The sequence below is a fragment of the Euprymna scolopes genome, chromosome 4 (assembly GCF_053919585.1).
Source record: "Euprymna scolopes isolate OS-2025 chromosome 4, ASM5391958v1, whole genome shotgun sequence".
In the NCBI taxonomy this organism is placed as follows: Eukaryota; Metazoa; Mollusca; class Cephalopoda; order Sepiida; family Sepiolidae; genus Euprymna; species Euprymna scolopes.
The window spans coordinates 156,134,337-156,278,515 of NC_136485.1; the positions used below are offsets into that span (position 1 = coordinate 156,134,337).

At 34.2% G+C, this 144,179-nt stretch overlaps 2 protein-coding genes across 3 annotated transcripts in view; one reads left to right on the forward strand and one right to left on the reverse strand.

Annotated features, from left to right (window-relative positions):
- LOC145269771 (uncharacterized) overlaps positions 1–13,763 on the reverse strand; it is a 95,199-nt gene extending 81,436 nt beyond the window's left edge. The window contains exon 1 of the mRNA XM_080125496.1: positions 13,734–13,763. Within this exon, the coding sequence (XP_079981622.1) occupies positions 13,734–13,763 (30 nt within the window). The remainder of the gene's footprint in view (positions 1–13,733) is intronic.
- A 14,749-nt stretch (positions 13,764–28,512) lies between these two features.
- On the forward strand, positions 28,513–114,133 carry LOC145269784 (exosome complex component 10-like). 2 transcript variants are annotated; one of them, XM_080125506.1, is made up of 22 exons: positions 28,513–28,663; positions 37,922–38,058; positions 46,433–46,559; positions 50,589–50,693; positions 56,069–56,228; positions 57,425–57,476; positions 59,404–59,479; positions 60,740–60,850; positions 61,707–61,850; positions 68,246–68,436; positions 69,842–69,998; positions 72,368–72,516; positions 74,861–75,023; positions 76,953–77,067; positions 79,639–79,745; positions 79,853–79,924; positions 82,433–82,483; positions 93,269–93,353; positions 95,643–95,737; positions 101,408–101,663; positions 108,325–108,383; positions 113,930–114,133. In XM_080125506.1, exons 1-22 carry the CDS (start codon positions 28,565–28,567, stop codon positions 113,987–113,989), a joined length of 2,571 nt encoding a protein of 856 aa, XP_079981632.1. In that variant the 5' UTR covers positions 28,513–28,564; the 3' UTR covers positions 113,990–114,133. The 2 variants fall into 2 exon arrangements, with proteins under 2 accessions (XP_079981632.1, XP_079981636.1); XM_080125510.1 differs by having other exon boundaries at positions 108,328–108,383.
- The last annotated feature ends 30,046 nt before the right edge of the window (positions 114,134–144,179 follow it).

Sequence of the window (144,179 nt, forward strand, 5' to 3'; positions counted from 1 at the left end):
AGACTTGAACACAACCATATTGTAGTCAGCTGGAAAGCAGGAAAACGGAAGACAATTCCACAGGCGTGCAGTTCTAACAAAGAAGCTTTGTTCATGGAATCTACGTTTAGGTTTAGGCACAGATAAAGAGTGGGGGGAATTATTGATAGTGTGTACAGCTAGACGAGTGTTTCTTGTGAAAGTTTGTTTATATTTGAAGTTCACATAATGGCCGCTAGATATCATTTCTCTTTCGAAGAACAGGGGTCGATAACTCGTCTCTGTTGCTAATATGTCACTGCCATGCAGAAGTACTATTTTTTTTTCATTTCAATTTTGTTTGTTAAATCAAAAAAAAAAAAAAAAAAAAAAGGTACTCATGCAGAGAGTGATCCGTGCTGAAATAATAACGTTATTATTTAAAAAGCCATTCTTAACATGGGGAGGGGAGGGTGCTTTGTACCTATTTTGTACTTTAACCTTACAATTGAATAAAAAATAAAACATAAAACTTTAATTAAACGTGGAAATATGATTTTAAAAAATGAATTTAGGAAAACTCGTCCCGGGAAAACTCGACCCCTTTCGCTAGGTAGGAAAACTGGTCCCTTATTGAATAAATATCGATTGAAAACACATTTTATGATCGTTCTTGAAGGAGATATTATTTTTGGTATTATTATACAAACACCGTGACAGCGAATTAGTAAAATCTTTTACGTAGTATTCTGTTACGTTTCGGTGTGCTGAACACGAATCTGAAAACTGGGTTAGGGTTAGGGTTAGGGTTAGGGTACATTTTTTTTCTACTAATTCGCTGTCACGGTATTTGTATAAATTTACCTTATTTTTTAAAATAGACTATAGCCCCTCCCCCATAATATTTTTTAAAAATATTTTTACTTGTTTAATGTTTTTTTTTGTTTTTTTTTAAAATAAAATCGATTTTCTAAGTGTCCGTTTTCTACCTAACTGGTTAAGTTCTTAGTGGTTTCACTTATTTTAAAGCGTTCATAAACGAGACCGCACTTATTTTAAAGCGTTCATAAACGAGACCGCATATTTTTTTATATTAATATAAAAAGAATTTACTTATTTACTGTTGTTTATAAAAATGTAAAATCGATTTTTCTACATCGCCGACTATGTTGTTTAATTTATTTGGAATCGTTTATTCGGTAAAGAAAAAAAAACACAGAAAACAAACAAAAAACATATCGAGTGTTACGTGAGAACGAGAAATAATGTCCGGTATCTTAGAAGGGTCTTGAGAATCGCTAAAAAATAGAAAATTAAAGAAATTACTGAGGGAGATTTGGTTTTAAAAAGAAAATAATAAATTTTAATATTTTTAAAAATATAATTTAGAGAGAGAGGGGGGGGTAAAAACTATATCTCTCTCCGAAAAACAACCAACAAAAATAAATTAAAAAGATTCTTGATAAACGATAGCGGAGTTTTCAATAAAATTGATTAATAAATTTATTTAGTGATTACTTTTTCTCTTAATGATTAATTTTAGAATTTTGAAGTAAAAATTAATAAAATTAAAAATGAGTTAACGAGAGATTGTTAGCACATGGCATCTCTCGCGCCAAAAAAATATTTCGCTTTTAATTTATTAGTTAATTTTTGCAAAATTTGACAGGACGACAATAAATGTTGATAATTTATGAAATTATAATTTTAAATAACGCATGAGTGCATTTGGTATGAAAGAAAACAAAAACGTAACAACAAAAACTATCATAATTAAAAAAAAAAAAAAAAAGTAACGAAGAATCGAATGCGCTCCCTGTTTTTTAATTTTTTTGTTTTGTTTTTTATTATTGTTTTTATGACTCCAAAAAACATCGTTAAAATAAGAACAAAAAAAATAAATTGTAATAAACTTTGTATGAACATAATAAACGCTTTAAAATAAGTGAAACCACTAAGAACTTAGCCAGTTAGGTAAAAAACGGACACTTAGAAAATCGATTTTATTTAAAAAAAAAAAAAAAAAAAAAAAAATTAAACAAGTAAAAATATTTTTTTTAAATATTATGGGCGGGGGGGGGGGCTATAGTCTATTTTAAAAAAACAATATCTCCTTCAAGAACGATCATAAAATATGTTTTCAATCGATATTTATTCAATAAGGGACCAGTTTTCCTACCTAGCGAAAGGGGACGAGTTTTCTGGGCACCAAAAAAATAGCGCGGATCACTCTCTGCATTAGCACCAAAAAAACATAACAAAATAATCCGAAATTCGCAAAGTTGAAGCCAAATTTAAATTTTTATTTTTGAAGAAAAAATTAACCCATAATAATTATTAAAACAAAAACAGTCGTGTTCTCGTCAAGTATTTTTTTTATTCAAGAAAATAAAATTTCACCGTTTTTCGATATGAGAAAAACAGCAGCCAAGAAAAAAAAATATCCGGCCAAAAAGAACAAAAACAAAACATATAACAAAGTTTAAGCCCAATTAAAAAAAAATTTAAAAAACACAGGCCAAAATCCCACCCCCCTTTATTTTTTAACTAAAAACTCTAGACATTAGTCATTACCAAAAACGGAACGTTCCCTACAACGAACTGCGTACAACATATATTTCGCAATGGGGGCCTCACGTCCGTCGTTTTGGCTTTTAAATATTTGGTACTCATGCAGAGAGTGATCCGCCGTGCTGAAATAATAACGTTATTATTTAAAAAGCCATTCTTAACATGGGGAGCGGAAGGTGTGGGTTTGTTTTCCTGTACACGTAGATTCGAAAAAGTTGTCACAAAACAAACATAGGACAAATAAATGTTATCAAAGGCAAGGTAAGTTACTTTTCTACCTAACTGGATATGTTTTTAGTGTTTATATTTAATGTAGCATGTTTATTCAGCTCGAAAAACATATAGTGTTTACCGATGTATTGGAAAATTTAAAATGGCGGCCGACTCTCTCTTTGAGGCGGTAAGTTTGGGAAAATGAGTTACAAATAAAAAAAAACAGACAAAATACAGTTAGAAACTCGCTCAATATGTTACCGTGACATAAGCTGACATATATTCGGCGAGTTTTTAACAGTATATCTTATGTTTTTCGAGCTGAATAACAATGTTACATTGAATAAAAACACTAAAAACATATCCAGTTAGGTAGAAAAGTGACTTATCTTGCCTTTGATAACATTTATTTGTTATATATTTGTTTTGTGACAACTTTTTCGAATCTATGTGTACAGTAAAACAAACTCGTTAATTATTTAGAAATCTATTATTTAACATGGGAGGGGAGGGATTTTTGTAATTATTCTGTACTTAAACAGTTTGATCCCAAGTTCTTAAAGGCAAGTCTTCTCGTGGTCAACCGGCGCCGTCCGTATAATGCAAACGTGCCGTCGGTGTATTTCGGTTTGCTATTAATGCCAGCAGATTCGAGTTACTAACAGCGTCGCTCGTCCTGTATTGGCAATTGCCAATGCAGATTTTAATTTAAGATTAATAAAATTTTAATTTTTTTTTTTTTTTTTTTTTTTTCGCACCGTCGTTTTTTTGTAATAAAAAATCTTTCAAACTCAACTTCGCATAAACGTTTTTCTTTTCTCTATTTTCGGTACTCATGCACTTATTGATCCGTGCTAAACGTTCTTATTTAAAAAGCTATTCTTAACGAGGGGAGGGTGTTTTCTGTACTTAACCTTACAATTGAATAATAATAATAAAAAAAAAACATATCATTAAACTTGGAAATACAATTTAAAAAATAGCCCGGATCAGTAAGTGCATTAGCACCCTATTTTCATTCTGTTGTTTTATACAACTTTGAAAACTAACAAGTGACTTTTTTTTCGTTCCGTTGAAAACTAATTTCGAGTTTATACACAACGTCAATATTACAAACGATTGCCTTTAATTATAGATTATCCATTTTGATTATGACATTAAAATCCACCAGAGTGCATTTCGGTTTCTCCAGCCATTTTAAAGAGTGAATTACTTCGTGATACTTTTAAATCTGAACGGAATAGAAAGTCATCAAACTGATTGCTAAAATAATATAAATTTTAAAAAAAAATCCTGAAATGCGCAAAATTAAAATTTAAAAATGTGCATCTTCTTGGCATCTGATAGAAAAAAAGAAATCTAAAGTTTTAATAAAATTATAAGCTAATTTTTTTTTTCTTTTGAAAATCTAAAATCAAAATAATTGTTGCTATTTACTCCAGCTCGAAGAATATATAAGAAAAACGAGATTGCAATAACGTTTAAGGATTAAGCAATAGCATTCTCAACTCACCTGTAAACTTTAGTAAAGCAAACACAAATAAACCCGAAAAATGAAACGGAGCTAGAAAGAAAATATACAGCAGTATTTTCGTAATTTTCTGACGTCAATTGTAAATAGATAATGGCGGTGTGGGCACGACCTCCGAACAGCAGGCCTGTAAGATGCCTTGTTTATCTGCTGACGTTATAGCTATTAGTAATAAGTTACACCTAAACAGATAATCAAGACGCTTCGAAAAGAACAGTTGCACATTACATATATATATATATGAGTTTGGTAATTTATTTAATTTTTGATCTAGGAAGAAGTGCTTGGTATTTTAAAAAAAGATACTGCTAGTTTTGTTGATATAACGGCATTGCTTGACTTTATACATTATATATATATATATATATATATATATATATATATATATATATATATATATATAGAGAGAGAGAGAGAGAGAGAGAGAGAGAGAGAGACAGACAGACAGACAGACAGACAGACAGACAGAAAAAATGGTAATTAGTAAAAACCTGAAGAGAGTGCTCAATACTATTACATAGCAAATATGCGTTTTATTTTTTATTACAGTTTTATCGGTTTAGTTACATATGTTTCGGTTGCCGGACCATATCTACGATCCAGGAGCCTCGTCAGACCTTACAGAAGTTTCTGTAAGGTCTGACGAGGCTGCTGGATCGTAGAAGGTCTGACGAGGCAGCTGGATCGTAGATATGGCCCGGCAACAGAAGCATATGTAACTAAACAGATAAAACGGTAATAAAAAAATAAAACGTATATATATATATATATATATATATATATATATATATATATATATATATATATATATATATATATATATATATATAGTGATTTAAAGGTTATGAGGGTTTTTTGAAGCATGAAAAACGATTTTACTTTTTGTATTTAAAATTTTTATTGTTATTTTTTATATTTCAAGCGGACCTCCGCTCTTGGCCACAAAAAAGTATCGAAATGAAAAAGAAAAAGAAACCCGTTGAAAGAACTGATTTGTAGCGTGGACAGCATTCATTCCTAGTAATCATGTTCGAAAAAGTTCACATGAATCATTTTAGCCGTTTGTGGAAGAAGATTGTGTTTTTTATTTATTTTTTTTTTTTAATGTTGCAACGTGAAAGCGTTTAATTCAAACGGCAAAATGAGACGCAATTGATTTCAATATGTATAATGGAATAGAAATGAAATTGTTAAACGGTAAAAATAAAGTAATTATTAGTTATGAATAATAATGATAATAATAATAATAATAATAATAATAATAATAATAATAATAATAATAATAAAACTACTGAAGAGGACAAAGTTAGAGACAATACAGGCTTTTTTAATGGTGAGTAAGAGATAAAACTAATAATGAATAATAATAATAATAATAATAATAATAAAACTACTGAAGAGGGCAGAGTTAGAAACAATGTCGGCTTTTTTAATGGTAAGTAAATTCCGTCTCTCCCTCAATAAAGATGGGACGAACATAGATAAATAAATAAATGAATAATAATAATAATAAAATTAATATTAGTTAATAATTAAATGAGAATACAAATAGACTCAGTCCTGAAGGAAAATTGTCTAAGTCCCGAAGGAATTCTCATACACTGACCGAGGATAATTTATATATATATATATATATATATATATATATATATATATTCCTACCCAACAGGAATATATCCACAAATTTGTTCTCGCTTTGAACACTTTCTTAAAAAATATAAGGCGGAAGGCTTATCACCATGACTTAAGCATTAAAAATAAACTTAAAGCGCCTATTTCCTCTGAAGATCAACTTCACCCTGAAATCTTAAATGAACTCCCTATCAACTCTCATAGAGAACAAAAGAAATTCGAAAGAATTGCTGCCAAATTTTATGGATTAAAAACTACTGCCCACCCCAAATACAACCCTTACCTCGAAGAGTTTGAGAATTCCATGTTGAATTTAGTCAAAAAAATTAAATTTAAGAAACAAAAACACCATTATAATCCGGTTACTCAAAAAATAAATAATTTTGCCGAAAAAGTTAAAAAGAATAAACATATATTCGTCCCTGCTGATAAGACAAAAAATTATTATAAACTTGACTATCCTACATATAAAAAACTTTTGTATAAAGAACTTAATAAATCTTATAAAATAGTCCCTCCTAAGACTTTAGATTCCATTAATTCTGAAGCTAAACTTTTACTGACTTCTATGAACATTCATAACTTCACTGAAATAATTTCTCCGGGTACTCCTAGTTTCACTCTCAAAGATCATAAACCTAATTTCTATGACAACCCCTCCATCAGATTGATCTGTCCATCTAACTCTGACTTAGGAGCTGTAAGCAAAAATATCTTAGATAGAATCATCCCTTCCATTAAAGAAAAAGTAGGTTTCCCTCTTTGGCTGAATTCAGATTCCGTAATTAATTGGTTTGTCTCCATTAAAAATAAACACCTCCTTAACTTCATAACATTTGACATCCAAAATTATTATCAATCAATTTCTCCGATCCTTTTAAATAAGGCTCTTATCTTTGCTAAAAGAAATTCTGGCTTAACTAATTTAGAAATAAAATTGATTCTCCTAGCGAGAAAGTCCCTTATACAATTTAACAATAAGCTTTGGGCTAGAAAGGATACCCCTGATAATTTTGACATCTTGATGGGTGCTTCTGACTCTGCAGAAGTTACAGATTTAGTGGGACTCTTCTTACTGAAAGAACTTAAATACCACTTTAAACATATCCAAGGGGGTCTTTATAGAGACAATGCCCTTTTTACTACAACAGCCAGGCCAAGAAACTACAACAAAACTATTAAAAAATTACATAACTTCTTCAATAACTTTGGCCTTTCTATAATTATTGAACCAAACAAAAAACTTCAAATTTTCTAGATGTTACACTTAATCTTAACACCGAAACTCATAGCCCCTATCATAAACCTAATCTTACGCTTTTATACGTCCATAAACCTTCTAACCACCCCAGCTCAATTATAAAATCTATAATACCATCTGTTTCTAGAAGAATTTCTGCTTTTTCTGCTGATAAAAAAACTTTTAATCAAAATGCTACTTTCTTCAATAATGCTTTATGGAACTCAGGATACAAGGAAAAGATTAAATACAACAATTATGCTCCTCCTTCAGGCCGCCTTAAATCTGTAATCACACACAATATAACTCGTAAGAAACCAGTTCAAATAACAAGATCTGCCGCTATCAATAACAATGAACCAGTCTACATTTATAATCCAAACCAAAATACTAATCGCAATGCCTCTAACCCACCTAGTCACATCAGGAGAAAGAAAAATATTTGGTTTAATCCTCCATTTAGCCTAAATGTGAAAACTAATATACCTAAGGAATTCTTCAACATTGTACAAAACTCTTTCAAATACCCACACAGATATAGTTCTATTTTCAATAAAAATTCAATCCGGATTTCTTATTCAACAATGCCTAATTTAGCACAAAGAATCTTAACATCTAATAACAAAATAATTAAATCAGCCCAAAAAATCCTTTTCCCAATTAAACCCAAAACTAACTGTAATTGTAATAACAAACATCTTTGCCCACTCAATAATGATTGTATCCATAAAGATGTTATATATTCTTGTACTATTACTGAGCTCCCACGCAATCCTCCTATAACAGACACTAATATTTCATCTTCAAGTTATTCTTCTTCCCATCCTCCATCTGATATAGTTACTAATCCAATACACCATTCGAGCAGCCCTTCCATTTACAATCATACAACTAGTAATAATGATGATAATAATAATAATCATGATAATATTAATGAGAATAACAATATTTCTCCTAACAGCCATCCTAACACTAACAACACTCATTATCCCCTCCAAAATAGTCCTCATACAGACATTGTCCCACCATTTGTTGAACACTATGAACAAAATTCAAACTATTTAACTAATACAAATCAGCAAATTAATATTAATACCAGACCTCGAGCTTTTAATAAAGTACATACATATATCGGCGCTACTTCAACATTAATTAAGAAAAGAATATCAAACCACATTTCTTCTTTTAACAACCATAATTCTAATAATAACCAAGGAACTTCTCTAACCACTTTAATTAAAAAACTTAACTCTAACAATACTCCCTTCTCAATCAAATGGACTATTATAAAAAAAGTTAAGTCTTATACTCCAGGCTCTAAGTCATGTCGCCTCTGTACAACTGAAGCTATAACTATAATTACTTCCCCTCAAAGTAACAATATAATAAATTCTAAAAATGAACTGATCTCTTTCTGTAAACATAAGTCCAAATTTAATTATGGCAATTTTGAAATTACATAGTTATTACTTTTACCTTTTATATAGATATAAAATATTTTTTCTTTAACTTTTTCGTTTTTCGACATACTTCTTAATACTTTATAATTTAATAATCCTTTATTTTAATTCTTTATCTCTTCTTTGCATGGCCGGTTTTTTATCTACATTTTCTGTTTTATTCTTTAAACTTTCCTATCTATCTAATATATCAATCTACCCACACTTTTTTGTATGTATATTTACTTAAATTTTACTATATGAATTTACTTACTTTTTTTCCCCTGAAATTGTAGATACCGGCCATCTTCTCCCCTTAAATAATTTTTATTTTTATCTTTATTCTTTTCTTATTCTTATTTTATTTCATTTTATATTATATATTATATTTTATTTTTTATTATATTTTATTCATTTATTTATTATTTATTCTTTATTTTCTATTTATTTATTATATATTTATTTATTTATTTTTATTTTCCTTTTTTATCTTTTTATTTTCCTTTTTTATTTTCCTTTTAGTGTCGTTTAATAACTCTTGCTGACATTTTTTTAAGTGATAACCTGTACATTTCAGCTGCCCTATATTATTTTGCCTTTTATATATTTTCGCACCTTTAACATTTCCTGTCTGGGTCGTTTTGACTTTTGTTTCCCTTTATTTTATATTTAACTTTATCATTTTTTTTTCTCTCTCTTTCCTTTTTCTTCCTAGATATTTTTTATTTATAGTTATGTCTCGGAAGTAGAGTGAAAAGCACATCTTATTTTCCTTTTATTAATATTATTATTTTTTTTTCCTTGTACACATGTTTGTGAATTATTCCATGGATTTCTGCCTTTGGATTATTATGGACCATCTTCTTCCAATTACGGGATGTCTTTGGATTTTACTTGTACAAATGGAAATTCTTTTACCTTTCTTGAAGTTTTACATTTGAATTTTACTGTCACTGGAATTTTTATCTTCCACCAGACTATCCATTCATGTGTAATCACCTTTTTCTTTACCATATTCTCTCTGCTTAACTTATTTTGTTTTCAAGTAAGATCTTTGACTTACTTGTTGTTTCATCAAATACTTCTGCATGCAAAATCCGATCCCGCATTTTGCTAATTCCTACCCTCTGATGAGAAGGAGAGTATTTCTTCGAAACTCCGCGGATTAAGGACTATCCATTTATCTAGTGTTTCCTTTTCAGATTAAATATGTTTTTAACTCATTTCAAAGTGTTTAACATATTTTATTAACTGTTTGCTCATATATATATATGATTCTCGAAAGGATGAAACACTAGTGTCTGTAGGTATTTAATAATTATTGTAGTAAATATATATGTGTGTGTGTGTGTGTGTGTGTGTGTGTGTGTGTGTGTGTGTGTGTGTGTGTGTGTGTGTGTGTGTGTGTGTGTGCGTGTGTGAATAAAATATTAATACGAAAAATATATGAATGTTTATATCTTTTCTGTATTAATTTCCTATGTGTTGACGTGGTGGAATACAAAAAGTCTTTTGAAAAAAAAAAAAAAAAGGAAAATGTTTCTTTCAAAAGCACATAATTTTTTACCGATCCTTCGATCTTCCTCAGTGTGAATGATTGATATACATTCACAATTAAAATACTAAACGAATTAGATTCTTTAAAATCCATGAGACCACGCAATGTTTATTTACTTTTAACGCAGAAACAATACTTTTCTTTTTTAAATTAATTCTTGTTTTTCTTGTTTTTTTGTTTTTTTTTAATTAATATTGAACAAAGTTCAATTTCAGTATAAATCATGTTTCTTCCTTTCTTTTTAAATGCATTTTCTAATGCTTGTTTTACAAAGTTCTCAAGCAAGATCTGTAGAACAGACTCTCATAATTGACCGTCTGTTCTACAGATCTTGCTTGCTTACCACGTGTACGACGTCATTTTTCAATGAACGGGCCTGCCTGTTTTACGGAGGTCGTATGTAAACGCCGTGAAATAGATTTTTTAAAATCCGGTAAAGTAGCGACTTTATTTAGTTTCGAATTTACTGTAAAATATTTTGCAATATGTATTTTTATTTTCTATTAAAAACATTTTTATTTATTCAAATACGATATTTTTTTTTTGTGTGTGTCTTATGTTTTTCCACTATCCACTTATAAAGTTAAACTGAAATCTCGACTATTTTAAAAACATAAACAACAGTAAATACTCTTTCGTTTTTAAATGAACCAGTAAAATGTCCCCGTTCCAAAATATTCTGAAAAAATACAAAGTATGGCTATTTTTATTTTCTTATTTTAGACATGTTATTTTTAGCGGTGATGATAAACTTTGGTTGCGTCATATTTTATGTGTTCCCTAGCAACAGTGATGATGTCATTACCCCCGCCGCCCCCACCTCCATCACCGTAGACAAAACTTTCATCAGGTCCGGTTAATTTATGTGTCGTACTTTCTTTGTTTTTGTCGTTTCTAGATTTTAGTTTCGTGAAAGTTCTATTTTTATTTGTAGACATAATTTTCTTTTTAATTTGACAAACTTTTTGGCATTATTGTAGACTAGCAGGATTATTGGGTGTTGTGTTGCTGTTGCTCGGAGGAGTAATAATAGCAAATAGAAGCGAAAGTATATGTGTAACAACATTTTTATATTAAAATTTATGGCAATGTTGACTTTAGTAGTCTGCAAGGTGGCAGTCGCGAACGGATGGAAAAAATCGAACGGAACGAAAATTTTAGCGAAACGAAATTAGCGAGTCAACTGTACCGACCGTGGCCTTCGTTATAAAGACGGTCATGACTGTACAGTCTAGCAATTTAAAAAAAATAAAAATAAAATATTAAAAAAATAAAAACTGATAAGTGCGTTTTAATTTTTAACTACTGTGTATTTGTTATGAATATGTTAATAATGAAATGAAATAACTAATAATTTTTTTTTCAACAAGACTATTGTTTCACATAACATTTTAATGAATAAAAGATACCGTTAAAAATTAAATTTCATCGTCCTTTCTCTGCATAATTAGAAAAACAAAACAACGAAATGAAAATTAAAACAATAAAACAATGAAAGGAAATAAATTGTGCTGTCACACACACGCGCGCGCGCACACGCACGCGCACGCACACGCACGCACACACACACACACACACACACACACACACACACACACACACACACACACTCGTGCGAAATAAACGAACGTTCATTGATTTAATTTCCCCGCGCATTTGCACAAAAATAAGTTCTTCCTACAACGACATAATTTCAAATACGCCCAACACGCTTTTCTCACAACAACAAAATCAAAATGGACATATTTCTGGCGGGCATAGGCGAAAACAATACCACGTGACAATATCGACCAATGAGAAATTTTAAATTGTTTTTTAACGCTTTCCCAAATCAAATATCAGCAGCAGCAATCTTATGCTGGAATCTGATTCAAAAAGTATATAAACGCAACAAACATTCTCTCTCTCTCTCTCTCTCTCTCTCTCTCTCTCTATCTATCTCTATCTCTCTCTCTTTTCGCTACAACTGGACACAAGAACATGTCTCTTGTTTTCATCTCATCGTCGTTTTCAAATCTGTTGAAACCATAATTACACATGCCATGCGGGCATCCAAAAAATCACACTTATGCACACACGCACCCATTCTGTACATTTTCTATAAGAATTAATAACAACGGACTACTTTCCTCATGGGACTTTTGAATAAGGCGAACTTCGCCAGTTAAAACAAAAACCTTGAAATAAGGACATTATTTTCACAAAAGATTTTCATCTTCCAATCTTATTATTTTAACGAAGGACTTTCATCTAACATCACCTTTTAATCTTAGTAATTCCACAAAGGATTTTCACCTAATTTGAATATTCTAACCTCAATGATTTCACAAGAACTCTTACCGATCGAACTTTGCTTGTTCATCTTGTTATTTTGTTAAAAAAGTAAATGTGGCACATTTTAAATGCGACGGAGGTGTCATTGTGTTTTATTTCTTTTTTATTATTATTATTTTGTTTGGAGCAGAGGAATTTAATTTCTCTTGAATTTCTTTTCCCTTATAAATTAAAATAATATGGCAAACAAAGCAATTTTCTTAGTTAAGAATAAAAGTAGTGTGAGAAAATGTAAATAAATAAATTGCAACATTAAACGTATCTAGTTAGGTAAAAAAGAAACTTAGTTTGCCTTTGGTTTTTTGCTTATTTATTATTCCACCCATTTTTTTTTTTTTTTTTGCATTTTTTGTTATTTTAAAAGATTACCACTAATAAACGTGAAATTATTGTGCAATTATTTAAAGAAACTATTTTATTAATTTTCTTGCAAACCAGGATATTAATATCCTAACTCGCTACAAAAGAAAATAATGGAACGAATGGAAAGAAGGAAACAAAACTCAATTGCTGAATAAAATAAACGTGTCGTTTATTTTATGTCGAAAATAAAGGGTTTAGGTGGAACAAGTGTTCATTCAGTCGCTGACGACTACACGCGTGGAAAAGACAGAAATAAAGTAGAGGAACGAGAAATAGCAGTCCCACATGTAGAAAGGGAAAGAGAGAGAGTGTTGGCCTCAGCAAAGCCACGTGTGCATGATAGCAGTCGTCCACGTGGAAAAGTCTTCAAGCCAAGAGCTGTGAACACGAACTGGTTGACGAACCAAGGCAAAAGGTAAGAAAGAGGAAGTTGAATGGTTGTTGTTGGGTCAGTGTTCTGACTGCGTATGTCTAGATTTCCTTTCAGGGGAAGTGACGTTTCCCATGTGTGTGTACATGTGCGCGTATGTGTGCGTACATGTGTGTACGTTAGTGTGTGTGTGTATGCACATGAATGTGAGTGTATATACGTGAACATGAATATATGTATGTGTCTGTGCGTGTGTACATGTGGCCGTGTGTGTATGAGGATGTGTATATGCGTGCGTGTGTGTGCATATGTGCATGCGTACATGTGGGTGTGTATGTATGAGGAAAAAAAACATATTCGAACAATTTAATACTAGCCTTGGTGGCCAGCATTATCCGAGTGCTTGGAGGTGTGTGTTGAGCAAAAAAAAAAAAAGTGGTAGCAGCCAGGCAGGCAGGCTCGAACACATACCGTGAAAAAGGAAACGTGTGGGGAAAATAGATACGGACATACAAACAGCATACCTGTAAAGCACCCATGTGTCTGCCTGTCATACGCGTTGGACAGGAAAAAGAGAAACCATGCTTGGAAGAAAAGAAGAAAGAGAAGGAATTGAAAGACGAATGATTATTTCTTTTGTGGGAGGAGGAGATACCTTCTCTTCAGTTTTTGGTGGTCTTGTAGTAATCCTTAACAAAAGACTGTTGTTGGCTTTAACTTTGAAAACGGATTTCCTTCTCGCTGGATGATGTGTCTGTTTTTTATTTTTTTCTCTTGGCCCGTTTCCGTTCTTCTCTCCTGGTTCACTAAACCTCGGCTATTCATCTCTCCCCACCGACTCACACAACATGCCGGCTGTCTACCCCTTATTTTAGGTGCACACGTTTCTCATTGGCCTGATTAACTTTTTTGACTATTTTTCTTTTTCTGACCAGAAGGGTGCGTGGAGCCGATGTGTAGAGATGGTTTTGTCTACTTTGTATGTAACAGCCAACAAGTCAACATCCAGTTGGGGGTTTCATTATTTTTATTCATAGATCCCCACATAGGCAATGCATAAAATTGGTCAACCTTTATCGCACATGATTTCTTTCTTGTAATACTTTAACTACTGTTCTTATCTTAAATATTAGTTTCATAATATTTCAGTTGATGTAACCTTTGATCTTTTTCAGGTGTATCGCGTCGGACTCATTGATACATATTCATGCAAAATGGTGAATACGCTGCCTTTTGATGTCTTCAATCTTAATGTCCCAACCTATTTTATTTATCCTGCCCAAAGAAAGCCAAAGAGAGAGCTTGTTGCCGGTTTCACGTTTTATACATTCGGTCATGTGACTGAGACAAGCCAGGAAGAAAGTAGATTTAAAATCTCGAGCCGCAAGAATTTGCTCCTGATTGCTGCAATTTCGACAGCTACACAGCTATAGTAGAAATGGACATCTCATTACTAAATGCCGAGAAAGAAATGGACAATCTCGTTGTAAAACTGGATACACTTTTTATGGAAGACAAAAATCAATCTATGTTCATTTGTTACAAAAACTTTTAAAATTACCACCTTGAACCCAATATTTCCGTTAATGACTATTTAATTCGATTTGATCGACACATGGCGAAACTTAGAGAATTTCAAATAATATTACCCAAACCCGTCCTTGCCGACCATGCCCTAAAATCTGCCAGTCTCAGATGAGAGATTAATTAGAAAAACAATCAATAACCTCAATCTGTGTGACATGACGTTACAATTTAAAAAAAAAATCACACATGGAAATTTACCCACAACTAAACCCTTCCACTAGCAATCCATTTCTGTCAAAAAGAAAATAGACAGTGTTGTTTACAGTCAGGCAGACACACATACACAAAAAGAAACCCTATACACACGACGCTATCACAAGCTGCCTTTTACCTGCTAATTTCGTCAGTAGTAGCAGCGTTAATAAGAAAAGAGGGGCAACCCATAACTTCAGCTGGCATTCAAACCGGAAAATCCCAAACAGTCAGACTCTGACTTGTTATATCCGCGGGTGCAAATTCCGCTCTGCCAACAAGTGTCCTTACTCTAAAAATAATTACCATACACAAGAAAATATGGTATAAAAGTGAACGTGTGTGTGTGTGTGTGTGTGTGTGTGTGCATTTCCCTACACAATAACTCCGTCAATTTTAAATCTACAGACTCGAAATTTGATATACAGGGTACTGAGATTTGGGAAAATCTTTGTAATCCGTGTTCGGCCAGAAATTTGGCTGTTAAGGGGTCAAAGTTCAACGATTTGACCTTTGAAAACTCTACCAAACAACATGTTTATTTTATTCAGCAATTGAGTTTTTTCCCCTCCTTCTATTCATTTCATTATTTTCTTTTTGTAGCAAGTTTTATATCCTGGTCCGCAACAAACTCCTGACAATTTGGAGTCTAAACACTTGAAATTTTAGATATATGTTCCTTGGACATGGATCTAACTTAATAACTCAATTTGAGCCCAAAGCAATAAATGTTAAGGAGTCATAATAGGGGTCAAATTTTAAAAAAATTGACGTTTTTTTTTGTTTTTTTTGCTCAACATACACCTCCAAACACCCGGGCAATGCTGGGCACCCATGCTAGTACATCTATAGAAGTGAACGTGTCTGTGTGTGTGTGCCTGTCTGTGCACATTTCCTACACAATAACTCTAAATTTTTAGTCTACAGACTTGAAATTTGATATACAGGGTACTGAGATTTGGGAAAATCGATGTGATTGGTTTTCGGCCAGAAATTTGGCTGTTAACGGATCAAAGTTCAACGATTTGACCTTTGAAAACTCTACCAAACTCCTCCGACAATTTTGTGTCTAAACACTTGAAATTTTAGCTATAGGTTCCTTGGACATGGATCTAACTTAATAACTTGTTTTGAGCCCAAAACAATAAATGTTAAGGGGACATAATAGGAGTCAAAGTTTAAAAAATTGACCGCTTTTTTTTTTTTTTTTGCTCAGCATACACCTCCAAACACACGGACAACGCCGGACACCCATCCTAGTATATCTATAAAAGTGAACGTGTCTGTGTATCAGTGTGTCTGTGTGTGTTCATTTCCCTACGCAATAACTTTTTTAAGTCTACAGACTCGAAATTTGATATACAGATTGGGAAAATCTTTATGATCGGTTTTCAGCCAGAAATTTGGCTGTTAAGGGGGTCAAAGTTCAACGATTTGACTTTTGAGAACTGTACCAAACTCCTCTGACAATTTTGGGTCTAAACAATTGAAATTTTAGATATAGATTCCTTGGACATGGATCTAACTTAATAACTTGATTTGAGCCCAAAACAACAAATTTTAAGGGGGTCATAATAGGGGTCAAAGTTTTTAAAAAATTTACCTCTGCGATCTCTACCAAATTACTCAGACAATTTCTGGTCTAAACATTTTAAATTTTACATAAAGGGTATTCATAGATAGGGTAAGCTTTTTCATCAGTTTGGGTTGAAAATTATTAGTTACCAGTATATGTATGTATGTATGTATGTATGTATGTTTGCATGTCTGCCTAAAAATTTCGACAGAGGCCATGGATTTTACCAAGATCAGTATTGTTTTAAAGTCCGACCTTTGATGCGAGAAATATAGAAAAATTGGCTAAAAACATTAATATCTTCACCTTCAACTAGGCACTTTTCTACAGGGGGGGGAGGTAACTTTTTTCGTCGATATTTTTGAAAGATATCCTCTCCTTTCGATTGTCTAGCCTTATTTTTAACATAAGTCACTTCAGGTTTGGCGGTCCTTCGTGGTACGGGTTCGAGCCTACCTTCCTACTACCACTTTTTTTTTTTGGCTCAACATACATATCCAAACATCCGGGCAACACTGGGCTGAAATGCTAGTATATCGATAAAAGTGAACATGTCTGTGTGTGTCTCTGTGCGTGTGTGTGTGTGTGTGTGTGTGTGTGTGTGTGTGTGTGTGTGTGTGTGTGTGTGTGTGTGTGTGTGCATTTCCCTACGCAATAACTGTCAATTTTAAGTCTACAGACTCGAAATTTGATATACAGGGTACTGAGATTTGGGAAAATCTTTGTGATCGGTTTTCGGTCAGAAATTTGGCTGTCAAGGGGTCGTTCAACGATTTGAAATTTTAAATATAGGTTCCTTGGACATGGATCTAACTTAATAACCCAATTTGAGTCCAAAACAATAAATGTTAATGGATCATAATACGGGTCAAAGTTTAAAAAGAATTGACCACTTTTTTTTTTTTTTTTTTTGCTCAACATACACCTCCAAACACCGGGCTAAAATGTTAGTATTAATAAAAAAGGCAAAGTAGAAAAATTTTAAATTGGCACCAAATTACATTGACAATTCAGCCATCCCAGTGCACAAAAACTGTGTGATCTTGTCAGAAGTGCTGGTTTAAAAGATGCTGAATTTATGGATATCTTAAGGAAACTTCTTACTTCTCAGACCTATATCAGGTATAAAAAAAAACAAAAAAACCTGCACCTCGACTTGTTGTAAGATTTCTCTTATGAACTTATTTCAACCAGACTGTAGCAATGGACATAAAGGAAATTTATGGACATAAAGTACTACACCATACAACCAAATATAGCGTTGCTGTCATGCTTACAAGTAAGGAAAGCTGATATCCTTACTACTATCTTCAAACACTGGATTGCATATTTTGGTGCCCTAGGAGCTTTTCTTAGTGATAATGCAACATGACTCCAAACTTGAATATTGTAGTCTGTACATCTGCTACACAGTCTCCTTGGAATAATGGATTAAATGAAAGGTAGAGTAGTGTTCTGGGAGAAATGGTCAAGAAGACATTAGAAGACATTCTGTATAATTTTGAAGTTGCACTATCATGGGCTGTCAATGCAAAGAATGCATTTCACAATTCTGGGGTTTTCTTCTAGAGAAAAAATCTTAATCTGCCTTCCCTTTTGAATAATCAACTTCCTGCACTAGAAGGTGTGAGTACTAACCAAATTGTTGCTGACAACCTCCGTGCAATGCATGCCACAAGAAAAGGTATCATAGAGTGTGAAGTCACTGAAAAATTGAGATGAGCCCTCCGTCATCAGGTGAGAACCACTATAGTTGATCAATACAAAAATGGTAACCTTGTCCTTTTTAAAACAAATGAATCTGATAGATGGTTTGGTCCTGGTGCTGTCATAGGCTGGGAACATAAACACACATCATAAAACTTCTGAGCACTATGACACCAGTGAACTAATAAAACCTCAGAGCCAAAATAATGCCATAACAAGTGGTTATATGCCAATAGATAATGGGAGTGAAACTACTGATAATCCTGAACAGAATGGAGCCAATGTATGTGACACACTACCAAAAATGATCACCAAATTTGTACAACTACCTAAATCAAGCCAAACTATAATATGCTAGTTCACCAATGACGAAGACTAAGAATGGAAGAAATTGAATGAGATCAGCAGAGCTGGTAAAGCCACTGGTAAAAATAAATATTTAATGAACGTTGTTATGGAGGAAAGCGATCCATTTTGGCTGGATTTTGAAAATGTGGTCTTGGAATGGGAAACCAATAGAGGCAATCAAACCTTCACTGAAGAAGGGTCGGAAGTAAATCTACTGATTGACTCTTCTAATGACAAATATGACAAAGCCAGGAACAGAAGTCTATATACAAGTTCTAGATCAGGGCAAACACTACAAAGAATCCAATGGCAAGCACTAAGGCCAAACTTTAAGGCCAGATTTGTTGCCAAAGGCTTTCAATATAAAAATTCTTGCAATGTTAGAAATGATTCCTGAACATGTTCTAAAGAACAATTCTCCAACATGTTCCAAAGAAAGTTTAAGAACAATCTTAGGAGTTATGACAGCAAGTGGCTGGATATGCAAATTCATAGACATTAAAACTGTATTTTTACAGAGCAAACAACTAGATTGACGCATCTACCTTCTTCCTCTGAAAGAAGCAAATGTATTTCCTGGTTACATTTGGAAATTATCCAAATGCATATATGGTCTAACTGATGCATCTTGATCCTGCTACCTAACACTTAGAGAAAAACTAGCAAATCAAAATATGACCCGGCTATTTTCACTTGGCATTTTAAAAAACAAGCCACAAGGCATAATTGCCACTACTGTTGAAGATTTCAGCTTTGCTGGGTCAGAGATTTTTGAGAACAAAGTCATTAATGAACTTCGTAAACTTTTCAAAGTAAAATCTGAAGAAGTTGCTAAGTTTCAATGTATTGGATTAGAAATTAAAAAAAAAAATCCAATAGTAACATCAATATTGGACAAGATGAATATACAAAGAAACTCAGACACATTCTGCTGCAGAATGGAAGAAGGCCGGAAGACAAGCTAACATCAATTGAGATCACTGAGGTGAGGCAGCTAATAGGTCAGTTCAACTGGCTAGCCACCCAAACAAGACCTGAATTCAGTTTTGATGTTAGTGCCTTAAGTTCCATATCAAACAAGAAAATGTGAAATGTATATAAAAAATCAATCAGATTATAAAAAACGCAAAAAGGAGAAATCCCAACTTCATATTCTAAATCTGGGAAACCTAAATTGCTGCGAATTATAACTGTCTCCTGAAAAGTCCATCCTTAGTATCAGAAAAGAAATCAGGGAAGTGTTAACGTCTCATTCTATTTATCCTGCCCAAGAAAAGACTGATGATCTCCCCTGATATTAAGAGAGGGCCGCCAGGGGGACGAGGTGAATAGTTTACTGCCTGCAATACAATAGGGAAATTGATGGTGTTTCATTAAAAAATTTAAAGTTCAAAGACTACATGTATTACTTATGTCGATTAATAACTGTGATTGTGACGCACAATCTTTGATATAAAACACATGATTAGTTGATGGATTCGAGGGAAGAAGTGATGTGTTCACTCCTGGAATCTGTTTCCATGTCTGGGACAAAGCACTTTTTGCAAAGATGAACCAAAGTGAATGTGATAATAACATAATCTCTGAACATCAGCTTGACAATAACTCAGTAAAGACGATCGCCAGTGATTGATAAAGCGATTGAGCCCTAGCCTACTTTAAACTTTTTACCTCCCTTGTAAGTTCCCGTATAACTGAAAACTTGGAATCTGACATCAACTTAGTAGTGAATAAAAAGATTTCTGCCACAGAATTAGAACTTGCTGTTAAGGTGGGTGAGGTGAAGCTCCTAATAAAACTTATAATCTTATCCACTGAAGATGCTAATTGTTTAGTGGTCCCAGTTTCTATCACTGGCACCTGACCATTGGACACAAATATGAGATAAACAATTACCTAAGAAGAGTACTATCAGTTGGTCTTCAGCTAACTCCTTCATTTTCTGCAACAGCTGACTTGTTCAATCCCCTGAATGCTCTTCATGAAATAAAGTCTGGAAGTTGCATTCTCACAAGGTTCACTACAAGATCTTGTTTTTAATGCTATCAGACATGTTTCCGGTTTTAAGTATGTATTAGTATTTTTATGAGGTTGGGTATCCATTTTTAATATGGAGACCATTTCTTTTTTTAGCATGTACATACATATCACACCAGGGGTCACCATTTTTAATATTGAGAGTGAATGAACTGAAGATGAGTGGATGTTCACAAAGAGGTTTTCTTGTGACTCCATATTAAAATCAGTTAAATGAAATATTCTTGCGAGGCAAAAATATAAGAGTAAATGATGGCATTGTTATGTTTTGTTTTGACTGAACTCAAATAAGATTGAAGACAGAGAATAGTAAACTTAACAATGCTCTGTATCACATTTCAATGCAGGCTGATGAGCTGGGTAGAGTCAGCCACAAGATGTTTGATTTATATAACTCTGAAATCCCCACTTTTATTAGTAGGAAAAATCTATGGGAACGTAATTCCAAGTACTGCATTCATATGTCAAGCTATTCTATTGGTCGAAGACTCTATTATTCAAAAATGCTTTAAATTGTGCATCAAAAGATGCAATTGCTGCACATTCTTTCCCCAATAAATTATTTTCCAAAACATTAGTTAGAGTTTTATATTTAAGGTATGCGCCCTGACCATGCCTTCGCCCCCTTTCACTTTTGAGCACCACTAGAAACGATACTTAAATGAATCCTGAAATAGAAACTAGCAAAAAAGCACAGCTCATTCCTGTCCTTACCTTACTTGGTATAGTCTCTATGGACCATGCCTTCTTTCACAAGAACGACTCCAAGCAAACTAACTGAGACCACAAAATAGAAATGTTATGATCTGCTTTAATTTTGACCTCAAAAAACGTACCGCTTCTTATTGAAAAGCATGTAACAAGCTTCTGGGCTTGACCTTTACTCCTGATCTAAAATGGAACACGTACATCAAATCCGTTGCCAAGCATCTTTCTTAGAACTCTCCTCCATTTTCGTTCTTTCCAGCTGACTACAATATGGTCATCTTCAAGTCCAACATAAACAAGTTTTTGATGAGCCATTCCTCTTAAGTAATCCAATTTACCAAATTTACACTATTAATGATTACTATATTTCCCCATTAACTTCTGTACACTCTTTAACCCTTATCCTCAAGTGGCCTTTGGGCCTTGATAAGTGGTGACTTCTTTGTAAAAAAAAATGTTTTCTTAAATGTTGGAGACATAAAGCATCTCCGAAATAACGTTTAGGTAAAATAAGAAATTTAAAAACAAAAAATTATCTTTCTCATTATTATCTTTTTTTTTTTTTTTTTAAGTAGCAGTAACATAATTATCATCTATTCTTATCCAGCCCAATACATACATGTCTGCAGACTCAACTTATTTTATATTTCTGTTTTCATAACTCTTTTTGGATCATGTTTTGCTTCAAGAAACTGTTAAATAAAATTGATTTAAATTGTAGAGAATAACTTTGTCCTTTTAACCGAAACTTTCTTTGACCATTTTATTCATATCAAACAAAGTTAGTAGGATGGATAAAGATGCAACGATCTTACCACAAAATGGCCGTTATACCTTTTTAAAATATTTGTTAGTACGAATAAGTTATATAATAAGGAAAAGAAATAATGAGACGTCATTGAGCTATAAGAGCCATTTTTATTATTCCTCAAGGGGAGGTAACTCGTACAGCTCAACAACAAAGCAGCGTAAAATAATCCATATCATGACATCTCTCTTTTAGTCAAGAAATGAATGTTCAAGCAGAGTTAAGGAAAGGGTTTCAGGTATGAATCTTTTTGGAGGTTTTACAATATGACCAGATCCCATGATTGTTCCAGATGGTTGGCTGCTTCAGTACATAGGATTAGACATCAAACAAAATGGTAAAAATATTAAACTCTGACAGAACGAGTATGCAAAGAAATCAAAATATATTTCAGCGGAAACAGGAATATTAAAACAAAACATCTGCAGCACAAATTTCTGATATCAGGTAAGTTATTGGTTAAGTTAACTGGCTGGCTACCCATACTAGACTTGATCTTAGCTACAATGTTAGTGCATCAAGTTCTATCCTAAAACAAAACAATGTGGAATGTATAAAACTTGCCAGTAGAGTAGTTAAGAAAGCCAAGAAGAAAAAATCTCAGATAAACATTCCTGACTTAAGAAATCTCGGTCATTTAAAGATTGTTGCCTTAGTGATGCTTTATTTTCTAACCTGACTGATGAAGGATCTCAAGAAGGTTGCATAATCTTTTTGGTTGGTGATAATTAAGGCTAGGACAATAGAATATTCTTTTTATTGTTTTGACTCTTGAGTATATATCCGATACAGTTAGACCCAATTAATCAACCGAGAACCACATCGCTCTACATAAAGCATATAAGATATCAATGGATATATACCTGAGAGTAAAAACAAGGAAAAGAATATGCTGTTGTCCTAGCCCTACTGATAACCACAAATATATGCCCATAAACTGGCAGTCCAAGCGCATTAGAAGAGTGGTCAAAAAGCACACTTGCTGCTGAAACAATAGCCATGGTTAATATGTTGGAAGCCTACATATTTTACAGAAAACTATTATTGGAATTACTCCAGTTGAATGAATCTGAAAACATAAAAATAATCTGCAAAACAAACAATTCCTGTCTCAATGACTCTGTATATTCATCTGCACAGATATTAGACAAAAGGCTTCACACAGGATGGCAATTTAAAGAGAAATGTTGGAAATAAAAGAAATAGCAGACTTCTCTTGGATACCGACAAATAAACAAGTAGCAGACTGCTTAACTGGAAAAAGGGAGTCCCTTCATTTAAAATACTTGAGTTTGTAGCTGAACCTAAAGAACCATGTATTTAATACTGTTTTTTTTTTTGTTTCTTCTTTTGCAACTATCATCAAAAAGAAACGAAAAAAAGGGTAAGATTGTTAACCTGAGTTGTCAGCCTTACCAGCTCTTCACCAGGGAGAAAATCTTTTCACCAAAATTGGTGAAAGGGAACACTTTCGAATATTGGGTGCGAGCGAGACGCACGTGTGTCAACAAAACTGTCTTCCATTCTACACTCATTTTCATTTTTTTTTTATATACGACCAGCCTTTGAGATTTGAAAAAAAAAAATCACTCGACTACCGGTCGAGTGTGAGGGAAAATTTACTCGCCCCAAAATATTTTTACTCATCCGACTTTATGTCTTTGTTTCAGTCAATAATAGTAAATAATTTTACAACAATTCAAGAAATTACCGTGTGTATAATCTAACAAGAAAATATTTGTTTAACTCTTGTAAATCAACTATTTTATTACTACAAACATTTCAGTAAATATTCAACAAAACGTTAAAATACAATACCAGTTTCTTTATATAGCATCATTCATATTATTGTTCCATAGAAATAAGAATCATTTCTTCGGATGCTTGACGGAACGATGCGTTTTTTTTCCTCTTTCAAATGTTCGTCTTTACTTTTGTAAGCATGAAGTGTATGTAGTTGTAGCATCGAAGAATTTTTTTCCAAATGAATTTCAAAATCAGGGAGCTAAATGAGGGCGACATTTTGACTACACGCCGAATGTGTAATTTGACCTCTTCTTGACCTTTAGTGTGACCACTCTTTTTTCAATACGATATTCTAACGGTCTCACAGCTAGAGATGAATGAAAGAATTCACAAATGATGAGACATAAGTCATTCTAAGTCACTGCATATTTGAGGGTCGTAAAATAAATGAGTTTTTCCCATTTCTTTATTTAAAGAATTTTTATGAACTGGCGGATTTACAACTTTTAGTTGCCCCAAGAAATTTTCAATCAACTGTGGCGACCAGTCGTGTAAAGTCTCAAAGGCTGTATACGACTTACAAAGTCCTTTATCTCTTGCATCAATTTCTGGTAGCTATTGCTCCATTCATAGTCAGCATCTTTTTTCAAGAGTTCTCTGACGTTTGCCATAAGGTCTGAAAGCCTAAGAATGAATGGTGCCATGTAGATAATAATTCCTTGTATCTTTTGCAATTCGGTAACATTAATTGGGTTGGGGAGTGATTTCGACTACTTTTTGGGGATTTAGGTCTATTCTGTTCTCATCAAAAATAACGTCAAAGAATCTTACCTTGAATTTGTAAATAGAAAATGGAAATAAATTCAATATTATCATATTTTATAAAAAATAATGTTATTTTTCAATAATATATAATAAAATCAATTGAATTGCAAAGAAAAACTCATTCTCAAAAATAATTAACCTTTAACAGACTTAAATGATTTAAATCTGATAATTCTGAAGGATCAGTTTTAAACATAGAATTTAGAGTATGGTTTTATAAGTTTTTTTAAAAATATTTTAATATGATATAAAGATAATTATTGACATCTGTAAAATATCAGAATCAACAATTTAAAAATATATTATGATAAAAATACAATTTCTTTCACACTAGTGTTTTCAGTTATTAATGGCTTTTTAATCCCCAAAATATGGGAACCATGGATAAGTTATTGATATGTTAACATAATGTAAACTTTATAAATTTGTTGATCGTTTGAATTAACATATTTATTTTATAAGAAAAAATATCGTCCGAGCAGATAAATAAATACATACTTATTTTAAATGATAAATTTTTATTTAATAAATATAATATTTGTGTAGATATCAAAATCTAACAAAACAAGACAATAGCAAAAAGACGTTACTTCTATTATTGATTTTTAGTGCTTTTGGCCATTCGTCAAATTTACACACAATTTAATTTACACACAAAATGATGACGTCATACAAATGATTATGCAGAAAGAAATGGAGATGCTAAGTGATTAGAAATTAATTATGTGCTGGCAATTTATTACTGAAATATAATTTTTACAAGAAATGAAAATGATAAGAAAGTAATAATTAATTACGAACACTTAATAATATGAAATTAGTTAAGAAAAGTAGAAATTATCCAGCAATTCTAAGCTTAACTCATTCTTTTAAGGGAGATAACTCTATTTTACTAAAGTAGTTGAAAAATTTTTTTTTTCCAACAATTACTCAAATGCTTTGTTTAAGAAAAATTACAATATTGTCGTATTTTTCATTTTTTGGTTTGAGGAATAAGAACTTGTCCTTACTGAGAGAGACACCAAACAGAACGGACCTCCTTTTCTTCGCTTTCTCCACCTGATGTTATTTCTCGGTATTGACGATTCCACGGGGAATAACTACCGCGATAGCACCAGATAGCCGGAGTCCAACTTTTGACAAGGAACATATCACATTCTCCTTAATAAACCTTTTCCGTGTTACCTTTTATGAAGTTGTTGCGTTTGTCATTTCAGAAGCTTGTATGGAATTATTTATTTTATTAGGTTGTGCCCTAAAAGCATTCTAAACCTTAAACGTTGATATGAAACAAAATGAAACAAGAAGGGTAAATTTTTTTTTTATTACATTTTCACCCCAAACAGGGCACATTGCCACTTTGATGTAGGGGGCTACTATCAGGAACCTAAGTTGAAAGGGTACTATGTAGGGAGTTTAGCAGCAAGATGTCTGTTCATATTACACTTGAACTTCTGCATGTAAGTACAGTTGGGGAAGCAGGAAACCGGAAGAGAATTCCAAAGTCCTGCAGTTCTGGGGAAGAAGCTATTAGAGTAAAAGGCTTTCTTACATCTAGGGATCTCAACTATATAGGGGGGGAGGCATCGCTGCTTGTCGGGTTTGTCGGGAGTAGTTTCGTCGAGGGGGTACAAGGGCTTGTAGTTCGTCAGAGCATCCACCATTAAAATACTTGTAAAACAGGCAGAGGATGCAACATTTCATCGGTGAGACAGGGGCTGAAGTTTAGATGACAGTTCGGGACCTATTAGGTTGGCGACTCTCTTTTGGACCCTGTCCAGGAGCGAGAGACTAGTAGCGGATGCACGGCCCAAATGTGACAGCAGTACTCCATACATGGGCGAATGGTCACTTTGTAGAGGTACAGGATACTTTCAGGCGTAAGTAACTTTCTAGCACAATAGAGAGAGCCTACTTTCTTTGCAGCAGCCTTAGCAATAATCTCGATGCATCTATTCCAACTCATGTTTCCTGTGAACGTTAAGCCAGGAGCTTGAATGAAGTGCTCTCAGGTAAAGTATCTCTAGCCATAGCTATTGGTGATTGGTAAGGTTTCATGTGATTATTAAAAGAAACGAGCTTTGTCTTGACAGCGTTGAATGTTACCATCCATAATTCTCTCTAGTATTTCCATGTGGAGAATTTAGATGAGTGACGAACACGAAATGATGTTGGTTGTTTAACGTCAAACTTGACGGAGTCTGTGATTACAGCATGCTGCCTTGACTGTGACTGATTGGTTTTGGCACGAAGTGCCCTTTTTATAGGTTTCAAAACGGCTCCCAGTGGAGGCTGTTGGGGGAAATATTTTTGAAATACACTTTCTCCATAATCCGATTGGATGAAAAAAACAAAACATCTTTGTCACGGGAGCTGCTTTCAGTTACGTCTGTGAAACAGGACAGAATTTTAGTTTTATGCACGGAAATTGCGTGGGTGTAGACAACAGCTGTACGCACAACTGAAACGTTCCTTGTACAGCCACTTTTAATATTTGTGGCGAGTCGCTACACAATGTTTTTTTTTATTTTCAAAACATTTTTTTTAAATAGTTTAATTATTTAATAAAATGTAAATATATTACAAATTCTCCTTTTTTATTCAACTGCGGCAAAGAAATGTTTGTTAGGGGAATCAAGCCAAAATTTCCAATGACAACAAGTGAAGCATGCATGGTCCCCCGTGAGTGCATAGTGAACAAGGCATAAAAAATGAATAAGACCACTATTTGCCCCCCACCCCACCCCATTTAGCCGCAAAATCCCCAGGGGACGTCAAATCCTGGTGAAAATGAACAAACAGTGCAGTTTTAGGCCTTAACATATGTAAATTTGAGTTCTGCACCATGCAAAAAAAGAAATGATTAAGTTCACCATTTGCCCTCCCCCATCCTCCCATTTAGCTCCAAAAGTCCCCAAGGGCGTAACACATTTAAATTTGAGTTCAGCACCATGCAAAACTGCTAAATAGACATACACAGAAAATTTTGGACAAATATGGTAAAATAGTCCCAAAAATGGACTGTTTTTATTAGCCCTAAAAGAGCCCTTGGGACACATCCAAGAGTTATCGCGAAGTAAGTATAGACAAATAAAATTATACAGAAATCAGTTAGTTAACACTTTTCAGAAAGTTTTATAAAAATCCAAGGTATGAATTTTTGGGTTTGTATTACTGTACACATAGATTCGAAAAAGTTGTCGAAAAACAAATATATAACAAATAAATGAATTTTTATTTTTGAATAAAAACACGAAAAATATATCCAGTTAGGTAGAAAAGTAACTTATCTTGCCTTTGATAACATTTATTTGTTATATATTTGTTTTTTGACAACTTTTTCGAATCTATGTGTACAGTAATACAAACTCGATTTTTTTTTTTTTTTAATGTGTCAATTTGGGCTATTTTAACCCAAAGGCACCACTGGGTGGTGGGAGCAACCGGAGTTTTCCCGGAAAATCCGTTCTGTTACTTTTTTTTTTTTTTTTTTTTTTTTACTCATATCATGTTTAATATTTGCGCAAAATGTCAAAAAATTCCAAGGCGTAGTTATTGGGAAAATTGCAGACAGACGAACAGAAGAACACGGACAAGGATGAATTTACAGGTCGGGGGACCAAAAAATTATTATTTAATAATCAAGCAAATTGTTGAAAGCGGATTATTCACAATTATTATAACAGTGGACATTTTCTATTTTACCGAAATACATTCTCCTCAAACTTATCTCACGAATAATTTCAGGTTTTAATCTGGAATTACCTCCCTTTAATGAATTCTCTCTTCTCTGAAGACAGCTAATTTCGCCAATCTTCAAAATGGAGGAAGACACAAACAATTCTCAAAACCCAACTGATGAAAATATGGAAAGTGAGGAGATCATGCCCGGTGTAACTGACATCAGCGCGTATACACAGGTACCTTAGGATATTGTTAACGAATTATCATTTCCTTGTTTGTTTTGGATTCAATTATTTAACGTCTTTTATAACGTTCAATATGCTTACGTACTCCACGTGTCTAAACGAAAACCCTTAATACAGTTTTTCCTGTTTAAATTATAATTATTTAAAAAAAAAATTATTTTGTGTGATGGTGATGGACTTAGTTATTGTTCTTCAATATAAAATAAAACATGAACAAACGTGATTTAATGAAACAGTGTTGATGTTCTGTTCTTACTGTTGAAATCAACGTAACTTTTTCTGGTACTTGAGCGTGAGCGCTTATGTTACCGTGCTGCTGAAATAATGTTATTTTTAAAGCCATTCTTAACATGGGGAAGAGAGGGTTTTTTGTAACTATTCTGTACTTCCACCTAACAATTTGATAAAAAAAAGATATTGTAAAACTTGGATTTCAGTTGAAAATACAGTATTATTTTAGTTTAAGGCCAGTCTCACGTTCGTAAATAACAAAATATTTTTTTGTAGATTTCGGTGTGCTAAAAACGAATCTATAAACCATTTCCGTCGCAAAATAATAGTTTCCATGATATAAAGAAATTACGTTTTCGAAAAGTGGGTGATCACTTTTCCATGTAAATTTCACTTAAAATGAGCACCCACTTTCTGGCCACCTGAGAGAAGGGGCATTTTTTGTGTTTATTGGCTAAAAAGGTTTTTTTGTTTGATTTCTTTTGCATGGTATTAACCCCTGAACTTGGGACTCTTTTCCATTTCACAACCTACCTTTGTTTACTGGCTAAAAAGGTTTTTTTTGTTTGATTTCTTTTGGATGGTATTAACCCCTGAACTTGGGACTCTTTTCCATTTCACAACCTAGCCTTTGTTTACGCTACACGTGAGCATAAACGAAGGCTGTTAAGTATGCACTCGCGTACCAAACTGCCTTGTCACAGTGTAGTATTGACGAAAAATTAAAATTACACTTTAAACAACTTTAAAAAGAGAAATTACGAGTTTTGTATACTTTATTCGCAGTTTTGTGTTAAGGGTGTCAAAAATTCCCCAAATTTCTGACATGCCTACCTCAACATTTCAAGAAATTTGGTAATTTCGCCACCATTTATTTATTTTTCAAGTTATTCTCATGAAACTTGGCACTCTTATGTAAAATTGTGTGCGCTTTCTGATTATGCAGTCAAATTTGATGCATCTCTTTACCATAAGCCATGAATTATAAATTCAGATATACAAATTTAATTTTTTTAAAAACTGGAGCATGGTATCATACAGTGAGTGTCTATTCATGAACAAAACTAAGTATTATAGTGGTATTTAAATATAGCTTTATTGAGAGCAGGCATTTTCCTGCCTCCTCATCAAAGGAGAGCTTAATCTTGGGTGTAGCCATTGAATGCCTAAAGAGCATTTATGGCCGGTATTTATTACTCCCCTCAAAGAAAAAAAAATTTGAATAGATATGAATTAATCTCAGAAATAAATCAAAGAAAATTTTTCATATAGATTTTGGATTTCTGTAAAAGATGGAAATTCCCATAGTCGACCAGAACTTATGCATTTTTCAATTTTGTAAATCCTCTCTATCTGGCCCAAAATATACCCCTATTTTCTGAGATGCAACCATACATCGTACTCTACATGAATCCTTGATGTAGCTTTCACAGTACAAGATACCAGGAATCCTGATAAGCAACAATTATATATTCACCAGTTGATGCTAATTTTTGTCATTTCTATTCTGTTGTTTTACTGAAAATTCAACTATGTAAACTGTAGAGGACTAGGATATATATATACATCCTAATCCCGTTACAGAAGAAAATAATGAAATGAATGGAATGAAGGAAACAATGACTCAATTGATGGATAAGATAAACGTGTCGTTTATTTAGTGTTGAAAGAATGAATGTTTTAGATATAACATGTGTTCATGTCCGCGCGGGTGTAAACATCGTTTGTTGCGGGACTAGTGGTGTAGAAAGAAAAGGAAATGTGTGTTCATCTCACGTTCGGGTCACTATCGTTTGTTCGCGCGTGGGAAGAGAAGTGAGCAATGTAGTGGAACGAGAAATGGACGTTCGGCACATAGAAAGAGAAAGAAAGAGTCATTCCAGTTCATGGAGAGAGAAAGCGTATAAAGTGTATGTACTGTTTGTTAGCTTTTTGTCCCACATAGTAGCAAGTGGTGTGAGGCACGCGCGTGCCTGCCGAAACGGCGGTGGCTAGTGCGCCGACCAACCACCTCGGAAGGCAGATTGGAAAAGCTGCTTATTGCTCTTGCTTTTATAGGTGTTTCCGCTGGTCTTTTGCGCATATGTGGATTTCCTTTGGAAGGGGAAGTGACGTTGTCCTTGTGTGCGTACATGTGCGCGTGTGTGAGTATACACGTGAATGTGAGTGTATGTACGTGTGTGAGACTAGAAAAGGCTCGCGCAAAACAAAGAAATAAAGCAGTAATTTTTTTACCTTGTTTCCACCTTAACATTTAAAATGATTACCTTTTTAGGCTTTAGGGTATGCTGAAAACAAATATCGCATTTAAATTTTCTGCAAATAAGTAGTTTTCCGGATATTAAGCAATGTTATTTCTTATGTTATCGCTGGTGGCCATCTTGGTACGCACGAGCATGCAAACCTGACCCTGAGAAACTATGCACAAACACACGTATCAAGATGATGACCAGCAATAACATAAGAAATGACATTGCTTAATATCCAGAAAGCTACTTATTTGCGGAAAATTTAGATGCAATATTCATTTTCAGCATACCCGAAAACCTTAAAAGATAGTCATTTTAAAGAAAAATGTTACGGTGGAAACAAGGTAAAAATTTACAAAATGCATCACACTCGACCCGCCTAATTATTATTATGATTTAGATATCTTCAGTTTAAAAAAAAACTGGTTTGTTTTACAAATTCGAAAAAATGGTCATGTCAATGAGTTAAAAATAAATTCAAGTTTCACGATATATTTTATTTAATTGTTAGGTGAAAGTACAGAATAGCTAACAAAACACCCTTCCTTACCCATGTTAAGAATGGGTTTCTAAATAATGTTATTATTTCAGCATGGTAGCATAAGTGCACAAGTACATTTATTAGTTATATATTTGTTTCTTTTTGTTTTTTTTACCACTAAAAAACAAACGTATGTACTTAATACATTTTGTTGTTTTTTTAACGCTTTTAGTACATTAAAAACAACAAAAAAGCATTGTTTGGAAATCAAATTTGAAAAACTTAATAATTTTTTTAAATCGACAAACCGAGAAAAAAAATGAAACTTTTTTCTGCTTTCGTTTTGAAAGCAGAAAAAACAGTTTTCTATTTTTAAGAGAATACAAACTCGTTAATACACTGACAGCGATGGTTAGCGCATCGCTGTCATCATTTCCCTTTAAGCGATTTGAATTTCTATAAAAGATAACATTTTAAAGTAATTTCCGCACAATTAATAATTATCAAATATTTACATATTATACATGAAAATAATTCTGACACTATTACCTATATGAAAATGGATTATATATGTTGATTTATCTTATCAATTTTGAAATATTCTTCGTCAACTTTGCTTGGTCATAACTTTGCTTCCTATGGTCGTAAAAATCAAAATCAAACACCGGTAGAGATGGACTTCTTTGTTTAAATAGTCTGTACAATTTCAGCCATATCCAATCAAATTTAAGCCCGCGCATATGTATCCAAACGTAACGTATGAAATGTAAACATTTAAAAAACTGTTTCCCTTTTTGCTGTCGTCATTTTTTATCATTTTTTTCAGCCGCATAAAAGAAAAATAAATTATCATTGGAATGCTTATCCTACTCTCTTTTCATCAATGTAATTCTTTTAAAAATTGACCAACAAATAAAAAATATATCACTTGTTTAAGCACATTAGGCATGTAATAAACAAATTGTTACAACCCCCCTCCCCATGTTAAGAATGGCGACGACCACTGAATTCATAAAGTAATACATCTATATATTTATATGATAACGTGTATTATTTTGTGTCATGCTTGCATCTATTTCTTACGAGCAACTGTTGTTCCATTTCTTGTAATAAATAATTTTATCAAGAATTCTTCATAGGTTTTGGTTTTAGTTTCGATTATAGGTGAAGGTTCTCTGGATATATATATATATATATACATATATTTTTTTTTCTTCATAAGCTTTTGTTTTGGTTTCAATTCAAGCTTATGCATCGAAGTCATATGAAAATCACAATTTTATAATATACTAGCATGGGTGCCCGGCATTGCCCGGATGTTTGGCGGTGTATGTTGATCAAAAAAAAAAAAAAATGGTAGTAGGAAGGCAGGCTTGACCCCGTACCACAAAGGAGGAAAAGAATGTGAAAAAAAGTGACGTCTTTACTGTTACGACCACCGCCAAACCGGAAGTGACATAGGTTTAAATTAAGGCTGGACAATTGAAAAGAGGGGATGACTTTCAAAAATATCGTTGAAAAAAGCAACCCCTCCCTGTAAAAAAGTGCCCAGTTGAGGGTGAAGAAATTAATGTTTTCAGCCAATTTTTTGGTATTTGTCGTCTGAAGGGGCGAGCTTCAAAAGGATACTGATCTTGTGAAAATATGTCTTATTATAAAAAAAAAAAATACAGACAATTACGTCATCTCCATCAAAATTTTAGGCAGACATGCAAACATACATACATAGATTTATATATTTGTGTAGAATCAAGAATGTGCTAACCTTCCCTCTCCACCATTATGGACCATTTAACTAATTTCAACATATTTATTCAGTAGCAATTAGTGGTATGCTAATTGCCATTGGACCAGCCTACAATTAGTCAGGGATGGTGGATTGTTCTATTTTGAGGCGCCTGATTGGCTAAACATGCCAGGAGGGGCAGGTGCCACTCTACAAATGCCAGCTGCTCTGGCATTCAGGGTTTTCTGTTCTAGACTTCTGCCAGGAACTACACTCTGTCAATTATCGCATCCATTCAGCACAACATCTTCGTTGGGTTAGCTAGCTCACTCTAGCAATATTCTACATGGCGCTACGAACAATGGAACCTGAGGATTGGGAAGACTTCTTTCTCAAAGCTGAGATTACAGCTGAATCTGCCAAAATCTATGCCACCACATTTGCCAGAGAAAGACTCACCACAGATCACCTACACATGATGGACAGATCCCTGTTAAAGGAATTAGGCATCACTACTATGGGTGAAGCAATGCGAATCCTCGAAAAAGCCAAGCCCCCCCCCCCTCACAGACTGCCTATGCTATGGCACCAACCGCCAAACTCCCTCAGCTCCATTCCAACAGTACACCCCCAACAGTTTAGGAAATTCCGAATCGATTTGGAGGTATTTACTAAAATTACTGACATGCCAAAACACCAGGCCAATATTCAATTGTACAATTGTGCAGATGAATCGGTCCAAAATGCAATCATAAACACCTACCCGAAATTTTTTACCACTGATCCAGACAGATTATTGAACACAATTGAGGCCCTGGTAACCCAGAAAGCGAACCCAATGGTACACCGTATCACATTTGCATCAATGTCCCAGACTGAGAGTGAATCAATCCAGCAGTACCTGGTTCGTCTCAGAGCAACAGCACTGGATTGTGACTTCTCTTGCCCCTGCTGCAGCTATGACCTATCCGACGTTTACATAAAAGACCAGCTAATAAGGGGAATAGCAAATGACACACTCCAGATGGACCTACTGGCTAAAGCCGGCTCACTGAAATCACTTGAGCAGAATATCTGCCATGCCGAGGCATTTTAGTCCGCACTACGTGACCAGACTACAATGAGCAACACATTGGACATATCTGCCTTCCGGATGTCTACATATCGAAAACAGAAGCGTCGTGTCCCCACTAAAAGGAGCCCAGACTCGCGTTAGCTCGCCCTCAAATTGCAATTACAACAACGACATGGGGTCAACACCCCATTGCAGCGGTTGTGGAAACAGTCAACATGGCACCCCGGGGATGAAACCTGGCATTCAGGGGTTTTACTGTTTTAGACTTCTGCCAGGAACTACACTGTCAATTATCGCATCCATTCAGCACAACATCTTCATTGGGTTAGCTGGCTCACCCTAGCAATATTTTACAATTTGTAGCTCAAATTTTTGACCCAAACTGATTAAAAAGCTTGCCCTATCTCTGAATACCCTTTATGTAAAATTTCAAATGTTTAGACCAGAAATTGTCTTTAGTAATTTGGGAGAGACCGCCGAGGTCAAATTTTTAAAAACTTTGACCCCTATTATGACCCCCTTAACATTTATTGTTTTGGGCTCAAGTTATTAAGTTAGATCCATGTCCAAGGAACTTATATCTAAAATTTCAATTGTTTATACCGAAAATTGGCGGAGGAGTTTGGTAGAGTTCTCATTGGTCAAATCGTTGAACTTTGACCCCTTAACAGCAAACTTTCTGTCTGAAAACCGATTACAAAAATTTTCCCAAATCTTACTACCATGTATATCAAATTTTGAGTCTGTAGACTGAAAGTTGACAGAGTTATTGTGTAGGGAAATGTACACAGACAGACACTTTCACTTTTATAGATATATAGATAAGAATTGACAGAAAATTGACTATAATAATGTATACGAAATCTGCATAAATTAAAATGTCATATTTAAGCATATTTTATGACCGGTCTATGCCGGACATCCCTACTAGCTTAGATAAATACTTTTGCAGTTTTAACAAGAAGCCATCTCTGACTCCATTAGCAAAGACCTAATCCATTTAACCACTGTTAACCGCGAGAAATACTGTTGAAATTTGAAACATTTATTTTTAAATGTTTGTAACGTCTGTCAGAGTGATCTAATCATTATATATATATATATATATATATATATATATATATATATATATAATAATGGCTAAATACAGACCAATCAACATAATGATTTAAAAAATAAAAAATGAAAAAGGTTAGCTAACCAGGTTTCGTTCCTCACTCAACAGAGCTAAATCGAGGAAAATACGATTACAAAAAAAAAGACGGGGTGGGGGGAATGAAAAATAAACAGGAGAAAAATTACATAGAGACTAAGTCCTAAAAGATTTTCTTTTTGTTTGCAAAGAGAAGGTCTCAAAGACTTCATAAAAATAGTCTCTGGAATTTTTAAATGAAAGGGCGAGTGCGACTTACTCAAGATCGTAAACATGTCAGCACTGAAATTCGTGGCACACGCATGGTTATTTATAAGGTAATCACAGATCGCAGAACCATACGTATTATTCAGAACATCCGAGGGTGAAAAATTTGCATAACGAATCTTTGATGGTACATGTTGTTTCAAACGGAAATCTAATCTTTGTGATGTTCGCCCAACAACACATGGATTCAATGCAAAATAACACCGTTGCACAGACAAAGAAATTTGCTTAGCAAATCGGTCGCTGATGTTACCTAGCCAAGGTAGACGTAGGTAAACAGGACATCTATTAACTATGATTTCTTTAGGTTTATAAAAATTGGAAACTTTCTTATTAATAGTTGTTTCAACAATATCTAAGGGATATCCATTGTTACAAAGGGTCTTAGTAATAAACTTAAGCTCGTCATCCAGATTAACTTAAGAACAAATCATCAAGGTCCTATGTGCTAAAGTCTTAATTAAATTGTATTTTTGGTTTGTAGGGCAAAAAGAGTCCCAACGCATATAGAGACCGGTAAAGGTTGGTTTACAATAAACAGAAGTAAGAAAATATGAAGATGTCTTGGACACAAGAACATCCAAAAACAGAAGAGTAGAATTTGTTTCCTTGTGTACTGTAAACTTAAGGGCTGGATGAACGTTATCGAGGGATACAAAAAAACATCCGCATTCGTCTTGTTGTCAAATAAGCAAAAAGTGTCATCAACATAACGAAAATAAATGTCTGGTTTGTGCAAACCAGACAATAGACTCTGTTCATGAAAACCCACAAAGATATTAGCCAACGCTGGGTGCAATGGGGAACCCATGGTCACACCATCTGTCTGTCTGTACATAATATCATTAAAACTGAATTCTACCGACATGGTAGTGAATTTTATCAATTGTACAAAAAATATTTTCTGGAATTCGGGGAGTTGGAAGTTTACTCCGATATAAGGCGTCAGCACAAATATTAATAGTCTCTAACAATGGGATGCAAGTAAAAAGACTAGAAATATCAAAAGAACACATAAATTTGTCTGAAGGAGTATAATTTTGCATTAAGTTAGCAAAGCTAAAAGAGTCTTTAATGGAAAATGAACTATAACATTCATAAACGGGTTCTAAAATACTTGTCAACCATTTTGCTAACTTATGTTGACAGGACCCGATCATAGATAATATGGGTCTCAACGGTACCCCCTTTTTATGAGTCTTAGGCTGTAAAATGTTTTTGACTTGTGATGGGGGTATGAGACGAATGGATTCGCCGATCATTTTTATAACCAACGGCTGTGCTAAACAACCAATGAAAACGTATGTAGAGAATCTGTTGTTGATTTTATAAAATTTTTGTATAATGGCTTGAATTAAAGTTTCAAATGCAAAAGCCAAATATTATTGTTCAATTGTGCTCTAAACAGAAACATTCATTTCGAATGCACCCCTGTCTTATCAAAGAACCAACTGTTGATTTATAAAATTATTTTTACATAATCACTTGAATTAAAATTAAACATACAAAAGTATAGTATTATGGTTCAGTTTTGCTCTAAAAAGAAACATTCATTTCGAACGTGCCTCTGTCTTATAAAAGAATCTACAGTTGGGTCTTTTTGTTTGTGTGTTGATAAAACTTCTCAAATGCACTTGTGATGTTAGGCTGTATAAGGGTGCTAACTTTAGTCAAAATTGGACTTTCCTTTTTTAATTGGATTGTTTTAATTATCGATTTTTACTATTTATTGGGTGTATTTTGATACAAAACCTACGTAAAACACTCAAGCACATCAAGTACATTTGTATGAATTAAAAAAAAATCAGCCCGCCATTTTGGAGTCCATAGATAATGAATGAACAAGCACACACAAAGTTCCTTTTATATAATAGTAGAAAATAGATAGATTTTCAAAAAAAAACATGATTACTTTTTAGCTGAGTTTTAAGTGGGTAAAATGCTTGGATGTGTCTGTTATGCTACATTGTTTTTTCTTTTTTTTTTTTTTTGAAAATATAAAATGTTTGAATATATCATGAAAACTAACCATAGAAATGCTTGAAACTTTTTCTTCCGGTATTACAGGTTCTCTTACGGGAAGTTCTGCAGTGTGTCAAGTGTTCTAATTTATTACCAGCCGAGGGAGATGATTATGATTATTATGCCAGCTTCCAGGAGTTCCGGGACATCATGGATGTTGAAGGCAAAAGAATATTACAAATGTAAGTAGCAATACCAGAAACACATACTGTTCAGCACTGGACAAGGCATACACTGCTACTCTACTCAAAGTTGAACTGTAGTGTATTTTCTCTTCAAGAAATTGAAATCTATTACTAGAAATGTTTAAAAATGAATATACTGCAAGATTTCTTTGGGATTTATTTTTTAACACCTGCTAAATTGCCCGCATCTACCTCCTCAAAACGTGATTGTGCCATTTTTAGGCAATTAGATATGAACACATTAAAATAGATATAAATTTAATATAATTTGGATTTTAGGGTCATTGTAACATTTTTGTGCAGTTAACTGATTTTTTTCCCCATGGGAAATAAATCCTGTGCATTTGTTTTTTCTTGTAGACAATTATGTATAATTTAAAGATGGTTTGTACAATGGAAGGCTTGCCACTCTAACTTAGGGTTAGTGGAAAATGTTTACAGTACTGCAATTTTTAATGAAAGGACAGAGTTTGATATGCTTGAAAACATAATTACAATCTATACAAAATTTCCTTGCATTTGATATGCTACAAGCCAAATTTTGTTAATGATTTCTATGAATCGTGTTGTGGTCGCCATCTTGGAGTTTTCACAGTGTGTTGATGACAAATCGTAATGTCCATCAAAATACTTCACATCATGATAAAGCCTCACCTACCATTTTTATCTGTTTTTATGATGGTTCTACTTAGGTATTAAAATTAAACTTGAATATGCTAATCAGCATGTAATTTAACAAGTGAGATGGTCGTAAATACAACCATCTGAACCTTCATGATATTATGATATGTTCAAAATTTCATCATATCTTAAAAAGATCTGAAGATACAGCTTTTTAAAGATGCATAGTTCTGTAAATTGTGCAAATTTTTGATCAATTTTCAGTCACAAGCTTATATGCTTTTGAATAAAACTGACAAGACAAAATGTCCAGTGAACCATACATTTTTTGATATTTTGAATGGTCATAACTCCAGTTCTAATGGACCAATTTAAGAACCCATATTTCTTTGATTTTTATGCTCTGTTCAATAATACTTGATTTGAGTTTCTTGGATGTAAAGAAAAAAATGGTCTGGTATTGCTAATGTAAATGTGTGTGTGTGTTTGTATGTATGTATATATATATATATATATATATATATATATATATGTATGTATATATATATATATATATATAGGTACGGCATAATCACGTTGACAAACCGGTTCCTGTCAGATCACCGAAGTTAAGCAACGTTGAGTCTGGCTGGTACCAGATAGGTGACCATTTGGGAATTCTAGGCGCTGTATGTGCTTTCCACTTATCTCGGCATTGTTATTTCCAGTCGTCCTGAACCTCCATTTGCTACTGGCAGTCAACAATGTCGACTCAGAAGAGGTGTGCTTGGAGATTGCGCAACTCTTGCCACAAAAATTTCATGCGCAGGCACCCTTACAGTGGGTATCCATAGTCTGTCAAGACTGAAGGAAGCCTTTATATATATATATATATATATATATATATATATATATATATATATATAATGAGAAAGAGTCGGGGCGGGGTCACCCACTATGTCTGATGGTATTCCAATTATAGTACTCAAAAAAACTTCAACCAGAACTAGCGCTTATACTTACAAAATTGTTTAAAACGTTGTCTTAAGGAGAATTGCTTCCCATCACCCTGGAAAATCTCATCAGTATGCCCTGTATTTAAGAATTCAGGTGATCACTCATCCCCCTCTTAGTACAGGCCAATGAGTCTCCTGTGCGTCATGTGTAAGTTGCTGGAATCTGTGTTAAATAGAGAAGTAATCAACCATCTCAGCAAAAATACCCTTCTTAGTGACACACAATATGGTTTCCATTCTGCTAGATCTACAGCAGATGTGCTTACAGTTATATCTCAGGATTAGCGAATCTCTTGACGGAGGCAACCTTTCTAGGACAATTGCTCTTGACATATCAAAGCCCTTTGATAGGGTATGGCAGAAAGGTTTACTTCACAAGATCTTTAGCTATGGTATAGATGGAAATGTCTTAATTATTAAATCATTTCTCTCTGATAGGTTCATAAGATTAGTAGTTGATGCGTAAAAATCAGAAGCTCACAGTATTAATGCTGGAGTCCCTCAGGGGTTCATCCTGGGCCCAACTCTTTTCCTGATCTACATCAGTGATCTCTCAAAACACACACTTAAATCATTTGTAGACATTTATGCTCATGACACTACCATCTATGGTAGCACATCTAAGACAGTAAACGACCAATTCTCTCTCCTCTGATCTTGAGCATGTGGTACAATGGGGAAAGGAGTGGCTGGTTACTTTTAATGCATCTAAAACCAAGCTTCTATCTTTACATCATCAACGTTCTGATCCCCATCTGGCATCAATTGAAATGAATGGCTCTCGTCTTGGGGAGGTGTCATGTTTTGACAAGCTTCTGGGCTTGACCTTTACTCCTGATCTTAAATGGAACACATACATCAAATCTGTTGCCAAGGCCGCTGAAAAAATGGTTGGATCCTTCTATTGATCCAGTAGATAGCTCACTGCTTATGCAATTCTCTATCTATATAAGAGCCAGGTATGTCCAAGGATGGAGTACTGTTGCCACATCTGGGCAGAAGCTGCTAGAAAGGACTTGTCCTGCCTTGATAGAGTTCAAAATAGACTTTGTAGCCTCATAGGAGATGTCCTTTTCTCTTCCATGCAACCTCTATCTCACAGAAGTGATGTTGCGAGTTTGTCTCTGCTGTATCATTATTTTCATGGCAAGTGCTCGACTGAGCTTCAATCTATGGTCCCCCCTCGCCAAAGTTTAACAAGAAACACTCGTCTAGCTGAAAACGCTATCAATAATTCCCCCCACTCTTTATCTGTGCCTAAAACTAAACGTAGATGAATGAACAAAGCTTCTTTCTTAGAACTGCATGCCTGTGGAATTGTCTTCTGTTTTCCTGCTTTCCAGCTGACTACAATATGGTTGTCTTCAAGTCCAATGTAAACAAGTTCTTGATAAGCCGTTCCACTTAAGTTAACAAATTTACCGAATTCCCATTACTAACAATTACTATAAAGTCCAGTTGACTACTGTACACTCTTAACTCTTATCTTCGAGTGGACTCTGGCCTTGAAGTGGTTATGCCTATGTAAAAAAAAAAAAATAAAAAAAAATGTGAAAGGGTCGCTTGGTCCTTTGCGCCAAGATTATAATTTACAACCGAGATACTTTTATTTACAGCAATTGTTACAAAAGTAATGAGAGACAGTTCGATATCGAAGAGGTATCGGAAAACATTACTCGTGTGATAATTTTGAGAGTCTCATTGCGGGAGTGCAGATGTCTTTTTTTTGTGTGTGTGTGTGTGTGTGTGTGTGTGTGTGCAATATAGGAGCATGGTGTTGACACGTCTACATGGTCCTGTATCCAAGGGAAAAAGAGGGCGAGAGGAAAAGAAGCAGATACGGAAGTGAGATGTTAGGCCCCCTTGTGGCAAAGAATGATATTGCCAGAATTAAAAGGTGATAATTAGGTTTACATTAATGTCACTGGTTTGTGTTCGTGTGTTTGTTTGTGTGTGGAAACTAGCAGGCCGCCTGGTGTTTCCCGGTTATAAAATATGCTTAAATATAGTATTTTAATTTATACAGATTTCATATTTATTATTAGAGAGACAAGACTCTATTGATTATTATATTGTACCCGATATGAAGTAGTGATCACAAAAGTTTAAAAAGTAAAAAATGACTTGGGAGCTATCAGCTAGAATCAAAACCAAAACATTTAGCAATCCAACCTTATTCTTTACTGTCTAATCTAAGTCTATAAACATATAAAAATTAAAAAAATAACGTTGTTAAAGATATAAGTGTATATTTGTGTATACATAGAAATAACATGCTTAGTCGACTTATGCCTTCCAAGTTGCAATTTTTGTCAATTTTGACTCCTTAGCAGCTATTTTTACCGGTCATAAACCAAATTGAATTTATTCCACAGATCCAAATCCCCTATATATAAAGTTGCAAGTCTATAGACCAAAAATTGACAGTAGTTTGGTAGAGATCGTTCCCCACACATGCAAGCAGCCAGACAGGCAGACAAGGTTACTTGTATTTATATATATACCAGCAGGTCATCCAACATTGCATGGTTGTAAAATACGTTTAAATATTATATTTTAATTCAAGCAGATTTCATATTCATTATTATAAAGCCAATTCTCTATTGAATATTATATTGTACCTAATATATAGCAGTGATTTCAAAAGTAAAAAAGAAAAATCTTTTGTGCTATCAGCTAGAATTGAAAGCAAAACATAGTGCTTCAACCTTATCTGTTAGCGTATGACCTAAATCCATACATATACAAAAACCGCAAAAAATAATGTTTAATCTGTAACTTTTAATTAGCATAAGACACAGAATAAAACGAGTTTGTCAAATGGGTAGTTTTGTGATTAAGATTTAAATCTCCATCTATTTTTGTTCTCATTATAAGCCCCCCCCCCTGCCTACCTATTTAAAAAAAAAAAAAGAATACTTTCCTTACTTGGACGGGACTCTCCAATCGCGATTCCCCCCCCCCCCTCCAAATGTGATAATTTAAAATTAGGTCGATCGGGCTAAAACAAATGGACAAGACGGCAACAATTTTGGTTGAAAATTAAAAACCGTAAAGAGAGTTAATATCTGACATGAAATAAAAAGCATTTAAAACTACTTAAAACCATCAAAGAATGATGCAGGTAAGTTGCAAAGTAAATGTTATTGGCTATGGTAATATTTATTTGTTGTATATTTGATTTTTGTTTTTTACATTTTTTCGAATTGCTTTGAATTGTAAAACAAACTCCATATTTTGTTTTGAAAACTTACATTTTGTCTGGAGAAGGCCTTGAAAAACCTTAAACAATCCTTGAAAAAGGGCATTGAAAATCTATATGAACCTTGTCTTGGTAACATTCACTCCCATTTATGCCATAACATTCCTCCTTCAAGTCTTAAGAAGTAGGTCTGTAATGTGACCGTTATTTTTAATTGTGTCGTTATGTTTCAAACCTCTCAGACCCACACACTATCCAGCACCATCACAAAGAAACAAACAAATAAAAAATAGAAAACAAAAAGAATCTAATTCAACATTTTTTAATTGCAATTCAAATGCATTTATTTGTGGTTCTTCCAAAACAATGCATTTCATTAGATTTCCCAAGTCTTTCCAAAAGTCTCGTTTTATAAGTCTCTGTCTCCGGCGCTAGTCAGTGCTTTCTTACCCTTGAATTCACATGCCCATCTTGCACAGTGTGCACTTTGCTTCTCCTCTACCACGTGGTGTATTTTTCTCTCGTTTTTCTCTAGCCAGCTATTTTTTGGCTGCTGCTAATATTTTCACATGTGGCCATATTTGCTGTTACAGATCTTCCATTGTTTTACCTGCAAGTACTAAATCATTAACATACCTCTTTTGGGCAACCCATACTAAAGTTCCTGGACAATGCTTCTAGGACACAAAGGAATAGGTTCAGTACTGGACTGTGATGTACCCCTATTTTAACATTAAAGCTGTCACTAAATGTGTGGCCCTGGATATGACCTTAAACTATATCTGATGGTGAGGCTCCAGCTTGCGGGCTTTGGGGAGTGTGGAGCCACCTTTTTTTTTTTTTTTTATTACATGGAGTTCACCACTTATCAAGGCCCAATGGCCACTCGGGGATAAGGGTTATTGTGTGTACAGTAATCAATGAGATAGTGTAGCAAAACAATTGCCATTGCTCCCAGGTCCACTCTGACTCGGAGTGGTAGTACCTGTTAGAGTCCTAACTATGGGTTAAATAGAAACTGACTTGAAAAAAAAAATAAATATTCTATTAAAAAATTTTTTTCAAAATCACTGGATTCGGCATTAAATAACCTGAAAAGTGTTGATATGCCGTAAAATAAAAACAACCAACCAACCAACAAATGTGCTGTTAATTTTAACATGACTTTTAGCATTTCTGTACATTGCTTGAACAACCGTCATTGACTACTCATTTACTCCTAATTTATGCAATGCTTAGTAGACAACCTCTATTGGCGCTTTATCAAAAACTTTCTCTAACCCCACAAACGGTACTTTACCCAGACATAAAACAAACCTGCATTTTATCTATGCTTATCTGACTGCTTGCTATTCAGTTATTCTCTCAATCACTTTCAATTGATCCATCAACTTTAAATCTAATTACTCCTGTTCTTATCCTTGTATATAACCTTGTAAAATGGCATACAATAATCATATTGATATTTAATTTGTATACAGACTTTCAAACTTTGATTTTGTAACCGTTATTATAATCATTGGAGATTCTGATGATTTATGAGAAAGAAACAGTTGACAATCGCCAGTATGCAAAATCTGGTTAAGATATAGATAAAAGGAAACAATATCAGAGATGATTAAAGCTATATAACACTTTGGCAAAACCAGGTCTACAGGATGACCCAATAAAAACGGGCCCCAACTCTAATTAGGCCCTGTTTCTTAGTGTTTTGTCCGAATGAAATGAAACTTTGGTCATAACTAGTTTATAATATTCAAAACATCACATCAAAACACTAGGGTCTTTGGTCTTATTTTCTCCGTTCTACAGCATATGTTCTAGATGGCCTCCATTTAGCTTTTGTTTTTGTTTTTTTGGGTCACCCTGTATTATACAACTGTGGAACTACGGACCTGATAAAAAAAGAAAAAATAGGAGGTAGACAATTTTCACAGTTAAAATTAGTGGATTCTGATTGGAATAGTACCTTTAAAACAGCACTAACAAGAACTTGTACAGCAGATGTCAAGAACTTCATCTGTCTTTCTTCATATTAAAATGAAGATGGAAATTACTGGGACATATTTCATGTAAGAATCCAGAATGTCTGAAAAACAAATCCATGGATTTTTAATTGGAAAAAAAAATGACTTCAAAATGTTCAGCAGTAACCCAAGAATCACCATAATCATAACATTCCACAAAGACATTCAAAGGACAAGACGTAAAGATTTCCTCCCTTTTTTATTTTAGAAGTTATCAAGCAAGAAGTACCACATCAAATCTGCAACTTTGCAGAAGACGGAGAGGCATGGTAAAATATTTTCAGATCCGCGTACAATATCACTAAATATAAAAGAATGTTAATACAGTGTGGAACGATAAAATTGTCCCCCCCCCGAAAAGACGACATGATTCCATTTCTGTTTGATGAAAACCTGTTTTCTTTTTTTGTTGCAGACCATCTACTGTTGGCCAATTGTGTACAAATCCCAAAGAGCGATAGAAACTTTCTATCATGTCTGAAAGTGACGCAATGTTCAAGGAACGAGATCGGAGATGTGTCGCTGTACAACTCATGCTCTCTGCCAATCCAAGTTAATAGGACCATTGTCAGTACCCTCAAAGTACAAATCCGCTTGAGGACAAAGTTCAACAAAGTTTCTGGCCACAGTTATGGTCTTTGGTATAGTTTCAAGTGAGGGCCATATTATGCCACCTCACATCTTCGAAGTCAGCTTGAAAGTCAATACCAAAGTGTACCTGGACGTACTGAAGAGGTGTAGTGATCCCCTGGAGTAATCAAGTGGCCATTGGCAGACCCTGAGTGTGGCAGCAGGACTCGGCACCAGTCCACAAGTCCAAAGAGACCCAGGCGTGGCTTCAGAAGGAGTGCTACGACTTTGTACCCTTCTCTCACTGGCCCCCTGCTCTTCCCCTGAACCTGCTGAACTACTTCATTTGGTCATATGTTGAGAACATCACCAACATGACCTCCCATAACACCGTCAGCCTGATTGCTGCCATCTGTTGAGTATTCGCCAAGCTCCTGCCAGCCCTTGTGGAAAAGGCACGCTCCTAGTTCTGGACCCCTACTGAGGCAGTGATTAAGGCTACATTGAATAGATATCAGCTCTACTACATAATCAATTTATCTGAATTTTTTCAACAAAAGTTTCAAAATAAAGCCATAATATTGTTTTCTTTTGGGCGACAAATTTATCGTTTCTCCCTGTACATGACCTCAAATCGATAATTTTAATGATGAAAACAAACTATATGCAGATTCAAGTTGAAAAAAAGTAATAAATTTTATAGAAACATAATTTTGTTTTAAAGTATAATTTAATTATTTAAAGGATAACCTATTGAATTAATTGCATTAATGAATTTACTTAAAAATCATTAAACTTAAACATTGCTAAATTATTCAATTTTTACAAAATTTATTAATTTCCTAACATTGTAAAAATCGATATTTAATCGGTCATACGCATTTCTGTAAGTGTGTATTAGAATAGTCTGTTATTAATTTTTGAAAATAATTTGGCTGATATTTTTTTTGTTTCAGGATTCAGGACATCATGAAACATCAACATGTGAAGGGCAACATGATGAGTGACTCGGGAAGCATGACAGAAATCGAAGATAAATTTGATTTTATCATGGATGCTAATGATCAGTTGTTGGAAAAAGTTGTAAGTTAAAAATATTTTTTTTCTTCTTTAAAAAAATATTGTGTGACCATTTCTTGTGGGTGTTTCTTGTGATTATATGACTTGCATATTATTTTATTTACTATTATACTAGTGATTATTGAAATCAAAATAGAAAAGATTGAAGTGTGAAGTATACTTGCCTGTTAGGTGAAAAATTGTAGGTGTTGAATGTGTTTGTTTAAACTGAATGCGATTACCTGTAACATAGTGGGCACGTTGGAAAATAGCAGCAGGAGGAGGATGGCTGCTTTGCGAAGAGATTAGCAGCAGCAGTAGTAGATAAAAAAATACATATATGCAAATTAGAAAGTGTGTGCAAGAAGAAAAAGGGGGGAAAAAAGAGGAAAAGTACACCACGTACTCGAGAGAGAAAGAAAGTCAATGTCAAAGAAAATGGACGTGTAAAGTCAAAGACGAAAAATGGCTGGCATGCGGCCGAAAGAAAGAAAGAAAGAAAGAGAAACTTTATAAGTCGTGTTGAAACGAGAGAGAAATGGTAATAAATGCTTGTGTTAAAAAAGAAAAAATGCTGACCCAGATTTTTCCTTCTTTCTTTCGTTTGTTTCTTTGTAGCTGCAACGTTACATACCCCATACGTGTAATTATCATGTAACCACAATCAACGAATAGAAATACCAGAATACATGAAATGTATTTTCCCTTATGTAAACAACTGGCTTGTGTACAGTGATGGCATCTCAGTATGTTTTATAGAAGGGAATCATGGTTTCTATTCTCTATTTCAAAAATGTTTTTGGGAGAGGCAGAAATCTCAGAATAAATGTAATCATTTTTTGTAAAAATCAAAAAATGTTTGTTTTTTTTTAAATTTTTTTTTTCTTCCTTTGAAGATTGTAATGCTGGGTATGGGACAGCCAAACTAGCTGCCAACATTGCCCCGCTTTTTTATTGAAACCAACCGAGAGCTCTTTTTTTTTTTTTTTTTTTTTTTTTTAAAACATGCTGGAGGAAATGCTGTTGGTGGCGAGTGCAAAAGATTTGCGTAGGAAATGTTTGGTTATTTTCTTATCATAACTGAATTCTAGAGAAAAAAATCGCGATTACAATTTCCAACCAAACAGATTGTTTACACTATCCTTACTGCATTATTAGTTTTTGTATTTTAGTAAAAGATGATCCTGGGAGATTGAAGGCTTCATGTTTTTTTCTCCAAATTAGCTCATTTGTCAAAAAAAAAAAGAAAAACTTTTGACTAAACCATGCTTATCTGCACATATCGGATTCTTTTGTAAATTTCATATTTTTCATCAAAGATTTGATGACAGCTCTGTTCAAACTAAGAGCACTGTTGATTGCCACCTTTTTTAATTGTGTTAGAATAAATATTTATGTAAGACAAAATTTTTTGGTGCTTGTCTAGAATTTCCCTCCTATATAAAAAAAAATCTTTATGGTGTATGTATCTATGACCGAAACAAATATAGTACACTAAAAATCACGTAAACATATAAATCATTTTTGAACATATTTGAATTTTTGCAATGCCTCCCCACTCCTCATATTAAAAATGTTCTTTTTCACTCTTGCAAGTTTGAATTATTTGGAGTTATCTCCCTTGTTACTTAACACCATTTTGAAGATGGCATTGTGAGATCGTCTCATAGTTTAGCCATAAAATTTTATTTTCTTATTTAAAAATAAAACTATTTGATCAATTTATATGATTTTTGGTGTACAATAGTTTCTTTCCATCATGGGTATGTACATTATGCGGATTTTTCTTTATTTTTGTTGTTACGAGCTAGGAGAGATCAGTCACCAGGTGTGATCCCTTCTGCAGAATCTACGACTCTACTAATTGGTAGTTTCTCCCTACATTGTCCACAACATATGAATAAAAAAAAATATAAAAGATGTCAGCCATTAGATTTACGGCCTTTGTGACACGTTGTCTGGTTCAGGATCAGCTCTGCTTACTATGTATCCAAGTGAGGCACACGGATGTAAAAAATGACAAAACGCATGAACAACCACGGATGTATACATAAGAATACTTTGATGACAGTAGACGGTTCAATCTCCCAGAATTTATGTACAACACTCAATGGACAAGGAGAGGGAACAAACACAAAAAAGAAAAAATTAATGATACTGCAAAAAGTGATTGAATGAATCAAAATAAAAAAGCTACTGTACACTCATTAACCCTCATCCTCGAGTGGCCTCCAGGACTTGATAAGTAGTGACTCCTTTGGAAAAAATAAAAAAATCATTTAAACACAAATGTAATTGCAAAATCTGTTGTCCAACAGGGCTGGGAGGTTGGCTATTGAGGTTGGGTGAAAGAAAACATGGAGTATTTAGCTGGGTGATGAAAACAAAATATTAAAAAAAAAAAGCTATAAAAGAAAATATACAAAAAAGTAATGCGTCCAGTCCTGAAGTTGCCGAAGAATCAAGAAATAATAATATAATCCATATACTCTTCAATCTTACTCCTTACTCTCTCCTCTTCATTTCTTTTATTCTTTTCAGCCATATTGGTATGGCCCCTCTCCTTTGAATATTTCTCTTAGTTTTTTCTTCAGCAAAAATCCTTTGTGATTATGTAACAAGGCCAATTATTAGTTGTTTTTGTGCTCACAAATCCCTTAGTTACTTGGCTTAAGCTCTGAGTTGATTATTATCTTAACTTTATGATGTAGACCAATGCATCAAATTTAAGTTAAGCAATTCCATAATTTTTTTACCACATATATCTGATTGTAATCAAGCATATTTCATAAAAATTCTTTTGTATTCCTGATGATGATTTAGGCGATCTTGTAATTCTTCACTAGGCCCTTAGACTAAAGCACTATGTCTTACAATGCCCATCTCGTTCTCATAATTCTAACAAGCACCTCAACTTGTGTTTAGATGATTCCTTAATCCTTCACTAGGTCTCTAGATTGAAACAACACATGTTTCGCAATGTTCATTTAGTTCCTTCACAATACCAGAAAACTGAAGTTGTTGCTCCATTTCAGTCATCGCCACATGAGCTGACTTGGGCGCCCAGCGTGCTGGTTGATATTCCACAGGTTCATATCATAGCTTGGATGCAGTGCTTTTTAAGTGTCCATCATACTTGCCGGCTAATACATAGAATGATTCTCTGAAAATCTTTTTGTCGTGCATGGCTTTTATTTTCCTCTGCTAATATTGCTCCATTATGCCTCCCTTGAATCACCAATTTTGTTATAATCGTTTCCTTCGTTTTTACTTTGGGGAGAAAGTGAGATCATAAGAGAAATATAGTTAGGGGGTTACTCTGACTGGACTGTTTCTCCTATCATGTTAGTTCATGGGCAAATGTAGGAGTGGATGTAGCTGACTGTCTAGTAGCTCTAAAGAAGGGGGATTGTTTGGCTCTTTGTGCATTATGGATCCGCTATGACTTTATGCCACATTGTTTTTTCATATAAAGGAACACTGGACAAGCACCATTCTTTTACTATAAATTAATACAGATTAATATAATTTTTCAAAAGTTTTATTTTTATATTAATTTTCTAAATGTGCCTTATTTATTGAATAACCTTTGTAAAATAAGTATTTCTAATTAGATAATATGTAAACAGTTTAATATAAACATTTTAGAAACTTAAAACTATTCCTTAGTTGAAGAGAGACTATTTTTGTAACCTTCAGTAGTTATGTATGTGTATACTATTTCGCTTTCCTCTATTTATGTTACAGGTTGAGTTTAATTTGCTTATTTCATATTTAATGTAAATTTTGAGAACAGATAAAGTGGTTCTAATGACGTTTGGTATACTTAAATTATTGACAGTTTTAAAGCACAAATATGATGACCATTAAAATTGTATAATAGGGATTAGCAAGATTTAAATAGAAAAGTGCAAAATGAAAAAATGATTACTTAACATTATTTCAGTATTCATTTTTTCCCCATATCTATTTTCATGATACATAGTTATTATTTCTGGAAGATTTAATTAATGTTATCATTGATTGTTTTTTTTCCATTTCTTATAATTTTAGGGAAATTTATTAGATGAAGTCTCTGGTGTGAAGAAAGCTGAAACATCTCTTGTAATCGCAAATTTTACACCCAAACATTCAAATGCTGCAAGTTGGAATAAAAAGGTAAGTATCTTTTATTTTTATATATATATATATATATATATATATATATATATAATATTCAAATGTTTAGTAAATACAATTAATAATAACAATAGACAACGTAAATTTAAACAAAGGGCATGGAACTCTCAAATGCTGAGGCGAGCATAACAATTAAATACCACAAATCGCTAATAAAAAAAAAAAATAAATCGACAATAGAGCTTACATTTAAAAGCGGTAAAAATTGTGCATAACATTTGATGTGGTGGTAAAAACATCAGCCTGCCGATCGAACTGTTACGAGTTCGATCCTTGTCAAAGTTTAGCCATGCTAAAGACGGGTGATACCTAGAAACACGTGTTCATGGATAACTTTTATGCATGAAAAAATATTTAATAGATATTTGAATAAAATCTTTAAATGGTTAATAAATAAAATTAATAATAATAACAGAAAAAATATGTTCCAAATAAAAGGTGTAACGTAAATATAAACAAATGGCAGGTAACTCCGTCATGCTCAGGCGAGCGTAACAATTAAATACCACAGAATCGCTTTGTTTGTTTCTCTTGCAGTAAATTTGTTCTTTTTAGTGGGCTAATGTTCAAACGTTCTGTTCGAGTGTAAAAAGAAATTTGCCATAGTCGCGAATGTTTTCGACTTCCATAAGTCGTTCTCAGGCGAGTGATGAATTAAAAATTGCGGTGAATTTATTGAAAAAAAAAACAATTAAAATCGTTTAGAATCAATTAAAGCACTTAAGTGTGCCTTCCCCTTCATACTGAATCTGACAGTTGATTTTTTCATACAGATTAGTAAGGCTTCAATGATTGGGAGGCACAAATCACAGTGTGAGACGGCTAAAATGGCGCTGTTTTCAATTAGTACATTGCTAAATTCAGTTTTGGGGATGTTATGTGCTGTCAGGTGTTGATAAATAATGCTATTCAGAGAAGATAAATGGCATGTTAGTCAGCAAGAGATGTTCAGACATTCACCCGCCAAAAAGAAAAAATGGATTGCAACAGAAACAAACAGAAATTGCCCCTGCTTTTCAATGAAACATGCATATATATATATATATATATAATATAAAGCTGTGTATGTGTCTGGTCACGAATAGGCTCCTATATGGTTGACTATTTTAAAAAACTGATTACATATAATGATAGAAGATGTATCGAGACACAGGAATGAGTATGTTTGATCTGGCAGAATGGTGGTTCATTAAAATTGTGGGGTCTGCGTTATAACCTGGTCCACAAAGTATGGAAATAAAAAATTTAAAAATGAAAAAAAAATCGTTTACAAGTGTTTTTGATATAGATGTACATAAGAATACTTTGATAAGTATGTTTTAACTTAAATAAGGATGGTATAATAAAATTGTGGGGTCTGCGTTCGCGCCTGGCCTCCATAGAATGCAAATAGGCACAAACTTTAATAAAGACTTTTCATATCTATCTGCGTAAATATACTTTGATAATTATGTTTCAGTATGAAGAAATATGGTATAATAAAATTATGGGGTGTTCGTTCGCGCCTGACCTCTATAGAATGGAAATATGTCACAAAGTTTAACAAGGTTTTTTAATATAGTTTCACAGAATATTGTGATAAGTGTTTCAGTGTGAACAGGTATGGTATAATAAATTATGTGTTTTATCTATTTTATTTTTACTTTCATCATATTTTGCTTTGGTTTTGATACCCCCAAATTCGAAGCTATCTCTGTACAACCCTTCCTCTATCATACTTTCATAAATCAGAGTCCATTTTCTGTAGGCTGTTTTTGAACCCAGTCAACGATGGGTACTTTTGCTAGTATATATATATATTTCTGTGGAAATATGATTTTTTCAATTATATTTCACCTTTTCTATATACAAATCCTTAATTTAAGAAGCTCAATGTGATTACAGAGCATATAGACTTTTGTTCTTTATTTGTTATATATATTTAATGATTCTTATTAATTTTGTCTTTGCTTCATATTTTTGGTCATTCAAATAAAATCAAGAAGTTCCATTATGAATGCAGTCTATATGTTGACTTCAACAATTTCAGTTTTTTTTTTTTTAGTCTTTTATCTTGTTTGGTTTAATTATATGGTAGAGAAGATTTTACTTTTGAACGTTTTGAAACAAATTTTATATTCAGAGAAATAATGTGTTAATCTAAAAGTGTTGAATTTAGCGAATTATCAACATTAAAAATGAAATGTTATTTCCTTTGGTTAAAGAATATATATGGCATAATCGTGTTGACATTAGATCACCAAAGTTAAGCAACATGGAAGGTGGTCAGTATCAGGTGGATGACTATTTCGGATTGGTGCATGTCATCTTATGACTGGAATATACATGTAGCTGGGGGATGCTTGTAAATTTGGTATTCTTTGTACTCATCCTTTTTCGGAGGAAGTTGGCATAATCCATCCAAGACTCATACCATACCAGGTATTACTGGTTTGGTTCATTAAAATGCACTTGTTTGATTATGTGTTTATGCATACTTATGTATTTTTTGTTGCTTGTCAGATGAGAAACATTTTTAATAACAATGTCCGATTATGAATTTAAAAAAAAAATTTTTTATATTGTGACGCATGATAGTTTCTATTTTATTAACTTGTACGTTTATAGGTACAGGATTTACTCGTAAATGAATTAGCTGATAATTATGAATATTGGAATACAGCAGCTAGGTGTAAGGGATCAAAATATAGGCTATATTTAGTTTAATTTTGTTTTATACAAAAATTGGTGTGAAAGTTCAAATACCTGCAATTTTTGTGACTTCTAACAATTGGTATTCGGCATCAGTTTATATTTCCCACATTTTCACTTCAAGAATTACAATTTGTACTTTGTAATCGGTTGGAAATTTTTTTTTTCTTATCTAATTGTTTACTTATATTCATTTCAGAATTGGAAATTGTACTTTATATTTTGTAATTTTAGTTAATAAAGCCAAAAGTATAATAATGGCTGGGCACTTAATTAAATATCGAGTTAAATTAGCAGTTACTATGGTGATGTGTCTAAGCTATCTGATGAGCCATTTGGCAATGATGAAATGATTTAAATTTAATAGGAAAGAAAAAAGTAATTAATCAGCTGATTAATCGGCAAATTAGCAGATTACCAATTAATCGACAAAGTAGTTGATTAGGTCGATTACCTGCCAATTAATCGATACACCTCTACTTCTAACAATAGGTATTAGGCATGAATTAATAAATATTTCCCACATTTCAGTTACTTTAAATATTTTAAAGGGGTTTTAGGTGGGGTCATAATATGGATGCCTCATTTGAAAATTCAAATATTGGATTGCATTGATCATTAGACCCCAATTAAAGTAAGATTCCGTGAATTTTAATTTGTTAAGACTTATTAAATCTTAGACATTTTCTAGAATCCAAATCATGTACTGGATTTTGATCAATATTGGAATAAGGATTCTAGATCTAAGGTTTAGTCTCATTATTATCTTGATTTTAATCTTGATAAGGGGACAATTTTCCTTTAATAAAATATTAATAGTGAAAGCATATCTTCTATTAAAACTAATTTGTTATTGTCACCCCCCCCCCACTCTGTTGGAAATGATGAAGACAGTTACGTAGTAAAATATTAAAAAAAAATTATTTAAAAGGGAAAAGAGGCCTTGTGTTTGGTGCTCAATGGCTTTAAATAAGACTGAAAATTGGGACTTTTCACAGACCCATAAAGTAGAATACACAGACAGAACATGATGAAAAAAAAAGACAAACACAAATTTAAACGTTAAAGTTTATTAACAAAGTAATGAGGAGGAGAAAGAAAAAAAATAAGAGTATGAAAAGAACAAGCAAAATTATGGATTAGGATATCTTATTCACTAGCTAAATAAACAAAATGTCAAATGAGAGAAAGCGAGAGATAGAGAGAAAAGAGGATAAACTCACAGTTCCTTTTCTGAGGTGGGAAAATGTTTTTTTAAAGATTCATGTTTCTTTTAGCTGCTTCTTTTATGTTTTCTTTCAAACAGCTCATTTTTCTATAGATTTTTCTTTAAGAGTACATAAAATTTAGTTTTACAGCTGCATCATTCCTTTCATTTTTTGTTTGCAGTGTTTCCTTCAACAAGTTTCGCCTTTAACCACAGGCATGACGTTTTTTCTCTATACTCTGTATTTCTTTTAGATTCTTCTTTGAGGTCGTACAGTGGTCACATTATTTCCTCCAGAAAGTTCTTTCTTTTTTGTTGTTTTTAGTCATAAAGATAACTTTTTAGCCTCTCTTAATTATTTCTCATGACCATGGTGTTGGTGCATACAGATGCCTTCTCTTCTGCTAGTGGGATTGAAGAACAGCCTCGCCTGTTCGCTTTGATGGCTCACTGAATCGTGTTTTCCTTTTTTCGGCTTTTTTTTTCACGGCGTATACTTCTCATGAACTATGCGCATGCGTACCTGAACAATGTACTCTTTGACAGGCTAGCCAACGAATAGCCATGTTGGTGTGATTCACTCTAGTTTGACTGGTCAAGTGGATGACTCATTCTTGTAATTCAAGAAATGGAGATTTGAAAATGGACTTTCACTCCTCCAGTGGTCACTCTCTCGATTTTCTCCCTCTTCCTTCTCTTGTATATATATCTCTCCACCCTCTTTTTCTTTATAGATTATCTCTTTCTTTTGTCTCTTCCCTCATTTTACATTTTCACTTCAAGCTAACGAATAAAAATTATAGAAAATAGAACTTATGTTTGCATGGTTTAAAACAAATTTATTTTAAATACATAATTTAATTTTATGATTACGTAAAATTGTAGACATTTCTGCAATGATTTATTAAATATGCTTAATACTTAGTGGATATGAAAGGATCAGAACAATTTTTTTTTTTTTTACAAGGTGATCACCACTTATCAAGGCCTGGAAGCCACTCAGGGATAAGGGTAATTGCATGTACGTTAGTGTGGGGATTAAATAAAAGTTTCTACTTAAAATATTTGTTTTGTGTCAAATCCTTTTAACTGCATCTAAACTCATTCCAATACAATAAGGATTTTTTTGCAGATCTAAACAAATTTTGTTTGTTTAAAATTGAATCGTTGCTATATACATTTGCTTATAGTAACCAAATATTTATTTCCAACAGAATACATATCGTAAGTAATATCGATGAAGAATATAGAGCAAAACCTCTAAAATGTTGTTGTTTTTTTTTTTCTAAATTTTTTATTTTATCTCTTAAATCCGACTTTTTCTGATTTATAATGAAAACTTCATAATTCTTTATCAATTTTTTTTTTTTTCAGAATAATAATTTTTTTCTTGAATATTATGAATTTTGAATATTCTAACACGATCAACAGCATTTTGTTATTTCTTTCTCTACAGACACCATCTTCAGCAAGCACAAGCAGCAATAATTACCGTCTTTTGGCTGCTAAACAGATATACAGACCTCAGTGCAAATTTTCTGATGATATTGACAATAGAAATCGTCCCTTTGTTCCAGTCATTCGTAGAAAACCTAATGCCCTAAAATCTCTTGAAGGTAACTACTAAATTTTATGTAGATTATTTGTTTTGAACAAGCCTATTTGAAAATTTTATGAAAATAATTTCTTATAGAGTACAGAGAGGAACTGGTGCTGGTGTGACAGCAAGAGTTAAGGGTGGATTTAATAAGTTCAGGAACTTCTGTCATTAGCACTGTCAAGCAAGGAAAGAGTCTATCTGGCATCATTGTGATGTGTAACACAGTGCATACGAGCGCGTGAGAAAATATCAGCAGCAGCGAAGGATGGCTGGCTTGCGAAGAGATTAGCAGCAGCAACAGCTGAAAAAAGTGTATATGTAAATTAGGAAGTGTGTGCAAGAAGAAAAAGGAAAAAAGGAGAAAACAATACATCACATGGTTGGAGAATCGACGTCGAAAAAAATGGATATGTAAAGGCGAGAAATGGCTGGCTACGGCTGGCATAATGTTGGAGAAGCAAAGTGGGGGGGGGGGTCGAATGATATTGGGCATATAAAGTTGAGGATGAGAATGGGCCGGCATACAATTAGAGGAAGGAGAAACACAAGCCAGGCTAAATGGACATGTGGCAGTGAGTAGACTTTTTAAGTGGTGTTATCAATAAAATTCATACGGGTTATAAATATAATTTATCTAGCGAGTGCTGCTTATTTCCTTGCATGTTCCGCTACAACTATTTTCTATTACATTTTTCCAATCTTTCTTTATTTAAAAATCATTGAAAAGATTTTCGATCTTATTTTAATTAAGAATGGTTGAAATTAGTTATATATATATATATATATATATATATATAATAAATTCCACAGCCAAACAACGTCGCAGCTCACAAGAGCCATGACAGTCAAAGAACTGGAAGTCCAAGACTCGAGTTTCGCCCTCATTTGGGCTCGTCAGTTAGACACATCCGAACTCAGGATTCGAAACCCGAGCCTCTTGCATACAAGGCAAGCACTCTACCAACTGAGCAAACGCCCTGCACACAAGAATTCTATTAACCAACACAGATCAAGCAAACCGCGCCGAAATCCGACTGTGAAATGAACCTACCTCGTATCGACAAGGGATGCGGTCATCCAACCAGCTAATAACCCCAAGTCCATCCAAATATACTTGCTCCACATCTCGGTTATTATCTAATGAACAATTTCATACTACTAATAAAATATCTACTCATTGTACAATGTTTCAGATTTCTTTTTCTTTTTCAGAAAGTCTACAGATTTCAGCCAGTACTGAAGAACTTGAAAATCCAGAATTTGTGTGAGTATGAGAATTGGTTTCATTGATGAATAAAAAACAAAATGGGCTTTTATTGATTAGCTAGTGTTATATCGTGGAATGCGTTAGATCAATGTAATATAAAATATCTTACCGTAGGGAGTCCAACCTTCACGTTTGGTAGGTAGCAGCTCATATGGAAAGAAACATAACACTTACGAACAAATAAGGAAACATTTCACTGTTACATACCGATATACGTTTATTGAGACACGCACACACACGTAACTACAATTCAAACATAATGGATGAAAGTTAGAAGTCCAAATATGATAATCGATGAATGAGCATGATGTTCATCTCGCCATTTTCAAAGTTACTATCTTTTCCTTCCCCTATCCACTTCCGGTCGTTGATCTCACGAGAAATCGCGAGAAATTAAAGTTTAGGTCTATGGACAAAGGGAGGCAACTTTACCAAAGAAGCAACGAGTTACTCCCCTTTGCATTATAAATTTGTTCGATCCCACAGTTCACAGATACTTCATCGCACAGTTCACAGATACTTCAAAAACAGTTTAAACAGTTTAAGATCTTTTCTATCTAAAATCCATTTTCAAAATGAATGTGTCCTGAATCACATACAATATATCTAATTAGTTAATTGTATTGAGAGATTTATACCCTTGAAAATATTCCAACAAAACCCAAACAGCCATTCATGTTACACCTTTGAATATATTGATGATGTTTCTATTTACTTGCCTCCCCATGAGGGCAAAGTTAGATACAAGGTCGATTTTTAATGTAGGGAAAATCCAGCTCTCCAAATAATGGGCACTTTGGATAGGAACAAAATTAAAAATTGCCCCAGTCTAGAAGAATTTCTCCTCCACTGATTGAGGTCAGAAAAGGTGAAGTGTAGCATTAGAACAAGTACTACACTTTGTTCCTAGCCAAAAGGCCAAGGAATGTGTTGCTGATGTTGACTAGAGGAATCTCTATTTCAATTGCTTTCAATAGAATAGATGCTTCTGATTTTTCACCTGATGATGATTTGACAAAGAATCGAAAATGTTAATGATACATGTGGAACTTATATTAATGTTTTTGAATTTTGCAAGAAAAATATTAGAAAAATTGAAAAATAAAAAAGTACAGTAGTACCCTGGGATACGGCATTAAAAATTAGTAACAAAATACAGTACAGTACATAATACTCATGTATATGATCAACATTATAAATAACACCGTAAGGTAGGGCAAATACCGGAACCAGGGTTCGGAAAAACATTGTATTCCACATCGTAATCTGAAAAAAACGTCTCCTAGGGGGAGGTTCATCAGGAATTTGTTTATGCTGGACTTGAAGACATCCAAGTTGTAGTCAGGTGGGAAACAGGTAAATGGAAGAGAGTTCCACAGGCGTGCACTTCTAAGAAAGAAGCTTTGTTCATGGAATCTACGTTTGGATTTAGGCATAGATAAAGAGTGGGGAAAATTATTTTTAACAATGTTTGCTTAAATTAAAAAATGCTGTCTAAATACCCCCCCCCCTTCTCTCTCTCTTGCTGTTTATTGTAGAGTGAAGAGTATACAATTTAGTTGAACTATGAGATGATCACATAAAGCCAATTAAAATACTTGTTGAGTTTGCTATAAATTGATCTTGATTCATACTAGAATTTAGGAAATGAATATTAAAATAATACCTTTGATATACTTTTTGCAATTATAATTTGTTTTAGTGTCTGTCTTATTAGGTTAGTTTTTCACTGTTTAAATAAGTTTTCAAAAGACGTATTAAAAATGTTAGAAATAAACAAACCTTGAGAAAGATTTGAACTTGTGTTCCAAGCTTTGTCCCAAATGCTACATTTCCTGAGCCAATTCAAAATCTCTTGAATCTATTGCTTTCAAATAACATTAATGAAATATTAAAATTGCTGTTGTGTATCATATAATTTCAGCTACCCTCATCCATATGCATATGAAATTGAACATTTTGAAATCCTCCCTCATCTACTTGAAAAATGTGAACCACAGGTAAGTCAAACACACACAATTTTATTTTTATTGATTTAAAAAAAAAAAAAATACAGAATATTATCTAGTGTTGGGATGATTAATCTGAATCAGAAAAATTAGAAGATTTGGGGGTATCGGAATCTGTATTGGAATCAGAAACATTGATGCCTATTTTCCGATGCCAAAACAATTCTTTTAATTGTCTTTTTTTATTTGATTTTGTTTGAAGTAAAATCCTCCATTGCTCGTAATAATGATAACATAAATATTTATTGATTTTAAAATACCAGTAAAGCTAAAATCGATAGATCATCTTCCACAAGTGTATTTTGACGTTTAGGAAAATATCTGCATATTTAACACGTGTTTTTATGAAAATCAGGAAAAATAACAACTCTATAATTAAATAATTAGAAATTTATAAAGAATTGGAATCGGAATTTAGCATGGAATCGGTAATTGTATCGGAATCGCGAAAAATATTGGAAATCGTCCCATCACTAATATTATCATTTACAACAGAAGTTATAACATGTTGGTCCTCCGACAAAGGAGGGATTGGATCTAGTAATTCACTCCCGTTCATCTGTTTGTTTTTTGCATTTTTTTCAATAATCACGCCGAGAGAGAGAGGGGATCAGAGCATTGATGATGTAAAGATAGAAGCTTGGTTTTAGATGCATTAAAAGTAACCAGCCACTTCTTCCCCTATTGTACCACGCACTTAAGATCAGAGGAGAGAGAATCAGAGAGAACTTTGTCATTTACGGCCTTTGATGTGTTGCCATAGATGGTCGTGTCATCAGCATAGATGCAAATGAATGATTTAAGTATGTGTGTTGGGAGATCATTGATATAGATCAGGAAGAGAGTCGGGCCCAGGATGGACCCCTGAGGGACTCCAGCATTAATACTGTGGGCTTCTGATTTCTGCCCATCAACCACTACTCTTATGAGCCTATCAGAGAGAAATGAAATAATTGAGAAAACGTTTCCAGTTATGCCGTAGCTGGAAATCTTGTGAAGTGGGCCTTTATGCCATACCTTATCGAAGGTCTTTGATATGTCAAGAGAAATTGCCCTAGAAAGGAAGCCTTTGTTGAGAGATTCGCTAATCATATATTCAGTTCTATGCATGCATTTAAAAATGTTTCTTTTTCGATAAAACTTTAACACAATCTTTTTTATAAACCAAGCTGAATGAATAATATATTTTAGAAATATTTTTAATTGTTTTATGTGATGTTATTTTTAAAATCTATTATCTTTCTCTTATAGGAACCCCCAGCCATGGAAGAAACACCGTACACATTTGTAGATACATCAGAAAAACTAAAAAAACTAAATGATCAGCTTTCTAAGGAAGATGTCATTGCAATTGATTTGGAAGTAAGTAGTCTTTATTAAAATTCACGCAATACTTGTGTTTCTGAATTTTTGAGATGAGGATTGGTTATGCATATTATTTGGAATCTACTGTTCTCATCTTGAGTGTCATTTTCACAACGTTTCAGTCAATGTAACCTCCAACCTTCTTCAGGTGTATCTGATCAAACTTAGGAATTTGGACGGAATTTCAAACAGAACTCTTTATTCACTTCACGGGGGTAGCATGCTCTTTTTCTGTCAGCCATGACTGAATAAAGGTCCTAAGTAATTCACAATTGTAACATTCGATCGGCCACACTGAAGATTGAACCTTCGACCTTCAGGAAAATATGTTTTATAATTGATTTTTCCAAGTACTCTAACCTTTGCACTGGTCTTTGCAGACAGTACGAGTTTTGTGAGCCTTAAACATATTTTATTTCTAGTTGTGAATATCATTATTTATTACTAATTATTATTACTGTGTATATATATATATATATATATATATATATATATATATATATATATATATATATACTAGCAGGCAGCCTGGCATTGCCTGATCATAAATATGCTTAAATATGATATTTTGATTAATGCAGATTTCATATGTATTATTATATTATATTGGACCCAATATATACTAATGTTTTAAAAAGTTTAAAAAAAAAAGACTTGTGTGTCACCATTTTTAACATGGGGACATTGGAAAAATGTGAAATCACTTAAATTACTTTCTTTAGCACCAAAAAATAGAGTGGATCAGTTTCATATGTATAACGTAGGAAAATAAAAATGAGTTTTGATTTATGTTTTAATGAATATTTTTGTATTTAAAGTTTATTTGAAAAAACGTACAACCTTCTCTTTTCAGGCTCATTCATATCGTTCATTCCAAGGTTTGACTTGCCTTATGCAGATATCCACACGCAAACATGATTATCTCATTGATGTTTTAGAACTTCGAAGGAAAATGGAACTTCTCAATGATGTTTTCACTAATCCCAAAATAATCAAAGTAAGTATAATGTTTGAAGAAATTAGTTTTTTTTCTGACTATTATCACGAAAATGAAAGAAAATGAGTTGTTTTTTTTATGGTAAAAAGAAGCTTGCAATTTGCTAATTCAAGAAAATCATTAACATAAGCTCTTCCAAACATCAAACTCTACAATTTATCTTTAGTTGACCTTTGACAACTAAATATTTTCGTTTACTAGCCAAATAGAAAAGTTTTTAAATTTTTTTTTTATTACATTTTCACCCCATACAAGGCACATTGCCACTTTGGTGTAGGGGGCTACTAACAGGGGCAACAACTACTGGAGTACTATGTAGGGATTTGGGCAGCAAGATGTTGGTTCACGTTGCACTTGAACTTCTGCACGTCAGTACAGTTGGGGAAGTAGGGACCTGGAATGGAATTCCAAAGTCTAGCGGTTCTGGGGAAGAAACTACTGGAGTAGAAAGATCTTTTACATCTAGGGATCTCTACAGTGTGGGGGTGGGATCTTGCAGCCTGTCGGGTCTGTCGAGGGTGTTCACGTCGTGGGAGCACAAGTGCATGATTTTTAGAATATGACATCTTCGTTCTATGATGAGTATGTACATCAAAGATTAAAAAAAAATTTTTTTTTGATAAGTGTAATTCTAAATATACACCAAATTTTATGTTGATATTGAATGCATAAACATTCAAATTTCCTCAGATGTTTTTTAAACAGCCTTTGTTAAAAAAAAAAAAAAAGAAAAGATATATTGTTTTGTTAAACCTTTTATTATTTAAATAATTTGACTTGGCTTGTTTTATTAAAAAAAAAAGTTAAAAAGATATTTTTCACTCAGTACTGAGCTTTGCAAGAATGTCAGTGAAAGAAATACAATCGGCAAAAGATAAGCGTTTCATTATTTCTAGTCGCCACTTTGAAAAATTACTCGCAAATGCGACTGTTTTACTCAAAATGTAGAGCCCTGCTCTATTAGACCCTTCATTGATATAATGACAAAAAATTTCACAACTTTCTAATATGTTTTGTAAGAAGATCCATTTTTTAACTAAAAACACTTCTGTAATTACATGTCATATCGAAATTAAAAAAAAAATTACGGAAAATGATTGAGTAGAAAGTCTGCTAGAACCATTTTTTACAAAAAAAAACAAACTTTATTATTGATCGACCCTTTCCTAATTTGAAATAGCGGAAGTGGAGTGAAAATAAGGGAAATAAGTCAGTTTGTCATCTATAATATAAATCCCACCTGTCTGTTTAAATGTATGTATGTATGTATGTTTGCCTAAAACTTTTAACAGAGGTGATGGATTTTCACAAGATTGGTATCGTTTTGAAGCTTGACCCTTCGGATGACAAATATAAAAAAAAAATTGGATAAAAATATTAATTCCTTCACCCTCAACTGGGTACTTTTCTACAAGGGAGAGGTACCTTTTTTGTCAATATTTTTGAAAGTCATCCCTTGTTTTCGATTGACTAGCCTTAATTTAAACCTACGTTACTTCCGGTTTGGCGATAGCCGCAACGACAAAGACATCACGTTTTTTTTGTTTTTTTTAAATTTTCCTTCTTTGCAGTACAGGTTCAAACCTGCCTGCCTACTACCAATTTTTTTTTTTTTTTTTTTTTTTTTTTTTTGCGCAACACACGCAACGCCTGGCACCCAGGCTAGTACAGAGTAAACGAAACTGCTAAAAATGTAATAATGTAATTGTGTTTTTACTTCAAATGCAATTTTTTAATATCAAATTACAATGCACAAGCGCTACTGTTTTTTGTATTACTTGTTTTGATCGAACTATTGTTCTCATCTTGAGTGTTATTTGTGCAACGTTTCAGTCTGTGTTGCACAAATAGCACTCAAGATGAGAATAATAGTTTGATCCAAATCAGTAATACAAACCATTGTTTTTCATGTAATTTCTGAACAATTCTCTACAGTATTTTGAGATGAGTAATGTGTATACTTATTTATTTATTTGTGGACTGTTATCCGTATCTTCATAGTTTTGGCCAACTATTCCTCTGGCTTTCGTGAGGTGGTTAATTGCAATGGCCTTTAGGGTCCATGGCGCAGTGGATAGAGGCGTTGAGTCTCTACTGTTTCAGGTGAGCATTGTCTGAAGATAGCGGTTTCAATGCTGGCCAGAGGATTAGTTGGCCAAAGCGTGGTGAGCTGAAAACAACTATGGAAGGCAGTAATTACTGAGGATATTGTTAAGAGACTCAGCATTTCCTATCCCGTCGCTGTTAACCACCTGACAAAGGCCAGTGGAATAGTTGGCTGAAACGTTGCGAAACAACAACTATAAAGATGAAGATAACAGTCTACAAATAAATAAATAAAAATTCTCTAGTTATTTTTTTAACTTCAATGAAAATATTTTTATTTAATTAAAAATTTTTATAGCTAATTTTTAACTTGAAGAGACTTTTTTTTTTTTTTTTTATTCAATTTTCACCCCAAACAAGGCACAGTGCCACTTTGAAGCAGGGGGCTACTATTAGGGAATTAATTAGCGGGGTCATTATGAAGGGAGAAGAGTAGAAAGATGTTTGTTAACATTACACTTGAACTTTTGCATATCATTGCAGTTGGGAAAGCAGAATCCCGGAAGGGAGTTCCAAAGACCCGCAGTTCTGGGGAAGAAACTATTGGAGTAAAAGGCTTTCTTGCACCTAGGGATCTCCACTGTAAAGGGATGAGACTTAGTAGCTTGTCGGGTTTGTCGGGGGTAGTTACGTCGGGGAGGTACAAGTGTTTGCAGTTCGTCAGAGCATTCACCATTAAAGTATTTGTAGAACAGGCAGAGGGATGCAACATCTCGTCGATGGGACAGAGGTTGAAGCCTAGATGACAGTTCAGGACCTATCAGGTTGGCGACTCTTTTTTGAACCCTGTCCAGGAGCGAGAGACAAGCAGCAGATGCACCAGCCCAGATGTGACAACAGTACTCCATACATGGGCGAATGGTTGCCTTATAGAGGTATAGGATACTGGCAGGCGTAAGTAGTTTTCTAGCACGGTAGAGGGAGCCAACCTTCCTTGCAGCAGCCTTGGCAATGCTCTCAATGTATCTATTCCAGTTCATATTCCCTGTAAACGTTAGGCCGAGGAGTTTAAAAGAAGTACTCTCAGGCAATGTGTTCTTGGCCATTGCTATTGGTGGTAGAGAAGGTTTCTTGTAGTTATTGAAGGAAACAAGCTTAGTCTTAGCAGCATTGAATGAGACCAACCATTTTTGTCCCCATTCCACTACGGATTGGAGGTCATCCTCTAGTGTTTCTGCCATTTTCTTGGATATGTGTTCATTTGTTTTCCCCTCATATCTGTTATAGAGAATGGTGTCATCGGCAAATATACCCATCTCCGAAACAATATTATCAGGGAGGTCGTTTATGAATATCAGGAACAATAGAGGTCCAAGGATAGACCCCTGTGGCACTCCCGCATTTATGTCATATTGTTTGGATGTACGTCCGTCGAGGACAACTTTGATTTTTCTATTACTTAAGAAGGATTTAATTACGTTATGAATTCTTCCAGTGATTCCATATGATCTAATTTTCCTTAGAAGACCATCGTGCCATACCCTGTCAAAAGCCTTAGATATATCAAGGGCCACCGCTCTACCCTCCCCTGTTTTATCCAATGAACGGTATATACGTTCAGAAGCTACAGTTAAGATATCTGCTGTTGAACGGGCTTGCCTGAATCCATATTGTTTGTCAGTCAGGAGTTTAGCAGCTGTTAGGTGCTGGACTAGGACTTGATTAACTAAGGACTCAAATATTTTGGCGAAAAGCGGGAGGAGGCTAATGGGGCGATAATTTAGTGGGTCAGTTCTTTCACCAGAATTTTTGAAGACTGGTACCACAGAGGCGGTTTTCCAGCAGTCGGGAAAACAAGATTCGTTAAGGCATTTATTGTAAAGTTTGGACAGAACTGGAGCAACCTCGGCAGAGCATTTTTTTAATAGCACAGCCGGGATGAGATCTGGTCCACATGCTTTAGAGGTGTCTAGGTTTTTTATAATAGCATGTACCTGAGAAGGGGTGATTTTCAAATCGTCAAGTGTGGCGTCTGTTCGCAGAGGAAAATAAGGGAGTGAGTGGTGTACCGAGTTCAGTGTGGAGTTTGAGGCAAACCGACTGGCAAGCAGATTAGCCTTGTCAGTTGCCGTGCAAGCAACCTCATGATTGTTTGTTAGTGGGGGAATAATTGACTGTCCATTATTAACTACGCTGTTGTAGATTTTCCAAAAATCCCGGGTTCCTAATTTCTGTGCTTCGATGCGCTTTCTGGTGGTTTCAGAGTAATCTGACTTAGCTGTGTCTATCACTCTCTTAAAAAGACTTAGACTGAAAAAAAATGGATTTGACTTATAAAATTAATAAATATAACATGGTCTCTAATAATAACTCCGATTCTGAACATTGCAAGAATGTGAACAAAAAAAGACATCCGTTACCACTGCTTGTTTGAGTAGATAATTATATAAATTCTAATCATGAGAGCGAACATGATAATTCAGCTGCAACCTGCTGGTGGTAATCTGCCTTTATTTTGAGATTCTATTTTATTTTGCTTAAATTTAATCCTAGTTACAGCTTTGCAGGAAAATTCAAGTGGCAGCCATTGTGTTAAATGTAAAAATCGGTCTATTTTCATTTAATCATTTCTATATTTGATTTCATTAATTATGGAATCTGTTACAATATTTGTCGTATAATGGGGTGTGATTCTGCACAGTCGGGCGATTCTATTTATAAACGATGCTGCTAGGAACTGACGAATCGAATTAATTCACATTCTGCTACCAACCAATCAGAAACCAGAATTGCTCCATAAATATTAAACCTTTCTGTAACAATTTTGCATGTTTTTTTTTTTTTTTTTTTTTTGTCTCGACACGGAAGAATCTTTTGCTCTGTGGGTTCCAACTCGAGAACTGTCTACTGCAAACTATTCAACTGCCGGGACTTGTGTAGAACAACAAACCATTGGCAACTGTTCTGTCTACTGCAAACCAGTCACCTCTCAGGACTTGTGTAGAACAATGAACCATTGGAAAACTGTTCTGGAACTAAACATGACTTGCACTTCTAGAGAATCAATCTAATTTTTACTTTAGCATTCCAGGTATTATCTCTGGTTCTGGCATTTCAGGCTAGTGTGATTAAAAATTAGTACAAACCTGGTTTTTTGTATGTCAAGCAAGGAGAATGAAGAAGAAAAAAAAATGACTGCTGTGTTTACTTATAAGTTGGCGATTTCATGAGGTAACGAGACTTCAGGGCATCTAATCTATTATATAAAAGTGAAAATATGTTTGTGTGTGTATTTTTTTTGTATGTCTGGCAAAGGCTTTTTTCGGGGTGGGGTGGGGGGGTGGGGCGCTCGGGGGGGGGGGTCACTAATTCTTACAACTTTTTATATACTCCCTAGATTGTAATATCTACGATTTACAAAATGAGGTCGTCTATATCGTTTATTTGAACGACTTTTATGTTACAAAATTCGCACTGTGATTTAATTTCTCTATGGCGTGATGTTTGACCTAGAAAACCACACGTTGACATTCGTTTAACTACCTGCTTTTTTAAACATTTAATTTCAGCCATTATCACTTCTCTGCCCTCGTAGCGTCGTGGTATGTTTATCAGGCTATTCGCCTCAAGGCTTTAGGTTCGAGCCTACCTCCCTACCAAAACTTTTTTTTTTCTTTTACATCTACAAACAACCAGGCGATGCCGGTCACCCCCGCTAGTATGCATATGAAAGGCAGATGGTTTCAATAAAACATCTGATGATCAGAGAAGGGCGTTCTTTTTGGCAGAAGTGAGTTTTATCAGATGTCTATTGACTTTTGAGACCGGGAATTATGAGCTTCTTGATCGTTTAGTTCTCATTTTTAAACAAAGGCACCAAGTTGTCTTTTAGCTCTTGTTTTTGGGTGGCTTTTTGTTGTAGCCTTATTTTAGGGGTTCACAATATCAAACAGGAGAGTCGGTAAAGTCATGTCAACGATTAGGCTGGCATGGAATCTCTGATTAGAGAGTCCAAAATGGCTTCCTTTCACAGCGATGGGAGAGTCCATGTGAAGACAGGAATAGGGGTGTCAGTTACCCCAGAACACTTTTCCACCGTGATTTTATCAACACCTGTGGATTAGCAAATCATACCTAAGTACTTGCTAATCACGTTTCTCTCGACTACAGTGCCTGATATTCTCAAATGGTCCCCCATTTGTTTCTGGCCAGGCTTAACATTAATTTCACTGACCCGATGAAAACTTGTGTGTCAACGTAATTCTTGTTTGCTTTTGTATAATAATTAGTTTTATCTTTTAAAAGACGAGTCATTCATTAAATAATTGATAACCCAACATCTTTTTCAGGTCTTGCATGGTGCTAATTGTGATATTGTCTGGCTGCAGAGAGACTTTGGAATCTATATTGTAAATATGTTTGATACAGGCCAAGCTGCTAGAGTGCTCAATTTTAGCCATTTCTCTCTTGCCTACCTCTTGGAAAGATATTGTAAGAAAGAAGTTGACAAACAATATCAGTTAGCAGATTGGAGAATCAGGTGAGAAAAATGAATTTTCTTTTCTAAGTTTTTTTTTTACTTGAAATGATGCAAACTAACTAAATAAATATTTAAATGCGAAAATTAACGTATAAATGTTGGGTCTAACTGATAAAACAGATACTTTGAGATAAAATTTGACTTTATTCATCAACATTGCATCTTTCTAGGATGAAACATTGATTCCAATGTTTCTCTAACAATTTAATGTCTTTTTTATAGAAAGATTTGTCTTTGGCCTCAGAATATGGTTTGAATAAAAAAAAATTGAGAAACAGTGGAAGTCTATGGAAAACATGGGAGTAAATGATAAAGATGGACTTGAGAGAAAGAGGGATCAGTAGACTTTGACAGAGATAGGTTAGCAAAGTCAATTTCTAAAAGCAGTCCAACACATGCCAACATGTAAAATGTAAGCTTAACCCAATATGATGATATACAGGGTGGAATGATAAAATTATCGCCCTAGAAAAGACAACATAATTCCATTTCCAATTGATGAAAACCGGTTTTCTTTTTTTTGTTGCAGACCATCTACTAGTTGGCCAGTTGCATATAAATCTCAAGAGCGACAAGAGCCTTCTATCATGTCTGAAAGTGACACAATGTTCAACAAGCAAGTGCCGCTGTACAACTCATGCTCTCTACTGATCCAAGTTATGACAACAGGACCATTGCCAACACCCTCAAAATGCATTACTGGATTGCCATGAATAATACGGACGTGCCCAGGGTGATGAAAGCAAAGTTTGTGGACACTGTTATGGTCTTTAGTGTGGTTTCAAGTGAGGGCCACATCATGCCATTTCACATTTCCAAGTTGGCTTGAAAATCACCACAAAATGTGCTGAAGAGTGTGGTGATCCCCTGGTACAATCAGGTGGCCGCTGGCAGACCCTGGGTGTGGTAGCAGGACTTTACGCCAGCCCACAGTCCGAAAGAGACCCAAGCTTGGCTCCAGAAGGAGTGCTACGACTTTGTACCCTTCTCTCAATGCCCTCCCAACCTGAACCCTCTGAACTGCTTTGTTTGGTCATATGTTGAGAACTTCACAAACATGACGTCCCGCAACACCAAAGCCGAGTATTCGCCAAGCTCCTGCCGGCGCTTGTAGAAAAGGCATGCTCCCAGTTGCTACATTGAATGGATGTCAGTTCTACTACGTAATCAAGCAACCTAAATTGATTTTTTTTAATAAAAGTTTCAAAATTAAGCTGTAGTATTATTTTCTTTAGGACAAGAACTTTATCGTTGCACCCTGTAATAATAATAATATTAATCAGATCTGATGTTAAAATCAAGGATAATTTTACATTGTGTATCTTTTGCTCGTCAAGTACCAGGCATCTGTTTTTTTTTTTTTTTTTTTTTTTCCTCATTTTCTTCTCTCTTTATTGCGTTCTAGACCATTACCTGATGTTTTGGTTAACTATGCTCGTGAAGATACACATTACTTGCTATATATTTATGACCAAATGAAAAATGAACTGTTGGAGAAGAGCAATGAACAGAAAAACTTGATGAGGTCTACATTAACTCGAAGTAAAGAGATCTGCTTAAAAGTAAGTCACATTTTTTTTTTTTTTTTTTTTTCAGATCTTTTTTTCTTCAATTTTTTTTTTTTCAAATGTTTTTTATTTAAAATTTTTTTTTTAAATACAATAAAGAGATCTGCTTAAAAGTAAGTCACATTTTTTTGTTTTTTTTTTAAATTTTTTTCTTTCAAATTTTTTTTTTTTTTTTTTTAATACAATATTTTAAAAAATTTATTAACAAACATAATGCTCTGAGAGCACCCTAGTGAGGTATCCTCTGCACGACTGCAGATCGACATGCATTTGAATGAAATAAAAGTAAATGAGTGATAGTCACTTTAGCATTTTAGACGTTATCTCTGGCATTTCAGGTTTGGTTTTATTATTTTGAGCTATGTCAAAGATCCACCATGCTTCTTGATTACAAAATCCTCATTTGTAAACAAAGGCGGTCAGTATTTCAGCTTTTGCTTTTTGGGTGGCTTTTCCACCGTAATTGTATCAACACGTGTGGATTAGCAAGTTAGGTGCTTGTTAAGATAAAGTTGACAAATTGATTTTTTTTAAATATATCGTTTTAAGCAAAGACAATATTATGCACTTAATTGTCATTTTGAAAATAGTAATATATCCAAAAATTACGAAAAATGTTCTACTCACAACTGCTATTGTGTTTTTTTTTTTTAAAAAAAAAAAAAAAGGAAGTCTATCACTGTAGACAACAAATATTGCAGCCATGACACAAGTAATCTAAAATATTTGTTTTGGAGTTATGTTTCCTGTATCCTGACTTCTAGTGTCTGCTTTATAATGTTTTAAAAAAAATGCGATTTTACCCAATTTTCTGTAAAAAGGGGTTTTAACTATAAATAACTTTCTACTCGATTTTTCGTAATTTTTGGATACATTGTTTTTGGCATGACAATTAAGTGCGTGATATTGTTTTTGCTTAAAACGGCATATTTAAAAAAATTAATTTGTCGACTGTATTTTAACAAGTACCGCAAATTACATTGAAGTAAAAGCATCTTCAAGAGTGATTTTTTTTTTTTTTTTTTTTTTTTTTTTTTGCTCTTCTCATATGCAGTGCCTGATATTCTCAAATTTGGTACTGGTCAGGCTTAACATGATTTAATTTCAAATGATCTAATGAGAACCTGTGTGTCAACGTGATACTTGTTCGCTTTTGGGTCATTAATAGTTTGTTTTTGTTTTTTTTTTCAAGTTAGGTTATTATTTTCAATGACAGACATTTTATTTTAATAATGTTGATGTTTTTCAACTTTATGTGCATTATATTGTATGTCTTTATGCATTTAAAACAGTCTCATGTTAAAAAACGCCCCTCTCATCAATCTCTAGTTAATGTTTACCTGGTGAATGGTGATTTACTAGGGTAATAAAAAGATAAACCTACTTTCATTATGGATGCTGACAACCTTCACATAGTCTCTCTCATAAGTACCTAATTCTAGAAAGAACTTAGGAAACCAATGCCAACAACAGAATCAAATGGTGAAAAAAAAGTCAAACCATTTTGATTTGTACAAATTTATTTAGTTTGTACAAATCAAATAAATTTGTACAAATTTACTCTTTGCAAGTATTTATTCTAAAATTTTCCTTTATTACTTTGTGGAGGACAGGGTTGCCTGCTTATGTAATTGGTAATCCCATCCTCCAGATCCCGGATATGACCATAAACTATAACCAGTGGTGAGGTCCCAGCTTGCGGGCTTTGGAAATTGCCATTGCTCCCAGGTCCACTCTGACCCAGAGTGGTAGTACCTGTTAGGGTCCCAACTATGGGTTAAATAGAAACCGACTTGCAAACAACAAATATATTCTATTAAAAAATTTTTCCTTCCAAATCTTTGGATTCGGCATTAAATAACCTGAAAAGGGTTGATATATTGTAAAACAAAACCAACCAATCCTCCATGTTGTAAGGTAGGTGAAAGAAGCAAAGGTCGCGTAATGAAACCATGTAGTATACCGATATACGATAACAAATAAATGTAGATTTATTTACATTTATTTACAAATCAAGTTGTAAGAGTTTCTAACAAAAGATGAATGAGTAACGTTACTTGTGTTTAGGCCTCAATATTTTTTGAGAGTTCGAATGCAGCCTGGTTATCGCCAGAACCGGGAAGTTGTTTCCGTCACATCTGCATTATCCTGAGGCCCAGTGAAAAGAGGAAGAAAGATACAAAACGGGAGTGAACATAGCTGTATCGCCCCATGGTAGCAAAGTATGCTGTTACCAGAGTTGAAGGGCGATAATTGTGTTTACCTTAAGGTTCTCCGTCTGTGTGTCTGCGTGTGGAGAACTAAGCTCCCATAACTTTGATTGTAGAGATTTAATGAAGATTTGTTTCTTTTGTATTTTGTAGATTTACCACAAGCCAATATTTAAGACGGAATCGTACATGGAATTGTATCACAAAAGCAGGAAAACATTCAATTCTCAGCAACTGTTAGCTCTAAAACTGCTATACATGTGGCGTGATAGAACGGCTCGGATTGAAGATGAAAGTATAGGGTAAGCATAAATAAAATAATTGATTTTCTTCTTTTTCTCATAACTTATGTGCCTCTCATTTTTAAGATAATGTAACAACACTTCTAGCATCTATTACATTTCTTTTGGTTCTTGTCCAGAATTCTCCTATATTTAAAAAAGAAAAAAATCTACATGATGTACATACTGTAATGGAACGAAAATGTCATATTCCAAAAATCATGTGAATTGAACAAGTAGTTTTATTTTTAACTAAAAACAAAAATCAAATTTTATGAGTAAACAAGGAGTGACCGTCTCGCATCTCCATCCTGAAGAAATGAAAGGAAATAACTGCACAATAATTCAAACTTGCAAGATTAGCCTTGTGATGTCTACGATTTCCAATTAATCACTTTAAATCATTTAAAAATGATTTTCTATATAAAAATAAAGCTATTTAGCCAATTTACTTGATTTTTTGTTATATAATCTTTTCTGTCGTTCATGTGTACATGCGTCAAAGATTTCTGTATTTTTGATTTTCTTGTAATTTAAGGGAATTCTAAACAGCCACATTTTTTTTTTTTTATTTCGAAACAAATATGAAATATTCTTGCCCGTGATCAGTAGACATGTATAATTATATTTCTATTTACTTGCCTCCCCACAAGGGCAGTTTTTAATGTAGGTGAAATCCAGCTTTCCAGGTTGAGTAATTCAATTTGATTTCAGTTTTTTTTTTTTTTTTACTCATTGTTGATTACTTGCATCCCTCTTTGATTCACTTTTGACGTGTTTACCATACATTTTACAAAAAGTATAATGCACGACTTTTGTTCATTCATTTTTTCTCTTGGTTATGACTAACAATAGTAAGTGATCCGTATTATTTTGATTCGTCCAACTACTGTTCTCATCTTGAGTGTGATTTTTCACAATGTTTCAATTGATGTAACCTCCGCCCTTCCTCAGGTGTATCTTGTCAAACTCTGTCCGCAAGGACCCTTGGCGCAGTGGGTAGAATACGTGGAAAAATCAATTGTTAAATTGTTATTCTCCTGAAGGTTGAAGGTTCAATCCTCAGTGTGGGCGACTGAAAAATACAACTGCAAATTACTTAGAAGCTCTATCCAGTCATGGCTGACGGAACAAGAGCATGCTACCCCCGTGAAGTAAATAAAGGGTTCCACTTGAGATTCTGTCCAAATTCTCGAGTTCGACAGAAACATTCCCAAGTTTGACAAGATACACCTGAAGAAGGTCGGAGGTTACATCGACTGAAACGTTGTGAAAATGATGCTCAAGATGGGAATGGTAGTAGGAAGAATTCAAATAATACAAATAACCAATCCTCACCTCAAAAATTCAGAAACGTCAATAGTAAGTGATGTATTGATTTTTTTTTTTTCTTTTGGTGTAAAGCATAACCAGTAGCTTACCACATCGTGATGCCAACATATCAATTGAACAAATGTTACAACTCTTATGACATATCTTATGACATATGTAAAAGCCAAAGTCATCCTCTGTTGTTAGTAGAGGAATAATGTACAGTGGTCGCTTGGTCGTCTGGGTAAGAATGAATACACGAATATGCCGAGATTATAATTTATAATCGATAAACATTTATTTACAGTAACTGTTACAAAGGTAATGAGGAACAGTTCAATATCGAAGAGGTATCGGAAAACATTACTCGCATGATTTTTTTTTTTTTTTAGAGTCTCTTTGCGTAAGTGTGAATGTCTTTTGCGTGTGTGCAAAACAGGAGCATGATATGACACGTCTGATATTACCAGAATCAAAGGGAGATAATTAAGTTTACTTTTGTTAAGTTTTGAGACATTATGTTGAACAAAGATGGCGGCGTAGTTCAGATCAGTAATTGGCAGTAACCAAGATTGCGGCCAAGAATCAAATGCAGTTGATAGTAACAAAGATGGCGATGTAGTTCAGATCAGTAATTGGCAGTAACCAAGATGGCGGCCAAGGATCAAATGCGGTCCCTGGCATAGTCAACGGCAAACTGATTGAATCCAAAATTCGACAATTTTTATAATAATTTTGAAAGATTTTCATTGGTTGTTTAGCACAACCTTGATGTCACAAGTTTGTGTCAGTGTGATCACTTGTATGTGGAACTCTGTTTCTGCACGTTTTTTGAGTAACATATATTTGGCATTAAAACTGGATTTTGGAGTCATTTGGAGTGTGGTTGCACTATAACGTTATGTTTTAAAAGATGATTAAAAAAAAAAAAGGCTTTTTCTGAATGATGTGAAGAAATCCTCAGCATTCTTGATAGCTTTAGAGATGTTGACATATTTACTGTAAATTGTTAAATCTTTAAGAAATAAATTCATGTTGCCTATATTCTTTTCAGGTATGTGTTACCAAACCATATGCTGCTACAGATTACTGAGATATTGCCTCGTGAGAGACAAGGAGTGTTGGCCTGCTGTAATCCTATCCCACCACTTGTACGTCAATACTTGCAAGAAATTCATAATTTAGTAAAAGAAGCAAAAGAAAGCCCTCTAGTTAAGGTGAGTTTACTACCATTTGTATGCTTTGATTACAACCAAGCATTTCTGAATATCAATGTGGCATTGGAATGTTCATGGTAGCATTATTATCTAACGGTTGCTATACTAGCAATTCTGATATTCCAAAATCATAAACTGCTTTTTTGGTCTCCCGATTTATCGGAGAGGGACCTATGTTTTCAGTGGTGTCCGTGCTTCCGTGCGTCCATTAGTCCGGACAATTGCCAGATAACCGTCCATTAGTTTTTCCTAAAATTTTGCCACAAATTGTATTTCATTAAATAGATGTGCACAGTAAAAAAAATTTTTTTTTTGCAAAAATTCCTGTTGCATCCCCAGGGGCTCAAAAGAGGTAAAAAATGACATTTTTTGCCTCATAACTTTTGATCCATCCATTAGATTTCCCTGAAACTTGGCCAAAATCTGGAGCCCATTGTTCTTAATATAAAACCAGTATGGGTGACCCTGGCAAAATTCTGGTTTGCTAAAAACGTCCCTTTTTGTTGCTCTTTTTTTTATATTTCTTAATAAAAACTTGATATGTCTGACTATATAGTGGTTTTTCATGGTGGTCAACTCAAATATACATGTGTTAAGGCCTGAAACTGCATCGTTATTCATTTATACTGGGATTCGGTATCCCCAGAGACTCAAGAGGACAAAAATGCCCCAAAATGACACTTTTTGCCCCATAGTGTTTGATCCATCCATTAGGTTTTCATAAAACTTGATCAAAATTTGGAGGCCATTGTTCTTATTATAAATCCAGTATGAGTGACTGGCAAAATTCTGGTTCACATCTGTGGGAGTTGAAACTCTCAGGCTTACTCGATTCTCGTCCTTTAACTCTGATAACCGGAGAGCGACACAGCCACGTGACTTCCTGTTTTTTTCTTTTCTCTTCATTTTTTCCGCTGAACTCTTGGGCAATCAACATGTAATGAAGAGTCGCTACTGGTGGAGGCATCGGCCACCCAACCAGCGCTCCTGACTAACCCGTCAGCCTCTTATCAGTTGCAAGTAACATACTCATTTCTCAACGAACTGTTATTCTTTCTATCTATATCCTTAATATTTCTCATGTAAATAAATCTGCATTCTTTCGCTGATATAAACTGGTATGTTTCTGTCGTCAGTATGCGACCTTTTGCTTTTAAATCCATCTACCAATCCATTCAATTCATCAAACTACCCATGCGGACAAGATCGTCTATAATATAAGCAGACCATCCTATCCCCAACCACGCATCCCTCTGGGACTTTTAGGGCTACAAAAAACATGTCTTTTGGATCTCTTTCTTCATATTACTCCAAAACTTGATATGTATATCTATATAGTGGTTTTCCATGTTACTGAATTCAAATATACCTGTCTTAAGGCATGAAACTGAATCGTTTGTCCATTTTCATTGGGATTCAGCATTCCCAGGAGCTCAAAAGGGATCACAAATGTCCCAAAATTGCAAAAAATGACAATTTTTACCCCATACTTTTATCCCATTTATTAGATTTTTCTGTAATTTGGCTAAAATGTGAAGGCAACGTTGGCCCTTCACACTTCTCACATTCATCATTTCTTCACTATTTTTTGTGGCGTCATCTCACATGCAGCATTGTGTGTGGGACTAATCAAGCTAGACCCTGTCAAGCTTCACTTGTTAAATAACTTCTCATTGCTGGTTTGATTTCTTTTGTGGACTTTACACGTTATAATATAGTTGTATCTTGTTTTTTTACCATATACAAGTGGGAGGGGGGGGATAGAATTCATTTTTGCTTGAATCAGATATAAACATATATTGTTTAGTTAGAGAAAATTTTTTTTAACAGTTCCAATTCATATAGGTTAATTTAAGTCTACATATTTGCTCTTCTATTGAATAAATCTATCTATATATATTGTTCATTTTATTTTTTTTTTCCTCCAAGGTTTTTATTCCAACTGAGAAAAAGGAAGCATCTTCCGTACAAGATCCAAAATATGATGCTAACAGTTTGCTTGTATGTCCCCATGATTTGTCGAAAAAAATAGTGGATGATTCGGGTAAGAACTGATTTTGTTTTTTTTTATGAAAGTAAACATTTGCAGTTTCAAAATCTCACTTTTTTTTTTTTTTTGCTGAAGAAGAAACACAAGTTACAAGTACTCTAACCACTGTGACACAGGTCCTTGCTACAATTGTGAATTACTTAGGACCTCTATCCAGTCATGGCTGACAAAACAAGAGCATTCTACCCCGTGAAGTAAATAAAGGATTCTGTTCAAAATTCTGTCCCAATTTTTGGATTTGACAGAAACATTCCAGAGTTCGACAAGATACACCTGAAGAACGTTGTGAAAATGACACTCATGATGAGAACACTAGTCCGATGAATCCGAATAATACGAAAAACAAGTTAATAAATTGATTAAATTGTCTTATTTTAATGATTCATGCATTCAAGCAATTATTATTATACTAAAACTGAATTAATCAACTTTTGTTTCCGTAAAACTTTTTTGTTATATAGTTTAATTACACAAAATACATGCAAAACTATTCCTTAGTTTTCAGCTTAAATTAATTAAAAAAAAATGTCTTTACACAGAATTGTCCCTATATTAAAAACAAAAATAAAGAATAAATAAAGTATGATGTACATACCCATGACAGAAAGAAAATATCATAGTAAAAAAATCATGTAAGTTGATGAAGTAGTTTTATTTATCCCTATATATATATAAAACTAGCAAAAGTACCTGTCGTTGACTGGGTACAAAAACAGCCTACAGAAAATGGACTCTGATTTATGAAAGTATGATAGGTTATGAAAAGGATGGGTTGTAAATTTGGGTTGAATTTGGGGGTATCAAAACAAAAGCAAAATATGATGAAAGTAAAAAATAAAATAGATAAACCCCATAATTTATTATACCATACCTGTTCAGACTGAAACACAATATTCTGTGGATCTATATTAAAAAACCTTGTTAAACTTTGTGACATATTTCCATTCTATGGAGGTCAAGTGCGAACGAACACCCCATAATTTTATTATACCATATTTCTTCAAACTGAAACATAATTATCAAAGTATACTTACGCAGATAGATATGAAAAGTCTTTATTAAAGTTTGTGCCTATTTCCATTCTATGGAGGCCAGGCGCGAACGCAGACCCCACAATTTTATTATACTATCCCTATTTAAGTTAAAACATACTTATCAAAATATTCTTATGTACATCTATATCAAAACACTTGTAAACGTTTTTTTTTTTTTAAATTTAAAAATTTTTGATTTCCATACTTTGTGGACCAGGCGCGAACGCAGACCCCATAATTTTAATGAACCACCGTACTGCCAGATCAAACATACCCATTCCTGTGTCTCGATACATCTATCATTATATGTAATCAGTTTTTTAAAATAGTCAACCATATAGGAGCCTATTCGTGACCAGACACACACACATTCAGCTTTATATTATAGACGAACCCATTTTTTCCCCTCTGATTTTGACCTTAATATGATTAAAAATTAAGACATTTCATGCAAATGTAATATGCACAAACTGCAGCACAATATCTGAGGTGTGTTATAGGCCTATTACCTATCCACTTCCTCGATAATCGTAGATTCCTATATTCTATCTGCTGAGAGTTCACTGTCAAAATCGGTTAAGATCAATGGAAGTGGTAAAATCTTTTCTCTCTAATAAATCCCTCCTTCCCCTGCCACCACTTAACACCATTGCAGGATCGTCCACAAGAGACAGATACGAAGGAACACCGGTTTGGATTTTCTTTACTTCGAAGTTGCTTAAAAAACTAGAATGGAATTTTAATTCTACTGGGTGAAATGCACCATGGAGTTAACCGAATCGAAGGGTAATTTATGCCATTTTTTTCTTTTTTTTTTCGCTTTTCGCTGTGTTTTTTTGTTTTTGTTTTTCCAAATGTGTCCATCATTTTTTTCCCTGATTTATACTTTTTGTTTTTCCGATTTCTTTTTTAAAGAAGTTTTACATTTGTTCTCTGTTTTTGTTTTTTTGTTTTGGTTTTGCTGATTTTTTTAAAGAAGTTTAACATCGTTTTTATTTTCATATTTAAACGGTTATTACTTCGCTTATTCTTTAACCCCCCCCCTACACACATACCTCCAAACAACCGGGCAACACCGGGTACCCCCACTAGTATAAAATAAAATCATTTTTAAACAAATTAAAATTTTTCCAGTGTCCCCCGATATGAAAAATGACTTTCTAAAAACTTGCAAGTTTAAATTATTTAAACTCATTTCCCGTGTTGTCACATTGCAGTATCGTCGCTGTTTATTTGGCCACAAAATTTGTTTTTACTTATTTAAAAATAAAACTACTTGATCATTTTATGTGATTTTTGGTGTACAGCAGGTTTTTTGGGTTTTTTTTTTTGTCACAGGGACATACATTATATAGATTTTCTTTCATTTTCGTTTTTAATAATTTGAATTCTGGACAAACACCGAAAAATGTATCTCTGTACTGCCATTAAATATGTACGAAATTTGCTGAAAAAATTTTATAGATTAGAATTCCATTTTCTTTTTTACTTTTGAATTTTAAATGAAATTATTTTTTTGGTTCCTCTGCAGATTGCATGACAGAACCAGAACCCATAAGTGCCTCAACAATCTCTGAAAACGCAGTGATGAGCTTGAAGAAAAAACCAACTTTAACAGTGTTTCAATGGCCAACTTTGGTATCTATTTCTTTTTCTTTTGACTATTGAAATTTGAAATCAATTAAAATAAGTTAATTTCTAAAAGTGATTAGAGTAAAATAAAAAGTGTGTTTCTTTTTTAATAGGAAACTGCTGCGACTAAAGCATTTGAAATTGCAGAAAATATTAAAAAGTCATTTACGAATCCTTTTACAATGGTAAGTACGTTTTTGTAATCAAACTCTAACTTATTCTACATTTTTTATTCCTGATTTCCTCAAAATATTCAGTACTTGTGCATTGTATTTGGACTCTGTTACATAATTACGTGTCATGTTGAAATTAGTATAAATTCTAAACATTACAAAAAATTATCAGATTTATCGGATGTAGTTTTTTTGGTTTAATCTATTGGGACCAATTCCATATTTTTTCCTCATTTTAAGATAACTTTTGTTATTTCAAATTAAAAAAATAGTGGATCCAGAATATAGGATAAGGTTTTTTGTTAAATAATACTTCTACTTGATCATTTTTCGTAATTTTTGTAATTTTTATGAATTTCGACACATAATTACATAATGTTTTTCTTAAAATGCACTTTTTTGATATTGAATTATAATGCACAAGCATCAAATATTCATGAAATATTAATTAGAACTGATAATACTGTTTTTAAATTCGAGAATGGATATCAAAAAGGTTTATTCTTATATTATTTATTACCAGTGAGATCCGGGGAAATTCTAGACTATCCTCCTTCTGTAATGTAGTTTCAAAAGATATCTAGTTATGGGGGTCTATCTCACTAACTCTTGTAGGAATTTGTGACATATTTACATTTCTCTGGATGTTTGCCACAAATGTAAACCACACAATATTGTGCTGTTTTTATCTAAATTCTGAGATATTTACTTTAGTACTCAGGTTAATGGAGTTTCAGAATATGTCTGGTTATGGGTTCTATTTCCGAAACCATTGAAGACATTCTGTGGGCATCCAACAAAAATGCCGATTCCTACATACAATTTTTGAACAGAACACATACTATACTTTGGTCCTAGCCTGAAGACTAAGAAAATTTATTTTAGTTACGTTTCATGTTTGATCAAACAGATGAAATTTTAAAACTTTTTTTGCATTGCATCTTAAGCAATTGGTAATCCCATCTTTTAAAAAAGAAAAATGAAAAGTGATTATGTATGTATGAACATGAAATTCCCATACTGTATTTATGTTATTATTCATGCTAAAGTATCCGTTCCATCAAAAATATTAGTGAGAATGTTAAATTTTTCAGATAAATAAATCCAGCACGGAAAATATGTAGATGTATATAATACATGATATTAAGATGTATAGATTATAATTATTTGAAAACCCGAAAATGCCAAGGAAATTTTTTTTATTAAATGATAATATAACTATTTCACTTAATCACATAAATTAATATACGATATAATTTTATGTGTAAATTTTCAGTATTTATTTCAACAGTGCTAAATACATACGTAGAGCTAGGTAGTAAGTTATGAAAATATATATGGCAATTAAGATACACAGAATATTCTGTGAATATCTATTTCATGAGAATTCGTCAGATGTAAGACTGATGAATTCTCATGAAAATGAAACGTGGAATATTCTGTGTAGCTTAATTGCCATATATATTTTCATAACTTACTATATATATATCTATAATATAAAGCTGAATGTCTGTGTGTGTATGTGTGTCTGGTCACGAATAGGCTCCTATATGGTTGACTGTTTTAAAAAACTGATTACATATAATGATAGAAGATGTATCGAGACACAGGAATGTGTATGTTTGATCTGGCAGAATGGTGGTTCATTAAAATTGTGTGGTCTGCGTTCGGCCTGGCCCCCCTAGAATGGAAATAGGCACAAACTTTAATAAAGACTTTTCATGTCTATCTGCGTAAGTATACTTTGATAATTATGTTTCAGTTTGAAGAAATATGGTATAATAAAATTATGGGGTGTTCGTTCGCTCATGACCTCCATAGAATGGAAATATGTCACAAAGTTTAACAAGTTTTTTTTTAATATAGATCCACAGAATATTGTGATAAGTGTTTCAGTGTGAACAGGTATGGTATAATAAATTATGCGGTTTATCTATTTTATTTTTACTTTCATCATATTTTGCTCTGGTTTTGATACCCCCAAATTCGAAGCTATCTCTTTACAACCCTTCCTTTTCATAACCTATCATACTTTCATAAATCAGAGTCCATTTTCTGTAGGCTGTTTTTGAACCCAGTCAACAACGAGTACTTTAGCTAGTGTATATATATATATATATATATATATATATATATATATATATATATATATATATATATATATATAGTAATTTTTTTTTTTTTTTTAATGATTTTATCATTTAATAAAAAAAGTTTTCCTTGGCATTTTCTAATTTTCAAATAATTTTAATTTACCTAAGAAATGTCTTCTAAGATGTGATAACAAACCTATTTATAAAGATATATATAAATTTATATTAGTGTACTTATTATTAATAGTCAAATTTTGAAGGTTAAAGCATGTTGGATGTAAACGTTTTAACAGTGGAGCAATATATGGTTTACTTTTTCCTTTTCAAAACTCAATCATGTTCTGCTAATTAAAAAACAAAAACAGCAATCATATTAAAACGTAATTAAGTAAAATTCTCATTTTTGCTACTGATTTTATATTTTCAGTTTTTCCCAGTAGATGAAGAAAAGAAAAACAATGGAGATTTATCTTCTTTTGTAAGTCAATTTACTTTATTATCTAATCACAAGACCATGGAAAAAAATGCCTTATTTTTTTTACTATATTTTCTATACATTAAAACGATAGCATGTGTGTTATTTTGTGTGTCATGCTTACATCTTTTTTATTCCGAGTGACTGTCATTTAATTGTTATGACCTATCATTTCTTGTAATAAATAATTTTACCAAGAATTCTTCGTAAGTTTTGGTTTCGGTTTCGATTATAGCTGAAGGAACTCCAGTTATTTATATATATATATATATAAAAGGCAAAATGTGTGTGACCATTTTGTGTATGTGTTCAAAAGGCTCTTCTCGCACACGGTTCCGAGGTCGTTACGATAGCTTACAACTGTTTATATGGGTCCTAAATAATAATATGTACGATTTGGGAAAGCGCGTCGCATCTAGATTTATTTACGTCGACTTTTACAAAATTATTGCTATTTTGGCTTCTCGCGTGTTGATTGGGCTTTTTAGTATAAATATGTGAAACTAAACTCAAATGACGTCTTCTCGGCATTGTGCCGGGAAAAAACGTCCATAAGCAATCAGCTTTGATCAATCTTGTATATCAGTCTGGACAATTGGGAGCTGCTTTCCCCTCCTCAACATCTGTTGGTGGAAGAAACAGTCAGATTTGGGTTTGCGTGACTTCTATTTGACCTTCTTAATTAGGTCAAATGGAAGCAGCAGAGTTAACTTTTATTGCGCACGCCTGTTTTTATAGTTAAATAAATAAATTCAAACCTGCTTAAAGTTGTATGTCGCTGTGGCTCAATGGTTAACGTAGCACTTTTTTTTTTTTTTTTCACACATTAATTTCCAACTCAAGGGTACGGGTTCGATCCTCATACACTCAACTACCAAAACATTTTTTTTTTTTTTATTATTTAACCCCCCCCCTCCCCGGAGTTTTGATTTACCTCAAGACACCCGGGCATCGCTGGGTACCCCCTGCTAGTATATATATAAAAGCGAAAATGTGTGTTTGTATGTATGTTTGTGTGTCTGCTAAAAACTTTCGACAGACAGAACAAAAATTCACAAACTCGGTATCATATTGAAGCTCCATCCTTCGCTCGAAAAATATCGAAAAATTGGCCAAAAACGTTAATTTTTTCACCCCAAAATCAACAGTTTTCTACAGGGGGGAGGGTCAACAAAAACCGTCCTCTCATGACGACGACCGGTTCTAAGTATGCGCCAGATGACGTCATGACCTGATTTAGTTTAAATAGTTGAAGAATTGACTGAATTTCATGTACGTCGGGTTAGCTCAGTTGGTTAGAGGGTTGGGTCATTATCTAAACGTTTTGGGTTCGAATCGTGGTGTGAGATGTCTTTTTCTTTTTTCGATTTTTTTAAATTTAAATATTGAACCAGTGTTATTTAAGCCAGTTTTCACGTAACATTCGTTTTTCTGTTTTTTTTTTTTTTACTTCGCTTATTCTTAGGTTTTCATTAACACCCCCTACCGACCACACACACCCAAAAACACCCGGGTATCCACCGATTTTTTAAATTTTAATATCGAAACAGGCTTATTTAAGCCATTTTTCACATGTTTTTTTTTTTTTAGTTTTAACGTTCATTTTTCTGTTTTCTTTTTTGTTTTTTCGATTTTTACATTTAACATCGTTTGCCTTACGTTAGCTTTTTTTTGTGTTTTTCTTTTCGATGTTTTGATTACCCCCCCCCCCCCAGGACCCCCCCCCCCCCCCCCGCTTCGTTTTTATGTTTTCTTTTTTTTACTTACTTCGCTTATTCTTACGTTTTCATTAACAACCACACACACCTACAAACACTCGGGCAACGCCGGGTACCCCCCTGCTAAGCAGGGTTTTTTAACGTTCGGTTTTCTGTTTTTTTTTTTTTTACTTCGCTTATTTGGCAACAATACTCCATGCATGAATGAATGGTAGCTTGTAGTGGTACATGATATTCTTCGGTGCAAGTAATTTCTAGCGTGATAACAAGAGCCAACCTTCGTTGCAGCAGCTTTGGCAATGTCTTCAATGTATTTGTTTCAATTCATGTTGCCTGTGAATATTAAACTGAGGAGTTTGAGCAATGAGCTCTTAAGTAGTGTATTATTAGTCCTGGCTATCAGTAGTTAAGGTTTCTTGTAATTATTAACGAAAAGAAGCTTAATCTTGACAACAGTGAATATTACCGTCTGTTTATGCTCCCATTCCAGTACAAACTTGAAGTCTTCCTCTAGGGTAGCCATTCTCAAGCTTTCCTCCACTATTGATCCCTTGGCTTTATGTATTTCTCTATTTACCTCTACTCCCATACAGAAATCCATAGCCATCATAAAGTGGCAAAAAAAAACAAGGTCAAAAAGAATCTTTTTATTGTTTAGATTTTGTATAAAAATAGCACATTTGTATCAAAGAAATATAGGAAATCCAACCTTTTCTAAATAGAAAATTATAAAATTAATTCATGAACAACAATGAAACAATGAACAGAAACACCAGAAGCATTATCAGTGGGAACACTGCTAATTCATTGAGTCAGTCAGTTTGTTTATGTAAGCCGCTGTTTCTGACAATGCTACTCTCCCTCTCTCTATTTATTTGTAATGCATACCGTTATAAATTTTCTAGAAAGCACAAGTTCCTAATTTCAGTGATTCTATGCATTTTCTGGTGATTTCAGAATACCTTCTCTTGGCTGCAACTATTTTACTCCTATAATTATTTCTAGCTTCTATATTTAAAAATTTTTTTTTTTTATTACATTTTCACCCCAAACAAGGCACATTGCCACTCAGGTGTAGGGGGCTACTATCAGGGTCAGCAACTACGGGGGCACTATGTAGGGATTTGGGCAGCAAGATGTCGGTTCACGTTGCACTTGAACTTCTGCATGTCAGTACAGTTAGGGAAGCATGATCCTGGAATGGAATTCCAGAGTCTAGCAGTTCTGGGGAAGAAACTACTGGAGTAGAAGGATCTTTTGCATCTAGGGATCTCTACTGTGTGGGGGTGGGATTTAGCTGCCTGTCGGGTTTGTCGAGGGTGTCTGCGACGTGGGGGCACAAGTGTCTGCAGTTCGTCAGAGCACTCACCATTAAAATACTTGTAGAACAAGCAGAGGGATGCAACATTTCGTCGATGGGACAGAGGCTGAAGCTTACATGCCAGTTCAGGGCCTATCAGATTGGCGACTCTTTTTTGAACCTTGTCTAGGAGCGAGAGACTAGTAGTAGACACACCAGCCCAGATGTGACAATACTCCATACATGGGCGAATGGTGGCCTTATAGAGATACAGGATACTTTTAGGTGTCAGTAGTTTTCTAGCACGGTAGAGAGAGCCTACCTTTTTTGCAGCGGCCCTAGCAATGTTTTCAGTATAATTGTTCCAACTCATGTTTCCTGTGAACGTTAGGCCAAGCAGTTTGAAAGATGTACTCTCAGACAGGGAGTCACTGGCCATTGCTATTGGTGACAGAGAAGGTTTCTTGTAGTTATTGAAGGAAATCAGTTTGGTTTTGGCAGCATTGAATGTGACCATCCATTTATGTCCCCATTCCACTAAAAATTGGGGGTCATCCTCTAGTGTTTTTGCCATTTCTTTAGATATGTGTTCATTTGTTTTCCTGTCATGCCTGTTATAGAGTGTAGTGTCATCAGCATATATACCCATCTCAGAGGCAGTTTTGTCGGGGAGGTCATTAATAAATATCAGGAACAATAGAGGTCCAAGAATAGACCCCTGAGGCACTCCCGCATTTATATCACACTGTTTAGATGTTCGACCGTCGAGGACAACCTGGATTTTTCTATTGTCTAAGAAGGATTCAATTATGCTAAGTATTCTACCAGTGATACCGTATGATTTAATTTTCCTGAGGAGACCCTTGTGCCATACCCTGTCAAAAGCCTTAGATATATCTAGAGCTACCGCTCTGCCCTCCCCTGCTTTATCCAGTGAATGGTATATACGTTCAGAGATTAGTGAGGATGTCAGCTGTGGAACGGGCTTGTCTAAATCCATATTGTTGGTCAGTCAGAAGTTTAGCGTCTGTAAGGTGCCGGACTAGAGCATGGTTAATTATGGTCTCAAATATTTTGGCGAAAAGTGGGAGGAGGCTAATGAGGCGATAATTTGATGGGTCAGTTCTTTCGCCAGAATTCTTGAATATTGGTACCACAGAAACAGTTTTCCAACAGCCCGGAAAGCAAGATTCATTAAGGCATTTGTTGAAGAGTTTGGAGAGAACTGGAGCTACTTTGGCTGAGCACTATTTTAATAGCACAGCTGGGATGAGATCAGGTCCACATGCTTTGGAAGTGTCAAGATTTATTATGATAGCATGTACCTGAGCAGGGGTGATTTTTAGATCGTCTAGCGTGGCGTCTGTCCGCAAAGGAAAGTCAGGCAGGGGGTGGTTGGTAGGGTCCAGTGTGGAGTTCAAGGCAAACCGGCTGGGAAACATATTAGCTTTGTCGGTTGCTGAGCAAACAACCTCGTGATTGTTGGTTAGTGGGGGAATTGTTGATTGCCCATTGTTTACTACACTGTTGTAGATTTTCCAGAAGTCACGATTTCCTAATCGATGTGTTTTTTAGTGGTTTCAGTAAATTCTCTCTTAGCTGTCGCTATTTCTTTCTTAACGTTATTTCTCGCTTCTATGTACTTCTGTTTGTTTGAACTGGACTTATGTCGGTTAAGTCTGCGGTATGCATGCTGCCTTTGAGCAATGGCAGTTGCGCAAGTCGAAGTAAACCATTGGGGAGAGTGGGGCTTGCTATAAAATTTCCGCATGGGAACATGTGCTTCCATTGCTGTTTTGAACCATTCAGTGGTCTCATTTGCGCACTGTTTGGCAGGAAGAGAAAAAATATTTCCCCATGGGGAATCTCTGATAAGATCTCTGATGGCTTCCCAGTCAGCCTTTTTAAAATATCTCGTTGTTTTGAGCACTGGCTCTTCAGTTTTGGGTCTAGAATTTAGGGCGATTTCTACCATTATCACTGCATGGTCAGCGTTCCCGAGTGGGCTGTTAGCATTTATTTGTACTGGACTTATGTCGGATAAGTCTGCAAAATGCATACTGCCTTTGAGCAATGGCAGTTGCACTAGTATAAATGAACTTTTGAAGAGATGAAGTTTGCTATAGAACATCAGTGTGGGAAGATGCGCTTTAATTGCTGCTTTGAACTATTCAATAGCCTCTTTTACACACTATTCGCCAGGAAGAGAAAAGATACTACTCCATTCGGCATTTCTGATGTGATCCTTGATAGCTTCCCAGTCAATCTTCTTGAAGTATTTTCATTTTGAGCAATAGCTCTTCAACCTTGGGTTGAGAATTTAGGGTTATGTTTACCAATATCACAATTTGATCAGCATTCCTGAGTGGGTTATGGCATCTGTTACAAAATCCTCTATAGAAGGCTAGAAGCGAGGCTTATTGATCCTGTTGATTTAAAAGACGAGTCGAGAACATAATTCTATATCAGGGAATGTGATATAGAAAACCTATGTGTGATGCTACCAACTGCACCTGTAACTAGAGAAACGAAGCCAATTTCTGTGGTGGACATGAAAATATCCCAAATACATGTACTTGGGCACTAGTATCTAGATAGTGCTGCATCTATGGTGTCAGATACATGGTTGATTAGGGTACAGTTCTGAGTCGAGGGAGAACAGTAGAGAAATTATAAGTAATTAACGCTATGTTGTAAGGTTAATCTAAAGCACGTTAAGGCCTGGTCGTTTGATTCTAGTTTAGATTCCTTAGTCAAGGGGGAGTGTGTTCCAAATATAGACTCCAAGTCTATGTATATGTCTGAGTGCTTATGGCACAATGGGAGATAACCAAGCATGTCAAAGTGGTTAGCGGAGATAGAGTAGTGTAGATTTGTTTCACTTAACGTTAAGATATCTAGGGAGTTTGGTAGGAGAAATGATTCTACATTGTCTAAGTTAGTTCTAAGTCTACAGATATTTGTGAATACAAGCCTCAAGGGAGGAGGCGAATAGATTTTGTTTTAAGTGTGCGTTTGGTTTGATCATATTCTTTGAGCTGTCATATTTTCAGTTCTTCTGCACATGTTTATTCAAATGATACAAATTATCAGTCCTCATTCGGTGGTTTTTGTTTATTTTTGATTCTCATTTTAAAAGTTTACTCCTTGCAGGATGCTTTTACAGGTGTTGCCCGGCAAGATGATAACACCTAACCAATCAGATTGAGAATTCTTTTTAGATTCTGCTGACTCATACTTTCCAGGAGCTGTCATTTGAATCTATTAAGGGCTGATAACATTTATATGTACGATTGCTAGAAAGCTATTAGACTTTTCCATTAACTGGAGCAATGCAGCTTTCGGTTGTCATGCAGACATCACCACAGGAACTACAACTACCCGTAAAGAGTAAGGGGATATTTTTTGTGCTTGTGCATGATAATGGAATACAGGGTGGAACAATAAAAGTGTTGGCCTAAATAAAACAACACTGCATCTTTATTTTAAAACTTTCATTGAAAAAATCGATTCTGGTAACTTGATTATGTAGTAGAGCTGACATCTATTCAATGTATCTGCCTTCAGTCTCAATCACCATCTCGATACAGGTTTGGAACTGGGAGCATGCCTTTTCCACAAGGTGAGAGCTTGGCGAATACTTGGTGGATGGTGGCGACCAGGCTGGCTTGAGAGGTCATGTTGGTGATGTTCTCTATGTATGACCAAACAAAATAGTCCAACAGTTTCAGGTGAGAGACGCTCAAGGGTACAAAAATAAGAATTGTCCCAGTCGTGAAGGATTTCTCCTCCACCGAAAGAGAACAAGAAATGGAAGTGCGGCATCCGAAGAACAGATGCTGCACTTTGATCCTGACCAAAAGGCCAAGAGTAGCGGTGAACCCGTGGAAAAAGAAAGGGAAAACAGGCAGCTGTAAACGACGAAAAGAAGAGAAAAAAAAGATAAGATCGTAGCTTATGGTGGAAGAACGTGATGACGTTAAATTGGCCATGACAGCCCGTGGGTGGCGAGGATACCAATGAAATTCCGATCTACAGGGGCAAACAGTCGCCGAACAGCGGGGCGACACGTGACCCTATTGAACAGGCGCGTGGCCTTTGTGGAATCGGATTCAGCGGTTTTTATGTCCTCTCAAAAATAATTAAGTTAGGCATTTCTGTTTTTATGTCCTGTCAAATTCCATTAGGGAACAACCGAATGCCAACAGAGAAAGAAAGACAGCTCCTTTTTTGGGTATATACCGCCTGGCGAAGATTTGACGGACAGTGATCCCTTAATTCTGATTGGCCAACGACCTGAAACGGGAAGAGACCCAGTCCACGCCCCCACAATATAAGCAGCGAGCCTTGAGAGATTGACAGTCAGAGAGTAAGAGAGTAAGAGAGAGAGCCTTGCTTCCTTGGGTCCGACGAACGTAGATTCCCCCATCGACTGTCCCTGTCAAGTAGATAATTGAGTTGTCTGTCGGAGAGAGAGAGGAGAAAACCTCGCAGTTAACAAGTGGCCAGTCCCTAACTAAACAGCTAACTGCGATTGTACCCTGATTGAATACAAAGAAGTTTAAACAAAAAGAAACGCTTATTGACTTGGTCTCTTCCATTGTTTTTGCATGACAAGTCTGTTTTAGGAAACCGGCCGTGACATCATCGGTGAGGAAACATCAAAACCGACAACCGGGGTCATTCCACCACTGGACGACGCGCGGGTGACGTAAGTGTCACACAGGGGGCCAGTGAGAGAAAGAGTACAAAGCTGTAGCATTCCTTCTGAAGCGAAGCCTGGGTCTCTTTGGACTTGTGGGCCGGTGCTGAGTCCTGCTGCCACAGCCAGGGTTTGCCAGCGGTGACCTGATTGCACCAGGGGATCGCCACACTCTTCAGCACATTCAGATACACTTTGGTATTGACTTTCCAGTCGACATCGAAGATGTGAGGTGGCATGATGTGGCCCTCACTTGAAACCACACCAAAGACCATAACCGTGGCTGGAAACTTCATTGAGCTGTGCCCTCAAGCATTGAACCATTCAGATTTGCATTTTGAGGGCGCTGGCAATTGTCCTGCTGTTATTGTCATAACTTAGATCAGTAGAGAGCATGAGTTGTACAGCAGCGCATCTCTGATCTCGCTTGTTGAAAATTGTGTCACTTTCAGACATGATAGAAGGTTCCTATTGCTGTTATGATTTATACACAACTAGCCAACTAGTAGATGGTCTGCAACAAAAAAAGAAAACCGGTTTTCATCAAACGGAAATGGAATAATGTTGTCTTTTCTAGGGTGACAATTTTATCATTTCACCCTGTAATAAAAGTATTGATTTTAAGTAAAAACTCTAATACGCACACTGTCATGTCTAAATTAGTAAAAATTGCAAAACTTAAAAAAAAATGACAGAGTAGAAAAATAATTACAAGAAAGAAAATAAAATTTATCAAATAATACAGTTTTATTGGTTTCCTCTGTTGTGGCTAATTCCATATGACGAATTAATTTATCTCCCTTGTTTCACTTAACTTCCATGGTTTCAAATTAGAAAATGACAGATTGAGAATATACGATAATAGCAATGTTTTTTGTAAAAAAAAATAGTTCTAGCATATCTTCTGCTTACTCATTTTTTATAATTTTTTATTTTTTTTTTACTAATTTCAACATAACACAACAGTATGTAATAGTATTTTTACTTAAAATGCATTTTTAGTCGCGTGCAAGCGACTCTATAAGTCACTCCGTCAGTTGGTCTGTCAGTCTGTCCGTAACACTTTTGTGCTTGGCCTTTTTGGTTAAGATCAAAGGTCTGTTGTTAATAGATGCTGTTCTTAGTTTTTTATGCTTTTCTTGGCCTTTACCCATCTTGGAGAGAAAGAAATACAAACTAACCCCCATCCCTTACCCACAAAATTTTCTTTTCTCCATTCACTCGCATCTAGAGGGCATCCCCACTTAGAGACTGACCCGCAGAAGCGAGGTTACTTTTACAAACCTAGTGGAATAGGCAGTCTATCCAACTAGATGGGGTTGGGAGAGTCCTACTAATCACCTTTTGTTTTTTTCTTCCCCCGCCCTCGACACAAATGAATTATTGTACCATTTTATTGTTATCTTTTTTGTTTTTACACGTCAGTAAAAAATGTTTTAAAAATTGGGAGTTAAGTAGGACGTCCCCCAGTATGAAAGGGTGAATGCGGTATTATGGTGAAAGAAGATACTAGCTGGGAGAAACTTTTGATTTTGTTTAGTTCTGGAGTGACAAGGATGACCAACGACCCACACAATCCCCCCTTTTGAGTTGGCCATGTGCCTGCCTAATTTTTTTGTTCATTATTGATTTTCACTGTTTTTTTAACATGAATAAAGGATATAATATCTCAAAGTGTAGTATCTGTTCTTACTACATGCTGTACTTATGTTTGTAACTTTGTGATATAAAGTGGGGGATCAGTTTTCTGTATTAATTTAATGTAAAATGATCACCCACCTTACAACCAGTCAGTCTCAAAGCCATTCAAGTCATTCTCCAGATCATTCAAGTTGTGTTTGAAGGATTCCAGTTATTTTTTAAGCATTCAAGTCATTCTTAAGGTCATTCAATTCATCCTTAAGTTCATTAAAGTCATTCTAAGTCATTTACTTTTTATTTATTTAAGTCATTTCAGCCCATTTTTTGGTCATTTTAGATAATCTTTAAGAATTTAATGCCAATCCTACATTCACGCATTCATTCATTACACAAGAGCACACGACTAATGGCTATCGGCTTTGTTTAATATCCAATTATAATGCACACGTAGTTAGTTTTTATCATGGTTAGCCTTTTTTAGGCCCGCAGTTTTCTGACTATAGCCAATATATTAAGAGGGTTATCACATACGGATGTTTATTCACTAAAGAGAAGCTATTGGTCTCATGTAACGAGTAACATTTTGAAATAAGAAAGCGGCTTGTTTGTTATCGAAATACATTTGTGATTTTAGCAGTTTATGATTGAGTACATCCCCTCCCCCCAAAACAATAAGATGCATTTATATGGTATTGTAAAAAAAAAAAAGAAGCTTATTTATTTCCTTTGTTTTGTTGATTAAAACATTTATTTAGTTGAACTCATTCAGTAAAGTTTCTAGTCAATTTAAATGACAAATCTATAATTTTATACAGCATTTAGAAGAAAATGCTTAACCTTTTATGACCTGGTTGAACTAATTAGTTCAATCGTAAATAAATGAATATAACTGCGTAAATAAAGTTGATTCAAACACACCTTGTATGTATTAGTTCAGTATCTGCGTAGATGCCAGGTACCTCCAGATTGGAACTGTCCATTGCTTACATTCAGTATGCCATCATCTATCTCAGAAAGTGGAGGATTTCGTTTGTTGTCATAAGCACACTTTTTTCTGGCACTATGGATAATAATCAAGATAAGTTTATGAAATGCAAAAATTCTCAGTAGTAGTTAATTGAACTTCATAATTTTTCCAGTTTGAAGACAATCATATTATCATTACCATTTAAACTAACTAAAATTAACAATAAATATTTTTTTAATCATTTACATCATAATTCAGGTCATAAAGGCTTAAGAATGTGGACATGTAATCTTTGCAAGTAAATAATTTAAATCGATTTAATGATGGTTTATTGATTAATCAGCACATTCTGTTAATGTTTTAGTGTGAATAAACCCGATTTCTATTTTTTGTTTAGTGAAGATATTTTATGGCCAAATTTTCTGCCATTTTTCTAATTGCATTCAACTGTGTTATCCAGAGTCCATGGAAATTAGTTCAAAAAGATGCAGTTAAACGGATGTCTACGATTTGTCTCCCAGCACCAGATTCTGAACAAATGAGAGGTAAGTTTCAACTGTTTTTATCTGACATAATTGCCAAAAGCATTTTTGCATATAAACTTCTCTTGTTTATTTGACTTGTTTTACTTGCGGACATTTCAGAGTTGAGATATAAGTAGCCTAGTGATATATTTCGCTCTCTGTCTAGTATGTTTATATATTGATATGTGCAGGATTCATTCATAAACTAATTAACTGATCATGAATTTTGGAGCACATTTGTTAGGCAAAAAGTGTTAAAATATGAATTACATTTAGTTTATTTTTATTTAAAAGGTGGTGTGGTGGAAGCTCTGTAAAAATTAGAATTTTTGTGAAATTTTAATGACATCAATAAATACTTCTCAAATTTTAGTTTATTTGGGGTATTTTAAATGTTGTTAGTAGAGGTAGACTATGGCCATTTAAAAATTCAAATATTTCAGATTTTGTATTGAATTTGAACCATAGTCATTAGCCATTAATTAAATAAGATTCTCTGAATTTCAATTTTTCTTAAGATCTCATAAGTGTTAAATTTTAGACATTTTCTAGAATCCAAAGCATATCATGGATTTTGATCAAAATTGGAATAAGGATTCTAAATGTAAGGTTTAGTATCATTATCATCTTGATTTTATTCTTTGTAAATGATGTTTATGATTGCTGTTTATGTGTCTCTTGCATTTGATGGATTGATGATTTTTTTTGATTTTTTTTTTTTTACTATTTTCAAATTAATGAACACTAATGCATAATGTCCATCATCATATTCAATAATTACAAGAAACCTTCTCTACCACCTATAGCAATGGCCAACGACTCTTTATCTGAGAGTACGTCTTTCAAGCTCCTTGGCCTAACTGGCCCTGTCGGTGGGGCATTAGAATACGCGACTGCCCCCCTGCAGAGGGTAAAAGTCCCTCAATGGGGGTCCTGGATATGACCTTAAACTATATCCAGTGGTGAGGCCCCAGCTTGTGGGCTTTGGGGAGTGTGGAGCCACCCTTTAATTACCATTGCTCCCAGGTCCACTCTGACCCAGAGTGGTAGTACCTGTTAGGGTCCCAACTATGGGTTAAATAGAAACCGACGTGGAAACAACAAATATATTCTATTAAAAAAATTTATCTTCAAAATCTTTGGATTCGGCATTAAATAACCCGAAAAGGGTTGATATGCCGTAAAACAAAAACAACCAACCAACAACCAACCGTGGCCTAACGTTCACAGGAAACATGAGTTAGAACAGTTACATTTAGGGCATTGCCAGGGCCGCTGTGAGGAAGGTGGGCTCTCTCTACCGTGCTAGAAAACTACTAACACCCGAAAGTATCCTGTACCTCTATAAGGCAACCATTCGCCCATGTATGGAGTATTGCTGTCATATTTGGGCTGGTGCATCGGCTACTAGTCTCTCGCTCCTTGACAAGGCTCAAAAGAGAGTCGCCAGTCTGATAGGCCCTGAACTGGCATCTAAGCTTCAGTCTCTGTCCCATCGACGAAACGTTGCATCCCTCTGCCTGTTCTACAAGTATTTTAATGGTGAATGCTCTAACGAACTGCAAGCACTTGTGCCCCCACGACGTGAACACCCTCGACAGACCCGACAGGCTGCAAAATCCCACCCCCACACTGTAGAGATCCCTAGATGTAAAAGATCTTTCTACTCCAGTAGTTTCTTCCCCAGAACTGCTAGACTTTGGAATTCCATTCCAGGTCCCTGCTTCTCCAACTGTACTGACGTGCAGAAGTGCAACATGAACAGACATCTTGCTGCCAAAATCGCTACATAGTGCCCCACTAGTTGTTGCCCCTGATAGTAGCCCCCTACACCAAAGTGGCAATGTGCCTTGTTTGGGGTGAAAATTTCCTTAATTGAGACAAGATTTTTATATTCAGGATGTCCTTCCTGACATCAACCCAGCAAGATGATGTCAATCAGCATTTTTATTAAGATAACATCTCGAGGTGATTGCCTACTGATCAAAATACCATATATAAAAAAATCTCGCTAGATTCAGCCACTCTGATGAGTTGGAGACGACAAAATACATGTCAGTGGATAATTATATTTTAAAATTATATATATAAAAAAAAAATATATTTAAAGAAGATTGAAGAGTACATTAATTGAAACAAATTTATTGGCATTTATTGCAAATTTATGAAGTTTTTTTTTTTTTTTTTTTTTTTGTGAGAATGTTAATGACTAACATATTCCGGAAATTACTTTTTTGTGCATGTAGATATGACTTTTTATTGTTTATTTTCCATAAAACTTATTGTTGAATTACATATGTTTTGCAACAGCGGCAGCAGCAGCAGGAACTCATAAAAGATTCACCTCTTCAGATGAAGAAGACGACCAACAAAACTCAAATGAACTTATCCCTCTAAGTTTTCAGGTAGAAATTTTTAACATTCATAGATTTGTATTTTTTTTTTTTTTTTTTTTAGACAAATGTAATTCTGCCTTGGGTACTTGTGCAGTTTAATCAAGACATTAAAAAATGAAAATATCAACAAAAAAAAAGGTTATATTATATGTATCCGTTTTGGACTGAAGATCCCCGAAAAAAATTCACTTAATTTGATTGAGTAGTTTTATTTTTTGTTGTTTTTTTTTTTTTTTTTTTTTTTTTACAGCAGAAAAACACGTTTTTATGACAATGTGTTGAAGTCAGCCATCTTTGAATTTTTTTAACACGTCATGGGGAGATAACTCAGTTTAAAGCACCAACACTCCCTCCCCAGTTTTAATACTAACTTTTCTTCCTAAAAATCGAACCTTTTGCTCGGTATCATAACAAATTGTTTTTCGCTGTAAAAAAAAACTACTTGATGAAATTAAGTGAATTTTTTTTTCCAGAGAACTTCATTCCATAACGGATATATACAATATAACCTTTTTTTTTTTTTTCAATATTTTCATTTTTTAATGTCTTGATTAAACTGTACAAGTACCCTGCCTTGCTATACCATACAGGACTTTACAGAAAAAACTTATCTTTAGTTCACCTTTGGCAACTAAATATTTTCGTTTACTAGTCAAATAGAAAAGTAACTATTCAAACACATGTGACTTTTGGAATATGACATCTTCAATTCCTGATAAGCATGTACATCATAAAGATTTTTTATATTTTTATTTTAAATAAGTTTTATTTTAAATAAGTTTAATTTTAAATATGCACTGAATTTTATGTTAAGATTTGAAGGTATAAACATTAAAATTTCTTCAGATATTTATTTTAAACAGCCTTCGTTAAAAAAAAAAGAGTATATTGTTCTATTAAACCTTTTATTGTTTAAATAATTTGACTTTGGTCGTTTTATTAAAAAACAAATAATGGTTGAAAAGACATTTTTCACTCGGTAGTAAGCTTTGGAAGATTACCAGTGAAAAAAACACAATCACCAAAAGATAAGCATTTTATTATTTCTGGTTGCCACTTGGAAAAATTGCTCACAAATGCGACTGTTTCAGTTGCAATGTAAAGCCCTATTATATCTAATCGCTGACTTTAAGGGCAAAATTTCAAGTAGTTTTTGATGTGGTAAAACAGATAATTGGAAATATTTTATGTTTATAATAACAAGTGGCATTTTCATTTTGGTCCTTTTTTTTTTTTTCCTATGTGTTATCATCATTGATACACATTCTTTGAAGCATTTGGAGTTACTGTCTCTTCTCCCGTTATTATTTTGGATTCATTATTACAGATTACTGTAATCCTGAAGTCAACCCCAACACAATAGCTTCCATTAACAAACTCAATCGCCCCCACCCCATAGGAGGGAAGGGGCAACTCAAAAATTGATTCAAAACGTTGAGAACAGGGACTTACCAATCCAACAAAGTTGAAAAGATGCCCCAGATACCTCCAGACTCAAGTCCCGAAAGCCCTTCTACAACTCAAAAAATAAAAAATTTCGACCCAGTTGACACATGGAAGAGAAATGAACGACACTGTCTTTCCGGAATTAATACAGTGTTTAGATGACTGAAGTCTATCACTAGTAATGTGAGAAGCCCTGGATGATGGTTGCAAAGCATTGAACATATTGAGAGAGCATTATTTATCGAAAGGAAAACCCAAAATTATTTCTTTATATACTGAAACATACTAGAAGTGTAAGCCAGATTTAGTTTCAGAACAGTTTCTGATGGTTCGTTGTTCTACACAGGTCCTGAGAGGTGACTGGTTTGCAGTAGACAATTCTTATCGTGTCGAGATGGAAAAAACATACAAAATTGCTACAGAAAAGGTTTAATATTTATGGAGCAATTCTGGTTTCTGATTTGTTGGTAGCGGAATGTGAATTAATTCGATTCGTCAGTTCCTAGCAGCATCGTTTATAAATAGAATCGCCCGACTGTGTGGGATCATACCCCATTATGAATCAAAAATATTGCAACAACTATCAAACATTCAACTTCCTGTTCTTTTCAATTCCTTGTATGCAAATGAGTGCCACATATAAAAAAAATGTCGAGCTAAGACAAGTTTTTTATGTCTTTTTCTTTCTGTGGTACCCGCACCAGACATGTCAAACAGGTGCGCTGCCACTTCTGTGAGTAGTTTCTTCTGTTACACTCGCTCAGCTGATGTGTCTAATAAATTAAATGAAGTGTCTGTCTGCTTTAGAAACTATTAGCTAGATTTCAACTACACTTGACACGTTATGATACAATCTGAATTGGAGATAATCCATCTTGAAATAATGGTGATAAACTAGTTTGAAAATTGTTCCTTTTTTTGAGTCTTATTTATTTCACCGAGTACTAGAGATTTGTCTATGAGGCTTATATCCGTTTTGAAATGTGCAATCAGTTTCATATGTTGATTTTCAGTACCAGCAGTTTTAAAATTTATATCACACTATATGGTGCCCCCCTCCTCCTCTCCTCAACAAATGTCACACATGGAATCATAAATAAAGTTTACAGTTCTTTCTGCAATCCAGATTTGGTACAAATTAACTTCAGTCTATGCCCGACTTGATCACCAAATTTCAATCATCAATGGCCAACAGTTTTGTTTTATTGCCATTGATATGCGAGGACAATTTAGTGATCTTCTCATCAGTAGGTGTGATCCATCTGATGTTAATCCCAGATTTTTATTTGCGTGTTATTTTTTTATAAAGGAGTTACCACTTATCAAGGCCCAGAGGCCACTCAAGGATAATGGTTAATGACTGTACAGTGGTCAAGGGGAACATGTCAATCATTGTTAGTAGCGGAAATTTGGTAAATTGGATTACTTAAGAGGATGGCTCGTCAAGAATTTGTTCATGTTGGACTTGAAGACAACCATATTGTAGTCAGTTGGAAAGCAGGAAACCGGAACAGAGTTCCACAGGCATGCAGTTCTTAGAAAGAAGCTTTGTTCATGGAATCTACGTTTAAGTTTAGGCACAGATAAAGAGTGTGGAAAATTATTGATAATGGTTTCAGCTAGACGAGTGTTTTCGTGAAAGTCAGGCCAGGGGTACCATAGATTGGAGCTCAGACGAGCACTTGCCATGAAAATAATGGTAAAACAGACAGGCTCGCAACGTCTTTTCTGTGGGAAAGAGGTTGCAAGGAAGAGAAAAGGGCATTCCCCACTATGCTATGAAGTCTATTTTTATCTCTGTCAAGGCAGGATAAGCTGCTTGTAGCAGCTCCTGCCTAGATGTGGCAACAGTACTCCATCCTTGGACGTACTTGGCTGTTAAACATGTAGAGAATTGTATCAGCAGTGGGATATCTACTGGAATGGTAGTACGATCCCATCATATTCCCAGCAACTCTGGTAATGGATTTGATGTATGAGTTCCAATTGAGTTCTTATTTCAAAGGTAATGTATATCAAAACAATCTCCATCACATCCAACATCAGGTCAGTGCTAAAGGAAGGAATGTGCCAATGTTATTGATAATTTTGCACATTGTATGCACGTGTGTTTATTTTTGGACTGAAGATAATCATCATGGCCCCAATCAGTCATAACGAGATGTGTTTGTACTACAAAGGTGGACATTTGGAGCATATCATTGAACGGCAATAAAATAAAGACTGTTTAACATTCATAACTAAAACTTGGTGGTAGGCATCTAGTTAAACATATTTGTGCCAGATATGGCTGGATTGCAGAAACGACTGTGAATTAATGATGTCATGGGTGAGTGGCAGTTATTTAATTTTGGCCACTCTGTACCTTCTCTTCAAATTTGGGTTTAGAAAACTTCAATAATATCTAAACTAAATTTTAATACTAGAAACCCACCCAATAAATGTCACGAGGACGTTTATTGGTTGGGTTTCTAACAGTATTTTGTATATTTTAAAGTCATTGTGGAGATTTGAAAGACATGAGATACCATGTGGCTATTTTTCTTGTTCTTGTGTAACGCTCGACACTACTTACTTTTCGAAATAAACAAACATTTTACATTCAATAAAAACACTAAAAACTTATCTAACTAGGTAGAAGAGTAACTTATCTTGCCTTTGGTAACATTTATTTGGGTGCTTATGCACTTACGTTACTGTGCTATTTTTTTCGAATAGTATTTTCAAATTAAAGTTTCACAATATCTTTTTTTTAATTAAATTGTTAGGTAAAAGTACAGAATAGTTGACAAAATACCCTTCCATCCCCATGTTAAGAATATTTTTATTTGTTATACATTTGTTTTTTGACTACTAAAAAAAGACAATTCTACCTTAAGTACAAGGAAGAAGTTATAAATACCATAATAGAAATGCATGTACTAAAAGCATTGTTTGGAAATAAAATTTGAAAAACTCAAAAATAATTTTTAAAAATTGACAAACTCTGAATAAAAAATGAGTAGTCTAATAAAACGAAAGCAGAAAGTTTTCTATTTTTAAGAGAATACAAACAAAACTCATTAATGAGCTGACTTTAGTCAGCTCAGTGCTGGTCAACGCATGAGCGCATAGCGAGCCGTTTTCTCGTTAAATGAACTTGAATTTATATAAAAGATAACATTTCAAAGAAATTTTCACACAATAATTATCAAATATTTACATATTGTACATGGAAATAAATGTCCAAATGCGATGTATGAAATGTAAACATTGAAAAAATAGTTCCCTTTTTGGTGCCGTCATTTTTTACTGTTTTTTCATTTTTAACTTGGAGCATCAAAACATTGAACATATAAAAGCAAAATAAATTAATATCATAGGAATGTTTATTTTATTCTCTTTCCAGCAATGTAATTCTTTTAAAAATTGACCCACAAATAAAAAAGATATGACTTGTTGAAGCATATTAGATATGAAATATTGCTGATGTCCACGAAATATACAGCACACGCTTGTAATGTTTATCTGTATAAGGTTTGTTGAAGAAAACCCCAGTAAAGGGCTCGGTTAGAAATGAATTCAATATGAGAGTGTAATATTTATTTAAATATAACCCTTATCCCTGAGTGGCTTCCGGGCCTTGATAAGTGGTGATCACTGTGTAAAAAAAAAAAAAAAAAAAATATGTTACAGAGAATCAGAAAAACATTGGTACTGTCAGTTTCAGATCCAACACAAAGGGCACTAGTCTATGGCTATTTATGCTGGACTTTCTTCAACCTATGTTTAGACAGATATAAACAAAAACTGAAGAAAGTTCAGCATAAATGGTCATAGACTATTCCCCTTTGTGTTGGATTTGAAACCAACTATACCAATGTTTTTCTGATCTGCTGTAACATATATATATATATATATATATATATATAGTAAACAAACTGTTTACTATATATATATATATATATATAGTAAACAAACTGTTTAAGCTTGAAAGATCTAATGCTCAGCTTAAAATAGTTATTAATTAAAAAAAGTAATTTTGAAATATTTAAAATATTATTTTTAGAAAAACAAAAATGGAAAAAAAATTGTCCACTTTTTTTTTTCAAGCTGAGTTTGAATATTTTTTAGCTGAAGTGCATTAAGAAATTTAAAAATAAATCATCTGAAGATATAGAATAGAAATGTAATTTCCTTCTATCTTGTATCTTTTTTTTTTTGCTATAAATTTCATGAATATTCTTGTTACAGCCAAGTGTTGCAAAGAAGAAGAAATTTGGACATTCTGATGAAGGAAATAAAAGCAAGAAGGAACGAGGACTCTTTTCCACAACAAAAGGAAAGCCTTCCAATAATGAAGAAAAAAAAATTGAAATGGTTGAAATTAGTGACTCCGATAATTCAGATGTGGAAATAATTGAAGCTTTGAGCACAGAGCAGAAAAACAACCAGATTGATACATTTACGCCTTTTGATTATTCACAAGCCAATTTACAGATGTTTGAAGGTTTGTTAAAAAAAGATTTTCTAATCCTTTTCTTCTTTCCATTTTTTTTTTGTTTTATCTTTTAATAAAAATTAATCATGTAATGTCCATGCACGGAATATTGGCACATTTAGGCTGGTGCATCAATTAATATTCTCTCCCTTTTAGAGAGCATCCAAAAAGGGACGTCGGCACTTGTACAGTTTAATCAAGACATTAAAAAATGAAAATATCGGAGAAAGGTTATATTGTACGTATCCGTTTTGAACTGAAGATCTTTGAAAAAAAAATTTCACTTAATTTGATCAAGTAGTTTTTTTTTTTTTTTTACAGTGGAAAAACGTGTTTTTATTACAGCACGTTGAAGGTAGACATCTTTGAATTTTTAAAATTTTTGTTTGAATTTTTAGAACACGCCACAGAGAGATAACTCCAGTTAAAGCGCTGACACTCCCTCCCCATCTTTAATACTAGCTTTCTTCCTAAAAATCGAACCTTTTGCTCAGTATCATAATAAATTGTTTTTTTTGCTGTAAAAAAAAAACTACTTGACGAAATTAAATGAACTTTTTTTTGGGGAAGAACTTCATTCCATTATGGATACGTACAATTTAAACTTTTTTTTCGATATTTTCATTTTTTTTAATGTCTTGATTAAACTGTGCAAGTACCGGGGCGTCTAATGTAATTGTACAGGATACTCCCCACCCTGAAAAAAAAATGTGTCAATAATGAAATCATTAATAAAATTTACAATTCTTTCTACATTCCAACCATATTTTTGTATAAATAAATTACAACCAAGTTTCAGTCATGAATGCCTGTTTGTTTTATCAACATTCATGATTAAAACTTGGATATTGACAGGGTTATTTGCAAGATAGTTAATAATAAGAATAATAATAATTCAGAAGAGCTAATGAAGCAATTCCTGAGGCTAATCTAGCTACTCTCATAAGGATATGTGATTATCTCATCTCAAAGATTGGCAGTCCTTAATATGACCTTAAACTATACCCGATGGTGAGGCCCCAGCTTGCGGGCTTCGGGGAGTGTGGAGCCACCCTTTAATTGCCATTGCTCCGAGGTTCACTCTGACCCAGAGTGGTAGTACCTGTTAGGATCCCAACTATGGGTTAAATAGAAACCGACTTAAAAAAAAAAACAAATATATTCTATTAAAAATTTTTTCTTCAAAATCACTGGATTTGGCATTAAATAACCTGAAAAGAGTTGATATGCCATAAAACAAAAACAACCAACCAAAGGTTAGCTTTTATGGTTTTTGGAGAATCTATAATAGTGTTATTAATAGTGGCAAGTCTGCTATTCCTCTTTTTAATTGTCTCCGGATTATTTCATCTTCTAAGGATAAAGCTGATCTCTTTGCTCATCTTTTTGCTGACAATTCTTCTATTTTGTGATTCTGGTGCGGTTCTTTCAGATTTTCCTTTGAAAACTAATAAGTCTCTTAATTCTATGATTATCACCCCAAACATGGTTGCTAGGGTTCTTTCTGATATTGACCAGTCTAAGGCTACTGGTCCTGATTCAATTCTTGTTGTCGTTTTCAAATGTTGTGCTCCTGAACTTTCTTCTATCCTCTCACAAAATCATGTTTCCCTTCTTGTTGAAAAGAATCCTCTGGTGTCCCTGTCTTTAAAAATACTGGTGATCGGTCTGACTCAACTAAGTATTGCCCTGTTAGTCTTTTCTGTTATTAGCAAAGTGTTTGAAAGGTTGGTCAACAACAAGTTTGTTGATTCTCTGGAAAATCTGGGCCTTTTTAGTGATGTTCAGTATGGCTTTCATGGTTTTCATTCAACTGCTGGTCTTCTAACTGTTCTAATTGAACGAATCTGTTTGTTTATGGATAATTCAGAAGAGGGTAGGGCCATTGCACTTGACATTTCGAAAGCATTAAACAGTGTAGTATTCTGGTCTTCTACATAAACTGCCTTCTGTAGTTGTTGAGATGACAACAACTACGAAAGACAGTAATTGCAGTGAATAAAGTCAGGAGATTCAGAGTTCCTATCCCGTCGCGGTTACCACCTGACGAAGGCCAGAGGAATATTTGGCCGAAACGTCGTGAAACAACTAAGAAAAAGATGAGGATAATAGTCCACAATAAAATAAAAATTAAATTAATATCTATGCTGATTCTGGTGACACTTCTATCCCATCTCCCTTGGATCAGTTGAAATATGCACCTAATTACAAGTTGACTTTGGTTCAGTTATAGATTAGAGTACGAAATGGCTTGTTTCATTAAATCCTGTTAAGACTCTGCCTGTTAGTCAGGCGCAGAGACACTATCACAAGTGAATTGACAAAACACTTAGTGGTAGATCTTGTTTCTTGTCTAGGGCATTGAATGCCGTTCCTCCACTCCCGACACATCCCACTCCTCATAACTGGGCACTTGGGAGTGCTTGAGTACCATGCATGCCTGTGCAATTAGATTGTGGTGATCTTCTTCTGATGGGCTGAGGGTACCGGATTGACAGTTCCTGGCTGCTGTTTCCGACTGGTAGTACAGGTACCCTAACTCTTTGGTAGTGCTTAGAGCGGCTGCTGCATCAACAGTTGTATAATATCGGGATGTTTGTAGTGCCATGTCGTGCATGGAAAGGGACCTTGCACTCAGCCCCAATGGGCTTTCCAGAGGCCACAGTCCTAGTTGAAGAAAGGTCAGCTAATGGTCTACTTGTGTTGCATGTCTGATACCCTGCATAACCTCTTGTTCAGCTCCCCCTCACCTAACTGAAACTCTTTAAAAACATGATGACAGTACAATCAAAAAATAAGCTTAAACCAGGCCTAGGGACAAACAAATCCAACTCGCCTCCTCCCTTGAGGCTTGCATTCACTAACATCTGTGGGCTTAGAACTAATTTAGCTCATGTTGAAGCATTTCTCCTAACAAATACTCCAGATATCTTAGCACTAAGTGAGACTAACCTACACTCCTTCATCCCCTCTACCTACTTTAACATGCCTGGCTATCTCCCACTCTGCCGTAAGGACTCTGACAGACATATGCACGGACTTGGAGTCTACATTTGTAACACCCTCCCCCTGACTAGAGAAACAAACCTAGAAATGGACGATCAAGCCGTTATGTGACTAAACATACAACACAACATTAGCTACTTTTATTTTCTCTACCGCTCTCCCTCGATCCAGGACTGCACCATAATAAACAAAGTCTCTGACAGCATAGACACAACACTCTCCCTCGACACTAACGCTCAAGTACATGTATTTGGTGACTTTAATGTTCACCACAAAAACTGGCTTGGATTCTCTACTCACACAGATGCAGCGGGCAGCACAACACATAGTTTTGCTATATCTCACTCCCTATCACAAATGGTTACGTTTCCAACCCGTTTCCCTGACCAGCAAGAACAACAAGCATCACTTCTAGATCTGTTTCTGACAACAGTTCCCGAGGATTGTACAACAAATGCTGACAGCCCACTCAGGTACGCTGACCATGCAGTGATAATGGTAGAAATTGCCCTAAATTCTAGACCCAAAACTGAAGAGCCAGTGCTCAAAACAACGAGATATAAAAAAGCTGACTGGGAAGCCATCAGAGATCTTATCAGAGATGCCCCATGGGGAAATATTTTTTCTCTTCCTGCTGAACAGTGCACAAATGAGACCATTGAATGGTTCAAAACAGCAATTGAAGCACATGTTCCCATGTGGAAATTTTATAGCAAGCCCCACTCTCCCCAATGGTTTACTTCAACTTGCGCAACTGCCATTGCTCAAAGGCAGCATGCATACCGCAGATTTAACCGACATAAGTTCAGTTCAAACAAACAGAAGTATATAGAAGCTAGAAGTAACGTTAAGAAAGAAATAGCGGCAGCTAAGAGAGAATTTACTGAAACCACTAAAAAACGCATCGAAGCACAAAAATTAGGAAATCGTGACTTCTGGAAAATCTACAACAGTATAGTAAATAATGGGCAATCAGCAATTTCCCCACTAACCAACAATCACGAGGTTGTTTGCTCAGCAATCGACAAGGCTAATATGCTTGCCAGCTGGTTTGTCTCGAACTCCACACTAGACCCTACCAACCACCACCTGTCTGACTTTCCTTTGCAGACAGACGCCACGCTAGACAATCTAAAAATCACCCCTGCTCAGGTACACGCTATCATGAAAAACCTTGACACTTCCAAAGCATGTGGACCTGATCTCATCCCAGCTGTGCTATTAAAAAATGCTCAGCCGAAGTAGCTCCAGTTCTCTCCAAACTCTACAACAAATGCCTTAATGAATCATGCTTTCCGGGCTGTTGGAAAACTGTTTCTGTGGTACCAATATTCAAGAATTCTGGCGAAAGAACTGACCCATCAAATTATCGCCCCATTAGCCTCCTCCCACTTTTTGCCAAAATATTTGAGACCATAATTAACCATGCTCTAGACCGGCACCTTACAGATGCTAAACTTCTGACTGACAAACAATATGGATTTAGACAAGCCTGTTCCACAGCTGACATCCTCACTGTAATCTCTGAACGTATATACCATTCACTGGACAAAGCGGGGGAGGGCAGAGCGATAGCTCTAAATATATCTAAGGCTTTTGACAGGGTATGGCACAAGGGTCTCTTCAGGAAAATTAAATCATATGGTATCACTGGTAGAATACTTAACATAATTAAATTCTTCTTAGATAAGAGAAAAATCGAGGTTGTCCTCGACGGTCGTACATCTAAACATGCGGGAGTGCCTCAGGGGTCTATCCTTGGACCTCTATTGTTCCTAATATTTATTAATGACCTCCCCGACAAAACTGCCTCTGAGATGGGTATATATGCTGATGACACTACACTCTATAACAGGCATGACAGGAAAATAAACGAACACATATCTAAAGAAATGGCAAAAACACTAGAGGATGACCTCCAATCTGTAGTGGAATGGGGACATAAATGGATGGTCACATTCAATGCTGCCAAGACTAAACTGGTTTCCTTCAATAATTACAAGAAACCTTTTCTGCCACCAATAGCAATGGCCAGTGACTCCCTGTCTGAGAGTACATCTTTCAAACTGCTTAGCCTAACATTCACAGGAAACATGAGCTGGAACAATTATATTGAAAACCTTGCCAGGGCCGCTGCGAAAAAGGTAGGCTCTCTCTACCGTGGTAGAAAACTGACACCTGAAAGTATCCTGTACCTCTATAAGGCCACCATTTGCCCATGTATGGAGTATTGTACTCACATTTGGGCTGGTGCATCTGCTACTAGTCTCTCGCTCCTAGACAAGGTTCAAAAAAGAGTCGCCAATTTGATAGGCCCTGAACTGGCATCTAAGCTTCAGCCTCTGTCCCATCGACGAAACGTTGCATCCCTCTGCCTGTTCTACAAGTATTTTAATGGTGAATGCTCTGACGAACTGCAGACACTTGTGCCCCCACGACGTAGACACCCTCGACAAACCCGACAGGCAGCTAAATCCCACCCCCACACAGTAGAGATCCCTAGATGTAAAAGATCTTTCTACTCCAGTAGTTTCTTCCCTAACTGTACTGACATGCAAAAGTTCAAGTGCTACGTGAACCAACATCTTGCTGCCCAAATCCCAACATAGTGCCCCAGTAATTGCTGCCCCTGATAGTAGCCCCCTATACCAAAGTGGCAATGTGCCTTGTTTGGGGTGAAAATGTAATAAAAAAAAAAGACTCAGTTTTTGTCTTTCAATCATAGGTGTGTCCCTTTTCTTCCTGAGATTCTCATGGATGGTCCTGTTCAAAGAAGAATCTACTCTGAAACTTCTGTCTTTCTTTCTCATCAAATTTTTCTTGGAATATGCATATTAAATCCATTTCTCTTTCTGTTTCTTGTAAAGTAGGTTCTCTGTAGTGTTCTAAACACTTACTCACATCTGACACTATTCTCTATCTCTACGAATCTACCATAAGACCATGTATGGAGTATTGTCATATTTGGTCTGGTAAATCTCTCTCATTTGAGTTTTTGATAAGGTGCAGAAACGTATTTGCAATTTAATTGGCCCCATTCTATCTGCTCTGCAACCTCTTTCTCATAGGATGTTGCTAGTCTCAGTCTTTTCTATAAATACTATCATTACATGTGTTCTTTAGAATTGTCTGACCTATTCCTTGCTTTTGTTCTGGCTCATTTGACTCATCATTCTAGTAGTCTCCATAAATTCAGTTTTTATACCTTACAGTTTTCTATTCCAGTAGCTTCTTTCCACCCCTACACAGTAAAGATCCCTAGATGTAAGAAAGCCTTCTACTCCAATAGTTTCTTCCCCAGAACTGCTAGACTGTGGAACTCCCTTCCGGGATGCTGCTTTCCCAACTGTACTGACATGCAGAAGTTCAAGAAGGCTTTAATATTTGTCTGGAATGATTTCCATTAAAAATTTGTTTTTTAATATTTACTAAGTCAATTATTATGTGTCAAATCTTGAATGCATCCAAGCCAGCAAGATGTTCAGAATATAAAAATTGTCTAATGGAGGCTATTCGTTTGGTTTCACATTTCTGAACAGGTTTCAGGAAGTTAATTTGATAGCAATAGTTTCATCTTATTTAGTTTGCCATTTTTTTTTTTTCATTTTACTTTTACTCTAAATTAAAAGAGTAATTGTTAACATTTGTTTTTATTTTTTTTTATCAGGATCTAGCCATTCAAAATCGTTTCAGCACAAGAAAGTTCATAAACATGAAAAGAAGGTAAGGATAATTCAAGTCCAATGTTAACAAATTCCTAATTGATAATTGATAAACACATACTTAAATCATTCGTTGACATCTATGCTGATGACACGACCATCTATGGCAACACATCAAAGGCTGTAAATGACAAAGTTCTCTCTGATTCTCTCTCCTCTGATCTCGAGCGCGTGGTTCAGTGGGGGAAGATGTGGCTGGTTACCTTTAATGCATCCAAAACCAAACTCCTATCCTTACATCATCAACGCTCTGATCCCCATCTGGCATCAATTGTGATAGATGGCTCTCGTCTGGGTGAGGCCTCGTGTTTTGACAAGCTTCTTGGTTTAACCTTTACTCCTGGTCTGAAATGGAACACGTACATCAAGTCTGTTGCCAAGGTCGCTGGAAAGATGGTGGAATTCTTCTACCGCTCCAAAAGATATCTCACTAATGATGCAATTCTCTATCTATATAAAAGCCAAGTACGTCCAAGGATGGAATACTGTTGCCTTATCTGGGCAGGAGCTGCTAAAAACAGCCTATCCTGCCTTGACAGAGTACAAAATAGACTTCGTGGCTTAGTGGGGGATACCCTTTTCTCTACCCTGCAACCTCTCTCCCACAGAAGAGACGTTGCGAGCCTATCCTTGTTTTATCGTTATTTCCATGGCAGGTGCTCGTCTGAACTCCAATCTCTGGTCCCCCCTCGCCAATCTTTCACGAAAAACACCCATCTAGCTGAATCCACTGTGAAAAATTTCCCCCACGCTATATCTGTGCCTAAATCAAAACGCGGATTCCATGAACAAAGCTTCTTTCTTAGAACTGCACGCCTGTGGAACTCTGTTCTGTCTGCCTGCTTCCCACTGGACTACAACTTTGATGTGTTCAAGTCCAATGTTAACAAATTCCTAATGAACCGCCCCCTTAAGTAAACACTTCATCAAATCTCCACACTAACGTAATATACTTGCAATAACCCTTGTCCTTGAGTTGTTCCGGGCCTTGATAAGTGGTGATCACTGTGTAAAAAAAAAAAAAAAAAAAAAAAATTTCATGAGTATGGTTAATGAATATATAAAGTGTTGGATAACCTAGATCCCTGGGAATAATGTCAAAGGAGATTGAAATGTGGGACGTAGAATCTCCGGAGATTGGGTAAGCGAGATTGACTCACATTTTCAAGATAATGCATGTTTGAATGTCGACGTCATCTAGGCCAATAAAAGAGATGGCAGACAACAGAGAGAGAGAGAGAGAGAGAGAGAGCGCGACCACGATGGCAAGAAGCTACACACTTTTCTTCACATTCCGCCTCACACGCCATCACTAATGACAAAACTGTCATTCGAAAACCGAAAAGGTTATTTTGAATAAACAAAATATTTTTATAACCAGCAGTGTATTTTAGTATCCCCAACAAGCGGGTGTATATAAAGAAATGATAACGATTGATTTTTAGAAATTATATAGATTTGAAAACACATTTAACGATCGGCTGCAGCAGATATATAACATTAGTAGAATTCTATTTATTAGTGACTGTGTCATTTTAAACTATGTGACAATTACAATAGAAAAATGCAAGCATGAAAATAAATTTATTATATTTTTACGAGAATATCTTGTCCTTTTTTTGTTCCATGTTTAAGCTTAACCATATTATTTTTCATGCTCGTATTTTTCTATTGTAATCCATGATTTTTCCAGGCTTCCAGTAAATTCATTTGTTCTTTGTTTAATTTCAATCCTATTTTTTTGCCCCTATAAACATAACATATACATATGTAATAACAATGTATGGCACTCGTCTGCTTTCAATAAAATCCCTCCAATTATCTCCCTTTCATTATCTCTGTTTCACTTGTTACTTCTCTTTTCTTCGAGAGCGGTGAATTAGTAGCACCAGTAGTCGCTGAAGCGATTTGGTTGCTATGGAAACCAGTCATAAAAAAAACGTCGTTCACCTCCTTACATTTTTTTTACGATTTTGAACACCAGTAAATTCATCATAGCTCTTGTTTTAACTGAATGAAAATTGTAAACATTTTTTTTTCAAAATATAGCTGAGAAGGTGATCTATAAAGTGTAATAACTGTTTGAAATTTAGTCAAAAAATGAGTGAGCGGTGAAGCTTTTAAGCAGTTCTAAATTACTAAAACTGCCACTTAACCATATATTTAAACACTACCGTGTTTGAATGATGACAAAAAATAACCCAAGAACTTGACGATAAAGTGCGTAGAGTGGGTAACTATGGTTGAGGCTAACACAAAGGATCTCTTTTCATTAGCTACTACACGGTAAAAGTAGTAGAAGATGTCACCAAACATTTCCAGGATAACTCCACTTACCCTTGATCCCTGCTTTATAATGTTAAGTAGTTAAGTAATGCGTATCAAGTACCATTTTTTTAGTGTTAGTATATTTTGTTGTCGGCTTATATTTTTTGCTACCTGGCAAGTTCTTTATAATGTTTTGCTGTCATTTAATATTTTTGCCAGCAGGGAGGGCTATTATGCGTAAGTGCTAAATAATATAAAGAGAAATAATTTTTCGTTATGCAAGAAGAATTTCTTATAACACAGTTTGTGGATTTTTTTAAAATGAAATCAAAGTGGAACAAATATTGGTAGTCGTCATGATCTAATGAGTCGCAAGTAGTTTAGTATTAAATCAGTAATTAAAAAAATAAATCTTAAATATTTCATTTATGTATTTTTGTATAAATAAAACAGTAAATATATGTACGTGTGTGTGTTTGTGTGAAAATTTTTAACCAAAAAACTCTTAAACTGCGAGTCACATAACACTGAAATTAGCAGGAAATAGTAATCATGCAACAAGGATCGTTTATAACGGGTAAAATCTTTGTTTGGACGGATGAATAATGCATACAGAAATATGTTGGCAAGTTGAAATGCAAAAATGTTCATTTCTCTTCTAGAGGGAGGGGTAAAAACTTTGTTTCAGTAGTGCTCTTGAGGCCTACTTAATTTTAATTAGTTCTTTCAGTAGCGCTCTGGAGGCCTCCAGGTTTTTTGGTTTTTTTTCTTACTGTTCACTTATGAAATTGTTTTTTATTTTATTCATGATATTTTGCTTGAAAGTTGTTGATAAATAAAACAAATGAGTTCCCGGATAATGAAAAATAAAAAAAAAATTTTTTAAAGAAATATATAAAGCACACTTTTAAAAAACTGTTTTGTTATGACCCCGTTTAATAATTTGAAACAAACTGTGGAGCAATAAATCTATACTAAAAAAATCTATAGTAAAATCTTTGTTTGGATGGATGAATAATGTGTACAGAAATATGTTGGCAAATTGAAATGCAAAATGTTTATTTCAACTGGCTCACATAATTTCTATTACTTTTGCGCGTGCGCAAATTCGTTCATAGCTAGAAGTGATTTCATTTTAAATCTTATCTATCTGTCGATAGCTCAAACAGTAAAGATTGTGGCTGAAGTGCTAAATGTTTTGGTTTTGATTCTGGCTGATAGCACCAAAGTTATTTTTTTTTTTACTTTTGAAATCTATGTATTAGGTACAATATAATGTTCAGTAGAGAATTGGCTCTATAATAATAAACCGAAATCTACATGAATTAAAATATATTTAAGCATATTTTACGACCCCACTCCTCGCCCTGATCATTTCAAATAAATGGAATAGAAACTGTCTGCCATGATGTTTTTTTATTTTCTCTTAGCTATTAATGAAGAAAAGTGTCCCAAAAAGGAAAAAATATATTATGTCTTAATAATATACAATCTATTATAATAAAGTTGAATTCTTGTCTGTTTGTTTGTTTGTTTGTTTATTTACAATTTGGTTAATGAGTTTTTTGTTTTTTTTATTTATTCAATTTTCACCCCAAACAAGGCACAGTGCCATTTTGAAGCAGGGGGCTACTATCAGGGACTTAATTTGCAGGGGCATTATGAAGGGAGATGAGTAGAAAGATGTTTGTTCACATTACACTTGAACTTCTGCATATCAGTACAGTTGGGAAAGTAGTATCCCGGAAGGGAATTCCAAAGATCTGCAGTTCTGGGGAAGAAACGAGTTGCTTTCAATAAGATTTTAGACTTTTTTCGTATAGGCACTTTTATTGATAGTACAACCATGAAACTAGTTTCCTTTGAAGTAATCTCCTCCGGCTGCAGTACACTTGTCGTACTGTTCCAACAGCTTCTGAAAGACTCCATGGAAGTCCTCTTGTGTGAGCATGTCATTGATCCTCATCACAACCTTTTTCATCTCCATTGCCTCATAATGCTAGCCTTTAAGCTTTTCTTACGTCACAGGGAGAAAGGTCTAAACTGTAGAGAAGATGAGGAAGTGTTGATGCCCATCTTGGTCAAATAGTCTGTGATCTTCTCTTCGCACAAATCTTTTGCATCTTCAGTTCTTCTCGAATAATTGTCTGCACGGTTCCAACACTGACATCAAACTATGAACTTATTATCTGTGTAGACACAAGACAGTCCTTATCCATGAAATTCTTTATTTGGCCAATCAACTCTTGTGTTTTAACTTCCTTACTTCTCCCACACCTCTCATCATCCCCCACAGACTCCGTCTTCCTTGAATCTCTTCTGCCACTCAAAAACTGATGCTCGATTCATGCAAGATGACCCAAAAGCAATCTGAAGCATTCGATACGTTTCTGTGACATTTTTTCCAAGTTTAAAATAGAATTTTACTGCATGTTGTTCTAAAGTGTCCTCACGTCCAGATTGCATTTTTGAAATTCACCAGCTGTGACAATCAGGTTTTAGTAGGGTGTATTCCAATTCCTGCTGTTGCTGTTCATTTGAACCTGAAACCATAAAAATTGGTCAGTCATCTGATAGAATAACATAGTAAATTTTCAAGAGTCTACGGCAATTTTAAATGCCTGTACAAAATGTCTGGAAACTTATTGAAGGCACCTCATATATACAAGTAGTACACTGTTTCACAAATAGATTTTAATACTGAGAACAGACTCTTGCATATTTTTATTCCTGCATGATCTCTATGTATACTATTTAGTCAAACGGAATCAACATTCAAGAGGTTGTCTCGTTTGCATATTACTTTAAAGAAAATCTGTTTTAATAATTAGCACTAAATTTTTAATGGAAATTAGTAATAGCCTTGTCTTAAGTATTCTATTTTCAGATATTATATAATGTTTATTTACTTAATTTATTTTTAATTTAATTTAATTATTAGTATAACCAACATGAGCTGCATTTCAAAAGGGAAGTAAGTTTCCATTTAACCTCTGAGATTTTATTTCTCTGTTTGAATTTCATAAATGAAGATGACTGTTTTAGGCTTGTAAAAATCCAAAATATGGTCAACTTTCAGGAAAATCGTAATAACTTAGGATATTTTGTGTATCTTCAATAGTATGTGACTAAACCCTCTGTCTGACAATATGTTTTTACCTAGCAACATCAGGTATGCACAGATAGCACATTTCTTTTATTTGTTTGATCCAAAACAGACATTCAATTCTGCATAAATAAGATTTCTTTCTATAATGAATGTTTCTATCTTTTTTTTAGGGTCCAAAAGGAAAATTCTTTAAAAATCAAAGCAAGAAACACAATTCATTTGATGACTGAAAGAATGGAATAAAGAGTAAATAAAATGCAAGTTTGATATTGAATAGATGTTTTATTAAAGTCATAAAAGAAAGTATATTTCAAACTAATGAGAAATATACATTTTAGTGGAGTTCGTTTTTGCCTCTGAGCAGAACATAAGATGGCCATAACCAAATTAACATCAATTACATGGGATTGAAAAATCATTTTTCGTATTTTTATTTTTTTTATTTTATTTTTTTTATTTTATTTTTTTATTTTATTTTTTTATTTTATTTTTTTTTAAAGAGAACTCATCTGTACATTTTAAGCAAGCATGAAATCATACAATTTATCAATTTTAAATATGCATTTTGTAATATAATGTATATGAAAAGATTTCTAAATTTATTCATGTGATTGTTATTAAAAATATTCAAACCTTTATACTTGTATTTGTCTTCATTGTTTGAAAATTTACCAATTTTAAAGAATGTAAAATGAATTTTTAATACTTACTAGTGTTTTCAATGGAATAATTTAGAGAATCTGACATGCCGGTTTTCTAGCTTTACAGTGGGGGGGGGGGTCGAAAGTGTTTGCAAATTGTATAAATTAATAAATTTATGTTTCAATATTTTCCAATATAATTATGTTACTCACTGTTTGATATGCAAATATATGAAGTAAATTCATAGAAACGGAAACCAAATAATCATATTCTGGGGGTGGGTGGGGAGTATGGATCTTTAAATGATTTCAGGAAGGAATATGGGCCAAAAGAGTTTGCAAGCACTCATTTATCCGCAATAGATACCTTTTTTAAACATTATATAATTCGAAAAATTGTGTCATCGTGATTATATATTGATAACATAATACAAGAAAACAACAGTTATTACTCAAATAACAATTAACAGAACAATACGAATTTATGAAACTATTTAACCCTTTATTCGCTTTCCTCCATTTTTAATCAAACCAATCAGCCTCCTATCAACAGAGGATGTTAATGTATGCACTTGCTGCGGTGTAATTTCAGAAGATACCTTCTTGATTCTCTCCCAAATGTCTTTTTTACTATGGAATTGATACCCATTTTCGTAAACCTTCCTCTTCATAATCGACCAGAGGTTCTCTATCGAATTCAAATCCGGGCTCTGAGGTGACCAGTCCATCAGATGTTCACCAGAAATCCCCTTGTCTGAAAGCCAAGCTTTTGTGAACCGAGAAGCATGGCTTGGGGCATTGTCTTGTTGGATAATTAGATTCTGGTGGAGAGCATCATTTTGTGAATTCAACCAGGGCAATAAATTTGCTTCCAAAAACTTGGAGTAGTTCACAGAATTCATTTTGACACAGTTGGGGACAAGAAAAGGACCAACAATCTCACTTCCAATAATACCAGCCCAAATCATCACAACTCCTCCTCCCTGTTGATGTCTGAATTGCAAGCTTGGGCTATTGCCTTTAAGAAGCCATCCCTTGGCCCAACCGTTGGGGCCGTCGAGGGTTGCTCTGGCCTCATCAGTCCAGAGAACATTTTGAAAATTGGTTTTCAAATATTTAGTGGCCCATGCTAGTCGCTTCTGACAGTTTATATTACTCAAAGGAGGACATTTTGTCTGTGTTCTCTGGTCGGCTATCTGTTTCAAAATCCGATTTTGGGTCCTTTTAGAGATGTCAGACACTCCTGCATGGTCGAAAATAGCTTTGCTTGTGCTGTGTGGGTTTGCTAGCAAACTCCCCTTGATTTTTCTAATATCTCGTGGTGAAGTCACCTTTGGTCTGCCACTTTTATGCTTTTTTCTTCTATCTTTGCCGTCAATGACGAAACGTTTCACAGTTCGATGATCTTGTTCCAAAATTTTCGAAATTTCCAATGTAGACTTCTTTGCAGCAAGAAATGTAACAATTTCACCCTTCTCCCTATCTGTCAACATCTTTCCTTTAGCCATTATCAATAAATTAAGATTACCTGCATAAACGTTTGGCTCACCTGAAAAGTGGAAAATGTCGAACTATTATTAAATTCTTGCTTTTATCGTAAAATGTAGTAATGGAACGAACCAGAATGGCAACCAGCAAATGATGGAAGAGTCCAAAATGAAAAATAAAGCAAAATTAATAAAGAAATCGAGGAAAAAATAGGTCTGCAAACTCTTTTGACCCCCACTGTAGTTTGGTTGATATGAGCAGAAAAAAATGTAAGCTGAAGTGAATCTGGTCACCTGAGGTAACCTTGAACTATTAAAAAAATAAATTATAATAATGAGTAAATAACTCTGCAGTAAATATTTGCTCTTACACCACAATTTGTCTGTAAAATTATAAAATCGTATAGGATCTGAAAATTATATTTAAAATGCTGAGCTCATATATTACATATTATTTTTATTTTTTGTAATGGCTCAAAGTCAGCCCGAGTGGCCAGCGTCATACAAACTCAGGCATGCTATTACTGCTATATGATTTGTAAATGAAACAAAACTAAATTTAAAGTCTTTACATCAATACTTGGTGTTCTCAACTACCATTGCAGACTGATTCAAGGTATTAATAAAAATTGGGTTACATTTGGCAGAGGGGATGATTGTTTACCTGACTCACTTTTTTTTTTTTTACATGGTGGTCACCACTTATCAAGGCCCGGAAGCCACTCAGGGATAAGGGTTATTGTAAGTACATTACGTTAGTGAGGAGATTTGATGAAGTGTTTACTTAAGGGGGCGGTTCATTAGGAATTTGTTTATGTTGGATTTGAAGACATCCAGGTTGTAGTCAGGTGGGAAGCAGGCAGACGGAACAGAGTTCCACAGGCGTGCAGTTCTAAGAAAGAAGCTTTGTTCATGGAATCTACGTTTTGATTTAGGCACAGATAAAGAGTGGGGAAAATTTTTGACAGTGGATTCAGCTAGACGGGTGTTTTTCGTGAAAGATTGGCGAGGGGGGACCAGAAATTGGAGTTTAGTTGAGAATTGATACGAACCCGGGTTAATAAAAACCTTATTTGACTACATCATTGAACGTGGAGTGATGATGAGACAGACAACCTGCACTGAATCTGTAGGAAACAGAATGCAGTCAAACTCATCAGTATGACAACAACAGCATTGATATAGATGATATAAACAGAGCCCTAATCGTTATAAGACGGCAATTCTGATAATGTTCTCTAAAATGTTTGCCAATAATTTTGAGATGAGGATTTGTTACTCATATTATTTTAATTCTTCGGACTACTGTTCGCATCTTGAGTGTCATTTTCACAACGTTCCAGTTGATGTAATCTCAGACCTTCTTCAGGTGTATCTTATCAGAACTCAGGAATCTGAACGAAATTTCAAACGGAACCCTTTTACTTCACTGGATAGCATGCTCTTGTTCCGTCAACCATGACTGGATAGTAATAATAATCTATAATATAACTCTCACCTGTCTGTTTAAATGTATGTATGTATGTTTGTGTGTCTCGCATAAACTTTCGACAGAGGCGATGGATTTGATAGCATGAAACAAAGAGCAGGAAGGACAGTGCCAAGCAAGAATTTCTTTGTGTGCTTTCTTTTTATTTCTACATTAGATGGACAAAGACGTTGCACTGATTGCAAGATCTGCCTTTTTCTGTTTATTAATGGCTGAGCAGGTACGTTTAAAAAAGAAAAAAAAAGTGAGCCACTTTGGGAGAAATAGAAAAAAAAATAGTAAAATTAATTAAATTTATTTTCTTACTCTTTCCAAAATGTTGAAAATAAAATTCCTCTTTCAAAGGAGAATTAAGAATTTCCTTCTCATATTTTTCTCTGGGGTTTCTTGTCCGTGATGTGATACTGGAGCATCAATAAAATTTTCCTGGTCCTTGTAACAATTCTTAAACTTTGCATAAGTCATGGCCAGTCATATAGTAAAGTATTAGTTTCATTTGAATCACTGGAGTGATTATGTCACCAATCTTGAGATCATCGAACAGGTGGAGATCACCAGCATCGAAACCATATTGTTGAAGTTGCAGCTACACTGGACTGTGCACATCTTCAGAATGGAGGATCATCACCTACTCAAGATACTCCTATATGACAAACTATCCACTGGCCGCTATGACAGGGGCATGATATAAAGACTCTCTGAAGAAGTCCCTCGGTGTCTGCCACATTGACCACCACCAGTGGTCTACTTTCGCTGTCATACTGTCCACCAGGCTGTCACCTCCTTTGAGGTCTCCTACACAGAGAATCTGCAGGAGAAATGCTGCAGCCGTGTGACTTTTGACTACAGCTGCTATGGCCAAACCTGCTTGTTCCATATCAGGTTCGTCAGCCACAAGCGTGCGTGCAGTTGACATGGATAGTCCCCTTCATAGGATCTTTGTGAAGTCCAGTCAAGAAGATTCTTATTTGAATCATTGCATGTACATTAGAAATTATATATTATAGAAAACTTTACAATATAAATATAAAACAAAACAATACAATTGAGATTTGATTATCATCAGAGATATTAATTTTTTTTTTATTCCTGCCGGGATTTTTAAAAAATAAATGTCTTTTAAAGGATAAAAAGTGAGGATTGTTATGCCAGGAAACAAATATTATCAATTTTACTAATTTTCTTTACTGGGAATTATCTCCCTTTGCTTATTTTATTTGGCCTTATACAAAAAGACGGATCAAGTAAAGAATAGATACCCTGTAGCAGACGACGCCGCCTGGCGGTGCCTGGCGCACATGTACACTAACACCGGTGATTCAACCTTGACATTGGCACAAGCACATGGCATCGGTTGTTTGTAAACACGTCAAATAGCAAACATGCTCGAATATTCGCTAGCAATTTCTTTTTTTTTTTTAAATATATTTACAAAACTTTTGAAGATTTAAAAGGAAAAATATATATTTACAAAAGATTTTTTTAAGTAAGTAACAAAACGAACGTATTTAATAAATAAAAGATATTTAAATAAATGGGTGTCTTTCTGTTTCGGATTTTTTCGACCAAGATTGATTTTTATGTACAGTATGTTTTTTTTTTGGGGGGGGGGGTCTGTGTGCGTTTTTAAGACAATCCAATATTTATTTAATTATTCTTTAAAACATTAACTTCAGCGACAATTAATATATTTTTAAAATAATATTTTTAAATATAAAATTTTGAGGAATATTCGCGAGCAAGATTTTTTTTTTTTAAATAAAAGATATTTAAATAAATGGGTGTCTTTCTGAGTGCGTTTTTTTTTTAAATAAAAATAAAAATTATAAAAAGATTTCTATCTAGAATTCATCTTTATAAAAATAAAAGTTATAAAAAGATATGTGAATAAAATAATATATAATCTCCATTGTTTATACTTGTGATTTTATTATGCATAAAAATTGCCTCGGCCTAAAAGGATTTCTCCTTCACTGACCACCGACATACATCGCACTTTAAATAAATATTGAATTGTATTAAAAAAAGTACACAAAAAAAAAAAATGGCCAAAACCGTATAGAATGAACCTTTCTTTTTTTTATAAGTTTTATTCAAACAGTCTTTATTTGAACTTAATGGACTGTTTTTTATTTTTATATTTATTAAGTGTTTTATTCTTTTTATCAAACAAAAATAGAACTTTTATAATGAAATATATATTATGGACTGTTTTTCAAACATCGAAATTTTAAAATTAAGTTTTATTTAAAAAGAAAAAAAAGACGAGGTGTTTTTTCTTTTCGAGATATTTTTTTTTTCACCATTTATCACTTTTAAATTTTATTCAACAATGAAATTATAAAAAAAAACACTTTTTGTTAAATATATTTAAAAAAAATTATTATAAAATATCTATAAAGTCTATTTTTTATATCTGTAAAAGTTTGTTGAAAGTTCAAATAAAGTTTATAATTTAATTGAAAACAAAACACCTCGTCTTTTTTTTTTTTTTTTTAATAAAACCAACTTTAAAATTTCCATGTTTGAAAAACAGTCCATAATATATATGTCATTATAAAAGTTTTATTTTTGTTTGATAAAAAGAATAAAACAGTTATTAAAAAGTTCTGAAAATATATTAAAAACGCACCCAGAAAGACACCCATTTATTTAAATACCTTTTATTTTTAAAAAAATCTTGCTCGCGAATATTCGTCAAAATTTAATATTTAAAAATATTATTTTAAAAATATATTAATTGTCGCTGAAGTTAATGTTTTAAAGAATAATTAAACTCTGGAATTCCACTTCAGGCCACTGCTTCCCTAGGTGTGTCAGAAATTTCGTGAAAAATAGTGAATAATTCCACCCCGTCTTTCCAAGCTTATAACTCCTCGAAAAATGTAATTCAAGCCCTAATTTTTTTTCAATTAAAGGAGCAAGGACCAAGGTTTCATTAAAAAAACAAAAACAAAAAAAAAGTGTTTTTTTTAAAAAAAAGTTTTAAACTTCGGACTTTACAGGTAAATTTCTAAAAAACACTACTTTTTTTGTTTTAAATTTGAATATTTTATTTATTGATCTTTTATCTTCAATTTGTGATATATAACACTTTGGTGAGTAAATTAATTATTTACTTTTTAATAGACATTTCAAAATGGGAGGCGTGAATTATTCGACCCCCTGTCTTTCCAAGCTTATAACTACTCGAAAAATGTAATTCAAGCCCTAATTTTTTTTTCAATTAAAGGACCAAGGACCAAGGTTTCATTAAAAAATCAAAACAAAAGAAAAAACAAACAACGTGGTTAAAAAAAAAAGGGTTTTAAACTTCGAGCTTTACAGGTAAATTTCTAAAAAACAGTACTTTTTTTTTGTTTTAAATTTGAATATATTATTTATTGACCTTTTCTCTTCAATTTGTGATATATAAAACTTTGGTGAGTAAATTAATTATTTACTTTTTAATAGACACTTGAAAATGGGGGGTGGGTGAATAAAAAAAACAACGTTTGTCTAAAATATGATATTCGGTTTATTGGAAAGAGCATAAAATTTCACATTGACTCTGAAAATAGCGTAAAAATAGAATCAATAGAAAAATTTTGATAGATTTTTAAAGTTTAAAAATTGAAAAATATTGAGTTCGTAAAATTCATTACTGTTTAAAAAAAAAAAAGATTTCTATTACTTTTAAAACAATTTTAATAGTTTATTTTGGAAGTATAATCCATAAAGAAAATAAACAACTCACTTTTAAAAGAGAAGTTACGAGTTTTTTTATATTTTATTCGCAGTTTCGTGCTAGGGGTGTCAAAAATTCCTACAAAAATTCTGATACACCTACTGCTTCCCCAACTCTACTGACATGCAGAAGTTCAAGTGTAACGTGAACCGACATCTTGCTGCCCAAATCCCTACATAGTACCCCAGTAGTTGTTGCCCCTGATAGCAGCCTCCTACACCAAAGTGGCAATGTGCCTTGTTTGGGGTGAAAATGTAATAAAAAAATAATAAATTGTCTTAAAAACGCACACAGACCCCCCCCCCAAAAAAAACCCCCAAAAAACACGGTACATAAATATCAATCTTGGTCGAAAAAATCCGAAACAGAAAGACACTCATTTATTTAAATATCTTTTATTTAAATACGTTCGTTTTGTTACTTACTTCAAAAAAAATGTTTTGTAAATATATATTTTTTTCTTTAAATCTTCAAAAGTTTTGTAAATATATTTAAAAAAAATAAATTGGTGGCGAATATTCGAGCATGTTTGCTATTTGATGTGTTTACAAACAACTGGCGCTTGTGCCAATGTCAAGGTTGAATCACCGGTGTTAGTTGAAATGTGCGCTTGTCACCGCCAGGTGGCGTCGTCTGCTACAGGGTATCTATTCTTTACTTGATCCCAAAAAGGCATCATGAGATGTTAAAAAAATTTGAAATGACAAGAGCATCAGATCATATGTAAAATTTGGAAAAATTGGAAGTTAAAATTTCAGACCATGACTAAACTTTTCAAGGACATATAAGATGTAGGACTTCATTGTTTTCTTTATTTAAATTTTTTTTTTTTTTAGTGAGTGTCTACAATTAACAGTACCAAAGTTATTGTGAAAACTGACTTTTGACCAAAATTAAATCAATTCAAATTAAATAGATATTTTGACCAAGTTTAGTGATGATTGGTCAAGTTCTTTGGATGCTAGACAAAATAAACAAAAATATGCCCAATTGAAAATATAATCTTGGCCATGATGGAGGTAATCAACACTTGACAGGTTGACCCAGTTTTAGAACATTTTTTTTTTTTAACATTTTTCAGTAAAAATTTTTTTAAATTCTGAATATTTATTTTTACGATAACCAGCTCTAGGATTGCATGAGGAAATTTATGTTGCATGATACTAGATTATCTTACTTTTAGGAATAAGGCATCGGGATGTACTTAGTATTGATTGGTAGAATATTATAGGATGTTCGTTCACACAAAAAACACACTTAAGAACCAATCCCTGGAAGACCAAGCTGGCATGAAATACAGATAGCAGCCATAAAGAGAACAATGTTTAATCTTAAATGTAGCATCCCTCTGCCTGTTCTACAAGTACTTTAATGGTGAATGGTCTGACGAACTGCAAGCACTTCGACGTAAATACCCCCAACAAATCTGACAAGCAGCAAAACCCCACCCCTTCACAGTTGAGATCCCTAGATGTAAGAGAGCCTTCTACTCCAGTAGTTTCTTCCCCAGAATCGCTAGACTTGGAATTTCCTTCCGGGTTCCTGCTTCCCCAACAGTACTTACATGCAGAAGTTCAAGTGTAACGTGAACCGACATCTTGCTGCCCAACTCCCCACATAGTACCCCCTGTAGCTTATGTCCCTGATAGTAGCCCCCTACATCAAAGTGGCAATGTGCCTTGTTTGGGGTGAAAATGTAATAAAATAAAAAAGAAAAAACAGAAAGAAAAAGAGCTATCAGATATAAATTCAAACCATCATAGAACTAAGTATTAGCCTCAGGACAGGGTCCCTTGATCTGTTAAAATTAACCAAAGTAAAAAACAAAAAAGAGATCATCTTAAATTATTATTAGGTATGACTTTTTCTCCGTGTTTATGCCAGTTGTTGCTGCCATTATATGTTAAGAATTCAAGATTGTATCTAAATATTAATTTTACTTATCCGTACGTCCTGTGTCACAAAAAAGCATCATCATCGCAAACATTAATTAATGAGAAGCGAATTACTCCCTTCATAGTCACTCTTTATCAGTTACAAATTATTAAGACCATTTCCTTTCTAAAAATTTTCCAAAAAAAAACAAAAAACATGGCTGTCTGTTTACGGTCCCCAATTGGCTATTTTATTTTATAATTAAAAAGAAATAATGTTGAGGAGATTGTAACTTTTTTTTTTTTAATTAAAAATAAATGTGCACGTGAATTCACATCTGTTCCTTTATAACTTATATATAAAATTATTCAGAAAAACATCATCATCGCAAACATTAATTAATGAGAAACGAATTACCTCCTTCAGAAGTCGCTCTTTATTAGTTAAAGATCATTAAAACCATTTTCTCAACAAAAATTTAAAAAAAACATGGCTGTCTGTTTATGGTTTTTAAATTGGCTAAGTCATGTTGAGAGAGTACTGTAATTTTTTTATTGTAAATTTTTAAAACTGTGCAAGTGAATTGACATCCGTTTCTTTATAATTTATATCAAAAAATTATTCAGAAAAAAAAAAAAAATGTGTTGTGAGCTGAATTTTCATGAAAAAAAATCTAAATTTTAAAAAACAATTCTTTTTAGCTTTGAAAGGTTAAAACAAAATTTGTTAAAAATTTGTTAAATTTGTCATTATTTGTTTTTTTATTTATAATTTGTTTTAAACATTTTAAACTACTGTGGAATTTCTATGGGTTCTACTAGAAAATAATAATGTCATACGAATATTATTGAAATTAATCTACCACCATAAACTAAATAAGGATTTGGGTTCAAAGTTCTGCATAAGTTCCTCAAGTTTGAAAGTTTGTTTCAATAAAATTATATGATCTTCTCCACCCACAGTTTTTCTAATTAACTAAACAGTCTGTAACACAGGTCCGTTTCCATAACACTTCCAACTCAACTTCCCATTTTATCCACAGTTCTTTTTAAGGTAAGTTACGATTTTCCCTACGCTCCCTCCTGATCTCATGATCACAATCAGGACACGGGGGTAATATTTGTCTTTGTCAGTTACTTCTTTGAAAAGGAAATCCATCGTTGTTCTATTTTTTTTTTTGTTTTATTTATTTGTTTTAAAATTTTCAACTACCGCGGAATTTCCATGGGTTCTGCTCGTTATTTGTATTCTTTGGACTTGAGTGTTCTAATCTTGAGTGTTATTTTCATGTTTCAGTCGATGCACCCTCCTACTTTATTCACGTGTATCTTGTTGAGCTCGAGAATCTGTACGGAATTTCAAACGGAACCCTTTATTTATTCCACAAGGGTAGCCTGGGGCTTGACTCACAAGATATTTTCAAAGAGTCAAAATTGCTCCTGATGTCCTATGGATTACATATTTTTTGCATTTTCTCTGATTAAACTTTCATGTCCGTTTTTTTTTTGTTTTTTAATCGCGACAGGATAGGCCAGAGAAATAATTGGCCGAAACGTTGTGAAAACAACTAAAAATCGTCCAAATAATTAGATAAAACATTGCACAATTTACTCATCTCCAAAATAATTCCAAACTAATTCAATATTACTTTTATGTACGGTATAGATGAAGTTTCTGGATGGTGTCCTTGGGTGTCTAGTCCAGATTTTTATGTTGCATTGTCACTGTTTTATGTTTCTGTGTATAGCCTTATTAGTTAGCCATGCCTATAGCCTTTTGTTCTACTACTTGTAGGTTATCCGCACAGATAAGGCATCATTTATCATGTTCTTTGATCAGATATGTACCTAACTTCGATGAGTTAAATACCTTTTAACATTTGATGACATAATTGCCAAAAAATCTTTGTGACATTAACTAGTAAAATAAGCCATGTGACGTTATTGGATGTTCTGAGTCCCATGCTAACATGTAGAAATGATTTTTTTTTTTTTTTTACATAGGCATCATCACTTATCAAGGTCCAGAGGCCACTCGAGGATAAGGATTAAAGAGTGTACAGTAGTCAATTGGACAATATAGTAATTGTTAGTAATGGAAATTCAGTAGATTTGTTAACTTGTGAAACGGCGTATAAGGTCTGGTTTAGTCTCCTGTAATTGGGTTTCAACCTCTGGAAGGTTAGAACGTAGACCCCTGATGTTGGAGAAGGAGACATGGTAGTGGGGGGGGGTCTACATTGGAAGTTGGAGATCTGGGTTTGATCGTGTATTTTTTCTGAAAACATTTCACGATGGCGTTTTGGGATTTGTGGAATAGGCCGACAGACTTGCTTAGAGCAGGGCAGAGAGGGAAAGTAAGAGAGAAAAAGAAACAAAGAAATGTGTTTTTATTTTTTTGTAGCACACAATGAGGTAAAACCATAACAATTAGCCACTAATATGGCATTTAGAAGACCCACCAGAAGCTACTGCATGATTTATGTCATTCTATAATTTTAATTACTGAAACCTGCTTTATGATGTACTATTATGTATGGAACGTTCAAGAATGTTCAGAAGATATTGCCTTTATTCATAACCCTTATATGTTCCTATTTACAATGCCTCCCCATGGGACAGAGTTAGACACCAAGGTCATTTTTTAATGTGGAGAAAAGGAACAAAAATAAAAATTGTCTCAGTCGTGAAGGATTTCTCCTCTACTGACAGAGAACAAGAAATTGAAGGGCAGCATCTGAAGAACAGATACTACACTTATATGTTAGTGTCATCTCTTGTTTTTTGTCATCTCTTGTTTTTATGGTATCCGTTTTTTTTTTTTTTTAATGCAAATTCGTCTGCCCCCAGTGATTTTTTCCAAATTTAAACTTTCAATTCCGTCTCATTTATCTATCGTGTAAGAATTTGTCAGCAGATTTTTTTCGGAACAAAATCACAGTGTAGTATCTGTTCCGATGCTACACTTCACTTTTTCTGTCCTCTGTTAATGGAGGAGAAATCCTTAATGAATGAGGCAATTTTTATTATTGTTCCTATCCAGAGTGCCTCTTTTTTTCAGTGATCATATTTACATAGATAACACCCTGAAATTGGAAAACATGAATTATATTATTTCTTTTGGTAGGTATTTTAATTTTTAAATAAGAAAAAAAAAAAAAAAAAAAGAAAAAGAAAAAAGAAAGAAAATAAGTTGTTTTCATCAGTAAATGGATACATGGAATATTATATTTCAAGAAAAAGGTGGGGGAAATAAAAATTATTTCTTAATATAGAATACAAAACTTTGAGCGGGATAGTAGTATTTTCCCAACATTAAAATTGAGAATTTAGGACGCTGATCTTTCCTGTCCTTGGTCAGTGAAAGAAAAATCCTTCTAGACCAAGGCAATTTTGATGCATAATAAAATCATATTTTAAATACATAGTTTTATTAACAAAACATTTTTTCTGGTCGTTTTGTCAATACTTTTTCTGTCCTTGGAGAAATCCTTCCAGACTGATGCTATTTTAATTTTTGTTCCAATCCAGAGTCCTCGATTTTGGGAGGAAGAGGATTTTCCCTACATTAAAAACTGATCTTAGAAATTTATAAAATAATGCATTTTTAATTAAAAAAACAAATAAAAACTTTAGCTTGTTCACTGAAACAGATTGGGCAGAAAGTCAGATTTTAATGTTGGGAAAATTCATCTCCCAAAAAGAGGCACTTTGTATTGGTATGAAAATTAAAATTACCTCAGTCTAATTGAATTTCTTCATCAATGACCACGGAGTTGTGTTTTAACTTATTTTAAAGCGTTTGCTTTTATTCTAACTTTTATAACTAAGTTGGAAAGTTTCAATTACGACTTTTCGAATCAGTGTCACAGCTTAACTAAGGTCATACCCCAATGCAAATCTCAACGTTTGTCCGAAATTTATATAAAACGCATTAGAATGACATTTTTAGGTTTGTCAGTGATTAAAAGTTATTATAAAAATGCAAGACAGTTCTCTTTTACCTAGTTGGATAAGTTTTTTAGTTTTTACTTACTTTAAAATGTTTATTCAGTTCAAAAAACAAATAAAATCTTGTGTTACGCGTGAAAAGAAAAAAAATTGACTCTTACATCTTTGAAGTCTCAATAATCGGCTATAAATAAAAATGAACCAACACTGTTTAAACCTACCCAATAAATATTACCATGACGTTTAGAGTGGGTATTTTGTTTTAATTTTTTTTTAAGACATCATCGTAACTTCAAAGATGTAAGAGTCAAATTGCGGCCATTTTTTTCTTGTTCTCACTTAATGCTAGACTCTACTTGTTTTTCAAACTGAATAAACGTTTTAAAGTAAGTAAAAACATGAAAATCTTATGAAGCTAAATAGAAGAGTAACTCATCTTGGCTATATATTTGTTGTTTTGATTACTTTCTTGTTCCTCCATCTATTGTAAAACAAATCCACATTCTCTAATGAACACAGAGTTTGACGGAGTGGATAGTAACCTTTGGTAAATTTTTACGTCAACTGAATACTCACTTTTAAAACAATTTCTTTTGGTTTTCAGAGATTTCGTGGTTTAGTGAGGGGACACCCTTTTCTCTTCCCTGCAACCTCTCTCTCACAGAAGAGACGTTGTGAGCCTGTCTTTGTTTTATTGTTATTTCCATGGCAGGTGCTCATCTGAGCTCCAATCGCCCCCCCCCCCCTCGCCAATCTTTCACGAGAAACACCTGTCTGGCTGAAACTACTGTCAATAATTTTCCCCACTCTTTATTTGTGCCTAAATCCAAACGTAGATTCCACGAGCAAAGCTTCTTTCTTAGAACTGCACGCCAGTTGAACTCTGCCGCTTGCCTGTTTCCCACCTGACTACAACTTGGACGTCTTCAAGTCCAACATAAACAAACTCCTGACAAACCGCCCCCTTAAGTAAGACACTCTATCAAAACCCCCAATACTAATGATTACTACAATACTATCTCATTGATTACTGTACACGCAATAACCCTTATCCCTGAGTAGCCTTCGGGCCTTGATAAGTGGTGACCCCCATGTAATAAAAAAAAAAAACGAATATCCCATTCAAATTTGGGGCAAATAAGTAGTTTCCTGGATATTAAAACATTGTCTCCAATATATTACTCAATGAATTTCAGTGGCCATCGCCATTCTTAACATGGGGAGGGGTGTTTTGTAACACGCATGCGCATTAGTACTTGTTCAGTTGGGTAAAATCATGTGTGCCAGTGAAAACATAAGGGATTATATTTTTTTTTTTTTTTTTTTTTTTTTTTTTTTTTACAAAGGCATCACCACATTATCAAGGCCCAGAGGCCACTCAAGGATAAGGGTTAAAGAGTGTACAGTAGAAGTTGGTCAATATAGTAATCATTAGTAATGAAAATTTGGTAAATTTAATAACTTATATGGAACGGCTCATCAAGAACTTATTTACTTTAGACTTGAACAAAACCATATTGTAGTCAGCCGGAAAGCAGGAAAACGGAAGACAATTCCACAGGCGTGCAGTTCTAAGAAAGAAGCTTTGTTCATGGAATCTACGTTTAGGTTTAGGCACAGATAAAGAGTGGGGGAAATTATTGATAGTGTTTACAGCTAGACGAGTGTTTCTTGTGAAAGTTTGGCGAGGGGGGACCATAGATTGAAGCTCAGTTGAACACTTTCCATGAAAATAACGATACATCAGAGACAAACTCGCAACATCTCTTCTGTGAGATAGAGGTTGCAAGGAGGAGAAAAGGACATCTCCTACGAGGCTACGAAGTCTATTTTGAACTCTATCAAGGCAGGACAAGTTCTTTCTAGCAGCTCCTGCCCAGATGTGGCAACAGTATTCCATCCTTGGACGTACCTGGCTCTTATATAGATAGAGAATAGCATCAGCAGTGAGATATCTACTGGATCGATAGAAAGATCCCACCATTTTTCCAGCGGCCTTGGCAACAGATTTGATATACGTGTTCCATTTAAGATCAGGAGTAATGGTCAAGCCCAGAAGCTTGTCAAAACTTGAGGCCTCCTGAAGACGAGAGCCATTCATTTCAATTGATGACAAATGTGGATTAGAATGTTGATGATGTAAAGAGAGAAGCTTGGTTTTAGATGCATTAAAAGTAACCAGCCACTCCTTTCCCCATTGTACTACGTGCTCAAGATCAGAGGAGAGAGAATTGGAGAGAACTTGCTCGTTTACTGTCTTAGATGTGGTACCATAAATGGTAGTGTCGTCAGCATAAATGTCTACAAATGATGTAAGGATATGATTTGGAAGATCATTAATGTAGATCAGGAAAAGAGTTGGGCCCAGGATGGATCCCTGAGGGACACCGGCATTAATATTGTGAGCTTCTGATTTTTGCCCCTCAACTACTACTCTTATGAATCTATCAGAAAGAAATGATTTAATAATTGAGAAGACTTTTCCAGCTATACCATAGCTAGCGATCTTATGAAGTAAACCTTTATGCCATACCCTATCAAAGGCTTTAGATATGTCAAGAGCAATTGCCCTAGAAAGATTGCCACCGTCGAGAGATTTGCTAATCCTATGCGATATAACTGTAAGGACATCTGCTGTAGATCTAGCAGAACGGAAACCATATTGAGTGTCACTAAGAAGGTTATTTTTGTTGAGATGTTTGATTACTTCTGTATTTAATACAGATTCTAGCAACTTACTCATGACGCACAGGAGACTTATTGGCCTGTACTGAGAGGGGGATGAGCGATCACCTGAATTCTTAAATACAGGGCATACTGATGAGATTTTCCAGGGAGATGGGAAACAATTCTCCTTAAGACAACGTTTAAACAGTTTTGTAAGTATGGGCGCTAGTTCAGGTTGAAGTTTTTATTCAATATTGGATAATAAAAGTCTTAATATCCAGAAAGTTGTCAATTTAACGGTAAATGTTGAGTTGCAGTAGAACTGCACGCCTGTGGAACTGTTCCGTCTGCCTGCTTCCCACCTGACTACAACCTGGATGTCTTTCAAGTCCGTGGCTTAGTGGGGGATGTACTTTTCTCTTCCCTGCAACCTCTCTCCCACAGAAGAGACGTTGCGAGCCTATCTTTGTTTTATCGTTATTTCCATGGCAGGTGCTCGTCTGAGCTCCAATCTCTTGTCCCCCCTCGCCAATCTTTTACTAAAAACACCCGTTTAGCTGAAACCACTGTGAAAAACTTTCCCCACTCTTTATCTATGCCTAAATCAAAACGTAGATTCCATGAACAAAGCTTCTTTCTTAGAACTGCACACCTGTGGAACTCTGTTCCGTCTGCCTGCTTCCCACCTGACTACAACCTGGATGTCTTCAAGTCCAACGTAAACAAATTCCTGATGAACCGCCCCCTTAAGTAGACACTTTATTAAATATCTACACTAACGTACTGTACATGCAATAACCCTTATCCCTGAGTGGCTTCCGGGCCTTGATAAGTGGTGACCACTGTGTAACAAAAAAAAAAAAAAAAAAAGTAAAGGAAAATAACAGTGAATAATAGGTAAAAAATGGCACTTTGACAGCAAAAAATTAAGACCGTTTGAGAAGTACAGCTAAGTTTTAGTTTAAAATAGGACTAGCCCCCCCCTGCCAACACATTAAATAAATATTTGGTACTTGTACAGTTTAATCAAGACATTCAAAAATGAAAATATCGAAAAAAGGTTATATTGTACGTATTCGTTAAGGACTGAAGATCTCCCAAAAAAAAAAAAAAAATTCATTTAATTTGATAGAATAGTTTTTTTTACAGCGGAAAAACACGTTTTTATGATAGCACGTTGAAGGCAGACATCTTGGAATTTTTCTTAATTTTTGTTTGGAGTTTACAAACGCCACGAGAGATAACTCCAATTAAAGCGCCGACACGACACTCCCTCCCCATATTTATTACTAGCTTTTCTTCCTAACAATCGAACCTTTTGCTCGTATCATAACAAATTGTTCTTTCGCTGTAAAAAAAAAAAAAAAAAAAAAATGATGAAATTAAGTGAAATCTTTTTTCGGAGAACTTCGTTCCATAACGGATACATGCAATATAACCTTTTTTTCTCGATATTTTCATTTTTTAATGTCTTGATTAAACTGTACAAGTACCAAATATTTTTATAGGCATTTACACCGGTAGGAGTGGGACTAGGCTTTCTTTTTCTGTTACCCCAACATTTATTGGGTGAATTTCTACCAGTAATTTGTTTTATCTTTAAGTCGTGATCGAGACTCCAAAGATATAACCCTATCGTGTCGGCCATTTTTTCTTGTTTTCAAGTTATGCTCAACACTTGTAATTTGTAAATCAGTTTTGCCAATTTTCTGTAGTAAAATATTGGGTTTGTATTACTGTACACAGATTCAAAAAAATTGTCAAAAACAAATATATAACAAACTAGCAGGGGTGCCCGGCGTTGCTCGGGTGTTTGGAGGTGTATGCTGTGCAAAAAAAAAAAAAAAAAAAAATGGTTAATTTTTTAAAACTTTGACCCCTATTATGATCCCTTAAAATTTATAGTTTCGGGCTCAAATCACTTTATTAAGTTAGATCCAGGTTCAAGGAACCTATATCTAAAATTTCAAGTGTCTAGACCCAAAATTGTCGGAGGAGTTTGGTAGAGTTCTTAAAGGTCAAATCGTTGAAATTTGACCCCTTAACACCCGTCACATCGATTTTCCCAAATCTCAGTACCTGGTATTTCAAATTTCGAATCTATAGACTAAAAATTGACAGAGTTATTGCGTAGGGAAATGTACACAGACAGACACGTTCACTTTTATAGATATATAGATAAATGTTATCAAAGTTACTTTTCTACCAAACTGGATATAATTTTTGTGTTTTTATTCAATTTAACATGTTTATTCAGCTCGAAAAACATACAGTGTTTACCGATGTATTGGAAAATTCAAAATGGCGCCCGACTCTCTCTTTAACACGGTAAGTTCGGGAAAAGGTGTTATAAATAATAAACTAGACAAAATACTGTTAGAAATTCGCTCAATATATGTTACCGTGACATAACTTGACATATATTCGGTGGTTTTTTTAATAGCATTTTGTCTAGTTTATTATTTATAACATCTTTTCACAAACTTACCATGTTAAAGAGAGAGTCGGGCGCCATTTTGAATTTTCCAACACATCGGTAAACACTGCATGTTTTTCGAGCTGAATAAACATGTTACATTGAATAAAAAACACAAAAAATATATCCAGTTTGGTAGAAAAGTAACTTATCTTTTTATAACATTTGTTATATATTTGTTTTCTGACAACTTTTTTTTAATCTATGTGTACAGTAATACAAACCCAAAATATTTTTAAATATTTTTGGTGCATGAAAATTAAAAGCAGTGGCCACCGGTGATTAAATCATTGAATTAAATTTCCATTTTCAAGACTTAATAAATTAAATTGAATTAATGTAAATATGGCAGCAGTAAAATTTTATTTAGGCTTTTTTTCAGCTTATCTATTGTATAAATCCCACTTGTCTGTTTAAATGTATGTCTGCATAAAACTTTCAACAGAGGCGACACTTTTCACGAGATCGGTATTGTTTTGAAGCTCGACCCTTTGAACAAAACCACAGTGAGGTTCAGAAGGAGTACGATTAATTACTGGGATTTTTTTATTTTCAAAGTTTATTTAATGACTTTTAACGTGGGGGGGGGGTCACTTTTCAATAACAACGTTTAAATTTAACCTGAAAAAAGTATTTAAAAGTAGTGGGACCAAAAATGCATAAACTCCTTTTATTTTTTTTTGACAAAAACATTTGAATTATTTCATTTTACACCACAGACAGCGCCACAGCAGCGGACACGTGAAACCTTAAGAGAGGTGAGGTGTGCTGACTGACCACAAAGTGGGGTTTCAATTTATTAGACCGTTACAATTGAACAGTGATCCCCCACATTAAATAAACTTGGTACTCATGCAGAGAGTGATCCGTGCTGAAATAATGTTATTTAAAAAGCCATTCTTAACATGGGGAGGGGGGTTGTACCTATTCTGTACTTTAACCTTACAATCGAATAAAAAAAAAACATAATTGAACTTTAATTAAACTTGGAAATACGATAAAAAAAAAAAAAAATAGCGCAGATCACTCTCTGCATTAGCACTAAATTTTCCTGCTAATATGAAAGTTAAGTCTGTTATCGACGATAATCCGCAGAAAAAAAAAAAATTGAAAAAGAATGAATTTTACGGCAAAGGGGAAAGATCGTTAAGGTCTGAAGGGGGGGGGGATCGTTCAGGTTCACCCTTCTGTCTTAGAACAATGAATTAAGATTTCGAATTACCGTAAAAATTTCGAATAGTTAAAACTGGAGATTTCAAAATCGAACAGAAAACTATTTTACGGGACATTTTTATTTTTACAGTGCACAAGTAAACAGGCGCTTAAATGCTATTTTTTTTCTTCTGTCAATATATGATAATGGAAGGTTTCACAGTTCAAGTAGAATTTTTTTCTGTATGGAAATGAAATGAGAATGTAATTTTTAGAAAAAAAAATATAATTTTTCTGTTAGAAAATGGTTCATCAATTCAGTCACACTGGATTTCAGGTTTAAAGATTCCATGTTGAAAAATGAGATTTACCAGAAAGTTTTTTTTTTTTTTTCTCTTTCATTATTCATCTTTAAATTAATCATGATGTGAAATCGGCGTAATGTACGATACACTTCTTTGGTTGTCGGTTGCCAATTAAAGAATTCCCTCGCGTAAATTTTTCAAACAAAGCATCACTTTCGGTGGATACGTGCAGCCATAGACTTCAACATTTAAATGGCACATGGACAAACAGATGAGACGATCTTCCGGAAATTTTCCGCTGTGCTGTTCAAAAAATGCCTTACGAATGCTCCATTCCGCATTACTTTCATGCTGATGACGATAATTTGCAATTTTTTTGTCCATGATGCTGGTAAAAACTGTGCGAAAAATTAAAAATCAAATATGCACAGTATAAGTCATCAAAGTTTTAAAAACAGGAAGTTTCATGTAAAACACGGAATTATGGATAACATGCGAGTTCGTTTCGCTCAAAATTTTTTTTTTAGAATAATCAGTTACTTTTTCATGATAGCAGAGTATTATATATCTATTTGCGTTAAAATATTTATTTTTCTAGTTATATCGTTTTACTGTTAAAAACAATAATTTGGCGTTAAATACAATATTATAATGGTGTGGTGCACTTTAAGTTTTTAATAAAAGGCGAGTTTACGTGGAAATAAAAAGGGAGATAATTCTGGCAAATTGAAAAATATTAAAAGTACAAAATTTTATTTTATTTTATTTAAAATTTATTAAATTTTTATTTATTAAAAAAAAAATTCAGTTTTAACTAAAATTTGTTATTATCATTCCTGAGCCAGGTCTTATACGTCTTTCAGAACTTTTAAACGTTATTGATTGGTGTAATTTCGATTCGGTTAATGTGAGTTTTTATAATGCCTACTACGACGACTGCGGTGTAACTATATTTTTTTACCTAAGAAAACAAGGACAAAAATAGAGTTTTTTTCCTTCTGCATTTGTAGATTGACAATGTCAGCTGTTTCTACTTTTTAGGTGAACACTATGAAATACTTATTGGAAAAAGAAGAAAAGACAAAAAATATGTATTCTTTTTTACTGATGGGTCATCACTTATTAAAACCTGGGTGTGGCTGCTCGGTGATAAGAATTAAAGAGATTTTCAGTTGGACTATGAACGTGTAGCATTAGAGCCCCTTCCCTTCCCTCTTCATATTATTTGGATTCATCGAACTACTGTCCTCATCTTCGGTGTCATTTTCACAACGTTTCAGTTGATGTGACCTCCGACCTTCTTCAAGAGTATCTTATTGAACTCGGGAATTTTTCTGTCAAATTTGGGAATTTGGATGAATTTTGAGCAGAATCCTTTATTTACTTCACGGGTGTAGCAAGCTCTTGTCTTGTCAGTCAAGACTGGATAGAGGTACTAAGTAATTCGTAATTGTATTTTTCGGTCACCCACACTGAGAATTGAACTTTCAACCTTTAGGAGAATATCACTTTTACCATTGTCAATTCGATACAAAGAGTTCCTGAATTCGACAGGATACACCTGAAGAAATTGGGAATGTTTCTGTCAAACTCTGGAATTTGGACGGAATTTCGAAACGGAACCCTTTATTTACTCTACGGGGGGTAGCATACTCTTGTTCTTCCAGCTATTACTGGATAGAGATCCAAAGTAATTCGCAATTGTATTTTTCAGCCCCCCCCCCCACTGAGAATCAATCTTCAACCTTGAGGAGAATATCACTTTTATGATTGATTTTTCGAAGTAATCTAATCACTGTGCCACGGGTCCTTGCAGAAACGTTCAACCCAATTACAAACTCTTTGTCAGAAGGTGTTTTTTTCTCATTTATGATCCTGTTATATAAAGGGATGCACGCCACTGTCTACTTTTCTCTTTTAGCCTCAATAGACAACATATCTTACAAGACACTCTCAATTTTTTGTTTTCACCTTGTTCTGACCTTGATGAATGCACCACCCACTGTGTGCATGCTCACACGAACACACAATGTGCTTTGTAAGATTTCTTCTTTTAATTTACACACACACACACACACACACACACACACACACACACACACACACACACACACACACACCTTTCTACTTAGACTTTGTTGAACACATTCTCGTGAACTCAGTTTCATAGCAAATGCTATATGCACACCTATGAACACACTGTTTAATACATAAACTTCTTCTCTATGTATACACACACATATACACATCGTTCTACTGAGATTTTCTCATACACATTCTCAGTGACCATTTTGCTTCCATGTGTGCTCACACTATTCTGTATTTAGACCTGTTCTTTCTATGCACACACATAATTTTACTTACACTTTTGTATGCGTTTTCATGAACACCATTTCTAGAAGTGTAATCCATGCTTAGTTTCAGAACAGTTTCCGATGGTTAGTTGTTCTACACAAGTACTGGAGGTGACTGGTTTGCAGTAGACAGTTCTCGAGTTGGAATCCACAGAGCAAAAGATTCTTTCCGTGTTGAGACAGAGAAAATATATGCGAAATTGCTACAGAAAGGTTTAATATTTATGGAGCAATTCTGGTTTCTGATTGGTTGGTAGCAGAACATGAATTAATTCGATTTGTCAGTTCCTAGTAGCGTCATTTATAAATAGAATCTCCCGATTATACGGGATCATACCCCTAGTATAGTCCAAAAATATTGTAACACTGTTTAATAGTAACCTAATCTTTGTTTATTAAGTTATTACTTTGTTCTCATTGCCACACTTGAAAATTGACCACTAGGGCTATGACAACAGCATATTCTTTTCATTGTTTGGACTATTCGACACAGTTAGACACAGTTAATCAGCCGAGAACCACATCACTCTATATAAAAGCATATAAGACATCAACGGATACATATTCGAGAGTCAAAACAATGAAAAGAATATGCTGTTGTCCTAGCCCTGTTGATCACATAAAATATATACAGAGTAGCGGCATTGTTTAAAAAAATCACTCCAGCACTGCTCAAAGGTTGGTCTAAACTTCTAAAATATGCTACCACAAAGAATTAGAATCAGAAGGTAAAATTGATTATCCAAGAGGACAACTCAACAATTATTTGCTTACAGTAGACAAAGACGATGATGTTGTAGCTGGTTTGGAAGCAGCCTTGTGGTATTTTGTGTTCCACAGATATGGAATGTACTAGGAAAGAAACTTTATAGAAGTACCATTTGGCTTTTGGTAAGGAGAAAGAGAAAGGAAAGTGCATTGCTGTGGTTGTAGCTAGTCGAGTTGTTGCCGTGAATGATATTTGTTGCTTCTTTATTATTACAGCAAAAATCGAAATATTGAATTTCTCTTGAAAACTATGCTATCTACTTAATGGTCATGTCAAAAGTAGTAACATATCCAAAAATTATGAAAAACGATAAAGTAGAAAAGTGGGTAATTGCCTAAAAACAAAAAACAACAGCAAAAAACAAAACAAAAACAAGAATCTTAATTTTGGGGAGAAGTGAAATTTAGCTGAGGGTACTCGTCTACAAATCTATCAACAATTTTTTAAAATATAATATTTCTTTAAAGTTCCTTAGTATGCTTTAAAAAATATGAAAACAGTAGAATGTATCATTAATATTCCTTGGTGCAAGTGTTTTTATCTAAAAAAATTAATTCCCTTACACATCATAAAAAGTCGATGGTTACAACTTCATAGGAAACGTCTTTACTTCATCACTATTAAAAGAAAAAAAGATACAAATGTTTGTGAGCAAACATCTTCGATATAGCCATTTTTATTTTATATAGCATTAATAAAGAACATTTTCTATTTGACCTTTTTTTTGCAATTTTTTCTACAAAAATTTTACGTAACATATTTTTATAATCTGGCAACACTGAGTAACTTCTTTTATGTTTACGTACCATATCTCAAACAAATATGGCCGACCATTATTTCGCATATAAGGAAAATATTAAACTAATTGCAACATGACCATTAAGTAGATAACATTGCTTTTTGTTGAACTTTCGACTTTTGATTTTCACACTAATAACAAAGAAGCACCTGATTTTCTTTTGGAGGAACTAAGGATTTAAAAAAAAAAAATCGACGTAGGTGGCTACTGTCAGAGACATAAGTTCCAGGGATACTATGTAGGGAGTTGAGCAGCAAGATTTCTATCCACATTACACTTGAACTTCTGCATGTCAGTACAGTTGGGAAAGCAGAATCCCGGAAGGGAGTTCCAAATCTAGCAGTTCTGAGGAAGAAACTATTAGAGTAGAAGGATTTCTTACATCTAGGGATCTCTACTGTGTAGGGGTGGGACTTTGCTGCTTGTTGGGTTTGTCGGGGTATTTACGTTGAGGGGGTACAAGGGCTTGTAGTTCATTACAACATCCATCATTAAAATACTTGTAGAACAGGCAGAGGGATGCAACATTTCCTCGATGGAACATAGGCTAAAGTTTAGATAACAGTTCAGAACCTATCAGGTTGGCGACTTTCTTTTGAACCCTGTCCAGGAACGAGAGACTAGACAAGAATACTCCACACATGAGCGAATGGTGACCTTGTAAAGGTACAGGATACTTTCAGGCATAAGTAACTTTCTAGCACAGTAGAGAGAGCCTACCTTCCTTGCAGCAGCCCTGGCAATGCTTTCAATGTATCTGTTCCAACTCATGTTCCCTATGAACATTAAGCTAAGGAGTTTTAAAGAAGTACTTTCAGGTAATGTATCTTTAGCCATAGTTATTAGTGGTTGAGAAGGTTTATTGTAATCATTGAAGAAAACAAGCTTAGTCTTGGCAGCATTGAGTGTGACGATCCATTTTTGTCCCCATTCCACTACAGGTTGGAGGTCTTCCTCTAGTGTTTCTTCCATTTTCTTAAATATGTGCTCATTTATTGCCGCCTCGTGCCTGTTATAGAGTATGGTTTAATCAGCAAATATACCCATCTCAGAGACAATTTTATCAGAGAGGTCATTTATGAATATTAGGAATAATAAAGGTCCAAGGATAGACCCCTGAGGAACACCCACATTTATATCATATTGTTTGGATGTACAACCGTTGAGGACAACCTGGATTCTTCTCTTATTTAAGAAGGATTTAATTATGTTAAGCATTCGTCTAGTGATACTGTAGATCTGATTTTCCTGAGAAGACCATCATGCCATACCCTGTCAAAAGCCTTAGATATATCTATCTAAATTTTTATCTAAAAAAAAATTAATTCTCTTCCAAAACATAAAAAACAGATGATTACAACTTCATAGAAAACGTCTTTACTGTTAAAAAAAAAAAAATGTTTGGGAGCAAACTGTTAAAATGTTTTTGATTACTATGAGGGTATGACCCCAATGCTATGGACGATCTTGTTTATAATTACAGTTAGGACAATCAACCAATGGGAAGCCTACAACTTCATTATAAAAATATTGAATTTTAAACTCAAATCAGTTCGCTGTCAACATTCATCTTGAATAACTGAACCACTGCTAATTGTGACTGCATTGATTCTTCGCCGATCTAATGCCGCCGTCTTTATTCTAAAGAATTACTCAACTTTTGAGCTCGTGACTGCATTGGTTCTTTGCTGATTTGATTTACTTCTGCCATCTTTTTTCAACTTATGGCTCAACATCTTCAATATAGCCATTTTTTACTTTATATAGCATTAATAAAGAACATTTTTTATTTGGCCTTTTTTTTGTAACTTTTCCTAAAAAAATTTGGCTTAACATGTTTTTATAATCTGCCAACAGTGAGTATGTGTTTATGTGCCGTGTCTTAAACAAATATGGCTGACCATTATTTCGTGTATCAGGAAAATATGTTTTATGTAATAATGCAGTAATCTAATATATAAACGGCTATATGTCTGTCTGTTTGTTAGTCTGTTTGTGTGTCTCCATATTTTCAAACTCTATCTTCTCCGAAACTAAAAGTCATAGAGCGGTGCTAGGGGCGTCAAATGATTGGATTTTTTACGGACCTTTCTTTTATGGGTTTTAAAAATTGTTTTTAAAGGGGTCAAAATTGAAAAAAAAATCGTTAAACATTTTTAATTTTTAATCGGTTTATATGTGTGTCATGTTGGTACAGTGGTAACGTCACCAGCTTTGAATGCTACTGTTTCGGTTTCAATTCTAGCTGATGGCATCCAAATACTTTTTATTTAATTTTGATATCACGACTCTATAATAATATGTGCGAAATCTGGACAAATTAAAATATCATATTCAAGGGTATTTTACGCCTGGGCAACGCCCCCCCCCCACTAGTATTAAAGTAATTTTGACATGGCAGTTAAGTAGATAACATTGCTTCTAGTTGAAATTGACATAAAAAGAAAATTCATTTTTTCACCTTCGATTTTCATTCTAATAACAAAGAAGCATCTGATTTTCTTCGGGGGAGGGGAGGGGGGGTACAGGGATTGGAGTTCTGTCAAACACCAACGATAAACATAACCGTTGTGGCATTTCTATTTCCTGAAATTTCTTGGAATGAATTTTTGAAATCCTTCATTCCATCCCTTCAATTAACTGACTTTTCTGTGTGTGTGTGGTCACGAATAGGCTCCTATATGGTTGACTATTTTTAAAAACTGATTACATATAATGATAGAAGATGTATCGAGACACAGGAATGGGTATGCTGGATCCTGCAGAACGGTGGTTCATTAAAATTGTGGGGTTTGCGTTCGCGCCTGGTCCACAAAGTATGGAAATAAAAAAATTAAAAAAAAAACGTTTACAAGTGTTTTTGATATAGATGTACATAAGAATACTTTGATAAGTATGTTTTAACTTAAATAGGGATGGTATAATAAAAATTGTGGGGTCTGTGTTCGCGCCTGGCTTCCATAGAATTGAAATAGGCACAAACTTTAATAAAGACTTTTCATATTTATCTGCGTAAGTATACTTTGATAATTATGTTTCAGTTTGAAGAAATATGGTATAATAAAATTATGGGGTGTTTGTTCGTGCATGACCTCCATAGAATGGAAATATGTCACAAAGTTTTTTTTAATATAGATCCACAGAATATTGTGATAAGTGTTTCAGGGTGAACAGGTATGGTATAATAAATTATGGAGTTTATTTATTTTATTTTTACTTTCATCATATTTTGCTTTGGTTTTGATACCCCCGAATTCAAAGCTATCTCTTTACAACCCTTCCTTTTTATAACCTATCAGAGTCCATTTTCTGTAGGCTGTTTTTGAACCCAGTCAACGACGGGTACTTTTGCTAGTATATATATATATATATATATATATATATATATATATATATATATATATATATATATATATATATATACCTAGAAAATCTCTTTTAAGATATGACAAAAGTCTCCTATTTAAAATTCGCGCCAACCAGCATAATGTGCACATCGATTCAGACTGACTACTGACGTCATCATCTAAAGTGAAGAAACTAACGAAAAAAAAAAAAAATAAATAAACACTACCGAAAGTCTAAGACAAAACAACAAAAAAAATGATTTTATCACTTAATAAAATTTTCCTTGGTTTTTCAGATAATTATATTTACCTACGAAATATCTTCTAAGATGTGACAACAAGTCTCCTATTTAAAATTCGCACCAAACCAGCGTAATGTGCTCATCAATTCAGAGTGTCAGAATTTAAATCTTCCATCTACCCTTCTTTCTCTCTTTCTTTTCTTCTTTTTTTAATCTACCCCTCTATGCAAGTAATTGTAGACTGCTACTGCTAGCTCGTATCAGTGTCTTTGTTGACGATTGGTCGAGTGATTTTTTGCTCGCCGATTTAAGCGAAAATGGAAGTGAAAAAAGGAGTTGCTGCCTTGACCTTTGGGAGTGAAAGGACGTTGTTTGAAAATATCCGACCTGGATGTAATAACCCATCGTGGCGAGACATCAGGGACTCTAGATGAAGGGCCTATTTCGTCAGTTAAAATTTCGTCTAGGTGACGAAAATGAAGAGAAAAATGCCGGCTGAGTTCAGAGAGAAAAGTCTTAAAAAATCAAGTCAAAAGTCTTGTCTAGAGGAAAAGAAATAAGTGCAAATGTTAAACCTCAGACGAGTGAAAAAAGTGACGTTGCAAACAACAATAATTTGCTTGTTCCTCAAGAAATATTCGAAATAAAAAGGAAAGTGTATAATCTTCAATGGTGCAGCAAAAAGAAAGAACCTTCTCTAATAAGCAAAAAGTTTTTGTTCGACTAAGCTGTCGAAGCTACATTAGATGAAGTTATGTTTTTTTCCCAAGTAAAAGCCGACAAATATGAGTAAAAGAAAGTTGAAGAAGATGCAGATTTATTTCATAAAAAAAAGAAGAAAATCCAACGCGACATTTTATTTTTATTTTTATGCTATCTCAAGCAGGAATGGCAATTCTTCTCTCTATAAAAAATTCCGTATAAATTATCCTTGCTTCTAAAAAAAAAAAAACTATTCTTACCTCAAAGTAAGTTTTGCCTTTTTCTTAATCTTTTCTTATCTTTTAATTCTATTCTTTCTCTCTCCTGAACTGTTACGAGAACCGTTAAGGTTCGCCAAAAGGGGACATTTTTTGGCAGTCAAAATACAGTCTTTTAAATAGTTAAAAGGTGAACTTCAGACTTTGTTATTATTTTTTTCTCCCTCCCCTTTCAATTTATTTTTCCGTCTTTAAATAAAAGTTTATAATTATTTCAAGTGATTTTTACTTCCTCTTTTTTCTCCTTGTCTTACTTGTAAATGGTTATATGGAATTGGTTTTTACAGGTTCTAGTATTTAAGTACATCTAATTTGGCAGTTACTAAGTTAAATTCGGACATTCTGCCCAAAATTTGCGAGTGCTGCTAGTTGTCTATTTGGACTAGTAGTGTTCTAACCCAATGTTTTTTTTTAGCTCCTATCTTACTAAGATTTGGGGGCGAAAGCCATTTCTATCAGTTGTTCTATAAAGCGATACTTTAATTGGACTAAATTAAAAAGATCTGGCATCAATTGAAATGGATGCCTCTCATTTAGGAGAAGCCCCATGTTTTGACAAGCTTCTGTGCTTGACCTTCACTCCTGATCTGAAATGGAACACGTACATCAAGTCTGTTGCCAAGGTCGCTGGAAAGATGGTGGGATCCTTCTACCGCTCCAGAAGATATCTCACTACTGATGCAATTCTCTATCTATATAAAAACCAAGTATGTCCAAGGATGGAATACTGCTGCCATATCAGAAGAGACGTTGCAAGCCTATCTTTGTTTTATCGTTATTTTCATGGCAGGTGCTCGTCTGAACTCACATCTCTGGTCCCCCCTCGCCAATCTTTTACAAAAAACACCCGTCTAGCTAAATCCACTGTCAAAAACTTTACCCACCCTTTATCTATGCCTAAACCCAAATGTAGATTCCATAAACAAAGCTTCTTTCTTAGAACTGCACGCCTGTGGAACTCTGTTCCATCTGCCTGCTTCCCTCCTGACTACAACTTGGATGTCTTCAAGTCCAACATAAACAATTCCTGATGAACCGCCCCCTTAAGTAGACACTTTAAATATCCACACTTACGTACTGTACTTACAACAACCCTTATCCCTGAGTAGCTTCCGGGTCTTGATAAGTGGTGACCACCTTGTAAGAAAAAAAAATGTTGTTTTTCCCAAACTGGAAATTTCAAAGTTTATAAAAGTTTATAATTATTTCAAGTGGGTTTTAGTTCCTCTTCTTTCTTCTAGTCTTACTTGTAAATGGCTATATGGAATTGGTTTTTACAGATTCTAGTATTTAAATACGTCTAATTTGACTGTTACTGAGTTAAATTCGGACAAGACTGAATAAAATCGTCAATAAGAACAGACGTTTTTCTTCACTCCACGTGAAGTCAATCTTCAAAGACTATAAAAAAAAAAAAAAAAATACAAAAACAAATAGGCAAAAAAAAGCACTAAATGCAACGGTCTTCTTTGATAAGGGTCTTTGACACCAAAAGTTTAAGACAAAACAAAAAAGAATGATTTGATCATATAATAAAATTTTCCTTGGCATTTTCAAGTTTTCAAATTATATATATATATATATATATATATATATATATATATATATATATATATATATATATATATATATATATAAATGTTGTATATTTGCTTTTGTGATACGTTTTGAATGAACTCAATTATTTATACAAAAGTGCATTTTTACCTAAATGCGAGTTGGGAATAATTTTCCCTTTTACCAATTTGGTACCCGCTTATGGAGAGTGGCATTTATATTGTTTCGAAAATGTAATTATCCACTGACACGTGTTTCATCATATACGACTCATCATGATTCAGCCACTCTGATGAGCTGTAGAAGAAAAAACATGAGTCAGTGGATAATTATATTTAAAAAATTATATATATATATATATATATATATATATATATATATATATATGTATATATATATATATATATATATATATATATATGTATATATATATATATATATATATATATATATATTTAAATTTAAAGGGGGTTAGAACAGTAGTCAAAAGAGAAGAGTGTATTTTAATGTGATAGTAAAATTACTAATTTACTTAAAATACAAGAAAGAATAGTGCTTGTTGTAATTCAGATATATAATAAGCTCGATAGGCAAATATCCTAG

What these genes read in the sequence shown, in the direction of transcription:
- LOC145269784 (XM_080125506.1), top strand. Translation starts at nt 28,565, where the DNA reads ATGGAGGAAGACACAAACAATTCTCAAAACCCAACTGATGAAAATATG. An exon ending in CTGCAAGTTGGAATAAAAAG is followed by an intron (nt 50,694 to 56,068) that starts GTAAGTATCTTT and finishes CTTTCTCTACAG; the next exon opens with ACACCATCTTCAGCAAGCAC. An exon ending in TTAGCAGATTGGAGAATCAG is followed by an intron (nt 68,437 to 69,841) that starts GTGAGAAAAATG and finishes ATTGCGTTCTAG; the next exon opens with ACCATTACCTGATGTTTTGG.